The following is a 144,179-nucleotide window of genomic DNA, read 5'->3' as shown; positions in this document are numbered from 1 at the left end:
GAGGCCTAGTGAAGAGTCAGGGCTTTCCTCATCACCACGTGGAAACCAGGCCACCTCCATCATGGTGCCAGTGGAGATCATATGGAGAATCAGAACTCTCAATCCTGTCCCAAAGTAAAGAGAGACTCCCCACCTTGGGTATCAATGGGAGCTGAGTGAGGAATGTGGACTTCTACCTCCACCTGGCAGTAACAAGGTGGCCATCCCCTTTTCCTGCCAGAGCAGTGTCAAAAAAAGCCAGCTAAAACAGAAGGCTTAAATAAGATCCAGAGTCTTATAACAATATGAAAACATCCAGGTATCAATCAAAAATCACTCATCATACACGAGTCAGGAATACCTCAAACTGAGTGAAAAAAGACAATCAACAGATGTTAACACTGAGATAACAAAGATCTTAGAATTACTTGGCAAAGATTGTAAAGCTGCCATGATAAAAATGCTTCAATGAGCAATTACAAACATGTCTGAAACAAAGGGAAAGTAGAAAATCTCAGCAAAGAACTAGATGACGTAAAGAAGAAGCAAACGGAAAGTTTCAAACTGAAGATACAAAAAATGAAATAAAAATCCTAGCTCATGGGTTCAGAAGCAGAATAGAGGGGACAGAGGAAACAAACAGTGAAGTAAAAGATAGAACAATAGAAATTACACAATCTGAACAACAGAGTAAAAATAGACTGGAAAAAATGAACAGCACCTCAGACCTGTGGGATCCTAACCAAAGATCTAACATTGTGTCATCAGAGTCCCAGAAGAGGAGAAAGAGGATGGGGAGGAAAACTATTCAAAGAAATGACAACTGAAAATTTCCCAAATTTGGCAAGAGACATATACCTCCAGATTCAAGAAGCTGAGGAAAGCCCAAACAGGGTAAACCCAAAGAAACCCATGATAAGATATGTCATTATTAACCTGAAAACTAAAGACAAAGAAAAATTCTTGAAAGCAGTCAAAGAAAAATGACATTATATCTATATAATTTGTATGACAGCAGATTTCTTATGAGAAATCATGAAGGCCAAAAGGAAGTGGCATGATATTTTTCAAGTGCTAAAAGAAAAGAACTTTCAACCCAGAATCCTATACTCAGCAAAAATATCCTTCAGGTGTGAAGGGGAAATCAAGACAATCTCAGATGAAGAAAATTACAAGAATTTATCACCATAGACCCACACCACAAGAATGGCTAGTTAGAGTTCTCTAAACAGAAAGAAAACAACAAAGAAGACACGTTGGAACAACAGCAAAGAAAAAAAGGTCAGCAAAAATGTGGGTAAATACGATCGCCTTTTCTTCTGTTGAGTTTTTAAAATTATGTTTGACAATTAAAGCAAAAATTATAACACTGTCTGGTGTGGTTCTAAATGTAAAATATTTAAGACAATTATGTTATAAATGCGGGAAGGTAAAGGGACGTGAATGGAGGTAAGGCTTCTCCAACATTACTTGAACTGGTAAAACGATGACAGCAAAAGACTGACAAGTTAAGTACATATAACATGATACTTATAGTAACTACTGAAAAAGCCATGCAAAGAGATACACTGAAAATACTACAGATAAGCCAAAGTGGAATTCTAAAAATTGTTCAAGTATCCCACAGGAAGGCAAGAAACAAAAAAACACAGAAATGAAAAACAGAAAGAGAAAACAAAAAATAAAACAGAAATACTCAAAAGTGGTTGGGGGCCAGCCCCAGTGGCCTAGTGGTTAAGTTCAGCATGCTCCACTTTGCCAGTCCAGGTTTGTTTCCTGGGTGTGGACCTACACCACTCATCTGTCAGTGGCCGTGCTGTGGCAGAGGTTCACATATGAAAAGAGGAAGATTGGCAACAGATGTTAGCTCAGGGCAAATCTTCCTCAGCAAAAAAAAAAAAAAAAAAAAGTGTTCAGGAGCTTGGCAAACACACAGAGAAGTTCACAAACCAGCATACAGATGCTGGGCCTAAGCCACAGCTATATCACCATTGCAATCTGCCCAGCAGCCCAGCCTTGCCACTGCCACACTCACGGGCTTGCCCCTGACTGCACCCAGGTGTCATCTGCCACTAATATGGGGCAGGGGAAGGCATGTCTTACAAACTAAACTTGACTGCACACAGGCCCATGGCCTCCCTCCACAAGGCTGCAAGTGTCCACTCGCCTTTCACCTTCACGGCAATGTTTTCACAGTACTACTTGCTGCTGAATGACTACAGGCCACCATCCCTAGGCTGTGCTCAGTGAACTGGGGACAGCCAGATACCTCAAAGCAAGTATGCTAAGCTGCTGACCATCATAGAAGGATTGGAAAGTGATCAGACCCGTCTACACCGAGGCATCGCTCATGCTAGAGGACCGGGGAGGGGGTGCTTGGCTGAAACAGAGCAGAAGGCCAGATCCTAGCCACCTTGTCAGGTTTGAAAGGCTCTCCGTTTTTTTACAAGATGAGAAGTCACAGTTCGTATCCTCTGTTTAGATGAAACACGTCTTCAAAATGGTGACTGTTTGCTTTTCCCTCTCCTGGTTCACTAGGCGCTGAACCTACAGAAAAGGTTTGGCAGTTGATAAGGATTTGTACTTTAAGTCGTTAGAAACTATTCAGGTATTTTTTTTAAATCATTGATTAAAAAAATGCACATAAAAGTTGTCTAACATAGCAAACTGTAGTTTGCCTCTAAGATACCAGTGTCTCACTATAATCTTTTTGTTGAATATACTTATGTAACCAGAATTGTTCCTTCTTTCTTTTTGCAAGCCAACACAACCCTAAGGATTTTGGTTTTAATGAATACTGACAGCACACTTGACTTAGTAGCCAGTCCTTGTTGGCCATACATTATAGATTCTGCGTAACGTAACTTTTTTTTTGCTTAAGCATTTGCATGACTATGAGTGCTTTGAAGTCAGTTTAAAAATGCACAAGTTATAAATACAAAAGAAAGAGCAACCAACCAAACAACAATATTGTTCTGAGACTATATAAGATTTCAGTTGTGTTTACTGTAAGTTGATCAAAACATCTGGAATAAAATGATTAAAACTGTTTTCATCTTTGTGTATATTTATTACTTGATATAATAAAGCTTATTTTCATTAACAAAAAAATTAAAATAAATAAAATTAAGTGCAAGACTTAGGCTTTAACATATTTATGATTACATTAAATGCAAATAATCTAAATTCATCAATTAAAAGATAGAAATTGGCAAATTGGATTTAAAAACATGACCCAACTATGTGCTGTCTATAAGAGACTCATTTCAAATATGATGATATAGGCAGGTTGAAAGTAGAAATATGGGAAAAGATATATCATGCAAACATTAAGTAAAGGAAAGCAGGAATGGCTATATTAATAACAAAGTAGATGTCAGAGCAAAGCAACTTACCAGAGACAGAAAGAGACATTATATAATAATTAGAGTCAATCCACCAGAAAGATATAATGATCCTAAATATGTTTGCACCAAACAACAGAGCTGCAGAAACTGATAGAACTGAAAGAAGAAATAGAAGAGTTTGTAAGGAAGAGCAGATTTGAGCCACTAGAGGATTAGAGCCCAGAGAATATGACTGGAGCAGAGAACAGGAAAAAGGGGCTTTGCCCTGCACAGATGGGCCGGGCTGGGCACAGGGAGAGACACAGTCTTCGAGGTAAGATGGGGCCCAAGGATTCCAGCAGAGTGTCGTATGCAAGATGATTTCATACCACTGAACTTTTTTTTATTTTAAAAAGTATTTATTTTAATGTAGGCTATCATTCCCATGTTGACATTGCTTTGAAATGGGGGTGGACTGTCAACATGCCCCCACTGTGTCACACCACCAAGCAGGGACACCACCCACTGTGAACCACAGAAGCATCTAGGCTTAGGGGCAACATCAGTCACCCACCTGGCCAATCTCCAACCTGGACCAAGGAGTTCTTCACACGTGTAAGTTAAGCAGCTATTTTCTTGTATGCATTTAAAAAACAAATTGTCTTTACTATTTGATTGTCCTTGGTTTTTCAACTTTAACTTTTAAAGGTATAACTTCTTTGTTTTCACAATGTTTATGTAAGCAGAGTGTTGAACAAGTATGACCATGACACAATCAAAATCCAACTTTGTATTTTGTTTCCCAGGTCTCCTTTGAACTTTATCCAGTGGGAAAGCTTTTTTACTGCCACTGGATAATATCCCAGCAGGTCCGGCGTCCTTTTTTGCCAGCTCTGAAGTAAAAGACGGTCTTAGAGTCTTCTTTGTGCTAATACAGTCCTAATTTGGTAAGTTGAATGTCAAGTCCTAGAAATTAGTCAACCCTTCCATCTCCTCCCCCTCCTCTGGGCAAGGCCTCTACTTGACAGCTGTCTGCCTTCCAGAAAGGGAGTGTGGTTGGCTTCTGCTCTCTGCACTCACTTCCTCCTTCACTTGTTAGCTGCTGTCCTACTTCTTTTCAGGGTTAGAAAAGGGGAGGTCAGAGGGCAGAAGAGGTAAATGCATGAGGACAGTATTTCCTGGCTGGTGGCTAAGAGCTCTTCAGGCCAAGTAGGTCAAACCTGACTCCTTCTTGCCTGGGCACTTTCTTGGAGATTTCTCTCACTCCCTGTTGCAGGACACTTTTTTTTTAGTGAGGAAGATTGGCCCTGAGCTAACATCTGTGCCAATCTTCCTCCATTTGTATGTGGGATGCTGCCACAGCATGGCTTGATGAGCAGCGTGTAGGTCTGCCCCTGGGATCCAAACCCACAAATCCTGGTCTGCTGAAGCAGAGTGCAGAAACTTAACCACTATGCCACTGGGCCAGCCCCATCCATTGCAGGACACTTAATGCAAGCATTTCTAGTCTGAGTGGCTACTGACTCCCTTCAAAGCCCCTAAAAAGCCAGTATTCTCCCATAGATTCTTCTTGCTGGAGTTCCTCCGGGCCACTCAACTGGAAAGACCCAAGATGATCTGACCCAACTCCAGTTCTCTTTGTCCCAAGTGGCCCACATCTGGTCCATGGAAAACATTCACACCTCCCTTGTCCCCAAAACACTGGGAGTGCAGCCCAATCCTAGCCCAGCCATTTCTACCTTTTCTTAGGTGGGATTCAGTTCCCATTGCTCTACATCTCCTAATGGCAGGGAACGCCCTCATAGCTCTCCATGGGGTCTCAAGGAAGCTTCTCACACTAGGTCTAAGGAGAAAGCAGTACCCCCTCTCTAGGGTCTCTAGCATAGCGCCAGATCCTTCCTAAGAGATCCCTCACAGAGCCCCCTCTCCCTTCATATTCTGACTCATTTTAAATATCATTGATCTGACTGAGGAGTGCAAAAACCCTGGAACCAGTTCTCCACAATTTCCTTTGTAAACTTGCATGTGAGGAGTCCATCTTACACTAACTTTCATAATGTACCTACTGTTTCTTGTATATTGTGTCGGAAACTCAGTCAAAACTGTTGGAAACCTCATTTAACAGCCTGCTGTATTTATTTGTATGATTACCTTCCATTTAAGGAAAGTGACATCAGTTTTTCATTTATGGCAGAGAGAGTTTACTTTTTAAATTAATGTATGTAATTACAGAGTGAGTTGATTTAAAAATTTTAAGTAATAAAATACAGGAAAAATATACAAAAAGCTAAAAACAAAGATAATATATGAGCAATAGACATCATAGATTATAAAGCAAGGGTATTTTATAGAGATTAATTTGGTAGATGTGAGAAGAATACACTGGAGGAAGGAGAAAGTAGAGTTTTACCATGAATCCTGAAAATACACACAAATGTGTAGTCAAGAAGAAGACAGCAGACAGTACAGAAGACGTTTGGAAATAGAATGCCTTCTGAGAGTTAAAGTACAATACAGACATTATGTCCTTTGTTTGCCACGTTCCCCAACTTTGAGGAGACTGACTATCCCTCCTTAATGAATATAAAATAAAAGCAGTACATTCAAAGGGACCTTATTCCCCAGCCACAGTTGATTGTTCCAGGGTAGGAAATTGGCTCGGGTTTGGCTAATGATACTCCTTCCTTAGGAATTTGGATTTGGGATCAAGAGATTACAACTCAGTTAGACTGCCCCTTCAGGTATGGGTTCACTATTAGTGTGCTGAAAAATTTTCTGAGCTTGTAAAACGGACAGCTTACATCTCAGAGCCCGATATGCATTACCCGAACTCATGAAAACTAACGAGCCAAAAACCCAGAATTCTGATTTTTACATTTATAATGAGAAATGTAGTGATCCAACAAACTGGATACTTTGGTGATCAGATCAGCATATTCTGACACCGTAGTTTAATCTAATAAGCAGCCAAATTTTCAGGAAGTTCCTTGAAATCATAAGAAGGCATGCTAGTTGAGTAATCCTAGTTAAATATCCCAAATGTGGTCCCCCAAAAGATACCCACATCTTAACCCCTGGAATCTGTGAAGGTTATGTTGGCAAAAGGGGTCTTTGCAGATGTGATTGCATCAAATATCTTGAGATGGGAGATCATTCTGGATTATCTGGGTGGGCCTTGAATGCAATCACAAGTGTCCTTATAAGAGCGAGGAGGTTTCACACACAGACAGAAGACAAGAAGGCAATGTGACTCCAGAGGCAGAGACTGAAGAGATTGACATAGCCACAAATCAAGGAACGGTGGCACCCACCAGAAGCTGGAAGAGTCAAGAAACAGACTCTCTCAGAGCCTCTGGAAGGAGCATGGCTGTGGAACGAGTAAGGGCCCTGCTTATTCATTGATTTCAGCCCAGTGAGACTGATTTTGGACTTCTGGCCTCCAGCACTATGAGAAAATAAATTTCTGTTGTTTTAAGCCATCAGGTTTGTGGTTATTTTTACAGCAGCCACAAGAAACTAATACATCAATACTTAGAGTTTCGGCTTGAGAGCCACCCTTTCTCTTATATGCCTGAATTCTGATTCATTGTGTGTGTGAAGGAACAGCCATACATGTAACAGAAGCTGATTCAAGCTACCATAAGCAGAAAAGGGAATTTGTAATTAGGGTCTAGGGGAGTCTCGCAGAGCCTGCCAGCAGGAATGCAGCTGGACCTCAAGAATGGACAGAACCAGGCAACCTAGGGCTCCTCTTTTGCAGTCACTCATCTCTGCTCCTTTCTGAGCATCTCTCTGCTCCATGGCCTCTCTGGCTGCAGGCTTCCTCTGTTACTCAGCCCCCATTGCAGATAATGGCCTCCTTCAACAGCTCTCAGCTGTAAATTGTGTTTCCTCAGCTGTTAAATGAAAAAGTTCTGCGAGCTCCCTCTGGCTCTGAAAGTTGATGGAATTCTATGAGGAGTCTCGTGTGGAGGGTATGGGAGGGATCCTGGGAGTGGAATGCCAACTACAGTAGATGAGAGGCCGGAGAAGAGCTATAGGGAAGATGGCTCTAGGTTGAGACTCAGAGTACTGAGTTGAGATATCTTAAGGGGCCCAGTGAGATCACAGGCTTGGCCAATTGGAGAAGAGATTTTGACAGGTGGCATGGAGGAGGCTTCACCCTGACACTGTACCTTTAAGCTAGCGCTATCCACTTATACCCTAATGGCTGGCAGAAATCCAGCTAGGCTGCTGCTTACCTCTAATGAGCATCAATTATTTATGAATTCCTTCCCCTCTTTTGGTAGAAAGACACTTTTTTTAAAAAAATGGAAATAAGGCATATTGCTCCATTCTACATATGTATTCCTTTAGAGCACTTCCTACTGCCCTGGAGGAAAGTTCAATCTGGCCCTGGACCTACTGTGTGACAAGTAGACACATTTACGCCCATGCAGAGTTCAAAAAGTGAAACCCCACTCCCCGCCAAGAACAAAACCTCACCCTGGGCCTGCTGGCTTCTTACTGAGCCTGCTCTCCATGTTTGGAGTTAGCAGGAGGCTGGAGGAGCTTGCTTGCTAAGGCTAAGCGAGACTCCACTGGCGGGGGTATCTGTACCTCTAGACCTGGCCTTGAGGTGGCTGCTGCTCCTGACCAAAGAATTCCTAACATGGATTCCTCCATGCACGCTTCTCTAGCCTCCTCTGCTAACACTCCCCAAGCTGGCACTTTCTACTCCAGCCCGATTAAATTGCTTCCAGTAGGGACTCTCTCTTCCCTCAAGCCTCTGAATTGCCCTTGGCCTGGAGTCCCCACTCCACACCCATTCACCAACCACACCCTTCACACTCCCACCTGCTTAAATGACACCATCTCTGGGATCGCTTCCCTGACCCCTTACGTGTACCCACAGCACTCCTTACTTGTCGTTAAGTTTATAATCCTGGCTGGCAGTCAGCTATGTATTTCTTTGTCCCCTCCACCAACCTCTGGTTCCAAGCTGTATATTTTCCATCTACATCTCTCATGACCAGCACAGGGCATGGAACATGGTAGAAGCCCCCTAAATGTTGAATGATGAAAGGGTCAAGTGCCCCATTTACACACCTTCATTTTGCTGCCCTGTTGACAGAGATCATGGCCCCTTCCATTGTTTCCTACTTTCAAACTGTGATCCCTTTCACGTTATAATGGATATTTCATCTGATGCACAGTGAAAAAAGAGATGCTTAGAACCCTAAACAGAGGACTGTCAATGTTTTCTTAGATGAGTTGGTTTTCTTGTCTATATAAATCTAAATGAGGTTTTTCCAAACATGGCAAATGTTCCGGGAGATACAGGAAGGGCTATAGGGAAAGAAACAGCCCTTCCTGCTCCCAGCTCAGAACCTGAAGAGAAGACCTCCAAAGATCCTCCCAGCTTCATTATGGAATGACACACAGTCACCCACTCTGAGTTCCCTTTGTGGCTTTACTTCTCATGGTCCTAAAGTTTGGAAAGCAGAATGAATTCATTTTGAGACTTCAACTTTCGTGCAGCATTCCAATGATTAAATCCATCTTGAGAAACATCATTCATTGGCCTGACTGAAGCTATTGTTGCTTGATTTGCTCAGCACATATTTTCCAAGCATGAAAGGAGAGGGTTGATGTGTGGAACCTCGGAAGAAATATCTTATTTGGTACCCACTCCAACTGCTTCCTCAGAACAGCCCCACCCACAGGCAGACCTACATTCCCTCAGAGGTCTCCACTCCTATCCAGGGCCTCCAGAGTTCAGAAGATCTGTGAAGCCCTCAGGAAGGAGGCATTCTTCTTGCATGAAACAAGGCTAGGGAAACGGTCTCAGTTTTATAGGACTGAGAGCATGACTTTTTTTTTTAACGCTAAGCAGCATAGACGTAATTACTTCTGTCAATGCCACATTGCTAATTCCAACATCAAAGTGAGTGTCTGGGTTGGAGAAAGAGGGTGGAAGGGTAGGTGAGTTCATGAGGCAATGAGGAAGAACTCCTTACTTGACTCTACAGAGCCAAGTGTTTGTTGATGTGTACACATTTACATGCTGGCCTTCCAATGCTTCCGAACACTCTAGACCGTTGGTTCTCAACTGGGAACAATTTTTCCCTCCGAGAAACATCTGACAAAGTCTTGGGACATTTTCGGTTGTCACAACTTGGAGGTGCTACTGGCATCTAACGAATAGAGTTTAAGAATGCTGCTAACGTCTTACAATGCATGGGACAGCCCCCTAAAACAAAGAATGATCCAACCCCAAATATTGATAATGCCCTGCTCTAGATACTTTGACTTAGTGACCTCATCACTGTCCATGGCCATCAACCACCTTCCCTAACTCCAGCCCAGAACAACCTCCTGAGCTCCTGCCTTACACAACCAACAGCTTAGCAGGTATTTTTTACTAGAGGTCTCAAAGGCTCCTCAAACTCAACGTGCCAAAAACTCATCTTCATCCTCAATCATTCAACAAAGATAAATAAGCACTTACTATGTGATAGTCACTATATTCATAATGAAAATATAGGAGTAAAGAAGACAGAATCTCTACCTCCTTAAAAATTCTGGTCTGGTGGAGAGTCGAAGCAGCCAAATAGGTAATTATAATATTGAGCGGAAAGTGGCCGTTAGTCCAATGGAAGACTGGGTTTTAGAATTGGTGAGAACTGACACTCAAATATATAGATTGTATGCAAATTTCACTCTACTGTAGTAGGCTTAAAGGATACAGTTGTCAGCAAAAGGATAAGAGATATCAACTAGAGATGCTTGGTAAGCATAAATTCTTGGATCTCCTGCAGTCCCCCCTGACACACGATCTCTGTTGGTGACAATGGTCAGCCTAGGAATAGGGAGGTGGGTTCCTGCCAGAGGATAGGAAGCTATGAACTCAGGCCCTTGGGCACATTACCCTGAAACTTTAGCTTAATTGCCTGCACTGGTTGTCATACCTGTGGGGTTTCAATGTTCAAGGTATACTTTCTTACTCAAATGCTACAAATGCCATGTTTTTGCCTTATCCAAAGGCTGTATAATAATAAATAGACTCTACCCATGGGCCATAGCTCTGCTTTACAATCACATTTAGCTTGAGGGCATGGAGAATCATTTAACTACTATACCACGGGCCCAGAAGGATTAAATGTGGCAGGCTATTAAATGGTGCTTTGAAAGAAAGACTCGAACTCAGGCTTGGAAGTTAGGGAAGGCTTCCTGGAAGAAGCGTCTCTAAGACATGCCCTAAAAGACCCAGGAAAGTTAATCAATTGAAGGCAATGGTGCTTCATGGGTTCCTGGAGACTTGCCCTGTGTCCTTGATAGTAACTGTAGTTCAGCACAAATGTAAATTCCCCCAATTTCTCTGGATGCCATGATTTAGATACCTACCCTCACTCTCAGCCCTGGCCCTCAATACTCCAAGCTTTCCAGCTTTCTGCTCCTCCCCAATGCCCCGCCCTGCTGCTGAGGTCCCCATTGCCTTGTGGGTGGACCCGCCTACACACAACCTGGATGAGTCCTAGTCCTTACTCCACCACTTACCAGCTGTGGAACAGCAGGTGGTACCAGGTTTCTTACCTGCATCATTTCTCCCAAGAACGTAGCCACCTCAAACCACCAAAGGACTGCTGTTCCAGAAACAAGTTAATAAGAGCTCAGTGCATTTATTGGTCTATTTTCACCTGTTCCCCCTTCTAAAGTGGTTCACATTGGAATCACAAGAAGTTTTAAAAACCACTGATGTCCCCAGACATCCTTACTGAACTGGTATGAGGCACAGCCTGAACAGCAGGAGTTTTTAAATCTTCCCAGGTCATTGCAATATGCAGCAAAATTTGAGGACCACAAAGCCCCATCCAAGCCTGCTGGGCCCACAGCACAGAAGCAGTGAGCTGATGCTCTATGGCCCCACCTGTGCACTCTGCCCAACTCTGCCAGGTGTGTGCCTTGTCTGTCTGTTCCCTGTGGCCCACATGGGATCCTCCATTCATTACTGTTAACTTGGAACAGTGTTATTGATTCTTCCTCCCAATTCAGAGTCTGTTTGGTTCCCTCAATCACCTTCCCATCCACTCCATTCTACCCAAGTACAACCTTACTTCTCCTTCTCCCAAAACAAAGCACTGTTTATCTGCTTCTTGTGTTCCCCTTGGGTATTGGTTTATTGCTACTGTAGCAATTTACCACAAACTTATTGACCAAAAGCAAGACAGATTTATTCTCTTACAGTTCTGAAGTTCAGAAGTCTGGAATGGGTTTCCCTGGGCTATCATCAAGATCTAGGCAAGGACGCATTCATTCTCGAGGCTCTAGGGGACAATCCATTCTCTATCCTTTCCTGGGTTCTAGAAGCTGCCTACATTCCTTACCTTGTGGCCCCTGCCTCCATCTTCAAATCCAAAAGGATAGCATCTACTAATCTTTCTCTGTTTCTGACCTTGCTTTCATCATCATGTCTCCTACTCTCTAGTGATTACATTGAGCCAACCATTGATAATCCAGAATAATCTCTTTATCTCAAGGTCCTTAACTTAATCATATCTGTGAAGCCTCTTCTTCTATGTAAAGTAACATATTCACAGGTCTTTGGAATGGGGACACGAATATCTTTGGGGAACCCTTATCCTACCTACCACATTGTTTGAGGCAGCTGTAATTTTGTGATCCATCAGCTTTCAAATATCTAGAGGTTCTGAGATCCTTAGAAGATGCAGACATTGTAATAGGACTTCAGTTTCCAATAAAACCAGAAGGTTGGATTAGACCAACACAGTGGCAGGGGGAGAGAGGGGAGACATTTTTAGTTGTCACAGCTGATGGGGGTCACTGGCTTCTAGTAGGTAAAGGCCAGAAATGCTGCTAAACATCTTACAATGCACAAGAAAGCCCCCTGAAACAAAGAATTATCTGGCCTCAAATGTCCATAGTGCCATGGTTGAGAAACACTGAATTAGACCATGGACCAGCAGCCTTGACATAACCTGGAAGTTTTTTAGAATTGCAGAATCTTGGGCTCCAACCTCAGAATCTGCATTTTTAACAAGACTCCCAGGTGATTTCTATACATATTAAAGTTTTGAGAAACCCCGGACTAGAGCAGTGATTCTCAACCCTGGCTGCATATTAGAATCACCTGAGATGCTTAAAAAAAAAATATATTGATGCTTGAGTCCAACCACAGACCAGTTAACTCAGAAACTCTGGGGCCGGCCCCATGGCCGAGTGGTGAAATTCATGTGCCCCACTTTGGCGGCCCAGGGTTTTGCTGGTTCGGATCCTACTCGTGGTACCACTCATCAAGCCATGCTGAGGTGGCATCCCACATGCCACAACTAGAAGAACCACAACTGAAAATACACAAGTATGTACCAGGGGGCTTTGGGGAAAAAAAGGAAAAATAAAATCTTTAAAAAAATAAAAGAAACTCTGGGGGTTGGGAACCAGGCATCAATGTTTGTTGAAAGCACTCCAGATAATTCTAATGTGCAGCCAAGACTGAGAGCCTCTGCTTTATGATTGCTAAAGCTTTGCAATCAATGTGTGGTTGGTGGACAAACAGTGTCAGCATCACCCGGGGAACTTTTTAGAACTGCAGAGTCTTAGGCCCCTTGCCAGCCCTCCTGAATCGGAATCCGCATTTTCACAAGATCCCAGGAGGTGCATATTCACATCAAAGTTTGAGAAGCACTGCTAAAATTCCTTCCAGCCTGAATTAGTCAGTGTTCTCCAGAAAAACAGAACCAATAGGACATACATATACAGAAAGGGTTTTATCATAAGGAATTGGTTCACACGATGATGGGGACCGACAAGCCCCACGATCTACAAGGTGAGTTCTTCCTTACTCAGTCTATGGATTCAAATGCTAACCTCTTCCAAAAACACCCTCACAGAAACACCCAGAATAATGCTTGACCAACTATCTGGGCCCCCATGGCCCTGCCAAGTTAATAGATAAAACCAACTATCACACTATTCTAGAAATTCCACTTCTTTTCAAAATATTATATAATGCAGTCTTCACTGAGGCCTCTCACTGTAGTCCTACGTGGAAGAAACTATTCAAAATCTTATTTAAACAATGCTCTTCTGTTTCAAAATACTGCATCTTCCATGACTATATTTAGCCAGGCTGTTCATGGGTAACCATCACATTTTAAGCAACTCACAGCTTGTTAGTTTCCAGGAACAAGGATTTCTAAACAAAGTAGCGTGGGGAAAAGCGCTCTCCCCAGAGAGGCAGGGGTGTAGTTAGCAGCATGAAACTGGGCCAAGATTTGTTTGGGAGAGTGGGGTCTCTAACAGAGGCACACCCAGATCATGCCAAAGGGAGCAGAGAAATGAATTACAGAGCAAAGGGAAGCCCTGGTGATACCACCGGAGTTAGAATGAAAGGTTGCAGAGAGCTGTTTGTGGAGGCATGAATGTCCAGTGGTCAGTGCAGCCCTTGTCAGTCAAGTCTTTAAGTCAGTTGTGAGCAACAAAACTCCATCTTTTCATCTAAATAGGATAAGAATAATAGAGTGAGCAGGGGAAAAATAAGGGGCAACACATTTATCTTCTAGGAAACATAAAAAGAAGAGAGAATTGGCATTTTTTTAATATATTATCTCTTTTAATCTTTGAAGTAGGAATTACTACATCCATTTAATAGAGGATAAAAATTGAGGCTTTGAAAGATTAAGCTTCTTGCCCAAGGACACAGAGCTGAAAGTGGGCTAACCAAAACTGAAACACACAGTTGTCTCTAATTGCTGTTCTTTATGCTGAAGGTGACTGTTATGGGTTGAACTGTGTCTCCCCAACCCCCACCCAATGTACATATGTTGAAGTCCTAATCCCCAGGACCTCAGACTATGACCTAATTGGAGATAGGGTCTTTACAGAGGAAATCAAGTCAAAGTGAAGCCATTAGGGTGAGCTCTAATCCAGTACGACTGATTTCCCTATAAAAAGGAGAGATGTGGGAACAGACACACATAAAGGGAAGACAGAGTGAAGGGACACAGGGAGAAGACGGACATTTACAAGCCAGGGAGAGAGGCCTGGGACACATCCTTTCCTCACAGCCCTCAGAAGGAACCAGCCCCACCAACACCTTGATTTCAGACTTCTAGACTCCAGAACTGTGAGACAATAAACGTCTGTTCAGGAAGCCACCCAGTTTTGGGTATTTTGTAATAGTGATCCTAGCAAACTAATACAGTGACTCTATAGTGAGAATTTAATCAAGAAAACACAAACCACACCAGTTCCTTTTCACAGAAAGAATTTAACTGAAGAAACTGCCTAAGCAGCCATTGGGGATGGAAAGGCAAGGCGGGGGAGCCGTGAGGTAAAATAGAATTTCATCCTTGGGCTAAGGGAAAAGGGAAGTGGGTGGAGTCGTCAGAATCCAGAAGCATAGAAGAAAGGCCCTGCTGAGCTGGGGCCCATATCTGGGGCTGCCTGTCAGTGTTGCTGTCTCCAGAGCTCAGAATAGGGAGCCACTAAGTTGGACCTCGGATCTCTGAGGAGAGGGGGCAGCTGGCTGGGGCTGCTATCACCAAGGGGACAAGGGGACACTATGAGGTTGGCTCAGAAGTGTGGGAAAAATGGAAACTGGAACCAGTTGTCTTTGACAGGGTGAAGAATCTTTCCTGGGGTGACACTGACAGGAACAGAAAGCAGAACAGTCCCGAGAATCTCCTCCAGCCTTCCAGGCTCCCTTTGCTATGCTCTATGGTCAGACGCTCACGGGGAGCCAGCCAGCCAAGGAGAAATCTGGCTTGATGACATCTCCCTTGTTAAAAGGTCTAGATGATCTTTCTTCAAGAGGACCCTGCTCATGATCCCTTCTTCGGCCCCATTACCAGTCGCCCTAGAATTTGGCAAAGCTTACCTGCACTGTCTGATATACCAGCACTTTGCAAATTTCCTAAAACACATTTGTTATCACATTACTCCTCTCCTGAAAAGCCTTTAATAACTCACAGTTGTCTCTATAACCCTTTTTTCTCTCAACATTGAGCAGGCCCTTAGCCCTAACCAGCAATGATTTCGCCTGTCCCTATTAAATGATCTTTCTCATTCTTCATGTTGGCAACTCCACACACTCTCCATGAGCCCTTTCTCCAGCCTGTCCCCCTCAAGCTCAGCAGTTGAGATCACTTGTCACAAAGATAATGGGCTATCTGGCAGGAACCCCTCAACTTCTCTTCCCTCTTCCTCTAACCTTACATATCGTAGCCCTAACTTTCCTCCTTCCTGCCTGTCCTAGAGCAAGAGCTTTCAGTCCTCCTGTCCCAGGGTAACCTCCTCCCTGTGTGGGCCTCAACCCAATCTCTCCCGCCTCCCCCCAGGCTTTGCTCTCTTGTCTATATATATTTTTTAAATGTATACTTTTTTTGGTGAGAAGAGAGTGGCCCTGAGCTAACATCTGTTGCCAATCTTCCTCTTTTTTTTTGTTATCCCCAAAGCCCCAGTACATAGTTATATATCCTAATTGCAAGTCATTCTAGTCCCTCTATGTGGGATGCCACTACAGCATGGCTTCATGAGTGGTGCATAGGTCAGCACCCAGGATCCAAACTGGTGAACTCCAGGCCACCAAGGCAGAGCACATGGACTTAACCACTCGGCCACGGGTTGGCTCCATGCTCTCTTGTCTATATTTTTAATCTCATCTTGCCCAAAAGCTACTTCCTCTCCACCTATAAATACAGCCAAGTCTTCTCTCATCCAAAAAAAAAGCTTCCCTAAATCCAGCTCCCTTTTCATGTCCTCCTCCCTGCATACCTTTACCTCCTCACTTTCAGTCACTCCTCCACCCGTGCACTCTGGCATCTGTCACCAACACTCACTTAAATGCCATCCACTAAAGTCAGCAATGACCAACTAACTCAACTGATGGTGGGACCTCTTGCCTGACCTCTTGGTAGATTTTATGATAGTGTTTTTTTTGGTTTAAAATTAATACACAGTCATTATAGACATTTTGGGAAATACAGAAAATAATAAAATATAGTGAAAAAAAAGTTCTGAATGGTTCTGAGAAGCCATGGGGCATACATGAGAGAAATGGGGTTCTTGGAGCAGAGAACTAAAAGAGTAGAATAGGAATTAAAAACAGTTCACAGGACACAAAATGTTTACACTGAAATCCAAACTATCAACAGTCTTTGGAGAATAGTCCTGGATAAATCCAGCATTCTGAATTCCTAATGCTTATCCCTTTAACCACCAAGACATTTGAATCTTATCTCATAAGCTAAAAATCTCTTCTAAAAATAACATACTCCCCCTCCCTTTGTTCAGAGAAAACCAAGACAAATTTAATCTTTATTGCTGGCTTAAGGTCATGATAAGGCATAGTAGATATAATAATAGAACTCTGTTTGTTATCTGCCCATTGCAGTGCCATGCCCGCACTAGGTATTTTCCCTGTGTAACCTGAATGTAATCTCATGGAATTGCACAGCTCGTCTGTGTTTCATGAATGAGCAAACTGAGGCTCAGAGAAGTGAAGGAGGTTATGAACTGCAGCCCATCTTCTAAGTAGCAGAGTCTTGGTCTGGACCTAACACCGTATGTTCTTTCCGCTACCGCAAGCTGCTGCCCAGAGGGAAGAGCACTGGGTTCAATTCTGCATCTTCCTGGAAACCTTAGAAAATCCTCTAGACTGTTCTGTGACTAAATTATAAAGCCTCAAGTAGATTTTTTTCCATAGAATGCAGATAACAAAGAAGTTGGTTCTTGGTGTTTGGGTTTCAAAATAGTCTCTGTACTAGTTTGCTAGGGCTGGCATAACAGATCTACCATGGACTGAGTGGCTTGAACAGCAGAAAGTTATTTTTTCACAGTTTTGGAGGCTGGAAGTCTAAGATCAAGGTGTCAGGAGGTTTGGTTTCTTCTGAGGCCTCTCTCCATGGCTTGCAGATGGCTGCCTCCTTCTCTGTGTCTCCTCACATGGTCTTTTCTCTGTGTGTGCACATCCCTGGGGTTTCTCAGTGTGTCCTTATCTTCTCTTCTTATAAGGACACAAGTCAGACTGGATTAGGGCCCACTAATAGCCTCATTTTAGCTTACTCACCTCTTTAAAGGCCCTGTCTCTAAATAGTTACATTCTAAGGCACTGGGGTTACAGTTTCACCATATGAGTTTTAGGGGAGACACAATTCAGCCTCTAACAGTCTTTGCAAAAAAACAAGTTTCTAGATCTAAAAGCTTAGCTTTTAGTTATCAAAAGACTATAAAATCATGTCACACCATCATTATGTCACATTAATAACGACATAATAATATTATTATGTCATATTAGTAATGACATAATTAACAAACTCTGAATCCCATATTTCATACTTGGATTAGATTACCCTAAATTCCCACTAAGCTCTAAGTCACTGATCAATTATAGTAGCGGTTACAAGAACAAATGAAAATTTAAGACATGTTATCTTTACACTGAAGTCCCTAGACAGTATTGATGTTTTAAATGTTTGTACCTGATTTTTAAATGTTTGTACCTCTGTTGCTATCTTACTATCAGCTATTTTTCCTACTGTTTGCAACACACAGCCAGATCCTTCTGCCACTTAGCAACCCCAATCCTAGAAACTTGATAACTGAGTGTGTTTAAATATGTAAATTAAAACAAATAGGCTTAATTTGAGGTCTTAAGGGGCTTGCCTATGAATGAACTCTTCAGTGTATGGCTTCTATGAAACCTGTTTTAGTGACTTAGAGATTTTGCTTGCTATCGCCTATCCCCAGCTGTGTGGAGATTCTTGAGGTTGCCCCGTCTGACCCAAGTTTCAGGTAGATGAGATGTTAACATATAGTAGAATCTTGTCATCAAGATCTAGGAAAACCTTGACATTAGCAAAGGAAACTCTGGGACCTATTTAAATCCCAAATTCATTAATGCTACATTGGCATAGAGAGTGGATAATATAACGCGATGTGTTCTTCTCCTGCCCACCCCTACACTGTCTTATATCCCTTGACCAGTCTTCACTTGACCTAGACCTGAAGTTGTCGTTGCCTCAGGGTAGGTTTGTTTCAACAAAATGCAAATAACAAAGAAGTCAGCTCTTAGCTTTTGGGTTTCAAATAGGCTTTGCAAGAAAAAAGCATTTTGAGATCCAAAAGCTTAGCCTTTAGATATCAAAAGCTAATATCCAAAAGGATTCAGGGCATAAAAGCGTTCCATATTATACATTATTAGATTGTGAATTCCATATTTCTAAAAGAGCAATATAGAAAGTTTCCTTTTTGTTAGTTCTGGTTATTTTGTAATTGAAGAAAACATCAAAATATGCTATTTCAGTGCAGGTATTCCAATAAGAACAAAACACTAAGTTTTGAAAGAAAATATGCCATAAACAGCAGAGAGAGAATAATTCTAGGGGGTCTATGGTCCAGTCCCCCAACCCAGGGCTGTACAAGAGAGAAGAGAAAGAATGTCACCTAGGCGACTCGAGAAAGGCCCTTGTACCCTCCACAGGCTAAGCCAGGGAGGAAGGGAGACAGAACTCTCAGGATCTTTTGGGGAAATCTGACCCCAAGCAGCCTCAGAGAGTCACTGTGCACCCAGGCAGCAGGTCTGGACCCCGAGAGCAGATCAACCAGGAAAAACCTCACAGTCAGGGCCAGGAGGACCAGAGGGTGAGGGGACATCTTTGTAGATGCCAGGCTCACATCAGTGGTGATGACCCAGGGGTATAGCCCATTCTCCCCAACACACGCTCCAGGGGGAAAAAGGGAAAACCCTGAACCCAGTGAGCAAACTCAGATTCTGCCACCAGGTAGAAGAGAGGCTGCAGATAGGACTTAAGTTCAGGATAGAAAAGAAGAGAATGTTACTCCCCCTACTGCCCAGTCCACACCTGAGTTTGTGGCCTGAGGAATATGTTCCCACTACACATGTGATATATTTCCTCAAAGGCTAGAAAATACGATTGAAAGTGATGCTTCTAGTTAATGCTTGTATTGCATGTCGTACCCACTCCACTGAGATGCAGATGCCCGCAGTCCGTGGGGCACACCGTCCAGCTGAGCCACTCATTCCACACTCCCCAACTCAGAGGAAGAATCCCATAGGTGCCCCAGTGCCCGGCCGGCCTGGGGGCTCAATCAGAGGCCATCTGTTCACAAGGACTAGAACCACTCCAGTTTTTTTTAAGAAAATTTTTTTAAAGAATTTATTGGAAGGATACCAGGGTATCTCATGGATCTCAGAGGCAGAAAGAAGAGCCAGGCCTTGCACCAGAACCAGACCTCTGGAGCCGGAACCAGATCAGGAAGCCAGCCTATACTCCTAGCTTCCTGGGACCTCGGGCTCCCTGCCCTCTGCGTGTGTCTGCACTGTGCTTCTCTCGTCTCTCGCTGAAGGACAGACAGCTTTCTCTCCCGGGTGCGCTTCGCCCCTCCACCCAAGAGTAATATGCAATTTCTTAGCTCAAAGTCTAGAAGAGATGGCTGGAGGCTCTCGAGCTAATTTCTAACTCAAGCAGTTTTGTTCAATCCTTTTTAAAAGGTTTTTTATTTTCCATTAAAAACTTTTCCCAACTTATAAAAATTTAAACCAAAGAAAAACTGAAAGAATAGTACAATGAACATTTGCATGCCCTTTAGTTAGATTCACCAATTGATAGAACTCCAGAATGTGATTTCTTCTTCATGTATCTCCTGAAAACCAGAACAATCCAGGGGACAAAACTGGGTTGACTTAAACACCAGATTGGCTCTCCTGGCTCAGCAGCGCAATCAGCTGTGGTGAGGAATCATGAGGCACAATGCCAGCCATGGGGGTCTGTGTCTCTTGTGGGGGGCAGTTCTCAGAGAAGGACATGGCTGGATGGGTACTCAAAACGATTCTACTGTATCCTGACTTCTTTTCATATCCTTTAGATTAAGATGAGATATACGTAAATAACATATACCATGTCATGGACCCTTGAGGTTGTCTGTGAACAGCTGAAACCACAAAACTGAACTCCACAAATGCCAAAGGTCTTCTACACTTTACAAACGGCACCACGTCTACCCCTGCTAAATGTCTATTAAACTTGCTGCTCTTGGGGCCGACCCAGTGGTGTAATGTTCTCGTGCTCCACTTCAGTGGCCCGGATTCACAGGTTTGGATCCTGGGTGTGGACCTACACACCGTGCTTTGGTGGCATCTCACATAAAACAGAGGAAGATTGGCATAGGTGTTAGCTCAGCAACAATCTTCTTCAAGCAGAAAGAGGAAGATTGGCAACAGATGATAGTTCAGGGCCAATCTTCCTCACAAAAAGAAAAAAAAAACTTGCTGCTCTCGACCACTTCTTGTGATGGAATTCTGGAAGGTTCAGGAATAACCTGGGGCTGGCCCTGTGGCCGAGTGGTTAAGTTCGTGTGCTCCACTGCGGTGGCCCAGAGTTTCGCCGGTTCAGATCCTGGGCGTGGACATGGTACTGCTCATCAAGCCATGCTGAGGCATCATACCACACACCACAACTAGAAGGATCCACAACTAAGAATATACAACTACGTACCAGCGGGCTTTGGGGAGAAAAAGGAAAAAAATAAAGTAATCCTATGCAGGATTCAGTACCTATGAAAAAATAAAATAGTTAAATAAATAGCTGATAGTCATTGAACGCTCACTCTGTGCTGGGCCGCATGCTAAGTGTTTTACATACATTACTCAATTCCATCCTCACGAAAACCCTCTGTGATATTATTATTCTTCACATTTTACAAAAGAAACTAAAGAGCAAAGAGCTTAGGTAACTGGCCCCAGCAGCTAGTAAGTTGCAGGTCTCTCGGACTCCAGAATCTGTAGTCTTAACCACTACTCTGTATTTAAAGGCATAACGGTTCCCTGAATGCTTAAGGAAGCCATTCATTTTCCCCTCCCCCTACAGAGAAAGAAACCTTGAGCTCGTTTTTAATAACAAAGGATGGAAATGTCCCCAATGCTAAAACCTGATAGTCTCAGACAACCTTTATCACTTTGACTGCAGGAAGCTAAGACACAGAGTAAGTATTCTTGTGCCATTTAGCGCTATCTCTGAACAGCCCCCAGCACTCCAGCTTCAACTAAAAGGTCACCTGCCAGATAAAGAAAGGTTATCCTCTCTTTAAGAAGGTGATGGTGTTGGAACGAAAGCACCACCCCCAATTAGAGTCCTGCCTGGGCCAACAACATACCAACGGGAGTCTCTGAAGTGCTGAGCCTGGTGGCAGGTAGCATGTTCCCACACACTGACTGCATGTGCTGAGGGGCCTTTCACAGGAACAGCCTGGGCTAGGCAGTATCCATGGGGTATATTTCCAATTACCCACATCTTGCAAAGTCCCAAAATGTTGACTCTCGAGATATATTCAATCCACAGACAAGCTGATAAATACATTATACTCCTGCCTCTGAGCCTGATTTGAATACGGGCATTGAATATCGCCCTCCACTGAGCCCGTCAGGATGCTTCAGTTCACCAGTCAAGTCTAGTTTGGGATTTCTGGGCTCAAATACGCAAGGGATATTCTCAACATCACAGCCCCTGCTGGCAGCCTCACCAAGAGGAACCCTTGCTCTGGACTATCCTGGGGTCGTCCTGCCTAGGCTTGTGTGTGCCAAGGACACGAGAGTTTTGTCACGGGAGATCATCCCTCTCTTTCCTGACATCCATCTCACAGACGAGGAAATAGTCCCAACAGATTGAGCTTTTCCCAATAACTCCTTATGACTCAACCACGCAGATAATTTTTAAAGCTTTTCTTAAGCCTACGTATGTTTCTATTTTTGAGGGAGTGGAATTGTTCTGAAACTTCCTTTTTGTAATGCAAGGTACCACTTCCTGTTATTGATCTAAACTATACTCTTTCAATTTTCCTTGGACACCCTCTACTACAACTATGGTCATTTTCGTTGCCAAATCCCTTTGTAAAGGGAATTTTTACCCCTGTGTTAGCTAGGCTCTTTCAGGCTGCTTGGAAAAGATACACCATGTTAGTGAAGGAAATGTCTTCATTGCAAGGATGCATGAGAATGTGAGCCAGGAGTCATCACCTCCACCTTAACCATAGACTTCCAAGATTAAGGAACACCAGGCTTCAGGGAGACCTGGAAGAATAACTCGACACTGTCCTCCTTCAGTCTAAGCTCTAGTCATCCACTTTCACTTTCTCCATCTAGCATTTATTCTTCCAAAGACAGTGAATTGGACCAGTTTGTCACCACCCACTATGGAGCTCCCCTTCTTGATCAGGCTCTGTGAGTCTTGGTCTCGATCATGTCCAGCTATGCCTATTAGCTTTTGACTCAAGAGAAGTCCCTTGTTCCACCATTTATGGCCAGGATAAGCACAGGGCATATGAGTACCATTCAGAAGAAAGCTGGGGGCATGACAGATATTTGAGGCTTCATGGTGTATCTCTTAACTTACATTTAATAAGTTCTGTTTTATAACTTTAAGGTTTATGCAGGAAATGCAATGGCCCCTGGTAAATTGTGGAGACTAAGGGATTGGAAAGTTTCGTTGTCACTGTGTACGGAAAAGAGTTAAGATATCAGGCCTGAGAGTACTATCCTTAGAAAGCGCTGGTTGCAAGGATGGCCCATGGCTGACATTGGGAGACTTGGATTTCCAGAGGTTTCCCACCATTCCCAGAATTGATGAGAGTGGCTCACCGTGCCTAAACTGTGCCTAAACAGTATGCCTTATGCTAAACACTTGCTTTCCTTCTAAGAATCTGGAATTCTGGTATGTGCTAGGCAGACAGTGCCTACATGACCAGCCCCCAGCACACACCCTGGGCACTGAGTCTCTGAAGAGCTTCCCTGGTTGACAACATTTCACATGTGTGTCCCAATTTGTGGCTGGAGGAACTAAGCGTATCCTGTGTGACTCCGCTGGGAGAGGACTCTTGAAGCTTTCACCTGGTTTCCTCTGGACTTTGCCCCACGAGCTTTTTCTCTTTGCTGATTTTGCTTCGTGTCCTTTCACTGTAATGAATCACAACCATGAACATAACTGTGTGCTCAGTCCTGTGAACCCACCTAGAGAATCATGGAATCTGAGAGTGGTCTTGGGGACCCCCAAAACACAGCCAATGGGTCCGCAGATTTTCATCCGTATTAGAGCAGCACCATTTCCTCACATTAAAAATGGAAACTTTAGGTCTGTTCCTTGCAGAGACATTGCACTGCACCCATTACAGCTATTGAAGTCAGAAACTTGAAAGAGTCGGCTTTCTTTGGAAGGAGCCACAAGTGGCTAAAAATTTAATGAAGGCAAAGAGGAGACATCAAGGGGGCAGACCCAGCTGGAGGGGGCTGCCACGCAGCATCTCTGCTAGGCTCACTCTGAGGGGTATTGAGCAGGTGAATGGCAGCATTTCCATTTACCATGAAAAGTCAGTAAAAATGAGCATTTTCTGCCACGTTCACACATTCCTAATGAGCCAAATTCTTCTACTGCACGACCTTCGTGGGCAGGTCAGTTCCTTTAAGCAGCTGCATTTATTCACTTCCATTTTTAGGTTTTGCTGGTACATTAAAAATAATACCTAAGGGTCTGAAAGAAGCCCTGTCATTGCTCAAAAGCGCCTGATTTACTCCTGGGGAGTAGCCCCAGCCCTGGGAGAATCTCAGTCAGTGAGGTTTTTTGATAAATGCCAGTGATTATACTGATAATAGACTGTTCCACCAGAACTAGGCAGGGGAAGGCATTTTCTTTTCACTGGGGAAAAAAAGCATAAACTGCTTTCTACATAGCCCACGGCTAGTGCGTTAGCATCCTGATTCTTCTCCCAAGGGTAGGAGTTGACAGGGAAGAGGAGAGAAAGAAGAGGGAGGAGGTATTGGAGGGAAGGAGACTAAAAGTGGGGGAAGAGAGGGAAGTAAAGTGGCCAGAGAATAAGGTGAGGCTCCCTTCAGCCTTGGGCTGTGGCCATGAAAAACCCTATCCGCGGGAGTCTTCTCAGGAGAGCCCCAACCTATCCATAACCTGACGCTGCCGATTAACTTCCTGGTGCCACGGAGGCCACCCTCTCATGCAGTCCAGACCAGTTGCACTCAGACTGGAACCTACAGGAGGGTGGGCTCATCATTCTGACGAAACACGCAGCTTTTCCAGTCTCCACCTGAATCTTTACGTCTACATATGATTAGAGGAGGGGCTACCCAATGTCCCATGTCCCAGGGACAAGTCTGTTGTTCTGCCCAGAATTCTACATGTCCCCGTTGTGTCCCAAGCTGGGAAAGAGCCCAGGAATCTAACTGACTGCCTTGTGGTGGATATTTGTTGTTTCAGTCTGCCCAGGCTCCCTTCTTTGGAAAAACCTTCTCCCCTATACCATGTGGTTTGGGAAGATATCAATCAGAGTGTGCTGCCTGCTCTGGGGATGGCTTCATGACCCAAACACAGCCAACCACAGGACTGCCCCCTGGGCAATATGCTTTGTCCAAGGTGCAGGAGGGACACACGACACATCTGGACCAATCCGAATCCTGTCCTGGGTTGCATATATGGACCTCGGGAAAATAAACACTCTCTTTTGTTGGGGTTCCAAAACTGGGAGGATGTAATCTGAGGACTTGCACTAGCCATCTTCTCCGCCATGTGGAGAAACTAAAGATGCAGAATAAGCTGAGGTGAGAGAGACAGAAAGCGAGAGTGAGAACTTACAGCATTGAGTCCTGTTTTTGTTTCCTGGAGCAGCCATAAAAAAATTACCACAACCTTGGTGACTTACAGCAACAGAAATTTATTCTCTCCCAGTTCTGGAGGCCAGAAGACTGAAATCAAGGTGTTGGCAGGGCTGCACTCCCTCTGCAGGCGCTGGGGGACAATCTGCTCCTGGGCTCTTCCCGCTCTGGCGGCTGCCAGCATTCTCTGGTGTTCCTTGGCTTGTGGCTGCACCACTCCAATCTCTGCCTCCATCCTCACATCACCTTCTCTGTGTGTGTCTCTTCTCCTCTTCTGTCTGTGTCTAATATCCCTCTGCCTCTTTCCTATAAGGATGCATGTGATTGTATTTAGGGCCCACCTGGATTATCTAGGATAATTTCCTCCTCTCAAGATCCTTCACTTAATCACATCTTTGCAAAATAATATTCACTCTTCTGCATATAGGGTAACATTTGCAGGTTCCAGAGGTTAGGAAGTGAACATATCTTGGCGGGGATGGAGGGAGCTTTTTTTAGCCTACCATAAGTCCCATTCAAGTCCCTGAGACCTTAGTTCCTGCACCTCTTCCTTCAGCCCCATTCATCCTCAGCAGCCAATGAGTTCCCTCTAGGCTTAGGCTAGCATCAGTTGAGTTTGGTCACTTGCGTTAAAAGCGTCTTAAATAATACACATCCCCATGGCTGCAGCAGGCTGGGAAATGAGGAGGCAGCCTGGTCCAGTGGACAGAACATCTGCTCTTCTGTAAGAGTTGGAGACAATCATTTCCTTTTCCTAGCTTTGATGTTTCATAACTCTTAAAAATATTAGGCTTAAAGGACTGTAGCATTTGTTAATGCTATTTTATTGTTTCAAACACTCTGTAATTATTTTTATGGCCTGATGATCAGCTGGGATTTTTTTCAATTGTGACCAAAAAAAAAAAAAAACCCAACCTAAAAGGCTTGAGCAAAAACAAGCAGACAACAAAGCTAAAAAGTCTGGGGCTAATCAAGTCCAGCTCAGTCTGAGGCTCTGACGATATTCTTGGGCTCCTTCTCTTGGCTCTGCTTCTTTAGAGTGGGCAGTCTTTCAGGCCCCAGGAGGTAGCCCCCTGCAGCTTCAGACTCACATTATCGTGTACCTAGGCCAGTGGAAGAGATGGTCGGTTTCCCTGATGGGTAGAACAAAATTCTTGGAATTGGATCTCATTGGCTCCGTTGGCCTGACTTCTGTCAGATGCCCACTCCTGAACTGTGGCCAGGAATGAAATGCACTGACTGACTTACCCTAAATCATTGCTTTACCTCTAGAGTGGAGTAGAGCACACGGGTGGAGAGTGAAAGAGGAATGATATTCTAGAGGGAAATTGGATACAGTTACCTGAAGGAAGCTGAAAGCATGCTGGCTACCAAAGGAATAGATGTGTACTGAATATCATGTGGATTTCATGATATGAAATTCCTTTATTGATCCAAATTAATAGGCCTTCCAAGCCTATTGCCATGATAAGTAGATTGATTATCAGAGATCATAGTTTTGTGAGTATAATATGAAAATTTTTACTACCAATTTACAGAATTTTCAGAAATTAACTTGGAGGAGATTGTGTGGACCTAGCACCTTTGGACAGGGCAGAATAGGCGTACATTTAAATTATACATTGCGCTGTATACGTCAATAAACACAGAAATATTTAATAAGGACTCTATTTCCCCAAGTGGCTAATGAAAGCATCTTGTCAGTGGTACTTTCAATGATTAAACAAAATGTCACAATGAATGTGATTAACAATGATAAATATTATACTCAACTCTAGAAGGGTTCTTTTGGCCTAAGTGGGAGATTTGGTTTTCCACAGCAGTGGTCTTCAAATTTTATGGTCACATACCTCCACCAATAACAATGGGCTAACATATTATATACATTATGAAACATAGACAAAATATAAAATAACAAGACGGGTTAAAGATAAGATAATCAACATTTTTAAAGCATTTCATTATTAATGGTTACTAATGGTCAAAAAGGCTTTTTGTTCTCACTGGAAAAATAATAATAAATTTAGTGAGAGTGATGTTTTTATTTCATTTAGAAAACATTTGCTTCACATTCTGTGACAGAGAGAGTTGAAGGTCTGATTCTAAGTCCAGTCAATTGTGATATTTGGTTTTATGACTGTCAGAGGTGAAAAAAATAACTCACTATTGTAGACTGGATTGTGTTTCCCCAAAAATCATATGCCGAAGCCCTAAGCCCCAGTGTGGCTGTATTTGGAAATAGGGCCTTTAAGGCGGTGATGAAGGTTAAATGAGGTCAGAAGGGTGGAATCCTAATTCTATAGGAGTAGTGTCCCTATAAGAGGAGGAAGAGGTACCAGGGATGCACCTACACAGAGAAAGGCCGTGTGAGGACACAGTGAGGAGATGGTCATTTGCAAGGTAAGGAGAGACGTCTCACCAGAAACCAATCCTGCCAGCACCTTGATCTTGGACTTCCAGCCTCGGGAACTGTGAGAAAACTAATTGCTGTGGTGTAAGCTACCCATTCTGTGGTATTCTGTTACGGCGGCCCTAGCAGACTAATACCCTCCAAATACACGCAGATTTGGATGGAAGATGTGCATCATTGGCTCACTCGCAAAATGGCGACACTCATTCTTCAGTCCTCTAACCAATCATGCAAAAGTTTTTGTTGCCATTTGCCTAGTAAATTTCCACCTGCTCTAGAAATCATTTGTTCTTCAAATTAATTGAAAGTTACTGCGTTTTTATATTTTTCACAAACGAGTAAATAAACCACTGGAACTCTTTAGACAAGTTTGAAAATTTTGTTGAAGTTTTTAAAATGGGCATATATGAGAGTTTTTATGGGTGCCACACCTTTATTGTTTTGGACAACAAAATCACCTAATGATGAAACATTTCCAAATATCCAATTTTAAAATACTTTCTCCATAGCACAAGTTTGTTTTTAAAAGCAATGACTTTCTCACTCATTATTAGCATCACAAATTTTCCTTGAAGTGGTAGACTGTGTGTGGATTTTTTTTTAATCCAATAGGTAGCATTCTACTTCTTATCACATAAAAAGACAACAAATTTGGAACAGCTGATTTTATGTTAAACAAAGGTTTTTGTTTTCAAGTTCAACAACATTTACGGCCTCTGACCCAAGATAATCTGTGAGCTTCAATGTGGTATAAAATATTTTCCTAGTCACTTCCCATATCGTTATTATTACAAATAATCCACGATACGTTAACGGGAGCTAGCTGCTGTCAGTCCCTTGGTGTGGGAGAATGCCCCCTCACTCCTCACGGTACTTGGCAATGGGGTGTAGCTTATGACTGTCTGATTTATGGACCAATTATGGGTGCCAGAGTCTATCTACACATTTGCAAAGTCAATTTCTGTTTTTAAATAGGAAATAGTTAAAAGTTAAAGGCAGAAATCCTGATATTGTTTTCCCATGCCCTTTGCAGACACTGCACCCCACTTTGGAGGACACTGGTTTCACAGTGTACGTTGGGGATGCTTTGCTGCCATGGACATTGCTTGGCTAGCCCAGCATTCATTCCCCGCTTTTTCTGCCAACATTAGCCTGATATTTTTTTTTTTAAAGTTTGGCACCTGAGCTAACATCTATTGCCACTCTTCTTTTTTTTTCTTCTTCTCCTCCCCAAAGCTTCCCAGTACATTGTTGTATATGACTCTGGTTTGCTATGTGGGACCCCACCCCAGCATGGCCTGATGAGTGGTGCCATGTCCACACCCAGGATCCAAAGCGGTGAAACCCTGGGCCGCTGAACTGGAGCACAGGAACTTAACCACTCAGCCATGGGCTGGCCCCTAGCCTGATTTTCTTTTGGGTGGGTCCTCATTGGCTTAGGCCAATCAGCCCAGCCCAGCCCCTCAGTCACAGTGATGGTATGGGGATGTCAAGAAACCCAACTTAGGCTTTTATAAAAAAAGCGAATCCTAGAACTTTTGTAGCAGCTCCTAAAAGAGGCTCTCTCCCTCACTGAGATAGTGTAGTCCAAAGGTGTGATGAGGCCATCACCGCAGCCAGTTTACCACCTAAGAGCATAGACCGGAACTCCCAGGAGCCACCAGGTGGAACCCAGGGATGAAATAAAGACTGTTGAAGGTAAAGGTGAGAGATGGCAAGAAATTGGATCCTTGGTGACCTTATTTGAGCTCCACGATGAAGGCTAGCCCTGGATCTCAGCTGTATGGGCCAATAAATTCCATTCAATTGCATAAGCCATTTATTCCAGTTGGCTTTTCTATCACTTGCAACCAAAAAATTCCTCTGATGTAATCGTCAACTCCCTCATGCAGTTTGTTTTGTTGGTTTTTTTTTTGTCTTTTGTTTATTATAAATAGTTAAGTTAACCATAGTCTGTAACACAATTATCATCAGTACTTGCAAGGTCCTTCTATTAAATTATTCCCTTATTAGCATACATTAATTATAAGTTTATGTACCAGGCACTGTTCTAAGTAATTTACATAGATTAACACACGTAATCTGCACAATAACCCTATAGAATTAGTGCTATTATTATCCCTATTTTACAAATGAGGAAACTGAGACGGAGAGAGGGTAAGTAACTTGCCTAAGGTTTCACAGTAAGTAGTAAAGCCAAGATTCACTACCAAGGCAAATTTGAACCATGGCAATCTGGCTCCTAAACCCATGCCCTTAATCAGTACAGTACACCAGAAAGACTGCACTACTCACATACTAACAGTTGGCATTGTCCAACTATCTAATTTTTGCCACTGTGATGAGTGTAAAGTAATATTTACCACTTATTGTGTAACCTTGGACAAATTAGTTAAACTCTCTGTGTCTCGCTTTCCTTGTCTGTAAAATGGGAGTAATAAAATAACACTGATTTCATACAGTGGCTGTGTAGTTTGAGCTGACCTTGAGCATCCTTGCCCCTTGGCCACTTGGGATTCCTTTTTTGGGTATTGCCTGTTCATACCCTTGCCCATTTTTCTATTGTGTTTCCTGTCTTTTTCTTATTGATTGGGTCACATGTATATTGCAGTTATGAGTTCCATGTTAGTTTTACATATTGAACATCTCCTTCTAATCTATCATTTTTTCTATGATTCCCTTGATTGAACAGGAATCTTTAATCTCAATATAATCAAATCCATCAGTTGTGCCCCAAATGAAGAGAGAATAAAGATACGAAAAACATTGTTTACGCCCTAAGCAACTTAAAATCTAGCGGGAGAATCAAGAGCAACAACTATATGAACAAGTGTTAAAAATTGTATAATAGTAAAAAAAAAAAAAAATTGTATAATAGTATGCAATAAAATGCCAGGTTGGAAGGCTGTATAACCAACTGTTAACCTTGGAAAAGCATCCAAATTTTTCTGAGCTTCAGTTTCCTTAGTTGGAAAATGGAAGCAATAAATAAAAAAAATACCTTTCAGTTTGTTGTCATAATTAAATAAAATAAGACACGTGGAATGGCTCTTGTGGTACCTGGCACATAGTATCAACTGCTATTCAGATACAAAGCAGATCAATGAGGTAATAATGGCTACCATTTATGGGGGTAGTACCTGCCAGGCACTTTCTATAAAGTACTTTATTTAAATTTCACACCCCCCTGCAAAGCGTTATCACTGTCCTTTTTCAGATGCAGAAACCTAGGTTCAGAGAGTTTAAGTAATCTGACAAAGGTCACACAAGCTGGTAAGTGGTAGCACTGAGATTAAAAGCCAGGTTTGCTTGACCTCACACCTCATGTGCTTTCCAATATGCCAAGTTATTGTCAGAAAAGGAGCTAGAGAAGCAATAAAACTTTACTTGGGTCCTGCAATAGAAGAGACAGAATTTGAACAGAGAGAGGGAGAAAGGGCAGAAAGGAGATGGAGCTGGATTCTGAGGGGGTGTAGTGCACGTGCAAAGGATGAAAAGTATTGTGAGTCACTAGAGGACAGAAGGGAAACCTTGCACATCACAGTTCCCTTCAGTCCTGGCCCAGAGACTGTAACCATGGGCCCTCTAGGATCAGATCAAACTAACCCCATCTTAACAGAAGGTTAAGCTTGTTTTACAGGGAGAAGCCAAAAAATGCAAGTCATGTAGCCAGAGAATGCACAGAGGAGAAAATCTTGACCTGAAATAACGCCTGAAACCAAAGTTTCCTCCACCCAACCCACCTACAGAACCAAAGGACCGGGACACGACTGGAACTTGAAAGAAAAAAACGTAACTTGGACTCTCAATGGAAGCGAGGGGTCCACTGTCTAGGAAGATCTGGTGTTAAAGGCCCTTCTATACTTTACCCTGAGTGTTTAAAGCGCTCCAATCAAAACCTGCCTTGCAAGCCCTCCTGCATACCAGCCTGGTCCCCCAGCCTCTTAAATTTTGCCCCAAGCTCTGGATCAGGAGACAGATTTGAGAGGCTCACCTCCTGTCTCCTTGCTCGTGGACCCCACAATAAAGCCTTTCTTTTCTCAAAAGCTGGTGGCGTAATTATTGGCTTTTTATGTCAATTGGGCAGAGAAACCCCCTTTCGTGCAGTAACAAGACTGGGACAGAGTAGCTGGTGAGGGGACATTTATTCCCTTCTTCTTTTCTTTCTATAACAAAGAAGCAGGAGTGCATTGTCTGACTGGTGAGCGTGCAAGAGGAACTGGGGGTGTGCCACTCTGGCCCCTCCAGTTTGGGGAGCAGGCCTGTCCCAGGAAGCACATGCTTTCTTCCTTTCTAGAAACTGTAAAACTGCAGTCAGTTTCATACAAGCAGATTGTCCAACTCTGCTTGTGAGTGGGGGGGTATGTTCAGTTCTGGGGTGAAGTACAAGCAGAGATCTAACGCCATGGCCACCATTCCAGTTGTCACCAGGGACAAAGGTGACATTTTGCTATCAGTCTATCAGACTCCTGCAGCTATCTCAACGGATTCTGAACTTGTGGAGGGAATATGGGGGTTGTTTGAAGTCCCCTAAGATGGCAGCAGTTGGCACTCAACAAACCACGGTCAAAGAGTGAATACGACAAGTTCAGAGGACAATGAGAAGACTGGCCTGACTTGAGCAGAGGGCATATGTTAAGCAGCTGAAGTTAGATGGATACGGTACCCCAGAAATGGAAGACTTACAAGAAAGGCTGAGTTTGGATTTGATGGGGGAAGAAGAGTGCTGAAAGCTTCTGAGCAGGGGAAGAGCGTGAGGAAGACAGTGTTTAAATCAGGTAGTGAGTCTACGGCAGTGGGTTGCAGTGGAGACCAAGGGAGGAGAGCCCGGAGCTGGAGGCAACCAGAGGTGGTTTCCAGAATTCCCAAGTGAGGGAGGATAAAGGTCTGGCGTAAGGGAAGAGAAAATGTGACTGGGGCTGAAGGGATGCAGGTGATATCTCAAAGGGAAAACTGCCAGGGTATGGTGACAACCAGGTTTGGGAAGTGGAGATAGGTTTTCCGCGCACCACTCTGAAGGAGGCGGATGGGCAGGCCAGGGAGCTGGTGGGAAGTGGAGCTAAGCCTCGGGCATGTTAAATTTGAGGCGTCAGGCGGATTTGTTCTCGGCACCAGGGAAACCGATGCAAGGTGGGAAAGAGGCCACAGCTGGGAGCAGTTTGGGGCGTCAACAATGTCAAAGAGGCAGTGACATCTGAAGGCCTCCGGGAAGAAGTTGGTAGAGCTGGGAAGTTTGAACATGGAGGGTACCTGGGATGACAGGGGTGGGAGCAGGGACACAGGTGCAGGGTGGGCGGAGGGGAGGGTGACACCAGTCGCTCCTGGACCTCTGGGAAGGGCGGGATGAAGCTGCGGGCAAACGCTGGAGTCAAGATCTCAGCAGAGGAGGAGGGCCGCCACCTTCCCCCCAGGAAATCCACAGTTGAACTCAAAGCAGCCTTCCCCACGCTGGCCAGGCCTCTGGGCCTTGCGCCCACTTCCTCGCACTCTGGCTGCAGTGGCGCCCTGGACCCCAGCCTGTGGGGGTCCCTCTGTGCCTCCGGCCCTCTCTCTATCAGCCAGGGGGGCGGCTCCGGCTCCCCAGGCCGCAGGGCGCCTTTTCCTCCAGGTTCCCGCCCCACACCGGGCCGGGGGCCCCGGCAGCACCGCCCACCTGGCCACCGCCGCAGCCGGCGCCCGCAGCCCGCCCGAGCCGCTGCAAGCCGGCGGCCCCTCCCGGGGTGGGGTTTCGGCCTCTCCCCCCCGAACACACCCCCTCCGCCTTTGTTGCAGCATCTCCCCGGACACCCCCCTCTCTGCCTCTGCCTCCACGTCCTGGGGTCTGAGGGGTGCTCGGCTAGGGGCCCGGCGAGGAGAGGGGTTCGGGCGGCGCCAGGACGCCCGCGGGCTCCCCGGAGCGAGGGGCGGGGAGGAAGCAGCGGAGCCCGGAGCCGCGGGGCCCGCTGCAGCAGAAGGGGGAGGAGAATGGGGAGGAGCTGGGGGGCAGGCAGTCGGGGAAGGAGGGGTCTTAAGGGGCGGCGAGCGCAGGTCGGATTTCCTCCGAGGCTGGCGATCAGCGGAGCTCCCACCGTCCCCTAGAGCTCGCTGCAGCCGCCCTGCCCCGCGCCCTCCGGAGACCGGGACGGGACCATGGTGAGAGCGGGGTGCGCGGCGCGGAGCCGAGGGCGGCCCGGGGTGGCCGGGCGGAGGGGACGAGCCTGCGGGACCCGAAGAAGTTTCTGGGGTCGGCGCGGGGCCCGGTGCCTTCAGTCTCGCTCTTCTCTCTTCCGCAGATGTGGACACGCTGGCTCGCGCTCGCGCTGGTGGCCGTCGCCTGGGTCCACGCCGAGGTAGGCGAGCGGCTGCGGAGGTCCGAACTCGGGCTCCGGGGCCACTTGGGTTTGCGCGTCAGGCGGGCGGCGCGTTCGTCCTGGGGATGCTCTCCCGGGTGGGACCGGGAGTTTGCATACGGGGGGTGAGGGGGGCGCTCCGAGCAGAAACGCTACTTGGGAAACTTAAACCTCAGAATCGGGAAAAGTAGTTTGGGCCGTAAGCGGAGCCGCACCGCGGCTAATATGGAGGGAGAGCGGGGAGGGGAGAGGACGAGCGGGCCCATCGCGACGGGGGCGGCGACAAGAGCAGCAGCCGAGTTCAAAAAGGCGCCTTGAGTTCTTTCCTTCACTTCAGAGGAAACTGAGAATAGTTGCGGACTTTTCCCTTCCGAGTCTGTTTCCTGGGGGGAAAAAAACCCCACGGGATTCTTTTCTTTTTTAGGGCGGAATACAGTTTTTTCTCTTTTATGAAAGATTATGATTCGCTGAAATTTGGGGTTCTTTCTTTGTATAATGTCCTCGGATTTTGTGTTATTATCAGGGCCATGTCATGACCTTTTAAAATCTCTATTTTTCCCTTAAAGTAGCGTTGCGCAAGTGTGAGACATCCCTTCCTCTGCCCTTGGGGGCTCCGCGTTTCCAGTCACAGTGTTTCAGCGCTTTTTTGGTAATGTTTTCTTTTCAACTCCAGTGACCTTCCTGAGACAGTACAAACAAACCAACAAACCCTTCCCTCAAAAGCCCCTCCATTAACTCAAAGGTTTATGGCTAGAAAATAAACAATTCTAAATTCCCTGTGCTCCAGTCTCCAGAAAAGTGAGGTCAGAAACCAAACATTTGATAATTATGGCAGGAAATGTGGAAGGAATTAAAAAGCATGAGGGAGAAGAAATGGAATGTACATTACAAAAGAAATAGCTCCCTGGTGGGTGGTTATTCCCCCTCTTTGAATTTTTTTCTTGGTATTGCAGCTTAGCCTCACCCTTAGCATCTCAGCTTGACTCTGCCTAGAAAAATCATAAAAGCAATCAAGCTCTTTTTGATTTTAAGAAAATACACCTTATCCTGAACTCTCATCTAATTCAGTACTATGTCTTTGGTTGAGCTGGAAACACGAGCTGTTTTTGCTCACAATGAAATAAAGAAACACCTACTGGATATCTGCTTTGTGTTATAATAAACCCCATTTTAGTGATGGGGAAACTGAGAGAGATTACAGATTTATCCACTGCCCTGAGCTGTTCAATGGTAGGAGTAGAACTTGAATCCAAGTCACTCCGGTGTCACACCCCGGCCTCTTCACCACCACCCCACAGGAGGACCATGTATTTGCCAGGCACTGCTTATATAGCAGATGCCGGGCTGCATGCAGCATTTCTTTTAAAGCTTCCTGAACCTTGTAGGGTAGGTTTTGTTATCCCCATTTTACAGAGGAGGAATCAGGTTTAGGGGGATCAGGGAAGCTGCCCAAGGTCATAGTTCTGAAGGAGCATCTGAACCCAGCTCCCTCCGCCTTTGGAGCCCATCTTGAACTCCGGGTCTGCTTCTCAGGCGTTTTGTTTTCCAGGGTTTGGATCTGAGGGAGGATCTCTCTTTCATGGGCTGATTTAGCCCTGGCTGAGGAACACCCAGCCCTCCCTGCTGTGGTCCTCAAAAGGCAGCCGCAGGCCAATGACGGATGAGGCGAACCCCTGGTTGGTTTTACAGCGGGCTTAGGAATTGCCAGCCAGTGTGAAATCGCTGGAAACTGGAATGCAAATACAGATGAGGTGTGAGGAGGCTGTTGGTTCACTCACCACAAGGCTGCGTGGCCCAAGGTCCAGGATCTCACTATTCTAGGCAGCCTGCATACACCCCCTCCCCCCAGTGCATTGCAGGGAGAAGCAGAGCTCTCATAGGAAGTTCCCCCAGCAGCAGTTTCCTGCTTGAGGTGGAAGAGCAGAAAGTCCTCTCACAGAATTCTCAGGCAAAATCCACAGGGAAAGAGGCAAAATCAGGAAGTGCTGAGGCATGAAAACTGAGGGAGTTGGTGCAGAAAAGAGGCTATGAACTCAGAAAAGAGGAGTGAGGAGTAGCTATGAGCTAGTTATATTTTATGACTCCAGGTTATTAAGGGTTATCTTTTAATCAGTCCAGTCTCTTGGTGTCTGGCCCTAGTAACATTTGGCAAAATTTTAATCCATGTTTTAATAATAATATACCTTTAATTATTAATGAAAAGGTAAATTAACCTTAGCAATGTGGATATTATTTTAAACATTTTATCCTGTTAATAGTTAATAGTGCTTGCAGTCAAAATTTTTTTCCTTGTTAGCTATAACAACATATAGAAAACAAAGCCAAATAATGATATTTATAGTCTTTATTGACATGAATCCACTTCTGTAGACTTTAGGGCTAACATTGTACAAATATGGTTGAACTTTTTAGAAATGAAATTTAGAAAAGAAACTGAGTTTTCTTGGTGCCTTTTGGTTTAATACAAACACAAAGATTCAATTCAACAAATTTTTTAAAAAATATGATCGCCTGACACATCATGTTGATATTTGAAGAAGCGAAGCCTTTGGAGTAGTAGACATCCAGAATCAGAGGTATCCCAAGCTTGGGAAAGGGTGGTTGTCATCATTATTAATGCCAAGCTTTTTTTTTTTTTTAAAGATTGGCACCTGAGCTAACATCTGTTGCCAATTGTTCTTTTTTCCTTCTTCTTCTTCTTCCCAAAGCCCCCCGGTACATAGTCGTATATTCTAGTTGTGAGTACCTCTGGTTGTGCTATGTGGGATGCCGTCTCAGAATGGCCTGATGAGTGGTGCTATGTCTGCACCCAGGATCCGAACCAGCAAAACCCCAGGCTGCCAAAGCAGAGCCAGCAAACTTAACCACTTGGCCACGGGGCCAGCCCCTAATGCCAAGCTTTAAATCTTGTTTGGTTAGAGTCAAGAAACTATTAACAAATCTCATTAAGGAAAGTGTCATATTTTGAGTATTTTCCATGATCTCTTACTGGCACCTCAGGGTTGCTTTTTGATTGCTCCCTTTCTTTCTTACTTTCTCTTGGTCTTAATACTCTATCACCATTGTATTCCTTCAGGCAGCCTCCATCAAAATTCTGCCCCATCCACCTGAGCTCGCACTCATGCACTCTTTAGAGTCTGTGCTGGAAAGGGGGTGTTGAGGGGTGTGGCACGTGTCTCTTGATGAGCATATCTTAGTGTCTGGTATGGATGAGGAATGGGAGGTGTGCCAGCAGCAGAGGGAGAGCTTCAGTTAACAATCACACAGCTACCCCTTTTCTCCATTCTTCTGGGAGGGGGCTATGTGGCCCTGCTCACTCGCCCTCACCAATTTCGCTCCCATTGAGAATTACTGCAGTTCCCCGAGAGGTGTGGATGGTGGGGGCTGGGAAAGGTTGAGAAGCCAGGTGCTAGGGCATGTGCCCTTGAGCCTCAGTAGGCTCAGTCCCTTCTACATGGCAGACTGGAGGGGACCCTGTGGGCCAACTGCTTCCCAAGGACAGCCTTGGCAGGTGTCCAAGCGCTCTGATCCCCAGCATTCTGGCTCTATAAGTTCATCATGATAATCACATGTACAGGGGAGTGATTCACACAAATCAGAACACTCATTTCAGTAAGGCAATGCTTGACCCACGAACTGAGTGCATCATTTAAGGTAATAGTAACAAGGACAGTAACAATAGACAAGATTATTAGGGCATTGTCCCTCTGAAGCCAGATTCCTTAACCTCATTTACACCCTGTTATCAACATACAGTTAATCAGCCACGAAGGGTTTTTTTGGCTGATGTGGGATCTCCTCTGTACTCTCTGGAATTATTCCAATGGTAGATTCAGGCAGGCCGAGGGTCTGACCCACATCCACTGACTGCTTCTTGGAGCTGCAGCAAAATTAGGGTTTTAATATCCATCTTGTACATTAACCACTAAAATAATCTCTTGTTTGTTTACCCTTTGGCAAATAAACTGCTTGCTGTGATTCTAAAGACCATCGCTGGAAACTGAGATGTGAAAACAGCAGATACTCTGCTGAGTAGCCAAAACAGATGGGCAAGTGCCCTGAAAATTGTGGCCCTGGCCATTGAAAATGTCTTTAGAAGAGGGGGGACATGTTACAGTTCCCATAGAAGTCTCTGCATTGGGTGATGGAAAGCAAAAGTCAGTTCCCAGGCTCAGAGGAGCTAGTTGGGGAGGACCTGTGAGGTAGAGAAGATCGGGGGCATAGGCTGCAGTGGATGTAATGTCCCAAAGAAGAAAATTAAGTCTTTAAAATCAGCGAGGCAGAAAGACGTGTTTCCAGGAGAATGGAGAAAGGAAAGGATGAGCTGTAAATATCAGTGGTCACACATGGAAAATTGAGAATGTCACTGTGTCTTTTTCCTACTCCTCTTCAAATAACTGGACATCCAGACAGAAAATTTCTAGCAGCCACAAATAGTATTAGCTTAATGACACCAGATATGATAGGATTGAAAAGCCCCTTACACTTAGATGGGTTCATTTTGTAAGCCAGGTGATTAATGTCCTGCAAGTCAAATTCTTGCTTTTCTCTAAGGTGCTGTCTTCTGGTGCCTGGGACTTTGGTGCGGGGCACTTTGTCCAGGAGCAAGTAGTAATGGTAGGAGCCTTCCCTTCACGATGCCAATCAGGCAATATTCCCTGCTGCCGGCTGAGCATGCCCTACACACAAGGCAGAGTCATGGATGAAGTGTAAGACCTGTCTCTGCCCTCAGGTTGCTTACAATGTAATGGTGGGCCAGGTGCTTTTAAACTCTGGCAGCTATAATGTATATTATTATAACTACGTGATGAACAAGTATCTTTACAATTATTATTGCTTTTTTTTTACATCAACATATTGATTTTTAAAGTTCTTTTACATTAGTACAGTACACACATCTTTAATGTATAGCTTGATGAACTTTTACATATGGATACACCCATGTAGCCACCACCCACTCAGTCAAGACTGAGGGAGTTGGTGCGGAGAGGAGGCTGTGAACTCAGGGTGTGTGGAAACAGTTACAATGAAAAAGGTGAGGAGTAGATATGATCAAGGTTACATTTCACCACTCAAGGATCATCATCATTTAATTAGTTCAATCCTTTGAAGTCTGGCCCTAGTAATGCTTGGCAAGCTTTTAATTCATGTTTTAACAATAATAAACCTTTAATTATTAACGAAAAGGTAAATTAATCCTCTCCATATGAGACTTGCAATTTGGATATTAAGTGTTTAGCTTGTAGTTAACAGTGCTTGCAGTGTAAAATTGTTTTTCTTGTAGCTACAAGGACACATAGCAAACACAGTTAAATACAATCTATATTGACCTGAATCCATTTTAGCAAACTTTGGATCAGCTTTCAGGGAGCTGACTTGACTGTTTGCAGAGAATATTCCAGGGCTCAGTATAATCTATGCTGAGAAACTCAATCAAGGAAAGAAACTCAAATAATGCTATTTGACCACTTTGCCCTGGTCATTATTACTTTTAAAGAGACTCTACATAAGATGCATTTAATGTTTATGATAGCTAAAAACTTAAAACCTACTACATATCCAACAACAGGAGAAGAGTTAGGAGTTAACAGAAATATGTTATGTAGCATAACATGTTACATATGTTACAATATGTAGCAGCCACTAAAAGTTATGTTTACATAAATTTTGAAAGCTCTGGCAAATGATTATGATTTAATTTAAAAACAGAACACCATCCCCACCCCCTGCCAATGCCTTATGCTCACAGCTGTGTAAAAATTTTTGGAGAAGTATAACAAAATGTCTTAAAATCCATTATGAAGATTCCTGTGACCTCTCTCCTTTTTCAAGAGGAATTTACCCTCCTAATATATGCTATCTTTAAGTATAAAAGTTAATGTGTTATTTTCTGATAAAATATGAAAATAAAATATGCTCATAAAAAGATTAGAGAATATAGAAAAGACTAGAGCAAGGAATAAAATTACCCATAATTCCACCACCTAAAGATAAACGAGCTCTTCCTCCCTCCTTTCAGAGAAATTATCAAAATCGGTGAACAGGTGTAAGTGATGCACCTAGTAGACACTGTAGGGAATAAAAGTAAGTACCTCCCAACATCATGAGATAAATGGCCTCCAGAGATGGCACAAACATAGCATGCATGTCACCACTACCCTCTCCTTTACCCATGACAGACATTGGTAATCACTCGTAGAATATTTTCCTTCTGAGCCTGGAGGAGGTTTGAAAATCTTTCTCAGCAATGTTCTAGATAAGCACTAGCAATAAGTCTGTCTGTGAGACACAAGATATTTGCCATTCTTGTCAGAAAATTCAATCCAATTTGACAAACATTGGTATATCTTTAGCCAAAATTAAGGTGATGCAAAGGCAGAGTTTGGGACTATGTGAAACAAAGACAACATGGGGTAATAGGTGATAGGACTAAGGTAGCAAATGGATGAAAGTGTCAAGAAAAAACTCTTTGTTCCTGGCCCAGTCTTCTCAGTTCTTTAGATGAGTTCGAACACCTTCAAGTAAGCCAAACCCTCTAATGTTGACCATCAACAAAAGTATGATAACGAGAATTTTCTTGGCTGTTCTGATGGAACAAACGGTTGCTCTTGCTAAGGCTCTGAGAGCTGCTGCTGTCATAGATAACAGCTTCTGCATTAGCAGCCGTCTGGCAGTAACCTGCTAATAGAAAGCTTTTTGGGTAATTGGAGTACAAAATATATCCTATAAATCTGCATTTTCTGCTGTGGTTAGAGGATTTCCATGTAATCTCTTCCCAGACTTTTTATATGCTCATTTGGAAGCCATCACCAATAAGCTCTTCCCAGGATTAAGTCTGAGTTTATGACCTTTAAAATGTTCCCTGAATAATCCCAGACACTATTTGTGACTAAGCTGTTGCCAAAACCAGGCATGTGACACATGGCAAAAGCCGTGACATGTTTTAGGCCCAGATTTATACATGCATGTGTTGTGGGATATTTGCTTGAATGGATGTAGGGAAAATGTCTCTTTGTCTTTACTTGTTAGTGTGGTCAAGATTTAAAATCCTTGTGTCTGAGGCAGAATTTGTCTTTTTCCTGCCAGTCTTTCGTTTTATCCTTTAATGATAGAAAATGAGTGTAATTTATTGATCTGCAGAAGTGCCAGACATCACGTTCGTCACTTTGCACATATGCTGCTACAGAATAGTGTGGAACTAAAAGGCAGTTCCCTATAGGTCCCTGTTCTGAAGGGGCTGCTGCCACCATAGCTACAGTACAGCTCAGAGGGACCTGGCTGCCAGGGGCCAGATCCATGGCCTTTGCAGAAATTACCACCCCCTTCCTCACCTCTTGCTGCTGGTTCAGAAAACCCTGAAATGTGGCCATGGGATGGATGCCTTCTTGGAGTTTGAGAGGCTGCTCTTGAGCCTCTGGGGCCGTGTCAGCCTGTCCACCTTGTCCACTTGACCGGTCTGTCCAGTAGGCGGCAGCTTTTGTGTGGCACACATCTGAGATTGTGTCTGTTCCTGGGGTGCTGGTGCTCTTTTCTCATTTCCCAGTTTCATGTCCCTCAAGCCTTCCAGTGAGCTTCTTGCACCTTTCCCTCTCTCGTTCTCGTCTCTGGGTGTTTCCAAGCCTTGTCTTTTACACAGACCCTGTCACAGAACCTTCTCATTATTAAGGACATTGTAGAAGAATAAGAGTCTTGACATAGAAGTCCTGCCCTGCCACTTTCTACCTCCTGTCACCTTTTTGAAGTCACGTAATATCTCTAACTTGCAGCTTCAGTTAGGAGCGGGGCTTTCGGGTGGCGGACCAGGTTTGAATTCTGACCTTGTCTTGCTGTGAGGCCTTGAGCAAGTTACTGAACCTCCCTGAGCTCTTTTTGCTCATCTGTCAAGTGGGAATACTGGCTGTCTCTCTGCCTTTCTGTCCACTTAGAGAATGGAAAAGGTTTCTTCTACTCATGGCACATAGTCGACACCAAAAACAAACACCTGCAAGAGAGGACATCCTTCCACCGGTCCCTACTAGGCACTGGCAAAGGATGTTTTTGACTCCGTAATGACTTCAACAAGAGAATTCTCAGTTTACACGTGGACATTCACTAGGCCTGTCTGTCTTTGTACAGCCTGCGTGCTGGCTCAGGTGTTATTCTGTTTACAGATTGATCCTTGAGAGGAAGTAGAGCGTCATGGGCGAGCGCTCAGGCCTTGAAGCTAGATTACCTGAGTTTAAATCCTCGCACTGCGCTGATTAGCCCTGCGATCTTGGGGAAGTTGCCTAACCTCTCTGGGCCTGTTTCCTCATCTATAAAGCAATTAGCAGAGTGTCTTGGTACATGGAGGGCAGTGTTAGCTATTGTGGTCATTCCTGTAGTGTCTCTATTGGAAGAGCTCTAAAAGCCATGGGGTGTGTGCTCATGGCTTGCAGAACTCTGCTCACCTCTGACTCTCTCCTGAGATTAAGACTCACTTTCTTCTTAAAAGACAACTAGGATTATTTATTTCAGTGGATGCTTTGATGCCCAGAATTCATATCAGAACCCTTGCTTCTACTGAGCCAATCTTGCCGTCAGACTTCTAGACAGCATTTCCTCTGTGGAGCCACAACCCTCTCATTCCTCCAGGAAGAGAGTGAAGCCCTCGCTGAGTGCCTCCTGTGCTCAGCAGTGGGCTGTGCCGGCCAGCACAGCTTCCTCCCTAAAGACACGATGAACGAGAGAGCGAGCTGGCGAGGGAAGAAGAGAAGAGGCACAGAAGAGAGGTAACAAAACTCCTCTGGAATGTTTCCACATTCGGTTTTTGTCTCCTGAGTCCCTCCTTCTTACAGATGGAGGTGGCCACCAGATATCTTGGATTTTTTTCTGGGCTGGTCATTTTCATATATTCTTGCTGTAGTCCCTGCAGCCTGCCTGTTACTGGGCCACGAATTCTAAACTTGGGGTTTGGAAAATAGAATGAGGCAAAGGAATAGAAGCCTTTGCTTTCATTGTTTGAATAATAAATACCTCCTCTCAAAGACAGGATAGGAAGGATTCCTGGATCCGGCTGGGATTGTCCCTTTGGAAACTAAGGCAACCCTTTGGGTGTTTTGCACACAAACCCTGGGTTCTCTGCTGGGCGCTGCTGTGTCTGGCAGCCAGCCCTGACTGCAGCCCCATGTGGCCACTGATGCCCAGGCCTGGGAGCCCAGTCTCTGTTGCTCCTTATGTGGCTCTTTGCTCTCTTCTTTGTTTTTCCCCTCTCCCTTCTTGTCTCTCCTTTTCTTTCTCATCTTCCTCCTCCGCCATTACAAAGAGGTCATTCTGGAGTGTTTGGCTGGATGGGGAGCTGCCAGATCATCCACAGACCACCAGCTTCACATTTTATGCAGCGAGAAAGCTGCACAGTGTGGAGGCATTATTTTGCCTCACCCATCTGGGACAAAGGGAAATTGCTCACAGGAAACTCAAGAAAGGAAAGTAAAGAGCACCACAAACCCGTTCTCGCTCAGGCACTGAGTTAGTGCTGGTGACTAAAATGCAGACCTTGTCCCCAAGGCGTTTGCAGTGGAGGAGGCAGACGGGGACACGGGCTCAGAGTGACCCAGTGTGGAAAGTGCGAGGACAGGCCTGAGAACCTGACCCAGCACTGGCGGGTCTGGGAAGGCCTCCAAGAGGGAGCACCCCACAAGCCGAGCCCTGAAAAATGAGTGGTGGGGAGCCAGACAATGGGCCAGAGGAGAGGAAAAGAGCCTCATCTTATTTCATTCTCCGAACTCGATAATGCAGTTCTTATAATCGTCATTTTATCAGTGAAGAAACTGCGGCTCAGAGAATTCGGTTAGTTACCCAAATCAGCCACCTAGTAAGTAGTAAAGCCAAGATTCAAACCCAGGACTTCAACTCTCAAGGCAAATGCTCTGGGTTCAAGTGTGCTCAAGGTCCGCTCAGGCTTATTTCTGAACGTGACTTTGAAAACAAAGCAAAGACATTTTTGCTAGGTAACAGGGACACAAAAAAGAAAACCCTGCATAGGCCCTGTCATTGAACTCTTCCCACCATACCAGCTATAAGTGCCTGGAGCGACTTCAGGCCTGGTCATTCTGGCCACATCGACAGCGGCATGGTCTTGGTTTGGTTCAGGTACAGCTGCGTCTCTGACCCGCTCTGAAGGGTAGTGGTTCCATCAGAGCACTTGCAGCATAGGCAGTGCCTCAGAAGATGTTTTAAGGCAGTTTCTTTGTCCTGCAGATGTATTCACAACTCTTCCACACTGAATAAGACCAAATGGCAAGATAGCTGTAAGAGTTGCTGTGGGGGGCCGGCCTGGTGGCGCAGCTGTTAAGTGCACACGTTCCACTTCTCAGTGGCCCAGGGTTTGCCGGTTCGGATCCCAGGTGCGGACTTGGCATCGCTTGGCACACCATTCTGTGGTAGGCGTCCCACATATAAAGTAGAGGGAGATGGGCACGGATGTTAGCTCAGGGCCAGGCTTCCTCAGCAAAAAAGAGGAAGGCTGGCAGTAGTTAGCTCAGGGCTAATCTTCCTTGGGGAAAAAAAAAAAAGAGTTGCTGGGTATGGTTGTTTAGTCTGTCCACTGCACAAATGTGGCTGGCTAAGAGGCAAATGGGGCTGACTGCATCCTGCACTCTGTTTACCAGGCTGTGTGCCCTAGCATGGGCTTGTCTGTCCATCCAGAGGAAAGGGTGTCTTTTCTCTAACGGATGTGTAAAGCTCCTCAAACCCAACATTTTCTCTTAGATATATGATGCTAATTGGACTCAGGTTGCCATTTCTCCATCTATACATTTTATAAATTGATGTCGTTCAGAGTCTTATAAAATTTTTACAATAGACCTCTATCAAAAGTTAGTTTTGTATTTTTGTGAATTTTCTTCATGGATTAGCTAAGATGATACAATGAAAATTTTAAAAATCTATTCTTTTGCACCCACAAATGTGCTTCTTTTGGCTGTTGCCCAACTCAGTCTAGTTTGGGAGCTATGATTCCCGAGGAATTAAGTACAGCATTCCTAGCTTCCCTCTGATTCCTGGATTAGCACAACTTCCCTCAGCCCACAGCTGAATTCCAGCCCCGAGGAAGAAATGTCTTGGAGTGAACTCCCAGCCTGGAGCCTGTCAGAGGTGGTGTCATGTGTTTGCCTTAGCTGAACAAAAAGCAAGCAGGCTTTCCGGGCTCGCTCCGCCTCCCTACACCCCCCTCTGGAGAGGCCGGTTAGCGTCTAGACAGTGTCTGCTTGGCACTGCGCCTTCCAGCACAATCTGCGCAGTTCTGCAGCTCTGGCTTGGGTTGCCTCTCCTCGCTCATTTCCCCAGTTTTCTTAGTCTGCCTTAAACTGTCTCAGTGGCACTGATGTGAGCCACACACATAAGAAGCAGGTGAGTGAATCTGTGAGATTGTCAGGGTTCAGCCGTCTTGAGAGGTTCACAGTTGAGAAAACACCCACAGTGCCGGCAGAAGCTGGGGCTGAGTTTATAGAGATCCCCGATGGCAGCTGGCTTCCAACAAGCCTCCATTTGTTGGCCAGAGATGGGCTGGAGCAGATAACCCGGGACAGACAGTGGCACCCAGGCCATGAGCCTCATTACTGCCTTCCACTGTGGTGTGACCTTGGGCAGGTCACTGGACACCTCATCTGCAAATGATGAGGGTCAGAGCAGGCGAGCTCTAAACCCAGCTCTGAAATCCCATCCCTCTAGAAGGAGGCGGACATTTTAGGTTGAATTGTCAAATATTCTACCTAATGGAGTTAGGATAGTGGATAGGTCTTGTCTTAATTGACGGCCTGGGCAGGAACAGTTTTAAAGAGAAGCTGGCCCAGGAATGGGAAAAGAGAATGAATAAAAGCAGGAGGCATTTTATGTCCCTTACTTGCTCCTGCAAGTGTTGAGTGCAATATAAACAGTACAGCACGTGGCACCCAAACGGTCTTCATGCCCAGGAATCTCAAACACCTGATTTTTCCACTTTAGAAACCAGCTGCTCAACAACACTGGACAGGAAATGAAGGATGCTGGGTCCCCTTGGGGTTGAGCAAGGACGCTTTAAAAAGAAAAAAAGAAAACCCCAAATTCCAAAGTGTGTAACTTGAGCTTCTATTGAACTTATTTAAAAAAACAAAAACAAACTTTCTTCTGACCTTTGTAAATATTCACATTATCATTAAAAATAATAATAAATTTTCATTAAAAATAATGATGCAGTATTAAAATGGCTTACAGAAAGTTGTCTGAAGATGTGGCACACTCTAGCTTTGCTTTCTGGAGCCCTTCTTGCCTTCTTCCCATGTTGCCTCACCCATGACCAGGATCCTGCGTTTCCTGAGCACATATTGATGAAGTCCCTGCCTGGTCCCATGCCCTTCTAAGTCAGTGCAGGGCTCGTGTTACAGCTGGGGGCACTGTTCTTCCACCTTGACCTCAGCGGTTAAATCAAGTGAAGTGACTTGCGAGGGTGAACTCAGTGAGGAAACAGAGGCCAATGCAGATGTTTTAGTCCTGCTTAAAGCTTGGTACCTTCACTGCACTCCAGTTCCCGCATCCCACCGGATAAGCCTAGAATATTAAGTTGTGCTGACTGTTGGTCCTGAATGGGGGGCCAGCCCAATGTTGTATGTGCTTTCCTAATAAGGCTACTTGTAAAACGAGAATTGAGTTAAAATTGGCTGTGCTCTAGGGTAGACTATAGACCGAGACACACAGATAAATTTCACTACTTAATTGACACTACTGAATTGACTTAAATTTCACTATTTAGAGAACATGACCATCTACCTATAGCTCAAATACACTTCTCTCACAACAACCAATTCCTGTGGAGACTGATAAAGAGAAGCATATACGTTCTGTAGGCACAGGTTCTACCAACTGTAGATCAAAAGGCCTACCACAGTGTGTCTGTACCAAACATGGAGATGCACACTTTTTCTTGTCATTAATCCCTAAACAATACAGCATAACAACTATTTACATACTATTTACATTGTATTCGAACTTATAAGTAATCTACGGATGCTTAAAGTATATGGGATGTCGGATGTAGGTTAAATGCAAATACTGCACCATTTTATAAGAGCGACTTGAGAATCCTTAAGTTTTGTATCCATGAGGATTTGGAAACCAGTCCGCCTGCGGATGCTGAGGGATGACTGTAATTCAGTTTCCCTTAATTTGACTGTTTTGTTTAATTCAGTTTAGTATTTGACTTCTGGTCTACTGTCCTGATCCCTTTCTGAGCCCAGGCAAATAGATCAGTGCTTATTTTTGTCGCTGTGAAGTTTGCTTGTTAATGAACATCAGCTTAATCAATATGTGTTATTCATTCATTCATTCATTCCCCATCTCATTCCTAAAATGAGAGAGATGTGTTTCCTCTCAAATCCCGTGGTTACCATGTCCCACTAGCTCTGTCAGAATTAGGCTAACTGAGCGTAGTTTCCCTTATAGGGAAGGACCCACATTTGTGGCATAACATTTGCAGCAGAGAAAAATAAAATGGATGGAGAGCTCAAAGATGGTCCAGAGAAATTCTTGGTGACTCTGACAAGGATACCTAACTCATCTAAACTTTAGTACAAAATGGATACATATGGAATTCCTGTTAGAGCAGCTAAAAGCTACTGAAGCAGAATTCCGGTGCCCACACTGAGCACAGACTCAGACATACCTGAATGTCCTTCACTGTCAGGGTCTCCATCAGGAATGCCCAGGTGTGGCTTCTGGGTGGCCCTGGCCAGCTCACAAAACCTGTTTTGGAATGGAGGCAGAATTTACAAATGTCCAGAATGCTCAGCTTCACTTCTTCAAGGGCATCCTCATCCTTGGGTCTTCACTATATGCTCTAATTACGTTGCAACAGTTAATTGGGGGCAGGCTGAGGTCTACATCAGAAGTGGGACATTCACCTGGCTTCCCCTCAGACTCCTAAGAATCTTTCAGGATTATGTCCATTCATGCTCTGTTCCCCCACCTCCTCTAGTCTTCTGTGCTTGGCATTTTCTATTTCCTTTCCTTTCTTATCCTGTGTGGCCTTGGCCTTGCCAACAGCCACATGCAGGGAAGCAGACTTCCTGGTTTAACTATTTATTTTAAGGGTAAAGCCTTTTACTTTATGCATTAATTGGTGTCTGCATCGTGTTCAACAGAACAGTAATTTTCTGCGTGGCACCGAGGGCTGGCTAATGATCAAAGAAAACCCCAACACAAGGACAGCCACTTCAGGTGTGAGTTCATTTGGGGTTTCTCAATTTCCTTTTTTGGGGTGTGGGACAAGAAGGGAGAGTGAGATCGGGAAGTGTTTTGAGTAGAGGCCAGACATTCAAGTCTTTCCTTAGTGTTGGGTATAATAAATTCAGTACTTAGTGCAGACTTATTTCTTAATAAAATTTCTTAAGCTACTTCTGGGCCATTTTGTTTAAAGGACACTTACAAAGTTAATCACTTTCTCTCTGAGAACTACAACTGGAAAAGAGTCTGTGTTTTTCCTTATTTTCTACAAAAAAAGTGTAATATAACCTGGATAATAATAAGAAACTATGAAAGTTGGAATTTTTGTATTTGTGACACCCCCTATATAGGTACTCTCTGTTTTTAAACTAAAATGAACCACGAAGGTAATATGAAATCCTGTAACAACAACCAATGCTTGAGGATTATTAACCCCACTGTGTTGGTCATTTTCCTCTTAGGTAATTGCGTTTTTCCCTCTGAATTCCCTTTACACTTTTGATCAAACAGAGGGCTCTTCATTTCCCTCTTAGGTTGCTTCACCGAATTGCTAGTGGATTAGGGAGCAAGCTGGGCTCCTTCCCAGAGGCTATATTTCAGTTGGTGATTGCGTTATTTTTCTAGCTAATGCTGTCATTATTTTGCCCAGTATAAAATGGCATTGTCATTTCGTGACCATAATTACTTATGTTACGGTGGCCAGGACTGTAAAGACCTCATTCCCCAGTGACCTGTTGTTTAACTCCAGGAAAAAGTCCCCTCTGCCTAGGTTGGTGAAGTGAGTGTGTGTGTGTGTGGTTCCCAGATAGCTGAGGGCTATTATGGGCTCTAGATTACCAGTCTGTGGCTTTTGATGTGAAAACAGCCATATTCAGAAAACCATGACATTCTCTTTGAGGGAGAGACAAAAATTAGGGATTCGAAGCCCAAGGGTCTTGGAAGCATGTGAACTGTCCCCAAACAGTTCTTGTTTAGGAATGGATGGAGTAAACAGGAAGAGGGAAAATAGGGGTGAGGACGACCGCGGGAAGAGGAAGGAGGCAGTGATGGGGTGGGAGCCCCTCACCGTTGGCTGTAGTGCGGTAAGGAAATGAAGGCAGGGCGATAAAGTGGAGAACGTCTGGTCTTAAATGCTTCCTGAGGAAATACTGTGAGTGAACGCTGCTGATAGATTTGATCTGAAAAGATAACGTAACTGTTTTTGCTCAGTAAATGCATGGTCTGTAAGCAAAACTCCCAAGAGCAAATGATAATGTGAAAGTTGTAAATTAACATGGTGCCTGTGTAGAGTGTGTTCACCAAGGGAAATAATGATAGGAAGTACCTTACACAAAGTAAGTGCTCAATAAATAGGAGCTGCTATGCTTCTTGTTGCTTTTGCCTGAATTCCCCGGGAGAGTAAAACTACAGGGAAAGACAGACAGAGCCCAGACCTTGGTTTCTCAAACTCCGTGTTGAGTGATGTTAATATATGTGCTAGGTAGATGGCTTTTTAGTTGCAAGACTTTTCAGAGCCTTGCAATATTCATATGCATTATTTATTTTCCTCTCTAGGAGGAAAGGTTTTTGTTTGTTTTTTTTTTTTTGAGGAAGATTAGCCCTGAGCTAACTGCTGTCAATCCTCCTCTTTTCGCTGAGGAAGACTGGCCCTGAGCTAACATCCATGCCCATCTTCCTCTACTTTATATGTGGAATACCTACCACAGCATGGCATGCCAAGCGGTGCCATGTCTGCACCCAGGATCCGAACCAGCAAACCCCGGTCTGCCGAAACGGAATGTGCGCACTTAACCACTGCACCACTGGGCCAGCCCCTAGGAGGAAAGTATTATAAGCAATGTTTCCCAGACATTTCACCACAGAACAGCATTTTAAAACATACCATAAATATTTCAAGGCTAGTGTTCCATGAAACAGTTTGGAAACATTGGTCAATTCCAGGCAGATTTCTGTAAGTAGAGTCTATTTACATCTGACCCCAGGTCTTAGTGGGCTTGCTGAACTCACTTCCTAAACTAATTCCGTTTCATTGGTAAGGCATGGGACTCATCTGGACTCCAGGGCCAGTTTGAGAGAATATCCTTCTGGGAGTGACTCCAGACTGGACCGTGGGCATGGCCATGTCCCTGCCTACCTAAAACTGGCTGGATTTTTTGATTGTCCAGGAATTTTGAAATACCCAAAAATCTTCTTTTTACTTTTTCACGTTCCCTATCCAAACCCAGTCCATCAGCAAGTCCTGTCAACTCTACTGTCAGGATATATCACCTCTTCATGGACTGTTCTCTGTCTCCATCGCCACCACCTCATCCAAGCCACCTTCATTTTGTGCCTGGACTATTGCAGTAGCATCCTAGATGCTCTCCCCCTTTTCCTTCTTGCCTGTCTCCATCTGCTTCTCTACACAGCAGCCTGAATAATCTTCCTAAGACAGGTATCTGATCATGTCACTCTCCCACGTAAAACCCTCCAGCGGCCCCTTTGTCATTAAGAATAAAATCGAAATATCTTATCAGCGCCTACAAGGTCCTTCATGCTCCAGCCCTTGCCTGCTTTTCTCAGCTTACCTCTCACTGCTCTCCCTTTTGGACCCTGTGTCACAGCCACACTGACTTTCTTTTGTTCCAGAAACATAACAAATTGCACCCTTCTTCAGAACCTTTGCGCTTTTCTTCTCTCTGCCTGAACTGCTCCTCTCATCCTTCAGGGCTCAGCTCAAGAGAGCGTTCCCTAATGACTCGATCTAAGTGGTGCTCTCTGTCCCAGATCTCTCCGTCAGACATCCTCTATAGTCTTCTAAGTATTGACCACAATCTGAAATGATCTTGTTGTTGGTGTTTATTCTCTGTCCTTCCTCTAGAATATGTACTCCTTCAGGACAGAGCCCTTCTCTGTCCCATACACCAGTGAATCCCCAGCATCTAGAACTGAGCTTAGTGAGATGCCCAGTGAATATTTCTTGAATTAATCCACTGGCCAAATGGATTAATTAATGAACCCAAATATCTCATATGCTATATGAGAAGATGCACGGTATCTTGCCTATAATCTTTGTACCCCAACCATCTCTGTGCTGGATTCTCTAAGTGTGTTATGCACCTGGGAAGGTGGTTGACAGCACTTTTCCGTCAACACTTTGCTTAACCTTGGACGTGGTAGTAATGCTGGGCTTGCTCAGTCTGACCCCTGGACGCTGATGCTCTCAGCTCCAGGTGAAGCTGGAATTTAAGCAGAGGCTGGGTGAATAGTAAATATTTTTATTTTTTCCTTCCATGATCAGCAATTCTAATTTAACTGGGCATCATTCCCAGAGTAAGCTAATGTCCCAAGGGACTGTAAAATAAAGCATTAAATTCTGTTATTTCTTTGCCCCAAAGCCTCTGGTCACTTTGTCTTCTGACCTCACCATTTGCTGAGACCTTCACTTTTTGGGATCCTTTCTGCTCTTGCCCTCTCTCCTGTTTCATTTGAATGGCAACTGTGATGTCCCCAGTATGGGAAAAACAATGTCTCTGGACTTAGACATTAGATCTCAGAGAAGTCTTTTATTCTGGAGAAAGTTCCACCAAAGGCACAGAGATCAGCCGTGGGTGGAGTCCTGGGGAGCAGACCACCCCCACTTACCCTCAGTCTTACTTCTGTAAAACTCTTACAGTTCACCCTTCCACCAGTTTTCCTGACTTCCATAGCTTCTTGCTCCACTTTTCAGTGGAGTGAGGGAAACCAAAAGCACTTCAACATGTGGCATTTCTCCAGTGTTTAGTCAGTTAAAAATGAAGGAGAACAGAGCTTTGAGAACTACTGCTACATAATACTTGGGAGTGTTTTTACCGCAAATGATAATCTATCTGTAGCAACTAAGCTAGTAGGATTTTGTGTAGAGTTTCTGAGGCAGTCCTTGGGGGAATACAAAAAGAACAGAAAAGGAGGTCTTTGTGCATTGTTGGTACAGCTTTAGGGTCTCCCAGGATTTTAATCTCTGCAAAAATAGGGAGTTTGTCTACAATGGCGCAGAATACCTGGCAGTCCCGCATTGGTGGGTCTCCTGTCAGCTAAGGCCTGATTGGCCCGCACAAGTAGGTTTTACAGTTCCTTCTCCCCAGCTGTGACTTCCCAACTGTTCCAAGGAAAGAATGCAAGGCAGGAATGTCTAAGAAGAATAGAATGTACATGTTTTCATTGACTTCAATCTCAAGGCACTAAAAGTGTGTGTGGGGGGCTGTTTGTAATATTATTGAAAGCTGGCGGCAACAGAATATAGCAGTCAAGCCAAGAAAATGAAAAAAAATGTTTGAGAAGTATCCACTTCATTGCCAAATTTATCCACGGACTTTTATGCAAAAAAAAAAAAAAAAAGTGTATTTAAATAGTTAAGAGCAGGCTCAATATATGTAGTTTAATTAGCCCCTTATCATTATTTCATGAGATACGTTATACAAATCCTAAAGACAGGAGGTGGCGAACATTTTGTTTTCCTTAGAGAGGAGACTGGAAGGGTGAACAGACTTGTCCACAGGCATTGAAAGCAGAGCCAGAATTAGGCTGAATCACCCATGACGCCTGCCCGTTTTCAAAGGACTGGGTGTTCATTACCTCGGTATCCTGGTCCCAGATGCCGTCCAGCATGCTGCCCTACCCATGTGTTCAGATAATATCTGTTGACTTCAATTATGTACAGCACTTCTAAAACATTCCAAGTTAAAGAAAGTCTTACTCTTTCTACCTAAGCTTTCCTCCTCGATTCATCAGTAATATGTCAGAGCTCAAACTTACTGTGTAGAGCTGTGCTGTTCAGTAGGAAAAGCTACCAGCCATAAGTGGCTATTGAGCACTTGAAATGTGGTTAGTCCAATGAAGATGCACTGTGCGTGTAGAATACACTCCAGATTTCAAAGACTTAATATGGAAAAAAAAAGCATATAAAATATTTCATTAATCGTATTGATTACATACTGAAATGGCAGCATTTTTGATATATTGGCTTAAATAAAACAAATTATTAAAATAATTTTATCTGTTTCTCTTGACTTTTTAAAATGTCAGCGTTTTTAAAGTGGCCACTAGACACTTTTAAATCATCTGTGAGATGGATATATTTCTATTGGACAGCTCTGCTCTAGACATTTGTCACTTTTAACCATACGGTTCACTTAGCCGCACATTGTCTTGAGCTATCTCTTATTAGATTGTGTTGTTCTGTTATTTAAAATCCCATGTGTTTCTGCCCCCTCTCCTCATCTGAACTTAGGGACGTGGACTGAGCTTTGTCCTTCCTTGAGTCCCTAGCACCTGGCACAGTGTTTGCTGTTTTGCTGCTCGATTGCCCATGTATTGCTTACTTGCATGGAAATAGGTTTTGTCCAGTTCTGCGATGGACAGTGATAAGGAAATGCAGATTAATTTGTGTTTAGAGTGTTGCTTTTTTCAAAGGGACTGATTTTATCTAGTTCTTAATTTGTTCCAGAAAGGTTAACATTCCTCTAGACTGGACGATTAAAATCTAGGGGACCTGCAGGAGGTGCCAGAACTTCCTGACACATGTGCCCAGCAGAGAGCAATGCTGTTCATTGATGGTTACAGGTCGTAAGGAGCCCCTCATTGCCACCCAAAAATCTTAGGGATGCTCCACATTAAGCTTAGAGATTTGCACCCCACTTTTCAGGACTGTCTGGGTTTAGGTGCAGGTAAATAAGGCACGCTGGCCCCATTGACTCCCACCCTTGAGCCAGGGCTGAGAGAAGAGGGCCACCACCAGCCATGGTTACCAAGTAACTGCCAGGAACTCCTACCAAATGGCTGTGATTTCCAGAGTTCTGAGAAAATACTAGGGCATGCACCCTGGGTGGGCCTTACCCTTTAAACATCCTACAATTTTGTAACTGAGCTTGTGGCTGAACCACATGACCGTAATTTCTAGGCTGCCTATATTATGCCTAAAATACAGTCATTTCTGCTGGTTCCCTGGGAGAGTTTGACCTTTCCCTGGGTTTTGTGACTACAGGCTCCCTGAGCCACTGTTTTTCATTGTGTTGTTAAGGAATGTGTAAGAATGCACCTCTGGAAACCTCCCCTCTTCAGGGGGAGATTTATTAGGTCTTGCTGCTGTAGAATGATCCCACTCCATTGACCACATTATTGCTGTAAATTCATACAGAACCATCTGCCTTTGGCAACAATGCATGAAATGAATGATGCCATCTTTAGAAAAGCAGTTGGAAGGATTTATAATGACCAAGATTTTGAAGCAAAAGTTGTCCCACCCGCCCAGTTTCCCCAGCTTTGCAGCAACAGAACCCCAGGAACATCCTCATGTGGCAGTTGAGTCCAGGGAGACTGAAGCTCCAAGAGGCAGTCCGCATCCAGAGGAGTACTTTCTTGGGTTTCTCATCTTTCCTAGTTTGGGATTCCTAGGAAAATCGAGTCCCAGAATCTATAGCTGGGTTCCTGGGGGCTCATTCCAACACTGTAAAATAAAAATGAGCATTTCTCCCTTGGGCTGCCTAAGAATCAAGGTGACCGTGAGTCACAGTTTGTTCCTGTTGACCAAGTATGTCAATTTATGAGGTCCCCTTTTACTCTCAAAAATGTCCCAGTTTGGCTGATAAAATATCCAGTTGCCCTACTCTGAGCAGATATTCCCCCACTCCAGCTCATACCCCTCCCTGTCCTGCAGCACCCGTCCAGCATCTCCCCTCTTGAGGAGCTGGGCTCCATAGTCATACGTAATTTAAGCTTGCAGCTTCCCTCACTCGTCCTCAGACTCAGATCCAGAGAGCTCCCCAGAGGACATTATCACCTGTACAAACTCTCCTCTAGGAATCGACTTTTTTGGATGCCAGCTGAAGGGAGCCCTTCATTTGCATTTATAATTGCTCCAGGGGGTGTATATCTGGGGAGGAGGAAGCAGGGATGAGGAGGAATTGGGTGGGGAGGGTCCTCAAGAGTCTGGGAGTGGGCACGCTGGAGGAATGAGCCCTGCCCGTAGAGCCTGAGGGTGATGAACACCACCTGCCTCTGGCGTTTCCTTGGAAGACTGTATTTCTCGGACTCCAGGTTTCCCCCCACTTTTCTTCCGGCCAGCAGTTGCCATGGCAACATAGTGTCTGAGAACTTCTAATTACATCTGTCTGCTTCTCCTAGAACCATACCGAGCCACACATATGGAGACTTCATTTAGCCCAGAGTTGCTTGCTGGGTTTTAACCCCTTCTGCATTCCTTGGGCTGGAGAATAATTGCCAGGATGCTGGAGACTTGACAGCTGCTTTGCAGCTACACTGCCCCAAAGCTTCCCAGGGCTTTGTCCGAGTTTTTAAAGTGGAGATTCATGCTGTGCTGCTGTGCTGGGTCTCTGGATGTCTCTGCTCCATTCTGTTGCAGTCAACCCTAACCTCCCTGCAGTGCCCCCCACTTTGCCCCCCTCCATTCCGTCAAGTGGTCTCAGCTCTTGGTTGGACATCACAGTTCTTTTAAGGTGTCCAAGCGCCAGGGGAAATAAATCACTTGGGCACAGCTAAGTCTTTGCTCTTCCCTGGCAGCTCGATGTTTCAATTATCTTCCAGCCCACAGCAAGGTCAGCCTCAGGATGAGCCAGAGGGGAATAGGTGGAGACCCCTGGAATATTCTAAGGCTGGGGAGGGGTAGAACAAAGCAAGAAGCTTCTTTTTCTGGTTTAGGGAGACTGACCAACTTACCTCTCTTCTGCCTCATAGGGCAATGTAGGGGCTGGGGTTCCTGAGAAAAGTTAACACAAAACAGCTGCCTTGGATAATAAGGCTATTTTTACAATTTCTCTTGGCCTCTTCTTACTTGTTCTCTTCCTCTCTGCTTCTCCCTTGTATAGGCCAGCAAGGTGCCAGGCTGCTCTTTGCCGCCCCCACCCTATACTCTGAAGTCTCACCCAATTTTGCCTTCCTCTGAGGTACCTCACGTTCCCACATTACCTCATCTTCCACCCTCTTTCCCGCCACCAAATTCTCCTTCCCTCAGCATGTCAGCTAGCTTATACATTGTTATGAACAAAGAAAATGACTGGAAGCCATTTCAGTCCCCCATCGCTCTCCTGTCCACCTCACCAACACACACATACACCAATGTCTGTCTGTGGGTCTAAGACAATCTCTAATTAGTGAAATTCCAGGCTGAATATTTATGGCCTGATGGAGGAGTGTGGGGTCTTTAGACTGCTTCCCCAAAAAGACTGGTCCTGGAAAGGGGCAGCCCCAGGAGAGGAGTTGGCACTGGGGTTGTCTTTCTGCCCTACTCCAAGTCCTCAGGACAGTGTGGTTCTGTCGCCCTTTTATGCTTTCGATGAAGGTTGATTGAGTGGTACAGGGTACTATGCTAGGACCTATGGAAGAACTTTAAAACGTAATCCTTGTCCTCGAGGAACCTATAGTTCAGCTAGGAAGACAAATCTGCATAATCAATTCAAATTTTTAAAAAGTGATTAAAATGAATTCATACAAAGAGGAATGAAAGATCAGAGAAGGAAGGAGGAATTCATACCAATCCAAAGAAGGTCCCTGAGGATGGAGTGGTGTAACTTGAGCTAAGACTTGAAGGACAGGAGGAATTTGTGCAATCCAGACAATAAATCAGACTTCCCAGATGGTGACATTATTTTTTCAGCTGGTCTTGTGGGACATTCTCTGCTCATCTGAAGATTAGAGAAGCATCTCACAATATCTCATGGTGTTAACATTTTCAAAGGGTAATGTGTTCTCATTTCAAAGTGTAGACCCTCAGCAGCCCTTGGCCCCTTAGTTTAGTCTGCTGTGGCTACCTGCTCTACTCACAGACACCTCCTGAAGCTCCCTGTAGCCAGAGGACCTGAGAAGTGAGGGTTCCTGGAGGTGAGAAAGCCAAGAATCTTGAGGCCACATAAACAATGAGGTCACCCAGGAGGGAGAAAGAGGACTGAGCCACGTGCCAAAGACCTTGTTTAATGTGGCCAAGTAGATGACAGTGTCAGGCATCAGTGCCAGGTCGTGTGAGCCACCTTGGAGGGCGGTGGCTTAATTTTCAGGGTTAGAGGGAGCCATGTGCACATTAGGATAATGGAAAGGAGCTACAGATGTGATGGGGGAATATTTCCCAGCTCAGAGAAGGTACCCAAGTTCTCTGCCATGGTGGATTCCTTCCCTGGTAGGTACATGAAATCAGGAGCTACCTTAATTCAGTAGTGCTCAGGGCAAAAGGGGTGGAGAGGAGAACTTGTAGCTCTTAGCCTGTATCCATACCTCTTCAGCCTTCCATTAAAGCAGGGGAATAAATCCTACATTCCACTCAGAAGTCAAAAGAATGTGAATTCTATTTGATTCAGGCCTTGAGAGGCTTGGGGAGGTGGAGGGTTGGCCTGCTCAGGATGGAGTGCCGGGAGTGTGCAGGGCTGTTGGTGTCGATGTGGCAGGCCCTGCACGGACTCTTCTGAAACTGGTTCTCAGAACGCTTCCACAGCTGCCTTAAAGCTGCCTCTTCTCTTTAGTTGAGGGTATTGGGATTTAGGTGTGTGGATTTTTTTTTTTTTAACTTTTAATCAACCATTTTCCTTGAACTACATGTGGAAATAATTAGAGCATGAATGCTGAGTAAATGTGAGCCCTGGCAGTCCCAGACATACTTCAGTGACAGGTTCTTGGCAGGAATGAAGAATTGTGAATCTCATGTGAATTTCCTTTAGCCATTCGCTCTCTTCTTTTCTTCCCTTTTTTTCTTGCAAGGCAAACACAAACAGAATAAAAACGTTATTAATGGCATTCTAGGGGAGCAGAGAGTTCCAACCAGTTAACTAAGAGTGAAATCAGGCCACTCAACTGGGGTCCGGTTACCGCTCTCCTGATTTCCTCTGCTGTGATCCAGGAGGGAATGAAAAGGCATTGCTGATGAAAATCCTTTGACTATGAAAGCCAACTTTAATTCCCCCAGCAAAGCCCAGCAAAAACCCTGAAACACCCTCAGGAGGGTCTATATGTACCCAATCTCTTCAGTTTGGGCATTTTGGTTAGCTTCTTTGGGAGATTACTGTTTCAGATATTCCTGAATGTCAAACTTTAAATTCCTGTGCTTTCTAGTTAAGAGAATTCCAGCCATTTAAGGGGTTTGGGCATCATCTATAATGCTTTTATTTTATAGATGGGGAAACTGAGGCCCAGAGAGGTCAAGCACCTTGCTCGAAGTCCTGCAGTATGTTAGAGGCAGGGCGATGTCCAGGGCATGTCTCCAGGTTCCCGCCTTAGTTCTCTTTACGTAGGACCTCACTGCCTCTGCCTAGTCTGCCCTCTGGGTTACTGTTCAGCAGAGGTTTAAAAGCTTCTCTTTTTTTTGGCTGTTTCATCCCAATATTTGCCAAATCATTTCTCATACAGTGACATTCATCATCCATTTCTTGGAGCTCTCTAGACTTCCTGGTTTTGCTCCCAGTTTTCTGAATGCACTTACTCTCCTTTCTTGGCTGCTTTGCCTTCAGAAGCCTCATATAGTTGTGCAGGCTGTTCACTGCACGAGGAGGTGAGGTGGGCTGAAATCCAGCCTGCACTCTGCTTGCCAAGTCCTATAACCTGGCCCAGTGTTGCATCTGCCCGGAGGGGAAGGCACCTTTTCTGATTTGCACAAAGACCCCATGTGGGCTGCTGGCAGCCTGTTCTCATTCCTGCTCATCCATGCCTTCCTCTCCTCAGCCACCCCCAGCCCTCCATTCCCACCCTTTCCTCCTCAGCTCATTTGTTCTCTAGCCCCATTTCTCACTCCTACATGCATGATGTCCAGATGTGCATCTCTAGTCCTTTAGTTTCAACTGTCAGTGGGATGTTTTACTGTCCCCTTAGACTTATGTCCATAACTGACTCATCATGGCCTGCCCCTCCCTCACTTGGCTGCTTCCCAGGGCTCCATCTCAGACAGACATACCAGCAACCTTCCAGGCCCTCAAAGCCAAAGATCTTGGCAGCTCTCTTGATTCTCTCCTTCTTCTCCTCTATCCAGTATGTTGCTGGATCTCCTCATTCTTTAGAAATTTCTCTTGGATTTCTTCCTTTCTCTGTATCCATGTGACTCTCATCACCCCAGACTCTTTCCAGCTGGTTTCCTTGTGCCCCCAATTCCTCCTCACCTATTTCTTCCCATGTACCACTGCCAAACTGTTCCTAAGACCCTCCTGCTCAGAAACCTGCAGGTTTTCCATCCAGATCCCACCATTCTTCAGGGCTCAGCTCAAGTCTCATCTCGCCCATGAAGCCCCATCACCTGGAGCCAGCCCCATGTACTCTGGGACTGCCTCATCTGTGTGTGTTAGTTTCATCGCCCTGACTGGCTTAGAAACTGTTGTGAAGGCAGAGGCCACATCCTATACTCCTCTAGAGCATATGCCACCCAGCCTGCACCCTGCTGGTCACTGGCTGTTATCACTCTTGTTTTGTTCTTAGAGGCATTCATCAGATATGCTTTCTGATGGGTTTAAAGTACTTGCCTTGGACCAAAGAAGACTGGAGGACCATCCGTACCCTCCACTTTGTCCTTTAAAGTAAACAAGTCTTAGGAAGATGGTTGGAAAACAGAAGATGAACACCATGCTCAAACTTAGCAGACTCATCCAGGGCGAAGTGGTCTGGCTTAAAAGGCTCCATCCAGGTGTTCTGAAGAAACCGAAGGGTGAAATTGTGAAACTTACGGAAAGCGCTCTTTAGGCAGACTGACAGGAAACCGTGGGAGCTCCCAGGAATCACTCTAGGGCTATAGGCAGATACTGGGGAACCTGATAGACCCTGTCAGTCAGAGTGGAGTCACTGGATGCGCCTGAGTCAGGGAGACAGCGTGGCACTGCACAAGCAGACACCCCACCTCATCGTTGTGGACCATGACCTGAAGGCGTGAGAGCAGAAACGCCCCCTCAGGCCCTGGGGTCACAGCCACCTGGGTTGACTCTCACCTCAGTCGCAGCACAACTTGGTGTCACAGTCTCCTCACTGCCAGCGGGATCCTCCCACCTCGTAGACCCTTGTGAGATTATTTTCAGTCCCGTATGAAAAGGCCCGGCATATTTCTAACTCTGTAAGAGCTCACTAAATGCTGCTGTATATTTCTGTTATGACTGGACAAGTCCATTACAGAAAACTGAACTTACCTTTATATAGAAACCAAGCATCTAGTTTGCCATGCTTTCTGGGCCACCTCAAGAAAGACCGAATATACGGTGGGGGGGCATGGGGCATTCGAGAGATGGCAGATGAGCAGCTGGAAGGTGAAAGGGCTTCCACATGACAATGACAGTTTAGATCCTTCAGTCTGACTAGGGAAACAGAGAATGTGACAGAATCTGTAAAAGAAGAAAGGCAACAACTAAGGTAAAAACCCTGTCCCATGTGACATTTGAAAGTTGTCATTTCCAGGCACATGTACATTATCACATAGAGAGTAGAAAACGCCGGGAGCTTGTTATCCCATAAGCTGTGATAGAGGCTGAACATAGAAATTAATACAAAGGAGAATTAGCTAATCCTTGAATGACAAGTCCATAACAGACTTTTTTTTTTTTAATCTTAAAGCTAATCCTCTTGGGATGATACATCCCTTACTTTGATGTCATAAAGCCCAGCCACACCTTCGCGCAAACATCCTGGGTGTCATTGTCACTGGCCACTGATACTGACACTAACCTGAATAGACCCCAAATGACATTTAATGTAAAAAACGTTTACCAGGCATTTTCTCAGGCAGGACATTTTCCCAGGTCTGTGGGAAGCCAAAATGTGCAGACGCTTAGTCTACTTGAGATAAGCTACATGTGCATAAAATATTAAATAGGGCTCTGACTAATAGACTGAGGGCCCCAAAGCCGTCTTGTTTATGAAGAAAATAATAGCAGGGAAGATGGAGAGTCAGATTTACTGTGAAGCTAAGGAAGCTTCAGTTTCAGACCTTTTTCTTGCAAGGCCCCTTCCAAGGCCCTGTGCCCAATTCTGCAGCCAGTTCCGTATTCTCTTTCTTAAGGAGGGCCCCTCAAATTGTTACAGCCTCAAGCCCCACAAAAGCTGCATCTGGCCCTGGTGCATTAACCTTGAGATGAGGGATTGGTTGTGAGCACGTACAAGGGAGGGACTCCGTCCTGCAAATGCAGCGTCTGTCTCCACACGCATCAGGACAACTGCTAGAAGTCTCCACTCCTTCCTCCTCTTTCCCTAGCATGTGTCATGGTGCACCGACACATTCTTTTCCGAGAAAAAGAATCTAAGAGACTTGAGCAAGGTCACATGATGCTCCAGCTATATTCCAAGGTCTTGAAGTTCTTTGGCTTTCTCCTTGACTTTCTCAGGCCTGTGCTACTGGGTTCCATTCCAGAACAGCCGCCTGAGAGCAGCCAGCCTCCCACCCTATGCCCCACCCAGGTCTCCTGCTCTCCCCGGTTCTGTGAATTTCTTTGTCCCCAGTGCCGTGGCGCTCTACATATCTGAGGAGCCCGGGGGTTCCTGTGAAGTTTCCATGACTAATTCTGGCAAAGCAGGGAGAACCTTTCTCAAGTCAACAAAGCTGCTTTGTCACAGAATAGCGGCAAGTGGAGCCAAAATTTCACTGTGGCATGTGTAGGGCTGGGTTTTTTTTTTCCCAGAAAGAAAGTTGGGAAGGAGGAAAAGGATGAAGGGACAGAGCCAACCCAGTTCACTTTAGTGAAATGATGGTATATTAAACTGACAGTTTTATGGCTTTGCTTATAAGCTTCGTCCCCTGCCAAAGCACACTGTTCTTCCAGAAATTGTTTCACTTCAGAAGACTTTTTTAAACATTCAAAGCGTATTTTATGTTCAGACTTAATGCTAGTCGGCCCAGAAACTCAGACACGCTATCACCTCTACTGGTGGTTTTGCAAATAACTTGCTTTTCCCTTTGCTTTGAAAAGGATCTTTTTCAGTTGCAAAGATAATTTCTGTCTTTTTAGACCTTGGATCCAAGACGACAGCTTTCCAAGCTTTGATTTGTAAAGAGTCAAAGTAGTTTAGTGGAAAGAGGGCTACAATTGAAGTCCGGAGACCTCGGGCCAGGAGCCAGCTCTGCAACCATGAGGTCTTGGACCGCTCACAGGTAGCCATGAGCCTCAGTTTCTTCATCATAGGATGTTACATTTGGAAGTGCCCTAGAGGTAACCCCTGCCTGCCTATCCTAAAGGCTTTGAGAATCAAAAATGATAGTAAAAATTACAGGCTAATTGAAATTGCTGTACAAGTGTAAAATATCATTATTACCATGCAGGGGCTGACAGTTGCTCAGTTTTTTTTCTCCAGTAAAAGTCAGCACTGTTCCTTGGAGCTGGCCTAGTGGCATAGCGAGTGGTTAAGTTCGCAAGCTCCACTTTGGTGGCCTGGGGTTTGCAGGTTCAGATCCTGGATGTGGACCTACATACTGCTCATCAAGCCATGCAGTGGCAGCTTCCCACATACAAAATAGAGGGAGATGTGCACAGATGTTAGCTCAGGGGCCAATCTTCTTCACCAAAAAAAAAAGAAGAAGAAGAAGAAAAAAAAAGTCAGCACTGTTTCCAGCTGGTTTTTTACCAAGGGGAGTTGGCATTGTGAAAATTAACCATGAGACCAAACCCCTGGAGCATGGCATGCAATGCTTAATGAAAACAACATAGAAGCAAGTCAGGGAGGTGATGCGGAAGGATAAAGCTAGAAACCTGATGTTTTGCCAGTGGAAGCAAGTATTTTGTCAATTTTTATCATTGTATTCACACTTCCAGAACATGGCCCCTCTCCCCACTCAGTCAAGCACACTCTCACAGGTACATTCAGACTCATGGGTTCATTTACCTGTGACCCCACACTCCCAGAGAATATCCATATGCCCGTGTGGTTATCTACATGTAGATAGAATTCTCATACACCCTTGGGACCTAATTCCTAAAATTGTTATGGTGGTAATGCAAACAATTCTGTTTCCTTTACGAGAATGGCATTGTGCCCTGTGCTCTCTCCCTGTGCAGCCCTCATAGCTGTACCCTCTCCCCTCAGCTCGTTCCCTTGAATGCTCCCCACAGCAATATCGAGGCTCTGGGGTCAAACTGACCTGTGTTCCAGTCCTATCTCAGCTCTCACTATTTCTGTGGCCTCTGTACATCCCAGAGCTTTTCTGAATCTTAAATTCCTCCCCATCTGTTACATGGGACTAAAAATAGCGAAACCTGCACAGAAGCTGTGAGGACAGAGGTATCTGAACAGCCTCACTCAGCTGTAGGTGCTGTAATTAATACTAGCATTGGCCATAGGCCCTTGTCACCTGGCACAAGATCACTGCCTTACACTTGGCAGGTCCCTGCCTCCAGTCTCTCCATCCGGGATGCCCGGCATTTTGAGTGGGAATTTCCAAGTTGGAAGGGACTGGATGCAAATTAATATTCCAAAACACCACATTCATCATTTCACCTGCCAGATCCCTAACTTCCCAAGGTACTCACTGCCCACCAGATCCATGGAGAGCCCCTCTGGTCGGCTGGCGAGACCTGCCTCCCTGCCATCTGCCACCTGCCGCCTTGCCTCATCTCTCTCTTCCTTGCCACACCCCTCCCTACCAGGCAGTCGTTGCCCTGTCCCATAGCACGTTCATGCCATGCTCATCACCTCTCAAGATGTTCTTCTCCACTCAAAGTCAGTCACTCAGCAGATGGGTAAGACCACCTACCGCCCTGAGGAACTTTCCAGAGCCTCAGAGATGCTCCTGACACTCCTGCACCCAGAGAAGATAGGGCTTGGAGAAGGGCTTTCAATGGCGTAATTTGCTTTATTGTTGATTTCTGCATTAAAGCATGCCTGTGAGTGGGAAGAACCGGGGAGGGCTCTGCAGGCTTCAGGTTAGACATCGTTTCCCCAGTGGGCAGATCCCCAGTCCTTGGGCCCCGCTGCCTGTGCCTGTGGGGTGGTCACCCTGTTCTCCACCTTAGGACATCACATCTCACTGGGAGGACAGAGCTGGGCCACAGGAGGTGAGGCTGCACTTCTGCATTGCGACTCTGGCTCTGCGAGACAAAGAGAGAGATTGCCACCTATTGACAGATGTGCCACCTGCAAAGAGGAATGCTTGTGTAACTAGCATTTCTCTGTGGTCTTCAGACAGGATGGCGGGGAAGGGGCTTTCTTTTTTCACTCAGCCAGTCCCCCTGCTCTCGGTATTTTCATTCCAGTGTAAGGGAAGGTGGGTGGGGACATGACAGCCCAAGGTGACAACAACATCTCAGTGGAGAAGTTGTCTGAAAATCAGTACCCACTGTAACAATGGCTGCTTCCAGCGGTGTTGCCAGCACTCTGCTGCATGCCGCACGCTCATCGAGTCCTCATGCTCATCGAGTCCTCATGCTCATCGAGTCCTCATGCAGCCCTTGCAGGGATTCATGGTCCCATTTTCCACACGAGGAAACCGAGGTTTAAAGAGAGTGCCTTCCCAAAACCAGTGGCAAATAAGGGGCAGAGGAGGGACGTGGGAATTCGAGTCTAAGGCTCTGACGAACTCTTAAGTACTTTTCCCGATATTTGCTAATTATGCAAGTCAAATCTCTATCATCATTTCCTTAACCTTAAGTCTTCTGGATATGAAAATAAATTGAATCTAAAAAAACAGCGTTCCCTTTGGTTGGGTGGAATCCTAGCTCTGCCACTTTCTGGTTATTTAACCTCTAAAGCTCAGTTCCCTCATCTGTAAAATTGGGATAGTTATGGTGGTGTTGTAGAGCTTGCATAAGATACTGGATAATAGAAATCCCCTTGCAGGGTGCCCAGTATTTATAAATGGGAGCTTAGTCGTCTGTCGTCTGAAGATCTGAGTTGGAAGACCAGCTCCTCTCATTGTTAGCTTTGGGACCTTGGGCACGTTACTCGACCTTTCCAGTCTTCAGTTTCCTCATCTGTAAAATGGAGTTCATAATATACATATTCTTGCAGGGTTGTTCACAGTGTAAGATGAAATCATATGTATGCAAACGCTTTGTAAATTTTAATTGTAATGTAAATATTAGTTTCTATTTTAAGTAAAGAGTATCTATTTCCTCAAATGGATTTTTGAGAACTATTTCTGAAAAATGACTTGGGATGAATTCAACCTATAAGTAAAAGCTTTTATTTTTAATATTCACTAAAAACAACTTAAGATGAAAGGAGGCTCTATAAATGCCACAGGCTATTGCAGGAAGCTCTGGAAGCATTAACGTGAGTAACACTTTTCACAGGCAGTTTGAACTACGATGCAGTTCCAAACATACTATCTCATTTCATCTTCACAGGGCAGGGCTGGTATTTACATTTTACAGATGAGGAAACTGAGGCTCACAGAATTAAAGTGACTAGTTATGAACACACAGCTAGTGAGTGGTAAAGGTTTGTGGGTGTCGGCCCATGGAACTGTGTGTGTCTGTGAGTGTAGGTATATGTCAGTGTGCTTTTTTATGCCTTTGTGTGTCTGTAACTCATGTGCCACACCCACGGAGGGGCATCGATTTGTCTGTATCCCTTGGTTAGTGTGTTGTGTCGTGAAGGGGAGAGCAGAACACAGTCATCTCTGAGATTTTCTTACACTGGTCAGCGATAGCCTGTTCCTCTTCCTTTTTAGAGTTGCTTTCCATTGCCAGGCACAGTTTCCAAGAGGGACCTGCCTGGAGAATATGCTTGATTTTATCTCCATTCCTTGTTTAGGAAACAACAGCTCTCCCAGCCTTCTGGGAATTACTTCCTCTTTTCTTCTCTGCCTGCCAGCTTTATTCATTTCTCCTTAGCAACATCCAGAAAAGAATGGGTTTAGCAACAGCATGTGGACCAATGAAATGTGAGCATGGCAAGGGCTTCTAGACCAATGGGAGCCCTGCATGACAGGCAAGATGGCTGAGAGAGATGATAATGACTTGGAGTTTGCAAAGCAGCCTCCGGGTGGCAGCAGCCCAGCTGTATTGGACACATCCCCTTAGCTCTCAACATCTACTTTGTTTTTTGCTTTCTTTGACCTATTCTTGGATAAAAAACATTTACTGACCATAAGAATTTTACTGTTAGAAGCTTTGTGGGTGTGAGTTCTCTGCATGACACGGTAGACATGGCCCAAAGGATGAAATCTGAGGTTCCATCCCCGCCTTCACTACAGCCAGTCCCATGACCCCATCACAGCTCCTGCCATCTTTGTTGGTTTTGTTACAGCCAATGCTACCACAGTGGGCAAGGGCCCGGAAACCTGTGGTGACTCTGCCTGCCCAGCCAGTCAGGGAGGGAGACTGGAGAAATCACATTTTCCTTCATTCAACCACCACTGTTGCTGGCCTGAGTGGAAAATGCGTTGGGGCTGGCTTTCTGCCACCAATTAATGTGAGGGAAGGAATGTGTCACCAACAGATTAATGCCTATGAACACCCACATTTTCAATGGCATAGACTGGGACCATTCCCTGCCTTGTCACTTCTGCTGCATATGTCTGAACATGAATGTCTGACTACAAGTGGCTTAAGGATGGTTCTACAGTCTGTCAGGTGGTTTGGCCCTCTTGGTCTTGAAGCCAGAGGTGGATGTGGACAGGGGCTGAATAAGACCATGCTGAGTCACAGCAGATCCATGTTTCCAGTGGTTTAGCCATCCTTCTTTTCCTTTTGAGATGATATTGCCTTGAATGCTACTCAGTGAGATTTTAGTCCTTCGGATATCCATATTTCTCTCAAATGTTTCCATTTCTGCCTAGGTTGCTCTTCTCATCCTTTAAGAATCAGTTAAGGCATCCTATCTTCAGAAAGTCTTACTTGATTCTTGCCCTCTCCTCCCCTTCAGCTCCCTGGTGCTCCTGTGGTTGCACTACCATGTTGCTTCCTAAAGGTCTCTTTAGTTATGTTTCCTCGGAGAGTCACGGAGCTTCGCGAGGACAGGGACTGTGCCTTTATATCGACAGTCCTTAGAGTACTATTGGCATATAATGGACGCTCAATAAACTTTTTTAGAAGAAAGGAAGCATGCAAGAAAGGAGCTCTTGTTTTTCAAGAAACAATCTTGGGGACTCAGAGGTGTCTGGGCCTGGGTTGGAGGAGTACCAGCAAGGCTGGTGCTGGCTGTTAGGGACAGCTTCTGGCTGTGCAGAACCCTTCAACCCCATGAACCAAGATTCCAGACCACGGCCCGAGCCTGAAAGGTAATTACCACAATTGGTTCATCCTGTGATGGGCTTATCTCAGTGACATGGCTTCCTTTATGATTTTATGTTTTAGGAAGAACTTAGGAGCAAATCCATGATCTGTGCCAATGTGTTTTGTGGAGCCGGCCGGGAATGTGCTGTCACAGAGAAGGGAGAACCCACCTGCCTCTGCATCGAGGTAAGTCCTGAGGTCGGGAGCCAGAAGACAGTGGCCAAGGGAAGCCAGTGTGGCTGCCTTGCTGGAGCTACCTGTCACAGTAGTGCCAACGATTTCATCATCTTTATGAAAATACACCTTGTTTGTCTGAAAGATGTGGAATTTTCATCCCAGGAATTAAAAATGAGATGTAAATTCAAGGATGTTTTTTCTTTTCTTAAAAAATGTTTAGCTTTAGGGGCTGGCCTGGTGGCGTAGCAGTTGAGTTTGTGTGTACCACTTCAGTGGCCCAGGGTTCGCCAGTTTGGATCCCAGGCACAGACCTGGCACACCCCTTATCAAGCCACGCTGTGGCAGGCATCCCACGTATAAAATAGAGAAAGATTGGGCACAAATGTCAGCTCAGGGCCAATCTTCCTCAAAAAAAGAGGTTTAGCTTTATAAGATTTTTAAATTACAAACTTAGCAATTGCTTTTTATAAGTCAAATAGTACAGACATTTGTACAAACGTAAAATTAATAATCTTCTCTCTAACTCCCAAATTCCATTAGTTTGAGATAACCAGTGTTAACGGTTTGGTATATATTTGTTTCACATTTTTTTTTCTTTGCTATGATAAACCCATAGAGTTTCCCCCTATTTTATACCAAAATGAGATCATTATATATATACATAGACTTAGATACATGCAGGTTGCATTTTGTACTCATTAATACGTCACAGATACCCTCCAGGTCAGCACAGATGGTTCTCACTCATTTTTTAACAGCTGCATAATATTTAGTTTATAAAAGAACCAGATTTATATAACCATTTTCCTGTAAATGGACATGTAGGTTGTTTCATGGGTTGTTTACTACTACAAACAATAGCATCCTTACATGCAGCTGCCTTTATCTCTGGAGGATTGATTCCCAGTAGGACTTGCTAGGTCAAAGGACGCACAAATTATTTTAAAAATACTAGACAGAATGCAGATTTTTCAGGTTTGGTGTGGTTTTCAGTGAAGTTTAAAAAGCAAAGTGAGCTTTTGAGAAATACTTCCTCCGTAAGCAGGATTCTGATAAGTTCTTGCTCTTCAGGCAAATGTGAATAACCTGGATGTGTGCCCTTTTTTCCCCTTTCTGTCAAACCAACCCATGCCTGGAACTACATCTCTCTTTCTGCAAATAAATACACCCACCTAAGTCCCCAGGTGAAGGATCCTGACCCATTGCCCCAGAAAGAAGGTCCCCCGACTCAGAAACCTGAAGACCAGATCTGCTGGGGCCACTGGGAGGTCCTCAGAGAGGTGTACCTGGCCACCATGTGGTGCACTGAGCCCAGACTTAAGGTCTGGAAACCTGGCATCTAGTCTCAGCTCAGCCCTGTATAGTTGTATGATTTTGAGCAAGTGAGTTGTCACTGGATGCCATGAAGACAGAGACCGCGTCTGGCTGTGCCCCTGGCCCAACACATAGGTGGAACTCGATAATAAGTTCATCTTTCTGTTTGTTTGTTTGGTTGGTTTTTTGAGGAAGATTAGCCCTGAGCTAACTACTGCCAATCTTCCTCTTTTTGCTGAGGAAGACTGGCCCTGAGCTAACATCCTTGCCCATTTTCCTCTATTTCATACGTGGGACGCCTACCACAGCATGGCTTTTGCCAAGTGGTGCCATGTCTGCACCTGGGATCTGAACTGGCGAACCTTGGGCCACAGAGAAGCGGAACGTGCAAACTTAACCGCTGAGCCACCGGGCCGGCCCGATCTTTCTGGGCTTTGGTATTCTCGTCTGTAAACTGGAGAGGTTGGGCCACCTTCCAGTTCCAGTGTTCTGTGTTTCTTTTCACCACGTCTGCTCTCTCTTGCTTTGCTGCCTTTATTAAGTCTGAGCTGAACTTGCTTCCCCGTTTCCGCTTTCAAAAACCACAAAAATCTAAAGAAACCAAGCTTGCCCATGACCGTGGCACTTTAGCCAAAGCAGAATTGAGTTGCCAAGTGAAGTCGAGTCTGTTTTCCTGTCCATCATGATTCTCTCTGTTTTTTCACAAAGACCAGGCCTCCCCACCCCCGCCTCACAACAGGCGTGTGAGATTAAGAGGAAAACAGAATGGCCCCCAAATGCTAAACAAAGCAAGAGAGCAAAGTACCCTATAATTCAGCCCCGAAATAACTGAAGAACTGGGGAAAGGCTGTGTGAAGGGAAGGCCTGTCATTCAGTCTCTCCACATGCCCAGCTCTCAGCTCTGGCTGTTTTGTGTTGTAGAATCTTGGAATTTTAAGGGATCTTAGATTATCCAAAGACTTTGTGTGACTTTAGACAAAGTGACAGGGAATCCAAATTCCTGATTTCTAATAAAATGCTCTTCTTGCTAATTGACCTGGTTGGGGGCAGGGAGGTCTATTTCTTCACTGAGTAGAAGAGATGGCCCCGAACCAGGATCAGCACAGAGGGCCATGCGGAGCTGCGAGGTGACAGAGTGCCTCCAGCATTGAGTGGGTAGGGTCACTGGTGCCACAGCTTGGGCTCCCAATGCCCTGCTGGGACAGAGGCCCTCTCTGCTGGTGGGGAGTCCCCTCACAAGACGGCTCTGTGTGCGTGTGTGTGTGCACACACACACCTTTGCACGCTCATCCTCCGCGGGTGTGTTTCAGCAATGCAAACCTCACAAGAGGCCTGTGTGTGGCAGCAATGGCAAGACCTACCTCAACCACTGTGAGCTGCATCGAGACGCCTGCCTCACTGGGTCCAAAATCCAGGTCGATTATGATGGACACTGCAAAGGTAAGCAGTGCTCTCACCACTGCATGGCAGCTCAGCCATGAGGAGCCAGGGAACAGGGCAGTGTGGCCTGGCTTCCTGGAGTCCTTTCCACCCTGACCGCAGCACCCAAAGCTGTGGAGACCACCCAGTTGCTTAAAAACACATCCTCTTAGCGTTCATGAGCCTGCTGGCTTTGCCCTGGATGGCCCAGGCCTCTACCCGGAGTTTCCTGCATCAGACCCCCAGGGTGGCTTCCAGCACTGTCTGCAGCTGGTAGTGATAGGAGACCACATCAAAAATCAATAATCAATACTTAATAAGAAAATGTTTAAATGAATTCTGTACCTTTTTAGAAAGCAGGTGAATTTCACTTTTCCCATGCTTTTTAAATTCGGGCACCTCTCAGCCCTGGTAGTATTATATTTCCTCTATTTTACACTCAAGCCATTGTCATTAGGATAAGAGGGAACGGGTCCCAAGCTTGTTGCTAATTAGACACCAGCCACCGCCCTGCCCAGCCCCTCTCAGTCTTGAACTTCCCTGGAGAAACAAGAAGCTCTTTTGCACATGTTGGTCTCCACTCCATTTCCCTGATACGTATGAGTCCATAGTGGTTCCATATGAGTTCTCAAAGTCCCAGCGACCCGCCCCCACCCCTCAAGCTAACAGGAGGAGGTGGAGAGCAGGAGGGCAACTCAGGGGCCTCAAAATGTCAAACAAAGCAGGAAAGGAAGGGTCCCCATACTTGAGCTCTGGAAGAAGGAAAGGAGCAAGGACTCAAGAGGTTACACGCGGCCCCCTTCATGCGGGCAGTTTTAATCCTAGCAATGCACAGGAATTTTCTTTTTTCTTCACTTTGCATTATGCATTTTCTCCTTTTGTCTTGCAGAGAAGAAATCTGTCAGTCCATCTGCCAGCCCAGGTGAGTGCCTGTGTTTTCTACAGGGTGCATCTTAGGGAGGAAATGCCTTTCGTGACGGAAATTTCACGTTCCACAGTCCCTGGCAGAGCTCACAAGATCTTCTGTGTGTCAGAACTGGTGACCCAGAACTGGTTGCCCTCAACACAGCTCAGAAAAGCTGCAAAACTGCATTTTTTTGTGTTTGCCATCTGAAGCAGCTGGTTGGGTCAGAATGTTGGCTGTGTTTTCCATTTTTGCCAGCAACAGGAAAGCCACTGAGTCCTTCCTCCAGTACTCTCTGTGAGACGTGCCGATGTCACAGGACGAACGAGCAGAATGAGAAGGCGTAACTCTTTTGAAAGGGGATAACTGGAAATACCAGTATGACTTCTTCCATGGTTTTCCATGAATAAAAATTAAAATTTCATCATGATTTATGGTTACAGACCCCCTTAGCGTATACTTTTCCTTAGATCTTCACGATGACCTGGCGAGGTACATCTTCTTGTAATTACCTTATAGAAGAGGAAATTGAGGCTCAGAGAGGTTAACTGATTTCCCTGAGTCACACAGGTAGGAGGTAGCAGAGTGGGGACAAGTGTCTGGATTTGTATTCCCCTAGCTCAATGCCCTTTTCACATCCGAACATGTGTTGTCTTCCAGAAATTCCATTTTGCCAGGGCCTTCCCTTCTCTGCTTCCCCATCCACCCAACTTTCACCCCACCTGTTGTTTCCATGTGGTTACAACAGCTGTCCAGAGCAGGGCTTCAGTGCACTTCCTTGGCCTTGTTTTCTGTTGTTTATAATAAAGGAAATGCACGCAGGGTAACATTTTAAGTGAGAGAAAGTTCTCATAGACCCAGTTGGTGAGAGAGGGAAGAGCTATAGAGAGAGAACCAGAAATCCAGCGGCATAAAGAATTGTAATGTTGTCATTTATTCATTTATGCTTTCAGCTCATCTTTGAGCCAAGAGAGTTGTTCTATCGATTGATGGCTTTCTTTTTCCTCAGCTTTCTAAAATTAATGAAAATGTCCTTTATTTTTCCGCTCTACTTCTTTCTCACCTAAGCAGCATAATCTCTCTGTTCAATATTCTCAGTCTTTATAAATTTTTTAGAGACGTGAGCTTGACTCCTGGGTTGGATGCTTTCCAGTGTATACCTGGGTCGACTCCTCTGGGATATTCCTGTTCCCTGGAGTGCTGTGAAAACTCAGTGAGATGATGCATGCAGAGCCCCAGGCACTCAGCCTCCCACGTAGGGAGTGCTGGTGATATTGGGTTCCTCACCACTCGGCTGACCTCTTCCCCTTTTCTGCAGTCGTTTGCTATCAGTCCAACCGCGATGAGCTCCGGCGTCGCATCATCCAGTGGCTGGAAGCGGAGATCATTCCAGATGGCTGGTTCTCGAAAGGCAGCAACTACAGTGAAATCCTAGACAAGTACTTTAAGGTAATCCTGAGTTGAAGTCAAAGACTGTTCAGCCCCAGCGAAGGGGCGATTTCTTTTCCCTTTGCCTGATCACGTCTCCCCAGAGCATGAGGAAATATAAACCTGCGTAGAGTCCCCAGTTGTTTCCTCATCGCAGATCATTCCATGGAGCTTTGATACAGTGATAGTTGCCTCCTGACCAGCTGGATCAGTGGGACTCCAGGAGTCAAGCCTTTGGGATCTAACACAAATTTAACTGCTCCCTTTGGGCAGTTAAAGCACAAAGAAAGGTCTTAGAGAGCCTGTCCTTGAAAAATATGTCCAGGCTCTATCCCCCAATCCCATATGACACCTTATAGAGCTGGCTGCTGATGCAAAATAGCTTCTGATCTCACCCAGACCCAGGCTGCTTCAGCCTCTTTCCCACCCCAGTTTGACATTGTCTAAGTCATTAACTTGACCATCCATGGGCTGCAGAGTTCTCTTCATCTGAGAAGAGTCAAGGGACTGGTACTTCATGGGTCCAGGATTCTTCATCAACCTAGATATTGCTGCCCTCATCGTATTTAGTTGAAGAGACAGCTTGTTCCAATTAGGGCCAGGAGAGATGCTGCTTTCAAAAAGGAAAATGAGAGAGGAAATAGAATTTAGCAATGAGTAGGGCTGCAATGGATAGAGATCTTTCAGAGAGCTAGAGAGACGTGTTAGAAGAAGCAGTTAAGGGTGCTCTTCCAGCTGATTGACAAGAACACAGACACACGCACATCGCACTCGGAGATAAACATACCACACCCAGAAGCACAGACACAGATACACCACATACAGAGATGTGCATGCCATACAGAGACACATCCTACACACAGACACACACATTCAGATACCCACCTTCCCACATAAGCACAAAAGCCCCCTTCGCTTACAGACACACTCCTCTGGGTAGATGCCTTCAGAAGGTCATCCCCAGATGTACATGCCCTCATGTGCCTCCAGGGCCTGCTGTCCCAGGGCCTAACCAGCCCAGACTCAGGAGCAACCCGAGATACATGAGGGACTTCTTGGCAGCTCAGAGGCCACCTAGTGTGGTCAACACCAACCTAGTCTGTGGATTCCTCTTTCTAACTGAACTTATGGACCCCACAGATGGAGAAATAATGGGTTGGATTGAAATACCTGGTCGTTTAAGACTTCGCTTGTGTTACTGTCTTTAGATAGAGGTTCCTCTCTTCTGTGACAGAAAGTAAATCTCTCTGGATGCCAATTGTTTGAGATGGAACCTGGAAGAGAAAGCTCAGCCCTTCTCACTCTGTCCCCTATCTCAGCCACTCCCATATTACAGAGCCCTTGGAGCAGGAGGTGATTCCTTATCTAGAGAAAAACACATCGTGTTACTGAGCTAGGAGAGTCAGACAGGAGCAGAAAGTAACTTAAAGAAAACGATTTTTCAAAAGCTGAGTAAGCAGCACCTGCCAGGTCTGTTGTGAGCAGTGACTTTGCAATGGGCGTTACGGCACAAGAGCCCTGGGGCCCAGAACACTCTTTCCAAGGGGCCTCTTGGGACCTTGTAACCATTTGTAGTGGCCCCTTCATGGCTGGCACCCTGCCTCAGGCATCACTGACAGCTCTTATTAATTTGATTCCCAAGTAGCTGGGCCCCACACCACCCTCAACACATCTCTACTTTCTCTGGCAGTAACTTAACTCTGCAGGCTCCTGTCTGAAAACCACCAGGCCGATTGAGAAGGTAGCTTTTCTCTGGGGCGTTCTCACTCTCAACCCAGACAGCTCAGTCATGACTGACAAACACAACGCTCGCTCTTCCCAAACACTCTGGCAGTGTTTTCTGAGAAAATAAGGGTTTTCACTATCTCCTTTTGATGAAAGTCAGAGTCCCATGTGGTGCCATCTTCAAAGGGAGACTCATTCCCACCAGGCAAACAGCTGCCCGTGGGTGAGAGAGCTGATATCTCAGACACTTTCTGAACCAGTGAACTGCCTTCCAGTCCAGCTGACATTCCTTATTTCAAAATTAGTTGAAAAGCAAATCTAATCAGAATTTGAATAAGACTAAAATCAGACTCTCACCTCACTTGGTGATTAGCCACGATTTCTTAGGTGAAAGCATAACAGAATGAAGAGGGGAGACCCAGGAAGAAAGAGCCTTTATGGCCATGTCACACATGCACCCTGAAGGCCAGGTGGCAGACTCCTGGTGGCCAGGGCTGAAATGCAGCACAGCCTTCTGACCTTCCTCACCCTGGTATCGTGTCCCTCGTCGCCCCAGCTGCTGTGTGTGTGAGCGCCTGGCCTTGCCCATCTCCTCTGAACAGTCTCCAAACTTGCAGTAAGCCCCAAATATGGGTTTTATAACATAATCTTCCTGCCTTTCCGTAACTCTATGGTTACATAGAAGAAAGGGGTTCTCAAGTATACAGCTGGGAGATGCAGGCATGCAGAGGACTGCCTTTGTAACTGGGTGGCTGAACAGAGGCCCAGTGAATTGGGTTGGTTCATGGTCTAAGATCATGACCTCCCAGGCAGGCCCCGTCAGCATTCCAGGCTGTTTCTGGGACAGGGACCAGACCTCTGTTTTCCAGTGGATTCCACCTACAGATCTGGCCTGGGGAGGCCCAGCTGGGCCCTCATGAAAGGAGAGTACAGGCAGGCTGGCACCTCCTCTCAGCTTCAGGCCTGGATTCTGGTCCCACTGAACGTGAAGTGTGAGCCCTCAGTACTGCCTTTTGAGAGCTGCTTGGGTCCCAGGTACCCACTGGTGCCCTCTGGGTCTGCAGCCCATGCTGGACTGTTCCCCTCCTTGCACTCGCTGTCATCAAGCCTTGATGGTATTGGGGTCCATGAGGGTTGCTCTGGTCTGTCCAGCACTTAGAACATTTGGACTCAAGAAAGACCTGTGCTACTAAGAGTGGCACCTGGCCAGCCATATTTCATTTCTTTCCATTAACTAATGAAGACCTCACAAGGTGAACACTTAGGGAAGTTTCCTTAGGGTGAATGTTGAGTGACTAGGGAGCATCTGAGACCTGTTCCTAGGGATTAGGACAAGAATGATAAGTAGGTACTGAGCAAGGGCCTGCATAGTTGTTTTATACATACCTGTTATTATGCATGCCAATGAAAGATTTACAACCTTAGAGTGGAATACATGTGACACATGACAGTCATGGAAGGAGAGTCAATGGCTGTATCTTTCCCTGCTCCTTGGAAACCTGTACAGACTTTTATTCCAGAACCCCTTACACCATCTGGGAAGCCACCTTGAAAGTAACATTGGGCTGCTGATTATTTCCCAGGGCAGTGGTAAGAGGCAGCATAGGGGAAGAATTTTGAGAAAATTTTTTTTCCATTGGAACTATTTAGGAGAACAGCAATGTCCAACTTGGAATTTGATCTGAGCCTTAAAATTGATACCTCCCTCCTGTAGCTAGGGCCTGGGCATCTTGAATGGTCCCAGATAGCTTAGGTCTCTGTTTAGCATCCTGCCAAAGGGGGGTCAATTCCTGAGCTCGCTATACTCTTGCTCATGCTCAGGATATCAGCTGGGTTGTGAGGACAGCCTACGCCAGATAATCAAGCACCTGTGCACACATCTACAGTAGGGCCCACAGCACAGGGCAGAGGGTTGGGGGGCTTTGTACCACCTCTGCCTGCAGTTAGCAATGTGGGGCCTTTGTCTTTGACTTCTCCCCACTGTGGTTGTTTAGAGGTACCTGTGAAAGTTAAGCACTTAGGGCAGGTCAGGGAGGCTGGAAATCAAGCAGCAAGAAATGGCCCTGTGGCTCCCATAGTGAGCTCTGAGGGTCGCCTCATCCTTCCCAAGCAGCTTGTTAGAAATACGCATCGTGGGCTCTGCTGCTGAGATTCTGATGCACAACTTTGTTGTTACGTGTTCTTTAGGGTTTGAGAACGTGGTGTGGTGGCTGACCTGGACCCAGAGGTAACGTCAAGAATGTCTGCAGGGCATGTCAGGGATGGAGCTCCAGAGTGCTCTCGAGCACCCCAGGCTTCTCAAGCACCCCAGGCTGCTTGGGCCACGTGGGCCTGTGTTCAGGCTGCCCCCCCAAGCAGGGTCTGGGTTTCAAAGGCCCTCCATGGCCTCCATCCAGGCACTTTCATCTCTCCTCTTGGAGTGTAGGTGCTCCTCTGGGTGCCCCAGGGCTTCGAGCCTGGTTGCTGTAACTCTCTGAGGCCAGTCCAGGGCAGGTTTGGAACATGTCAAGAAGAAGATGAACCAGAGAAGGGCCAAGCCAAATGGGGGAATGATGGAACCCGAGTTCTACAAAACTTTCATGAAAGATTTCTTCATTTGCTTTCTAGAACTTTGATAATGGTGACTCTCACTTGGACTCCAGCGAATTCCTGAAATTTGTGGAGCAGAATGAAACTGCCATCAACATCACCACCTATGCAGACCAGGAGAACAACAAGCTGCTTAGGTGAATGGAGGGAGGGGTCAGGGAGGGGTCCACCAGGGGAAGGCTGGATAGGAGACGGGATGTGAGCCCCCTCCTACCTGCAGAGGAGCCACCAGTGTCAATGTGAAGTAAAAATTAAAATAGGAATTCTGTCCTGGTCCATTCTGTGAACATTATTCACTAATTATATATTAAGCACCACTGATATCTGATCAGGCAGTTATTGTTTTTGGCCACAATTTGCAAGGAATAGAAGAAGGTAATTTTAAAATAAATTATCAAGGTTGCATCTGAGCAAAGTTGTTTCTGAGTGTTGTGGGTGATGTTTTAATGGTTAATTTTCTGAAGGAATGACTTTATTATTTAGCTGTGGGTCTAAAATAGCTTTAGTTCTGATTTTAAAGATAATCAGTGCTATTTCACGTAGAGAACCCTAATGTTACAAATGTGAGCACGTCTCTCTCCTTTTCTGTATTATTCCAGAGTAAATATTAATAAAAATTAACCGCTAAGAAACTTCTGGTGTGGTTGCAGTACATCAGTAAGAATTAAAAACAGGAATGACACTTCTTTCATTCAAAAGTACAAAGCATGAAGCCCAGATTCTAGAAGGATTCTTTCTTAATAATAGTCTATTACCTTAAAGTATAATATCTGCAAATCCTTCATATTTTGATAACCTGAAATTACGTAGTATTTTATAAGTTCACTGTTTGATCCTCATAACATCCGAGTGAAGGAGGGCTCCTTGTCCTCATTTTACAGTTGAGAAAACAGCTTTAGAGCAGTTGAATAACCAGCTCAAGGCTATTTGAATAGGGAGTGATTGAGCCAGGGCCCGAATCCAGGCCAAGGGGAGAGTGAGGGAGCTGGCGTTCTAGAAAATTTTTCTGAAAGATCTCTTTCTAGAACGGTGATAGTGGTGATGCTTGCTTCAACTCCGTGTTCTTTCAGATCACACATTCCTTTCATATCATCTGTTCCTATCTCTTCTGTTTTAATTTTCTATGCTGGTTAACTTGATGCTTATACCATGGGGAAAAGCAATGGCTAGTAGAAGGTGTGCCAGTAGTGAAACATTTGTCAATCAACGTGGACAAAACCATCTAGGAAACTTTAGTCATCTTGGGAGGAACATTTGAACAGCCTGAGTGATCTGACATCCAGTATAAGAAGCCAAGGGCTGGATGCTTAATAGGAGTCAGGATGGATAATGGTTGTGGGAAGTCAGTGTAGAAACTTTCTCCATTAATAGTCACCTTCTTGGCCTCCTCTGAGGCCCCAGGTGTATGTGATCCTGATGCTTCTTTCCTTTCCTCAGGAGTGAAGCTGAGGTCTTACTGACATGTTTCTCCTGTGTTTTGTTTCAGAGGACTCTGTGTTGATGCTCTCATTGAACTGTCTGATGAAAATGCTGACTGGAAACTCAGCTTCCAAGAGTTCCTCAAGTGTCTCAATCCATCCTTTAACCCTCCAGAGAAGAGTATGTTAACCTAAGAAAGAGGGAATTGTAGGGAGTGGGGGCATTTTGAGGGACCGAGATAGAGAGGATTGGTGAAACTCTCCAGAGATTTCTAAGAAAATTCCCTTCCACAATTCTACACTGGGCCCCAGCCTTTCATCTCCATGTTGAGGTTCAGGTCCAAAAGTCCTTGGGTTGATGGTGGCATTTGCCCAGATATATTGCCTCTGGGGGACAGGCAGGTCTTGTCTAGGAAAAGGGTAATGTGCATAGACTATAGCCAAGATGTCCTGTTCCACCATCACCCTAAACTGTTGCCCCTTTTTTCTGGTCCCAACAGAGTGTGCTCTGGAGGATGAAACATATGCGGATGGAGCTGAGACCGAGGTGGACTGTAACCGCTGTGTGTGTGCCTGCGGAAACTGGGTCTGCACAGCCATGACCTGTGACGGTGAGCTGAGCCTCAGGCAGAAAGAAAGAACAGGGAGAGAGCTTCCGTCATGAAATCACCATGAGAGAAGTCAGGGTAGGGATGATGGAGAAGAGTGCAGGGCTGGGAGCAAGTGACAGACTCAGACCTGTAATCTCGGAGCTCCCAGGGGGCAGCATTGAGGGCAAAACACTTATGCTCAATGCATTAATTTCGAAAATCACTCCAGAGGCTTGGAACAAGAGAGGTTCAAGACCCAAGACAAGATCAAATGTTGATATGAGATTGAAATAGTAACAATAATAATGAAAGCAAACACTTGTTTAGTGAGAACTATGTGCCAGGCACTCTTCTAAGAACTTTTCATAGTAACTCACTTAACCCTTACAACAGCTTAGGAAGTCCTCTGTGTAAAAAACTGAGGTGTTTGGAAGACAAAACAACTCCTCCTTGCCATCTATACTCAGCAGAAAAAGGAAAAATATTCATAGACCCTCTTTGAATTAACAGATTTGGATAATCCTAAAAAAAAGAGATAGTTGAGACATGAGCAGGTAGGCTTGGGGAGACAGAGATGCCAGAAAGGGGGGCCAGTGCAGAAACCAAAGAGTATGTTGGAACCACTAGAGTCCAGCATCTCTACACTGCCCAGCCTGCCTCAACCAGGAAGCGTCCTATACTCATCTTCCCAAAACTCCCTGCAGTAGCTCTCCACACCTAACTGCTCCTGGTCTGGCAAGTAAAGGTAGCCGTCCATTTCTAAGACACAGGCAGTTGGTGAACAGCTGGTTTACAGAATAAGTATGGTCATCTGGATAATGAGCCCCATCACATGCATCAGACAGAATCCAAATGATCACCCCCGTGGCACAATGCCCATTTCCACAGCCCCACTGGACAGCTCATCCACCCTCCTGGGATGGCCCAGGTTCAGAGCCCTACATGGGTATAAAGAGCATTCTAGATGGTGGTGCCACAGGGGCCTGAGCGCATCTTGGTGTGGCCCATGGATATGAGAGGACATTGTAGAGGTGGCATTCCAAGGCATTTTCAGGTCAGTACCTGAAAGTTAGTCTGGTCTTAGATCACAAATCCCAATGGGGCAAAGAAGGGCCATCGAGATGTGAAGCCAAGTGGAGCCAGAGCTGAGGAAAACTGCTGTGAGGGGCAGATTGATGCTGAAGCCGGAAGGTGGGCTGAGCAGGGTTTCCTAAAAACAAATTTTCTTTCTCTCTTTTTTTTTTTTTTTTTTTGAGGAAGATTAGCGCTGAGTTAACTACTGCCAATCCTCCTCTTTTTGCTGAGGAAGCCTGGCCCTGAGCTAACATCCATGCCCATCTTCCTCTACTTTATACGTGGGACGCCTACCACAGCATGGCATGCCAAGTGGTGCCATGTCCGCACCTGGGATCCGAACCGGTGAACCCCGGGCCACCGAGAAGTGGAACGTGCGAACTTAACAGCTGCGCCACCGGGCCAGCCCCCTAACAACAAATTTTCTATGCTCAATAAACATGCAGATTCCATCCCAAATCTACTGAATCAGAATCCACAAAAGAGCAGCTTGGGAACCTATGTTTTTAAGATGTATAGTAGGATTTTTTTTTTTTTTTATCACTGTGCAAGTTTGGGAAACATTGCTGCAGTGGTTATCAACCCTAGCTGCACCTGAAACCACCCAGAGAGCACTTACAAAATCCTAGTGCCCAGGTTCCACCTCACAACAATTAAATCAGAATCTCTGATGGTGGAATCTAAGCAATTGTATTTTCAAACGTTCTCCAGGACACATTGAAGGCATGTGAATGGTTGAGGGTCACTGCCCCAGAGGAACTTCTGGAGTCAGGATCCAGATTGTCTCCATAGCTTTTTCTGCAGGGCCAGCTCCTGGCAGGGATATGCTGGAGCAGTGGAAGGGGCCACTAGGAACAGAGGCCAGAGAAGAGTGGAGGTAGATTGCTTTGTTTACAGTATGTTACTTTGGAGGTGTCAGTGGCTCTAGGACACTTCATATTCAGAGAAATGTGGGTAATTCACTTCTCCTTCCATGAGTTAAATGGGAGATGAAATTGAGAGCCTAAAAAGTAGATATTGGTGGGATCCCTAACTGGCTTCTTTTAGCCACCACTGCTCTAAGTCTTGGTTCTTCTTGCAGGAAAGAATCAGAAGGGGACCCAGACCCAGACAGAGGAGGAGATGACCAGATATGTCCAGGAGTTCCAGAAGCACCAGGTGAGTTACAGCCTCCATGCTGGTTCAGGTATTGCTGTCACCATCAGGCCCTTCCACCACTCAGATACTGCCTAATGCCCCAGGAGACGAAGGAGACGCACTCTGTTCAATACAGAAGGTCCTGAATGATACACCTATAGTATCAAACTGTGCTATAGACAGTTCCCTGATGGAGTCCTTGCACGGCCAGCAGGTTCCAGCAGATGTAGATTACAACTTGGTAAATTGCTTTGTAAGTAAGAATCTTCCAGGTGGTGATTTGCAAATAGGATGGAAGTGGTTTGCAAATGAGCATGGTCTAAAGAAGTGTTACTATTTCTTGTCAGTGTCCAGACTTAAAGACTGTGAGCTCCTTGAGGACAGGCTCTATGGCTTGCTCACCATTGTACCTGTGCATTTAGCACAGGGCCTGGTATATAGTTGGCTCTCAGTGAGCATGAAATTAGTGGATTTGGATCACAACAGAAAGGATTTAAGTTAAATGCCAAGCTGGCTAGAACACAGCCTGGGATTGACAAACACAGCGAACTTAGAGGTTCTGCTTCCTGGAGACTTGAGAAGATAACAAATAAGAATTCTGTTCAGAGGGCCGGCCCTGTGGCCGAGTGGTTAAGTTCACGTGCTCCGCTTCCGCGGCCCAGGGTGGTTTCGCTGGTTCGGATCCTGGGCATGGACATGGCACCGCTCATTAGGCCATGTTGAGGTGGCATCCCACATGCCACAACTAGAAGGACCCCCAACTAGAATATACAACTATGTACTAGGGGGATTTGGGGAGAAAAAGCAGAAAAAAAAAAGAATTCTGTTCAGGTTCTATGTCATTAAGTTGAAGGCCTTCTTGGGGAAAAGCTGCTTAGCAGAATAGTGATCTACTGACATATCTGCTCAGGGCCTGGAGAGAAAACATGGATATGCTGGACCCCTGGGCCTGTCTTTCCACTAGTTTGCCAGGTAGTCTTAACAAACAGTGTTGCACCTTAGATCACCTGTCTGTAGACTGGATCTGGTAATTGTGGCAAAGGATGAAATCTTCTTCTGCCCTTTTACATCCTTCTGGCTGGTCTAAGAATTAAATTGACATGAGACAGAATAACAGGAGAAAATCAAACAAGTTTAATAACATGAATACATGGAAGAAACCCAGGAAAACTGAGTAACTCACCAAAATGGCTGAAGCCACCCCCTTAAATACCATCTTCATCTAAAGACAAAGGAGGATGTTGGGGATAGTGGTTTGGGACTTCATAGGGGAGGAAGGCAATTCACATGGAGATAGAAAAGCAGTGTTTGGTAAAACGAATGTTTGCCAAACAAATTGCCTTGCAAAGACAATGAGACATGGAGAGGACTTTGATCAAATGGGCTTGCTAGGTTCCTCCCTGTCTACCATACCTAGTTCATATCATGCTATAGTTATCTATGGTATTAGCTCCTTTCTGGAATAGGCCTTCTATCTTAAATTCTGTTAGGCAGTTAGGGAGAAGGTCAAAGTTTCTTCCTGAGTCTTGTTCTTAAAAATAAGCCAAAGAGACACATTTTGGGGTAACAAATTCTGCTCCCCTACGCAATACAAGCCATTGGTTTTCTGACATATGTTTTTAAGGAATATAATGGTCACAAGAACTGCTAAACTATTGAGATGAAATATTTGACTTGAAAATAAAGAATTAACTATTAATAATTGCTCATATTTATTGATGGTTTTTATATGCATTTTTTCATCATTGTCACTGATAGTGTAGAAACATTATGTCAGTCTTCTAAACAAAAGCAGAAGCTCCTAGCCTTTTGGTTTTTTGTATTTCACCAGCCTTGAGTCTCCAGATGAGTATAGCCCCATTAAAGAAAAAAGAACTTAATAGGAATTCCTTTCATCTAGGGTGGAGAAATGATCAGAGTAGAAAGTGGGGAGTGAACTATAATAGCTAACATTTTTAAGCGTCTCTGTTTTGTGTGAGTTCCCTTAGAAGCAGATGCTAGGGCAAGGACTCAAGTACAAATAGTTTATTAGGGAGGCAATCCCAGGAAACACCAGAAGGGGAGTTGGGAAGTGAGCCCAGGAAGAGAAGGAAGCAGTAAAGAGTGTATAACCAGACAAGTTACCACTGTAGAAAAGTGGAGCTTAGTCCTGTTATGAAACTCTGGGAACAGAGTTACCATGCCCGAGGGGGAAGGGAGCTGTGCTATTCCTACACGAACTCCTGTCGCCCATTGGCTGAGAGCTGCCACCAGAAAACATGAATTCCCTGGCTTTTCTGGCCTGCCAACATGTGTGGGCAGAGCAGGCTCCAGCAGCCAGAGAAAGCCTCAGGCTAAGAGATGCAGGTGCTGGCAGTTAGAAGCCATGCCAGTGCACTGAAACGTTAAAGACAAGGGGCCGTGGATGAGGCACCAACAGTATCTGTTAGATGCCAGGTGCTGTTGTTGTTTTTTATTTCCTATTTAATTTTTTTATTGAGATGTAATTCACATACCATAAAACTCACCCTTTTAAAGTGTACAATCCAGTGGTTTTTAGTATATTCATAAGGTTGTCAACCATCACCACTAATTCCAGATCATTTTCATCATCCCCAAAAGAAACCCCATACCCATTAGAAGTTACTCTACATTCTTTTTGCCCTCAGCCTCTGACAACCACTAATTTACTTTCTAATTCTATGGATTTCCCTATGCTGGACACACATAAATGGAATCATAGAATATATGGCGTTTTCTGTCTGACTTCTTTGGCATAATGTTTTCAAGGTTTATCCTTGTGGCATGAATCAGTACTGCATTCCTTCTTAGGGCTAAATAGCGTTCCGTGGTGTGGATAGACTACGTTTTTGTATCCATTCATCAGTTGATGGATGTTTAGGTTGCTTCCACTTTTTGGCTATGATGAATAATGCTGCTGTGAACATTCTTGTACAAGTTTTTTGTGTGGACATATGTTTTCACTTCTCTTGGGTATATACCTAGGAGTGGAAGTGCTGGATCACATGGTAAGTGTGTTTAATCTTTTGAGGAACTGCCAGACTATTTTCCAAAGTGGCTGTACCATTTTATATCCTCACCAGCAGTGTTCCACAAACTCACCAACATTTGTCATTGTCCATTATTTTACCATCCTAGTTGGTGTGAAGTGGCATCTCATTGCACTTTGGATTTGTGTTTCCCTAATGATAATGGTGTTGACATCTTCTCATGTGCTTATTGGCATAAGTGAGAATGTCTTCTTTGGAGATCTGCTACTGTTGCAAGAGGTGGTACTTTATTACCCTCATTGTGTAATTGAAGACGTGGAGGCACTGAAGATTTCAGAATATGCCCAAAGTTCCCCAGAAAGTAGCAGTGCCATGATTCAAGATCAGGCAGTCTGCCTCCAGAGCCTGTTGGTCTTAATGCTTGTCTGGACTTGGATTCAGAACATCTTGTAGCACTTCCATTTAGTATCCTTTTCTTCATCTTTAAAATAGGGATAATAATGTCTGGCCTGATTATTTCATAGGAGTTCAAATGGGGTCAGCTCTTAATTCAGTGACAGCCCCTACATGACTATGTCATGAAAAAGACGTGATCCTTGCCCTCAAGTTGTTTGTCATCCGTGGAGAGACAGACAAGTAAACAGAACTAAAATTCAGCATAAGCACGTATATGTCAATGCTATATAAAGACTAGATAAATGCCAACCATTTTTTTTTATATTTCATAATGCTTATTTCTCTTGCTTCTCAAAGGAAACAGCTGAAAAGACCAAGAGAGTGAGCACCAAAGAGATCTGACGAGACGGCATCTGGAACGGTGTCCAGAACCCGGCACCTCCTCTTCCACTTCAGCGCTGAGTCCAGTATACGCAAGTGTCTGCTACAACCGCCAAATCACCAGTATTTGCTTGTATAGCAACGAGTTTTATTTTGTCTATTTGTTTTGCAATAAAGGCAATGAGGGTGGCTGGCTAGGAGGGGAAGGGCCATAGCCTTCATTTCTAGGAGTGCTTTGAGAGAAACTGTGCAAATGGTGCTCAGGGGCTGGAGGCAAGTAAGGAAACTGCATCAGGGTTGGCAAAGGAGCGGACCCAGATCTAAACCACTTCTGAGTCTCCCACAGCTATAACCATGCTGCAGGGAGTGCAAGCAATGCCAGAGAGAGCCTAGCGCGCTGTCCTAGAGAGGAGGGGTTTGGGAAGCTCATTGGAGAAGAACGCATTCTGTTTCCAGCTCTTCCTGTTGCCATCAGCATAACAGACCTCCAGCATCTGTGCTTCTCCTCATGGCCCCAACCACTGCCTCTAGTTACACAGCCATCCTGCTAGTTACCCAGTGTCCCTCAGACCTGACGGAGTTTCTGGGAGAGTGCACCCAAATGATGCAGATACTTGTCTACTTTGAGCCCCTTAGATACCTAACCAAATTTTTAAAATACTTTTTACCAAAGGTGCTATTTTTCTGTAAAACTTTTTTTGGCAAGTTGACTTCATTCTTCAATTATTATCATTGTATTATTGTTGTTGTTTTTTAATATTTTATTTTCTTGACTAGAAATTAAGCTTTTGTAATTATTTTTCAGTAGTCCTACCATTTCAGAGGTGGGCGAGTTTGGAGTTCTTCCAGACTCCCTCAACCCTGTCACATACTAGATGCAGCCCAGAGTTTGCCCCCTGGCTTCCAGTGGGTCAGCAGTCTGCCAAAGGAGCAGCCAGTGCCTCAGACAGAAGCCAAGGGAAGAACGAGCATCTCCACACAAAGCTTTCAAGATCCAGAAAGCTAATTTGTTTTCATTTATCCTGATAAGTTCATGCAAATCAGTATTCCAAAGGATGGAGACAAGTACAGCTAAGCAAGGCTTAGATATCCAAGCCTATCAAGATGCTCATTGATCCACCACTAAGAGAGTGACTTTGGCCCTGTCTCTCCTATTTCTGGGCCTCAGTTTCCTCAGTGAGCAGGTAGGAATGCATTAACCTTTCAATTTGATAGATAATCAATTCTGCGATTCTGATGATCAGTCCAAGAAGATAGGCTCCTGTGATTTTCCCTGTCCTTAGGATAAATGAAACCTTGTTGTTAGAACAAGAAGAGTCAGACAGTCAAAAACGAGACGACCAAATCTGACCTCAGGCTGAATGGCCCCACAGCCTGTGCTCTGATGTAGAGCCCTCTCAGGTGAAGCCTGCCCAGGAAGAGAGTGGGAAAGAGAACCACTCCACCTTGTCTTCACGTTTGCATTTCATATTTAACCTTGGAAACAAATGCCTTTCCCTTTAGAAATGAGGACAAAAGAAAGTTTCACATCTCAAGAGGGGGAATAATGGAAATTGAATCTTACAACTGTGATTGGGAAGAAGTCAGTTGTTCCTGTGTCTTTTGTGATTATTAACCCCACTCAATACCATGTTTAAGATGCATTTGGAATAACAAAGGTTAGAAACTTGATGTAAGATCTCATTTTCAGAAAGCAGATTACAGACCACCAGAGGGAAATTATGTGTGGGTTGTGCTGCACAGGCAACTCTGAGAAGGTTGTGCTGAAAATGGAATTCCTTCTAAGCAAGTTTCCTTGTTCTCCTTGGAAAGGAGGACATGCCACTTTGTTTAGAATTCTGAGCTTTTATATATCATCCCACTTCAAAGCTCTCTTCGAACCCACTTGTGCAGCCCGAAATGCACCTCCCTGTCCAAGTGTTTCGGACAACCCCCAATAGCATGCTTTGATCAGGTTTTGCCAGTCCTTGGACAGTAAGGAAAAGAGGGCAGAAGTACCAGCCTGTTTAAAGCAAGAAGCCAGAGTGTCTCCTCACCAGTTACATTGAGGACAGTGATTGCCATCCTTACCCTGCAACATTGGATTCTTGAGAGCAAATCTGCATTCCTCCTGTCAATAGGGAAGCTGCTGTCTGCACCATAGAATCACGTGATCTGATGACCATTCACAGAAAGCTGCTAACTAGCCTAGTTTGGGGAGTCTTGCATAGAGCTTTGCATGGAGCAAATAAATAAGATTAAATCAGGTTCAGTTCCTCCAGCTCTAAAAGCACAGGGCTTAGACTGCAAGCTTCCTTGGGCTTTCTCTGTGTGTATATGGTTTTGTAAACATATTACAGCATCTGTTGAGATTCAGTGTCCATGGAAACCTTCTCACATGCCATGACTCTGGACTCCATCACTGTTTTTGGAAAGCAGGGCTCCTCCACCTGCTAATAAACCCATGTGGACCAGTCTGAATGTCTTTCCTTTACACTTATGTTTTAGACTATTTCGAAAAGCAATTTGAGCAGGTTTCTGTTGCCTCTGTTTGTGAAATGTATTTGTATTTAGTAGGCTTCCATATTGCATTTAACTTGTTTTTGTAACTCCTGATTTTCCTTTTTTTTTTTTGGATACTATTGATAAATAAAGAAATTAAAATAATAGTTGTGTTAGTTTCCTTCCCCCCAGTTAAGGCCAAATAAAGTTGTGAGAACATTAACCATTTACCTCGTAAAAGTGGCTTTGGGTTTCAGGAGCCTTCAAAGAGGCCTGAAGAGTTTCTCTTAATACAATCTCGGGACTGCAGCTGGGAGGGAAAGTTTACTCAGGGACTGATAGAAGAAGTTTATTTAAAAGAATCATGGGGGCCAATCCAGTGGCATAGTGGTTAAGTTCACGCACTCCACTTAGGCGCCCCAGGGTTCGCCAGTTGGGATCCCAGGTGCAGACCTGGCACCTCTTGTCAAGCCACGCTGTGGCGGCATCCCAAATAAAATAGAGGAAAATTGGCACAGATGTTAGCTCAGTGACGATCTTCCTTGAGCAAAAAGGGGAAGACTGGCAACAGATGTTAGCTCAGGGCCAATCTTCCTCACCAAAACAAACATTTTTTTAAAAAATAAATAAAAGAATCATGGATAGTGGGTCTAGGAATGAGAAATCAAGGAGCATTCCTGTACTGGGAAGAGGTTAAACGAAAACACTCCTGAAGCCCCGTGGATCTTAGAGACTGGAGCAGCATCGGGTGTGGCTGGCTGCACGTAAACCTGTATAAGAAGCCAAATAAACCGGGGAAAGTGGCACAGGGAGCATGCCAAGGTCTGGTTGGATAACTTTAATGGCTTTTACCTGATACACACGTATCCCATAGGGATAAACATTCCAAGTGGACTGAATGTTGACTGGTCAACACCCTCTGTTCCACTCCATCTTGGAGACATGACTGGTATTTGCTTTCTACCTCCCTGTCCAAGTGATTCTTTTTTTTTTTTTTTTTTTCTGCTTTATCTCCCCAAACCGCCCCGTACACAGTTGTATATCTTAGTTGCAGGTCCTTCTAGTTGTGGGATGTGGGACGCTGCCTCAACGTGGCCTGATGAGCAGTGCCATGTCCACACCCAGGATCCAAACCCTGGGTCGCCGCAGCAGAGCACGTGAACTTAACCACTCGGCCACGGCCCCCGCAAGTGATTCTTATAGGTATCATGCACTTCCCACCCCCAATAATTCTGTCTTTCAAAAGAGAGGATTATAATTGATGAGGTTTAAGTTTTCTTAATTTTAGTCATAAGTGTAGAAGTCTCACTTCTCTAAAATTAGAGCCAGGTCACCTTGATTGGATTTGGGGTATTATTCAAATGCGAATCAAATGTTAAAAGGCTATCTCTGGTTATGTTATTGCTACAGATTACTGATCTCATTAATCACAAATTGATTTGTCAAATTTTCTTTCTCAGAAGGGAATCTGAAACCCAATTTGAAGGGTACCTTGTCCACAACCACTTTTAAATACTGGCTGGCCCCTCCCAACCTTCTACCATGCTCTGGGAGCAATTTTATTGCTATCACAGTATGTATGTGTTCAGAAAGTGAAAAGGAATTAAAATAGCCTGAAAGAAGCATAATTCAGAAGGTAAGTTTACTATAATCAAAATGTAATATTATGAATTGTGCAAATTAGTACAAATTACTTTGATTAGCTTTAGTTTTGGAGCACCTGTGTCAAGTTCCTATTAGTCCTCTTGAATTATTTCTGAAATAAGGAGAGTGAGAGAGGGGGAGAAAAGAGTATGAATGAGTAAATAGAATGTAAGCAGGTGCCTCAGAGCCCTAGAGTAAATCTAGCATGGATGTGGGACATGAAGAGAGTAAACCCTGGACTACTGATGCTGAGGGCTATTTCACAATGTAACCTGCCTGAATGAGAGGGTCCTCCTGTCAATAGGAGTTCATTTTTTAAAATTATTTAACACATTTCTTATTGGAAAAGTAAGATATGCAGATGGTAAGAAAAAATCCAAATTATATAAAAAAAATACAGTGAAAAAATTCGTCCTCTTAGAAGGTATGTACATTTATAAAGTTGCTTCTAATTGCCAATTGTTCGAAGAGGTTGCACCATTTACGTTCACACCAAAAATACATAAATGGAGCATGTCTATTTCCCTACATTTTTGCAAGGGCTGTGTCTTCAAACTTTTGGGCCTCTGATAGGCCCCCAAAAATGGAAACTCGTGTTCTTTTTGAATTATTTACTTTATTATTCCTTCTGTGAGATTGAGCATCTTTCCATGAATTATTGATTCTTGTCCTTTTCTTTGACTCTCTTTGCTCATATTCCTATTGATTGTTGGCTTTTTCTTCTTGGTTTGTGATAGTTCTTCATATATTGTTATTAACCCTTTGTCACGAAGGTGGCAAGACCTAGCAGTAGTAGATAAGTTAGAGGCTGTTTCAGGAATGAGGTGAGAAATAATGGTGATTTGAATTAAGATAATGGCAGTGGGGATTAACAGAAGGTCAAGGAGGTAACACGAACTGGAGTTGGCTATTGACTGGCTATAGGAGTTAAGGAGGAGAGAAAACAGTCAAGAATGACTCCAAGGTTCCAGCTTGGACAATCTGGTAGATAGTGGTGCCATTTCCTGAGATTGGTAAGAGAGCAGGAGAAGTTACTTGGCTGGGGAAGGGAGGAAAGAAGAGATGATGAATTTGCTTTTGCACAGGTTGAATCTGAGTTGCTCTAAGACATCTAAATGGAGATTTCTTGTGAGCAGTTGGATAGAAAGTTTCGAGAAGAGATCTAGGCTGGAGATAGAGATCCAGGAATAGACAGCATAGAGATAGTGTATGCTTCCTTTGTGTAGAAAAGATGGTCAAGTTTAGAAAGAAAGAAAAACGTTGAATTGAGAGAGTTCATCATAAAGAAAGAGAACCCTTTTGAGAAACTCTGGATGTGTGTATTTCTCCTTCTTCATGGCATCATTAACAAAAAGTGTACACAGTTAGAAAAATGGTACAATGGGTTGGATTTATATATGAGAGCATAGCATGTAGACAATTCAGATGCAAAATCATACTGTGGATTATATTGAGAGGTCAAAATTGACAAGGAAAAAGAACTTATTTTTTTGCTACTTTTTCTTTTAATTTGAGTTCATAATAGTTTACATCATTGTGAAATTTCAATTGTACATTATTTCTTGTCTGTCACTACATAAGTGTTCCCTTCACCCCCTGTGCCCACCCTCCAACCCCTTCCCCTGGTAACCACTGAACTGTTTTTTTGTCCATGTGCTTGTTTATATTCCACATGTGAGTGAAATCATCTGGTGTTTGTCTTTCTCGGTCTGGCTTATTTCACCAAGCATAATTCCCTCCAGGTCCATCCATTGTTGTTGCAAATGGGATGATTTTGTCTTTTTTTATGGCTGAGTAGTATTCCATTGTATATATATACCACATCTTCTTTATCCAATCGTCTGTCAGTGGGCACTTGGATTGTTTCCATGTCTTGGCTATTGTGAATAATGCTGCAATGAACATAGGGGTACATATGTTACTTTGGATTGTTGATTTCAAGTTGTTTGGATAGATACTCAGTAGTGGGATAGCTGGGTCATGTGGTAGTTCTATTTTTAGTTTTTTAAGGAGTCTTCATACTGTTTCCCACAGCGGCTGCACCAGTTTGCATTCCCACCAGCAGTATATGAGGGTTCTCTTTTCTCCACACCCTCTGCAACATTTGTTATTTTTAGTCTTAGTGATTATAGCCATTTGAACAGGTGTAAGGTGGTATCTTAGCGTAGTTTTGATTTGCATTTCCCTGATGATTAGTGATGTTGAACATCTTTTCATGTGTTTATTGGCCATCTGTATATCTTCTTTGGAAAAATGTCTGTTCATATCCTCTGCCCATTTTTTGATCAGGCTATTTGTTTTTTTGTTGTTCAGTTGTGTGACTTCCTTATATATTAAGGAGATTAACCCCTTGTTGGATATATGATTTGCAAATATTTTGTCCCAATTGGTGGGTTGTCTTTTTGTTTTGATCCTAATTTCTTTTCCTTGCAGAAGCTCTTTAGTCTAATGAATTCCCACTTGTTTATTTTTTCTTTTGTTTCCCTTGTCTGAGAAGACATGGTCTTCAAAAAGATCCTTTTAAGTTTGATGTCAGAGAGTGTTCTATCTATATTATCTTCCAGGAGTTTTATGGTTTCAGGACTTATCTTCAAGTCTCTGATCCATTTTGAGATTATTTTTGTGTATGGCATGAGATAATGGTCTACTTTCATTCTTTTGCATGTGACTGTCCAATTTTCCAACACCATTTATTGAAGAGACTATCTTTTCTCCAGTGTATGTTCTTGGCACCTTTGTTGAAGATTAGCTGTCCGTATATGTGTGGTTTTATTTCTGGGCTTTCACTTCCAGTCCATTGATCTGTGTGTCTGTTTTTGTACCAGTACCATGCTGTTTTTTATATTGAACCTGAAGTGAGTTCGCTCACCCATTGCACAGCAAGCCAATCTCTGACACTGGGTATAGTGGAAGAAAGTAGGAATTTTATTATTGCACAGCACTGAGCAAGGAGAAAGGGCAGCCAACGCTGAAATCCCAAACTCCCCGAAAAGCTAAAAGGAAGTGTTTTTATTTGGGGTTTTAGGTAGGGGAGGGGGAGCATATGGTCTTGCTGGTCAGAGCTTTCCCACCAGCCTGTCTTTGGCCTTGAGACTACTTGCAGAGAGGAGGGAGCCCATGACCTTGCTGGTCAGCAGCTTTCCCACCAGCCTGTGTCTCTTTGCAGGAAGGAGATAGTGAATCCAGGTGCTTGTCCTTGGCAGTATCTGTCTCCATGGAGGATAGCGGATTCTGGAGCCAGGAAGCCAGGGAGTAAGCAGGGAATGAGTGTTTTTGTTTTAACTCCATATATGCTGGGTTTAATGTAGGGAAACTGACATCAGGGTTGGTATCATTTTGATCACTATGGCTTGTAGTACATTTGAAGTCAGGGATTGTGATGCCTCAAGCTTTGTTCTTTTTTCTCAGTATTGCTGTAGCAATTCGGGGTCTTTGGTTGCCCCATATAAATTTTAGGAGTCTTTGTTCTATTTCCATGAAGAATGTCATTGGGATTCTGATTGGGATTGCATTTAATCTGTAGATTGCTTTGGGTGGTATGGACATTTTAACTATATTTATTCTTCTAATTCATGTGCATGGAATCTCTTTCCATCTCTTTATGTCATTATCTATTTCTTTCAGTAATGTCTTAAAGTTTTCATTATATAAGTCCTTCACCTCCTTAGTTAAATTTACTCCTAGGTACTTTATTATTTTTGTTGCGATTGTAAATGGAATTGTATTCTTGAGTTCTCTTTCTGTAAGTTCGTTATTAGAGTACAGAAATGCAACTGATTTTTGTAAGTTGATTTGGTACCATGTAACTTTACTATAGTTGTTGATTATTTCTAATAGTTTTCCAATGGATTCTTTAGGGTTTTCTATATATAAGATCATGTCGTCTGCAAACAGTGAGACTTTCACTTCTTCACTTGCTATTTGGATTCCTTTTCTTCCTTTCTCTTGCCTAATTGCTCTGCCTAAAACCTCCAGTACTATGTTGAATAAGAGTGGTGAGAGTGGGCATCCTTGTCTTGTTCCTGTTCTCAGAGGGATGGTGTTCAGTTTTTGCCCATTGAGTATGATGTTGGCTGTGGGTTTGTCATATATGACCTTTATTATGTTGAGGTAATTTCCTTCTATCCCCATTTTGTTCAGTTTTTATCATAAATGGCTGTTGGATCTTGTCAGATGCTTTCTCTGCATCTATTGAGGTGATCATGTGGTTTTTATTCCTCAGTTTGTTGATGTGGTGTATCACATTGATTTGCAGATGTTGAACCATCTGTGTGTCCCTAGTGTGAATCCCACTTGATCATGATGTATGATCTTTTTGATGTATTGCTGAATTTGGCTTGCCAATATTTTGTTGAGGATTTTTGCATCTATGTTCATCAGTGATATTGGCCTGTAGTTTTCCTTTTTTGTGTTGTCCTTGTCAGGCTCTGGTATCAGAGTGATGTTGGCCTCGTAGAATGTGTTAGGAAGTGTTCCATCGTCCCTAATTTTTTGGAATAGCTTGAGAAGGATAGATATTAAATCCTCTCTGAGAATTTGGTAGATTTCCCCAGGGAAGCCGTCTGGTGATGGGCTTTTATTCTTTGGGATGCTTTTGATTACTGTTTCAATCTCTTTACTTGTGATCAGTCTGTTCAGATTATCTGTTTCTTCTTGAATCAGCTTTGGGAGGTTGTAAGAGTCTAAGAATTTATCCATTTCCTCTAGCTTGTCTATTTTGTTGGCATATGTTTTTCGCAGTATTCTCTTATAATCTGTTGTATTCTGTGGTATCCATTGTTATTTCTCCTCTTTCATTTCTAATTCTATTTATCTGAACCTTCTCTCTTTTTTTCTTCGTAAGTCTGGCTAGGGGTTTGCCAATTTTATTTATCTTCTTAAAGAACCAGCTCTTTGTTTCATTGATCCTTTCTACTGCCTTTTTTTGTTTCAGTAGCATTTATTTCTGCTCTGATTTTTATTATTTCTCTCCTTCTGCTGACTTTGGGCTTTGTTTGTTCTTCTTTGCCTAATTCAGTTAGGTGTAGTTTGAGATTGCTTATTTGGGATTTTTCTTGTTTGTTAAGGTTGGATTTATATATAAGAGCATAGCGTGTAGATAATTCAGATGGAAAATCATACTGTGGATTATATTGAGAGGTCAATACTGACAAGGAAAAAAAAACTTTCTTAAATAAACTGAGAAGGAACCACCATGCACATATGGAATGGAGTACACAACTTGCTAGAAAACCAGTTAAATGAATTTAGGAGAAAGGAACAGGAAATGCACCTGATGATTATCGCTGGAATGCACAGGTTTTATCTGACCTGCTGTGTTCAGATAAGAAACTTACAGAAATTTGACCATGTTAGGGCCTGTAGAAACAATGTATTTCCAGGAAAATAAGAGACAAGATTGTTAATGAATAAGAATAAAATGTTTAACCAGGAAACTTGTATAAAATTTTCAAGAGGATGAAACATGTTTGAAATGAAATTTTTGCCCACAAAAGAAAGGGACTTTGTCCTTCTAGTTCCTAGCTTGGTTTTAACTGTACAAGTTGGCAGAATTTGTCATTTTCCAAGAAGCAGGGACAACTCAAAACAAAATGTTTGCTTCAAAATTCTTTCACCAGACTCCATAGTTAAAGCTGCTAGCCAGTAATATATATCCTCACATATCCTTTATCTTTCATAAATGCCAGTCATTCTTAGTTTCATGCTTCAACTTCTTTCTAATTGACCTGAATCATAACGTCGTTCTTATTGTGACTGATACTTTACCGAGAGGCAATGTCATCTAATGTTTAACAACCAGGTTTCCTGGGTTTACATCCTGACTCTGCCCCTGCCCTTTATACCTCTGGAAGTTATTTAACCTCTCTGTGTCTCAGTTTCTGCTTTTAAGTGACATAATAACAGTACCTACCTCATTCCTTTTATTTTTTATTTTTTTGAAAATCCAATGAGTTAATGTATATAATTTTTTGAAGAGTCTCTAGCACATAGAAAGTGCTATGTAAGTGTCAGGTATAGTTATTATCAATTATTCTCACCTATTATACATTTTCATAATTCTCACAATGACCCTGTGCAAAAGATATTTTACAGATTAGGAACATAGTTTCTAAAGTTTGAGGAACTTTTTAAGACCATACAACTAACAAGGAAGAGAGTCAGGATTCAAACCTAGGTCCTTCTCATACTCATTCTACCTTGTCACAATGTTTCCCTTTATTTGAAAGATCATCACATCAATCTGAAGTGTTAATTCCTATTTAGTGTTCTCCATTATGTCATTGCCAATCATGTGTCAGTAATTCATAGGTTTCTTCATTTAGTTCTAATAACTCTGCATGTCCTCTCACTTTGGTTTCATTTAAGTAGATATTTGAAAGCAGTTCAGACCAGGCCTGTGAAGTTCCCAGAAATGTGACCCCCAGTCCAACTTGGTCTCCCCAGAGATGACACATCCAAGAGTCATGCCAGTCAGTCAGTGTGAGGCCCCCAGCAACCTCCAGCATACACCTCAAAGGTTCGGCCTGGTAAAAACTTACCCTAGACTGCAGATGTCAAATTTGTACAACTGTACAAACCTGCCTGGTGTGCCTTCTTTCTGTGCCCTCCTCTATGGAGGCTTTAGAAACAGACATATGTCTTATTTCCATGGAAATTATTTCATCACCTGAATCCAGTGATTCAAAAAATTGGGATTTGGGGCCAGTTAAAATCTCTGCTTCCTGGACAGCTGTCTGTCTTTTCTTTTCTCTTATGTGCCTTTTCCCCCTCTCTCCCAGAGCCTAAGCTTGATTCCTACAAGGCCCAGCTCCCAAGAAAGACATCCCCCCAACTTCCAGAAGGAGCAAAGGAGGAGAATCTATACAGAAAGCATAGAGATGGGAGAGATTTGGAAGGTGGAGTATGGGAATAACAAAGACTCTGAAAGCACTTGAGCAAATCAGAAGAGTTCAAGAGTTAGTCTCATCTTTGAATTTCCAAGATTTTCATAGTCTTTGCCTGGTAATGCCCAGCAATGGCTTTTAGAAATATAATAATTCCCATCCATAATCAGTTTTAGGAAGATGTCTCTTTCTTAGATTCTCCTTTGTATCAGCAAAGTGCCAAGTAACATGATCACCAAAACACAGAAAATCTAGCTTAGAGAAAACACGCTCTGCCTCGAATTCCCCAATAGTGCACCACGTCAGTGAAATACACAGAGTGGATAGTTCATCAGCTTTTAATCGTCTTTCATTTTGCAGTTAAGATTTTTAAGTTTTACCCAGAGAACTTAACATGTGAAAGGCAGAAGTTCAAATAAAAGTAAATCTTATAAATAAAACAGAGAATTAGAGATTAAAAAAACAACAAGACTTTAACATACAGACCTAAGAGAGACAAAATAAGGGAGCTCCTATAGTCTTAGTCAACATCTAACACACTGGACCTGTTATTTCCTTACTTTTTTCTGTTTGTGACAGACAGGAGCCTAGGACGAAAAGAATATCATCCTCAAGAGAAAACCAGGAGCTCCAGTGGCTAAAGGCAGGACAGTTTGGTCCTTGGGTGGATGTGATTCAAATCTCTTAACGGTAGTCAGAGGTATGAGGATACCTTCTCCCTAGAGAAAAGAAAGAAAGGAAACATGGTAGATCAGAGTTCTGTATTCGAGGCAAATCCTGCATTCAGCTACGATGCGTTTCTGAAAGTCACACAGGAAAGAACAGCTGTGAACAATGAATTCTCTCCATTCCTTCTAAGAGCAGTAGCCCTAAATATCTCTCATACACCACTAGCAGCTCTCTTTCATTTGTAGGGCAAAATTCCAATTACTCATTCATTAATTCAACAATATTGTTTGGGGAACAATTAGAGAAGCAAAATAGAAAGGGGAAGTGAGTAAGATATTTCCTACCAATTTTCAGAGAGAGAAGGGAAACAAGTGAACCAGGTGCAGGGCCTTGGAATAGCACTCCTGTGTCTTTGATTTGTGGAGCTGAGACATGTGTAAGAGGAGCTGATGTCATCAGTTGGCAAATCCCACCACATTCCAGGATACTCTAAAGGAACTCATCCCAGGCCAAGGAAAGACTGCAGAGTGTGACTACTAGTCTGTGAGCCCTTAGGGAGAGAAGAGAGGAGGATGCCCCGATGTTTCCTGAGAAAAGGAATAAGGAGATCAGATCGTGCATTTCCATTTCAAGGTTGCAAGTTACTTTGCATCTCGGGGGGCATGATGATAAGACTCAGGAGTTAAGAGCTAACACCTATTCCAAGAGCCTACTTTGTGTTAGGAGCCAGAAAAGAGAGAGAGGGAAATATGGTTCCTGCTTGTGAGGGATTCACAGTCTTGTGACAAGATAAATAATAATGAATTTCAGTAATGCAATAAATTTGTAAATATAATGTGTTTAGGTGCTATGGAGAGTGTGTTTTTCCAGGGCAGTCACATCGCATTCACCCGGGGATGCCAGTTACATCAGAGTCTATATAAATGGAGCACCCTTGAATTGTAATATGCACAACCTGAGCTGCTGTATGTGGCTATCTTGTTTCTCTTTCTCCAGTTTTCATGCCATCACCTACAAGAATCAAAAGGGAGTCCCCGAGTTCCACGTGTTCCAGAGAAGTCTGCCACCCTGGCTTCCACACCTCCATCATAGAGAGTAAAAAGAGGACTTGAGAATTCTATGTGCTCCCTCTTTCCCCCCACACCATTCACAGCTTTGCCATCAGCGTCTGTCTTGAAACCAGCATACCTAATTTCTTCATGTCTTTTCTCTATTCAAGTCTAACACCACAAGAAGCCCAAGACCCCCAGTGTCTCCTTCACCCCATGGACTCTGAGCCCTATATGGCTCTGTACCTTCCCTTTTCTGACCCCATTTCCAACCCATTCCCAACTTCTGAAACCCTTCTACTGTGCCCCCTGGAACTTGCTATCAATTATCAGCAAACCCCTTCTATTCTCAACTTCTTCTGTTAACATTTTCTTCACCTTCTTGCTCTAACTGAAATTGATTCTCCTATTGCCCTTTCAAGTAGTGCTGGTTTTCTTTCCAGCATCCTTCATACACTTAGGGTAAGTGAAGTCCTTGCTTCTCATTATGCCTTCGAGATCATTCTCCCTCCCTCCTCTCTACACACCTCTAGCTTAAAATCTCATCTCATTAGACTTTTCCACTCACTACCCTTCTATGTTACAAGCTTTGTTGTTCCCCAGCAACATTCCTTGGTTTTAGCTGCTGGTTCTGTCAAGCTGTCCAACATTACTTCTGTCATAATTCTTGTTGTTACTATTTCATATATGATCCATCCATTGACCTCCTTTGGACTTAGACCTCCTTTCCTCCAAGGATCTTGTTTTCCATGTTATCTTAGCCACCTTCCCCGTGATTAGAATTAGACTTTATCATTAGCAGTAACCACAACCACTCCATTGTCTCAATTTCAAGCACTGAAACTCTCCAACCACTACCTTTCATCTTTGCAGCTCACTATCTCTAGTACCCAACTCTAAAAACTCTTTGGCTGCCATCAAGACCTAAGACCTACTGATCCCACCACTTTTTCACTTTCCTTTCTCCCCTTCTTATCCTTCATCCGTCCTAACTCAGCTTAGATCCCATTGATTATTATTGATTGATTGATTATTGTCATCATTTTCTAGCACATATTTGTCTTCCTTTGTCATACTTGCATGGCAAAACCCCAACATCTGGTTAACTTGACTTTCCTCCCATTCTGTGTCCACACATAAGCAAGTGAATGTGACCAGGGAAAAACATACAGCCATGCTGAGGGTTCTCACTTTAAATTCACAACCGTGAACCTCAAAAGTGCCTTTAGTACTGCTCAGGAAGCCTGTTATGTTTCTTTAGTTAATCTCTCCTACTCTCCTAGGTGAGTATTTCATACTTTCTCCTCAAACCTTCAACACCACAATCCCCAGCCTCCCAGTCAGCTAACAACTTGCCTCCTATTTCACTAAGAAAATTAGAAACAAGAAGAGAATTTCCACAAGCTCCCACACTACTCACATTTCTGCATCTTGCCCATGTACTATCCTACCCCCTTTTACATAATCTTCCCAAGGCAAAGCCTTCTACCTGTGCATTAGCTCCCATACCCTCTGCCTACTGACAGACCATTACTCAGTAATTCTTCCCCATCTCCGGCATCATCAACTTTACCCTCTCCATTTGTTCATTATCTACATACAAAGATGCTGTTATTTCTCTCATCTAAAAAAAGAAGAAAAACAAGACCTTATAACTTACTCGGTTGATACACATTTCTCTGCTGCTCCCTTTTGAAACAAACTGTCCTCTATGTTAACTGTCCAGTGATCTATTCTCAGTCCCCAAAAGTTGCCTATGTTCCTTCTCTGAAATGATCTACTCTGTGCTCATCTTACTTGAGCCATCGGCAGCTTTTGACACAGGTGATCCCACAACGTCCTCCCTGAAACATTTTCTTCGTTCTGCTTCCAGGTCATGACACTTTCCTCAGTTCCCTTCTGCTTTACTGTCTACTCCTGCTCATTCTCGTTTGCTAGTTTCTCTTCATTGCCCTGACCTGTAAATGTTGGAGGCTCAGTGTCTGGACCCTACTCTTCTCCACCTATGACTACTCCGTTGGCAATCCCATCTAGTCTCATAATTTGATATACCATCTGTAGATTGACAACTCCCAGGTTTATGTTTCAAGGCTGGACCTCTCTCCTAAACTCCAATTTCATATCCAACCACCTACTCAATATTGTCTCTCAAATACCTGAAATGAGCATCTCTAACTTAATACATCCCAAACCAAACTCCAGGACTTCCTGATCAGAATAAATGGTGACTCCACTCTTCCAGTTGCTCAGGGCAAAAGCCTTAGTCATCATTGACTCCTCTCTTTCCTTCACATCATCATCTAATCTGTCAGCAAATCCTATCTGCTCTACCTTCAAAAATATATACATAATTCCATCTCTCTTCTCACTAATTCCACTACGACCACCTTGGACCATATCATCATCTTCTCTTACCTGGATTATTATAACAATCTCCCAACTGGTCACCTTGTTCCCACATTTGCCTCTCTTGGGTCTTTTCTCAAAAGTAGTTAGAAAGATACTTTTAAAATATAAGTCAGATCATTTCACTCCTCTGTTCAAAACCCTCCAATAGCTTTCCATGTCTTCATATAGTATGAGCAAAAGCCAAAAGCTTTACAACGGCCTATAAGGCACCACGCAATCCAGCCTCCTGTTATCTTTCTGATATTATCTCTTATACTCTCCCATGCATTCTCTCCATTCCAACCACTGGCCTCCTTTCTGATCCTCAAATCTGTCAGCCCTTGCCCACCTCAAGGCCTGGCTCCCTCACCTCCTTCAAGTCTTTGCTAAAATTTAACCACTTGGTGAGTCTTTCTCTAGATAGTCTATTTAAAATTGCAAACCTCCTTCCCCCCAACTCCCCTTTTTCCAATCTGTCTTCCCTGCTTTATTTTTCTCTATATGACTCTTCACCATCTGATATACTACATAAATATGTTTTGCTTTATATTGAAATGTAATATATATACAGAAAAGCGCATATAAGTGTGCAGCTCAATTAATTTTCACAAACTGAATACAGCCATGTAACTAGCACCCAGATCAAGAAACAGAATATTACCAACACCTCTGGAGTCTCCTCATTCTCTCTTCTAGCCACTAGTCCCCTTTCACACTCCAAGGGGAACAATTACCTGACTTCTAACAGCATGGATTGATTTTGCCTATTTTTGTATTTCACATAAATGGACTCATGCAGTGGCATACACATGTGTTAATGATCTGTTTATTTACAGTCCATTTCTCCCCACTTACATGCTCTTACATGGAGCATGTAAGCTCCATGAGGGCAGGGATTGGTTTTGTTCATTGCTGCATCCCCAATGCCTGAAAGAGTATCTGGCACAGGGTTGTAGCCCAACAAATATTTGATGAATGAATGAAATATTGAACAAATGGAAATGAGAGTAGGAGAGTTAAGAAGGGCTTAAAGTCTAAGCCAAATCTTGAAGGATGAGCAGGAGTCCCTAAGGCAGTCCAAGAAAAGAAAGGTATTCCAAGTATAGGCCAGAGTCTCTAAAAAGGCTCAGCAGAATTAAAAAATACACACAACCTAGAAACCACGAGGAGTCAGTAAGCTGAGAGCAATGAGCAACAGCCATGTGTTGAAAAATAGAGAGCCATGAGGCTAGAAAAACAGGCATATGTCAGATCTTAAAGGGCCTTATACAAATAAGTCCACAAAAGGAGGTGAAGAAAAGCAAAATATGGGGGCCTTTTAAGCATTTCCAGGACCTTTTTTAGGTGTTGAAATTTAGAGGGACATAAAAGAGGGAATTCCTTGAAGTCAACTCATTAACACCTTCTTCTAGTCTCAAAAGAAAGTCTGTGACCCACTGCAATGGTCAAAGACCTGTAACTACTCCTGAATATATAGGAAAGGCTTAATAACCTGTGGAATAAATAACTCCCTCTTTTCTTTCCTTTAAAGGAAAAGAAAACTCAAAATAGGACATTTAAATCTCTTGAGTCTGTCTAGTTAGTCTTATTTTATTGGAGTGGGGCAAGGAGCCAGGTGCTCTGCTTTCCTTGCCTGCTGCACATGGCTTTGAGGAGATGGCACCACATCCTCACAGGGAGGAGAGGCCAGAGATTTCCTGAGTGTCTTCACCACTCTTGAGGGCCAATGCCCTACATCAGTGGTACTTGAACTTGAGAGTGGGTCAAAATCACTGGAGGCCCTGTTAAAACATAGGCCTACCCCCAGGGTTTCTGATTCAGTAGGTCTTGGGTGGGGCCTGAATTTTGCATTTCCAGCAGGCTCCCAGATATTGCCAGTGTTGCTGGTCTGGGGGCTCTGCTTGGAGAGCCACTACCCTACCCAATGCTAGCCTCTTAAACCAGGGGAAGAGGCCCTCTGCATGCTCCTCCTGTCCCCAATTTCTCTCCATCTTAACTCCCCTCACTCTGCAGTGTTCACTCACTTAATCTACGTCTTCCCCACTAACTTGTCTACTGAATGAGGGCAGGAACTATGTCTATCTTGTTTATCTTATTGGCACCGTCTGGCACTGATTAAGCATTCTACCAATATTTGTTGAATTAATAGATGAATGACTCCAACTAGAGTTTGGGTTTGAGCCATTACATGCTTCAACAGTATGAGAGTAGCAAAATTAATACTAAAATTGACTTCGCTTCTCTAGTATGTCACATACCAGTCTTTTTTCTCTCCAAATTCTCTTAACCTCAGGGCCTCCACATTTTATTTACATTTTTTAAAAAGTATACCTTTAAATAAATGGAAAGACATCATATGTTCACGAGTCAAAAGACATCATATGGTTAAGATGGTAATGCTATCCAAATTGATCTACAGATTCAACACTATCCCTATTAAAATCCCAGCTTTTGATCAGAAGATCACATGCCAATCATAAAATTCATATGGAAATGCAAGGAATACAGAAAAGCCAAAACAATTTTGAAAAAGAAGAATATGGGAGAAACCTAGAAAAGCTGAGCAACTTGCCAGAATGGATAGAGCCACCACCTTAAATACCATTCTCAGCTAAAGACAAAGGAGGATGTTGGGGGTAGTGGTTTGGGGCTTCAAAGGGGAGGAAAGAAATTTACATGGAGATGAAAATGTAAATGTTTGTTAAACAAGTGTTTACTGAGCCTGCTATAGACAATGTTATCTTATGGTATTAGCCCCTTCCTGGAACAGGTCTTGCATCTTAAATTCTTTTAGGAAGTTAGGGGGAAGGTCAAAGTTTCTTTCAGAGTCTTTTGTTGTTAAAAATAAGCAAGCCAAAGAGACACATTTTGAGGTGGCCAATTTCAATCCTCTACACCAAGCATCAAAAAGAATAAAATTCTTAGGAATAAATTTAACAAAAGAAGTTCAAGACTTAAACATTGAAAACTACAAAACGTCATTGAAAGAAATTAAAGAAGACCTAAATAAATGGAAAGACATCCATGTTCATAGATTGGAAGACAACATTGTTAAAATAAGAGTACTCTCAAAATTGATCTATAGACTCAACATATTCCCTATCAAAATCCCAGGTGTCTTTTTTGCATAATTTGACAAGCTGATCCTAAAGTTCATATGGAAATGTTAAAACAAGAAAAGCCAAAACAATCTTGAAAAAGAAGAACAAAGTTGGAGGACTCACCTCCCTGTGTCAAAACTTACTAAAAAGCTATAGTAATCAAGACAGTCGGGTACTGGCATAAGGATAGACACATAGTTCAATGGAATGGAACTGAGAGTCCAGAAAAAAAACCGACATTTATGGTCAGCTGATTTTTGGCAAGAATGTCAAGAGAATTCAATGGGGAAAGAATAGTCTTTTCAATATATGATCCTGGGAAGACTTAATATCTATACACAAAAGAATGATATCTCATACCATATACAAAAATTAACTTAAAATGGATCATAGACCTAAACATAGGAGCTAAAATCATAAAATTCTCAGAAGAAAACATAAGAGTACATCTTTGTGATCTTGGATTAGGCAATGATTTTTTAAATATGACACCAAAAGCAGAAGTGACAATAAAAATAGATAAATTGGATCTCATGAAATTCAGAAACTTTACAGTTTCAAAGAACATCATCAAGAAGTGAAAAGATAACCCACATAAGTGGAGAAAATATATGCAAATCATATATTAGATAAGGGACTGGTACCCAAACTATATAAAGAAGTCTTATAACTCAATAATAAAAAGATAAATAACCCATTTTTTTAAAATAGGAAAAGGATTTGAATGGATATTTCTCCAAAGAAGATATACAAATCACCAATAAGCACGTCATTAGCCATCAGGGAAATGCAAATCAAAACCACAATGAGATAAAATTTATACCCACTAGGATGACTAAAATAAAAACGACAGGCAATAATGAGTGCTGACAAGGGTGTTGAGAAATTGAAACCCTCATACACTGCTGGTGGGAACGTAAAATGGTACAGCCACTTTGGAAAACAGTCTGATAATTCCTCAAAAGATTTAAAAATAGTTGCAATATGATCTAGCAATTTCACTCCTACGTATATACCAAGGTAAATAAAAACATATGTCCACACAAAAACCTGTGCACCATTGTTCATAGCAGCATCATTCATCATAGCCAAAAAGTGGAAATAACCCAAAATTTCCATCAACTGATGAATGAATAAATAAGATGTGTTATATATATCCATACAATGGAATATTATTCAGCAATAAAAATAAGTGAAGTGCTGATACAGGCTATAACATGATGAACCTTGCAAACATTATGTTGAGTGAAAGAAGTAGGTTACCACATATTGTATAACTCCATTTATATGAAAGGTTCAAATAGGTAAATCTATATAGTCAGAAAGCAGATCAGCGTTTGCCTAGGACTGAGGAATATGGTGGGAGGAATGGAGAGTGACTACTAACAAGTATGGGGTTTCTTTTCAGGGTAATGAAAATGTTTTAAAAAATAGATAGTGGTGATGGTTGCACAACTCTGGGAATATACTAAAACAGTTGAATTGTACACTTCAAATGTATGAATTTTATGGCATGTGAATTATATTTCATAAAGATGTTAAAAAAGATTTTTTGAAGTATAGCTTTTCTGGACTATAAAAATAATACACGTTCATTATGGAATGTTGCATAAGACGGAAAAGTACAAAGAAGAAAATAAAAATTGCCTACAATCCCATCATGCAGAAGTAACCAGTAATTGTTGTTAATAACAATTATTATAACCTTTCTTTTTAATCTGCATACAGTTGAACAACTTGGGCTCATGCTACACGTACTAGCTTACAACATGTTTTTTTCAACTTAAATTACATTGGGAGCTTTTCCCTATGTCACTAAAAATTTTAGTGAATAATTTAACAGTTGTACAGTATTCACAGTTACTGGGAGATCCAGGATTGCGAAAGTGTTTTGAATGCTTCAATTAATTGCCAGGACCATATAGACTAGACCTGAAAGGTGACCAACCAACTTTTGCATGAAGTCAGACTCCCTTAATAAGTCTCATACGGAGGCTGTACGATCTTGGACAACTATCTCAGCTCTCTGGACTTCTGTTTCCTCACTCCTGCATGCTGTGGTTAGTAGATGACGACAGCTGAAGTCCCTGCTAGATCTGACCCTCCAAGAAGGTCTGAGAAAGGATCTAAGTTAGGGACACAGGAAAGTAGAAGGAATTAGCTTATGGTACAAGTTTACTCATCATCATCACCTTCCTCTTTGAAGGAGAGGCAGGTGGAGCCATACATGGCAGCACAGATCAACCGCTCTGCCTGAGGTTCTGGATGCTATAACACAGGAACTTAATGCCCCTGAGTCAACCATATTAGAGTGGAAAAGTACCCAGGCCTTTGTTAACCAGTTAGACCCAGGTTCAAATATATGATTTAGATCTATTCATGCAATGTATAGCGTTAGATGTATAAATGCTATGTGGTATAAGAAAATAAATTACATGAAGTTTAGATTCATAAAAAATAGGTTTGAATCCTAACTCTTGTGCTTATTAACCATGTCCTTAGTCAAATTGTTTAACTTGGTTTCCTCATATAGGAAGGGGAGAGCAATAACCATTACCTTGCAGGGTTGAGGCAAGGACTTAAAATGACATATGTAAAGGGCCAGGCATGTGGTGAGAGGCTGATAAATGATAGCTATGAGTAGACATTCTGTCACATCATAAAGCTGATGTCCTTAGCAGAGAAACAGAAGCCTCACCAAGAGCAACAGCCATGTCGATCAGGGTGAAAGCTGTCAGTCCCTGAAGTGTTTTTTTTCCAAACCCAAAGAGACTTCACCTCACCACCTTCTCTTGCCTCAGCCCACAAGCTTATGTTTCTCATGGTTCTTTTACTCTCCAAAGTGCCCAGGAGTGCCTGATACATTTGGCATTCAGGAAATATTAAAGAATGATGACTTTTTTGTGGTGAAATACACCCAGCTTCCACTCAATTACTTGGGTACTTGCGTATGATTCTGAAGGGCTGGTTGTTCACATCTGTCTCTGTTATGCGGCAGATATATTTCTCATTTAACTTGACAGGGTATTTCAGGATGGAGAACACCCTGTAGAAGCCATTCATCTGCTCCTCCAGGACCTCCACAGTACTGTGGTTGCTCAGATCCCTTTCTGCCCGGTCCAGCCAGGTCACATTGGGTGCGAGGTACCAGCCCTGGGAGATGCACATGGCCACATCCTCATCATTAATCTTATCAAACTGCACCTGGGGCATTTCAGAGTCTGGTTGGAAAAAACAACAAAACAATTAGATCCTTTTTTATCCCAGACCCAGGAGGATCAGTCCAGCAGAAATCTTGCCCGAGTTTTTACATTAACCCCTATGTAGGCAACATATCTTGAGGTCCACTGTAGTTAAAATTTAGATCCAGGCATGGCAAGAGAAAATCAGGATATACATATGCTCCTGCCCTTCAGGTCTCACCTACCACTGCTGTATTTATTTTTGGAATCTTCCCCCCTTTGAGGGGTTCATTTCAGACTCTCTGTGGACCTCAGATACCCTACTGAGAATCAGAGAAGATAACAAATGATTCTCACCACCACCTTCCCATCAATTCCAACTCTCACCCTGGAGGAATTCTGCCATGCCTCCCTCTACCCTCGTGAGGTCTCTAGTGGGGAGAAGACCACTCTCTATGTAACCCTAGGAAGGGTGGGGATCCCTGGGGCACTAGGGAGATCCACTGGTCCTGTCCAATCCTACATTTTAAAGGTGAGAAAATGAAGCCTAGAATAGCTAAATGAGTTGTCCAAGTCATCCAGAGTTAGAATTAGAACCTCCTGACCCCCAACACAGGGCTCTTCTCACTAAACCACACACATATCTCAGAGTTTTCATGTAGGTGTATTATGTGATGAAAAATTTTGGGTTTTCAGTTTTACAATTTGTTTGGTGAGTTTGGGATAAGGCCAGTGTTTTGGGTTTTTTTTATGTTTTGCTGCTTATTTGAATGAATGAATGATGTAGACAGGTGTAGAAACAGCAACTTTGGTTCAGAGTAATATTTTTAGCTAAGATAAATTGACATTCCAAATGGCAGACTCTCATGAGGGGAATGAGAAGAGCCTGTAATATTTGAGGAGAAGAGAAAAAGTGAGAACACCAGAAGAGAAAACTTAGAATTTAGTGCTGTGAGCAAAAACAGAGCTTGAAACCAAGTTCATCCAATAAATTCCCTTACCTTCTACTATTAGCTTAATTGTACTTTCACCTCTTCCATATGGTGTGATGGCTGAGCACTTATAGATAGCTTCATCCATGAAATCCACATTTCTTAGTAAAAGTGATAGAGTCCCCTCAGAAATTCCAGCCCGATCTACAGAGACTCTTCCCTCATACAAGGAGTTTTGATCCTCTAGTTGCTCTGTGTTATTGTGAAACTGGTAAACCAGCTTTGAGAAAACTTCAAAAAAATCGTAGTACCTGAAAAAGTGGTAATATTCTTTATCATCCTCTACCTCATATTCCTCTTTGATGTCTTCTCTTTCCCAAGAAAACTCAAGATTTTCTGGGCCCTCCACAAAGGAGAAATGGCAGGAGAGGGTAACATCAGTGAAAGGGTGAGCCTGTAACTCTTCTGTAGACACTGAGAACGTCAAAGAAGAAATGAAGTTAGCAAAGTACTTATAAAGACCAGTGAACTCAGATCTTATATTCAGGTTAATAACAGATAAAAGAAATTACTCTAGCTGGAGGAATGAGCCCAAAGAAAGCATGGAAGATAAGACTTGCAATACATGTATTCTGTCCTTTCCCACATTACGTTAGGCTCAGGACACCACTGCAGAGCTGGTCTGCCAGTGGAACTGCTGCCTCTGCCATATCGGGAAGCTGTTAAATCAGGAAGTCATCACTGCAGGCATTGGCTCCAGAGCCAAACTGCACCTGCTAGATTCACGCTGGCAAAAGAAAGGATGCCTCAGGCACTGTTACCTTTCTCCCACCTACATTAGTTGCCAATTTAATCTGATCGGCAGAGCTTATGTCATTCCCAGAGCCCAAAGTGCAAAGGAGTCTTCAAAATGTAGTTTTTTACTCTCTAGTCTTGGCAGTCCAGGAAGGCACATCAGAAAGCAGAAACAGATTTTCAGTAAATCAGTCCATTCAACCTACTGGTCTGGGCAGAGTTATCAACAGAAGCAGGTGGAGGCTATGAGGAATACAGCTATGCCCTATGTACCACTCATAGACTCATGACATGGAACAGAATCCTGATATGTTAGAGCTGGAAAAAAGCTGAGGGAATTTGATTAAATCTTTAAATCTTGCCACTGACAGCCAAAGGAAGACCAAATCAGTGAGATTTCCACTCCCTTAACCACTTCAGAACAATCCTTCTCTAATTTACTTGATAATTGGGCTTCCAAGTCAGAATTCTTCTGTCAAATGTCTCTGCTACTAAAAGACAAAACTGAAAGCCAGGAAGCAAAGTTGTTCAGAGTCACAAAGTAAAATACTGGTAGCACTACAGAAAAAAATAAGATGCTGCAGAGTTTAAAAAAATTCTTTTGGGTCATAGTTACCAAACTTTTTTTTTTAAGTGAGGTAAGATTGTCCCTGAGCTAACATCTGTGCCAGTCTTCCTCTATCTTGTATGTGGGATGCTGCCTCAGCGTGGCTTGATGAGTGGTGTGTAAGTCTGCTCCCAGGATCTGAACCCATGAACCCTGGGCCGCCAAAGCAGAGTGCACAGACCCAACCACCACACCACCAGGCTGGCCCCAATAGTTAACCAAACTCAAAAGAGCCTATGAAACTAATTAAATTCCCAATTTGAGTAAGACTGAATAATGAAAGTGAAGCATTATGAAAGTAGAGACTACAATAAGAAGGCAATCTTGAGCCAGCCCTGATGGTCTAGATGTTCAAGTTTGGCGCTCTTACCACTTTGGTAAGTTTCCTGGTGGCAGAACCACACCACTCGTCAGTTACCATGCTGTGGTGTCGGCTCACACAGATCTAGGAGGACTTACAACTAGGATATACAACCACGCGCTGGGGGACTTCAGAGAGGAAAAAAAAAGGAAGATTGGTAACAGATATTAGCTTAGGGCGAATCCTTCCTGATGAGAAATTTTAGGCTGGTTAATTTTAAAACGGTTTATAATGAGGATTTTTAGGCTGGTTAATTTTAAAACTACAGATGAGAAGCAGGCTCCGAGGAGTGGAATTTGCTTGTCCCTTTGTTGGGAAACATTTACATTTCTAAGGGAAACCTCTATCTGTGAAGATGCCTCCCTCTCTGTGCCAGGAAGAAGGGGGATGGCCTTATCTCTAGAAACTCTTAATCAATGCCAGAGGCCAGAACTTAAATTGGGTACTGTCTGGCAACCTCATGTAACTGACCCCCCCCCCACCCCCAAATCCTCCTTTGTCTTTAGCTGAGGATAAAATTCAAGCGGCGACTTCTGCCATTTACTCAATCCGGTTTGATTCTTATCTAAAATTTGTGGGACCACCAAATGGCCGGACCCTACAGGCACTGACACCATTTTAACTTTTTTACATATTCCTTTGTTTTGTAAAGAGATAACTCACATACCTATGCCTTAAATTTAGCCTTACTCTCCACCCAACTTTGCAGCAGCAGAAGCAGCAGCAGTGGCTCCTCCTGCCCGTGGGCCCTGTCCCCACGCAGCAGCCTGACTGCCCATGGGTCCTGTCCCCATGCTATTCTATTCTCTAAATAAAAGAGCACTACTGCCAGATCTTAAGAGTCTGAGAAATCTTTCTTTCGACTCCTCAGTTCACCGACCCCGCATCACTTCCCTGCAAAAAAAAAAAAAAAAAGAAGGCAACATTTTTTTCTCCTGCAGACACTGTGTAGATAACAAGCATCAGAAAGGAAGAAGAGCTGGCCAGTGTGAGCCTAAGTAAAGGTACTGTTTGATATAATGAGGTGAGATGAAATAGAAGAAAAGATAGGTGAAGCACCAAGGGAAAATCTAAATGGTGAAAGTTAGTAAGCAAGGACGCTTCTAAGCCATTCCAAGGAGACATTCCAGTTGAGTAATAGATGCAATCTGCTCATTCCAGAAGGAGCAACCACGTGGCTATTGGTGGCGCTGGCCATAGACTGTCCACAGAGAGCAGAGACCATATCTTTACCGTCCTGTTTCACCAGTACCTAGCATGGGGACTTGATACAGTAAAAAAGGATCAGGCTTGGCAGTTAATTTTATATGTCAATTTGACTGGGTCACAGGGTGCCCAGATATTTGGTCAAACATTATTCTGGCCATGTAGGTGAAGGTGTTTTGGATGAGATTAACATTTGAATTGGTAGACCAAGTAAAGCTGATTGTCCTGTCTCATGTGGGTGGCCCTCATCCAATCAGTTGAAGGCCTGCATAGAACGAAAACGCTGACCCTCCCTTGAGTGATAGGCTACTCCTCCTGCGGGCTGTTTGACGTGAGACTTCCGTCTTTTCCTGCTCTCAGACTCAAACTGAAACATAGGCTCTTCTTGGGTCTTGAGCCTTCAGACACAGAATAGAACTATACCATCACTTTCCTGGGTCTCCAGCTGGCCCACTGCAGATCTTGGGACTTCTTACCTCCATAATCACATGATCTCTTTATATAGCTTTGGATCGTTCTCTTTTTCTGGAGAATCTGACTAATATATAAGGTAACATTTATTAAGTGTTTACAATGTGCCAGACACATTCTAAAAGCTCTTCCCAAATTAATTCATTTAATCAGCATGCTAACACTGAAGTTAAGTACTATTACATTCCCCAGTTGACCTCTAAGAAAACCAAGGCACAGTGAGGTGAAGTAAGTTGCTCAGGGACGCGCAGCTAGTGAGTGGTAGAGCTACTACTCAAACCCTGGCAGGCTGGCTCTGGAGCCCTCCATCTGAGCCATGTTCTTTCTTCTAACAGTAGGCACTTGTTTTAAGTTTGATGAATGAATCAATGACTAATTAAATAAGTGACTGAACGAATATAAAGGAAGACAGATGAGAATGGAAAGAAGGAGGCTGGGAGAAACAACTCACATAACCTTTAGAAGGACAGATTTGCATACAAAAAACTAAGTGCTTTCTTGCTTAAATTGTTATTTGTCTGAGGCGGTTATAAACAAGAAGCAGTGGACTATGGTTATCAACAAATCCTCGTCTGAAGATTTGTAAATCCAAGTTCTAGTTCTAAATCTCCCTTACTAGTCATTTGGCATCGAGCAAGTTACTTCATCTCTCTGAATTACAGTTTCCTTATGGATGACTAGGGTAAGAACACCTGCCCCAGGGTTGTTATGCAATACCTTGGGATCTTAGGGACTGTTTTTATATGACATGGCTCAGTCATTTTCCAGAGGGACAGAAGGAGTGGACCAGATGGGTGGATACCTTGGTAAACTGCCCCTATTCCCAATCTCTCTCATAATAATATGTAGCTGACTCATGATGGGTCCTTGATCCTAGCTTCTCAGTATACCCAGGAGGTCTTGCTATAGCTGTACTCTTTCTGGCCCCAAGGAAAAGGGTCACAGATTCAGGAATCCAAAGGCCCTAGCCAATGAATCATGAAACATGGTTTACTGATGATGTAATTGGTAATAGAACAGCCAACTTCTGACTTATGTCTGCAGATGGTCCTACTTGAATCTGAATAACTCTTTTGTCTATTTCAATCTGTATTATTTCTAGACCATTATGTCTCTAGCTTCCCAAGGCCAAGAAGCTGAGGCAAAAGCTCAGCAAAAATCATATAATGGGGAACACACTTTGAAAACTCTAGAAAGATATTATATCTAAAGCACTTACTCTAGTACCTTGTACATAGTAGTAGATTGTCAATATTGCTATAAAATGTAAGATATTATTAAAGCTGACACACCTTTCTCTTTCTCACCTACATACACACCCATTCCTTTATTTTGTTAGGTTGTTCCTGACTTTGAGTGGATTACCATCTCACTTTGCCTTACTGCCTCCTCTATACACACACACACACACACACACACACGCACACACAGAGTAACCAAGCATCAAAAGAAAAGAGTCAGTCGACATAATCTGGGTGGATCAGGCCTTGCACTAACTCCTGAGTAGATCTATGGAGCCAGAGGATGCCTTCAAGCTGCTTCCACCTCTCAGAGACTGGCAGAACTGCTATCGGTCCCTGAGAGATGGCATATGCCTGAAACTATAAATGTGTTTGATCACTATGTAGAATAGTTATATTACAGGTTTGGGATACATGTGTTTTTTTAAAAGAAATTTTTGCATGTATACTTTTGGTAGCTGAATTACGTTAACATTTGGAACATCTATTTACTGTTCATCCCAACATTTTTGAAGAATTGAGTACAAAGAGTTATATAAACCCTGTGTTGACTGCTCATCCAGATTTTTCAGGACAGACCTGATTTCAAATATTTTGTGATACTATACTCTAAATCAGCACTTGTCAGAGTCACTTGAAGTCAGAGAGAGTGTCTAGTTTTGTTTTTGTTTTTTTTTTGGTTGAGGGAATTCACATTATACATGTGAATCAGTGTAGTTATCCAGATATGGCCTCAAATAGACAAACCACATTAGGAGTGTGGGGAGGCTTTTCTCATTCAAAAAAAACAAAAATAGAATAAACAATAAGGCTTTACAATTTGTGTCTATTATATTTTCCCATCTGTCCTTCACCATTTCCTGCAAAACAAATATAGCATTGTTGTTCTCATCTAACAAATGAAAAGACTGAGGTTCAGAGAGATTAAATCATTTGCTTGTTTTTTGTTTTTTTTTTTTTAATCTCCAAATCACTATTTTCCTCACTATCCCAAAGCTGCTTCAGAAATACAAAGGTTTTTTGAAAAGTGACTCACCGGCATCATGAACAAGTAGAAGTATGTTGACAGTCGCCAAAAAGAAAGACATTCTGTAAGGAACAAAAAGAAAGGCAGAAAATTTGCTTCCCCCAAGAGAGTGTGGGCCAGCAGAACCCAGCCACCACTGCTGAGTTCGAGGAAGCGCCCCACAGGCACCACCTCTAAACTTCACGCCCACCAGATGCACCTTTAGCCAACAGAGGTTTCCAGCACCTCAGAATTCCACGTGGGATGCCCACTGAGTCAAGTTCACTCAGTTTGATCCTATGCAGATTTCTTCGATTTGCTATGTGAACCTGGAACTCTATCTGTCTGCAAATCTGTCTTTTTAGGTGAGTCACATGTGAATTCATTTGGATCAGAGTCAGCCCTGAGATGATATTTGAGGGGACAGTGATGGCTTCCCAGGCAACTGTTGCTGGCCTTTCTGGGCATTGCTGGGGCAAAGTCAGCAGTAGAGGGGGTATAACTGGTAGATATACAGGTGTATCTGGGAAGTTATGAAGTGATGCTTCCCAAATGGAAAAAAATAACCAAAATAGAGACAGAACTAAACGAGTCTGCCCAGCCAGGGCTGCACTTTAATGGGAATGGTATTAATGAGCCTAGGACAGCCCTGGAAGGGGTGGGATAAAGGGCTTGGGGAATGCTCAGCCCTTTTGAGAAGCTCTGACACAAATGTACATCTACATTCAGGTAAAGGCAGTCTTACTCTTGAGCTGGATCCCGTCTTCCTCTCTGGTGTCATTTCTCACTACTCCCACCACACTTCAATTCCACCAGCACCATCCCTAAGTCATGGTGCTGTCTAAACCCTCCGCACCTGGTACATCCCCCAGCACCACCCCCCTCATCTGCTACATCCCACTACTCACTTATCACTCAAAACTCTGCCCAAGTAGCACTTCTTCTCAGAGCCCTCCCTGATCCCTTAGCCAGTGCATCATTCCCCCTTGGATATCTTGAACATACTTTTGTCGTTGCCTGAATCACCTTGTATGGATTTATTTCTTTACATGTTATTTTATCCCTTACTATTTCAAAGAAAGAAAGGTAAGATTATCATACCCTCTCAGCATATTTTCTTGTCTCCTTTTCTTCCTGTTATCTATTAAGGAGGAAAAAAAACCCCACCACAATCCTCTAGGTCTATGATACAGCATAATAATAGCAACTATATTTCAAATGCTTACAAATGCCAATTTTTACCTTCAGTATAAGCCTGTGAAGTAGATACCATTATTATCTCTATTTTATAGGCAAGGAAACTTAGGCAGAGAGAGGGTAAATAATTCATCCAGCATCACACAGAACCAAGATTCTCACCTTTCAGGATAGCTGAATTCTGTGCATGTCACCTAAATTCTGTCCTGACAAACCTGCAACTCACGCACACCATGGGAAGTCTCATCACCCAGGGCATCCACCAAGAGAACAGGAAGCTCAGAGGCTGACAGAGCAGATGGCTTGTGGAATATTACAATGTCTCTTTCCTTGAGGCCTATTAGACCCTGGAGAATATGTGCTCTGTGGGTTGAATATTAACAGGCACAGAAGTCTTCAGAAGAATAGGATTAAGGAGCAGCCCTTGCTGATCAAGGACCAAATAAAGCATTTCTGGGGTCAGTGGGACAAGTGGAGAGATTCTTCACCAAGTCTGTATACCCTCACTAGGAATACAGCTAGTGACTGACAACTACTGATTTAGAAAATCTCTCTCTGTGGTAGATGTAGTAAAAAAATTTAAAGACACATCTAAAATAACATAAAATTTAAAACATAATATTCCAGCAAGCAGCTAATAGAGCTATAGATAGTTAACAGAGAGAGATTATAGTCAAATGTCATAGGGAAAAAAGGTAGGAATATCATATTCCTTTTCAACTCAATAAAATTTCATTATCTATATCCAAGATGGAAAATTTTTCATTATGGAAGACATAAATTCTAAAGCCTTCCCTATTCCCCATCCCAGTCAGATATAATCTTTGCTCCTCTGCACTTCCACTGTATTTTGTACTTTTATATAGTACTCTCACTTGTTTAATAAATCTTATTTTTACTGATTCTAATAGTAACCCAGATGTATTGTAAAAAAAAGTTTGAAAAAATAGAAAAGAACAAAGAAGAATATTGTAATTACTTTTAAGTCCATCAGCCAGACAACCAATATTACCATTTTGCAGTATTCTCTTTCAGTCTTTTATATGCGCACCTTTTAAGACAACTCAATTTGTATACACAGGTTAGTGTCCAGTTTAATTTTCCTCATGACACTATTTTGTAAGCACTTCTCCATCATTAAATATTCATATAACCTGGTCTACTTTTAGCTATTTGCACACATATCTTATCACCCCTACCACACTGTAAGTTTCCTACAGGCAGAGCTAAGTCCTCCGTGTCTTCCATACATCCATCACTGTGCTCCATATGTTCGAGGCACTCAATAAGTGTTTACTGCATTAACTGAACTAAATTGAATTTGGTGTAACGTTCTTACAAAGGTTCACTATATAACTGGAAAAAGAAAAAATAAATTCATACAGTGCTGAAGATAACAATCAACTACGCCAAAACATAAAATTCCAGCAGTACATCCTGGAATTCCTCCAGCACTTGTACCCTTTTCACCTCTCATTTACAGAAAAACTATGAGAAGTCTATGAACCAGCTCTATGTGGAGACATAAGTGTAAAGGGACCAGACACAGTAGGAGCAGATACCTAAACACTTCAGTCACCTCATCCGTCATTTCGCTCTTGAGTTCAGTCAAGATTTCTCCGGTCAACTATTTCTCCTAAATAAACAGTCTCTTTGTTGAAACAGCTTACCTATATCACAGCTGGTTCCCCTGATCAGCCAGGTGAGAAGCGAGTGAGGTGGAGTCAGCACGTCTTGGAAGGCACAGTTGTGTGGCAGCCCCCAGGGAGAAGGCTTGGTGACACCGTTATTACCAAGCTGTTGCGGCAAAATCTTGGCAAAGAGCTCCGTGAGACTTAATATTCTTATAGCTGCATTTGTTGGCTAAAAAAAAAGTGTTTGCAAGGCATTGTGGTGGAAGAGTGGAGCTAAAACAACACCATGATGTCCAACACTGGGGCATCTGAGCTTGTTTTAAACAATCACATTTTTGAAGAAAAATTAAATAACAGAAAATACTCACTAGATAATTTTTAGTGAGAAAGATCAAAATATAAAACTTAATATATGTTTACACGTACGTATGATTTCAACTTTGTGGGACAAAACATACGCATATAGAAAAGGAAGAAAATACACCAAAATGTTAGCAGTGGTTACTCTTAGATGGTGAGGTTATGTGTGATTTTACTGTTTTCATCACATGACTGAATTTCCTATAATAACCTTTTACATTTACATTACACTAAATACTTTATAAGCAGAAAAATAAAGACATGGACAGAAAGACCTTACATACATGATGTGGTACAGAGTGTGAGGGCAGAGGAAGGAGAGCAAATGAAATTTATTCTCTATTCTCTTCCTCTTAGGGATAAGGATGGTTTGTGCCTCCCATTCAAATCTTTCCAATTTACCTTTAGGCTCAAGTTCAGTAGTGGCCAGCTCTTTATTAGGGTGCCCTTCCCTCTCTACCCCCCCCCAGCACATGGATTACTGGGTCAGGGTCTGAACTGGGTTGACCTGGTTCTTATACTCAGCACACAACCCAGGTGAGCTATAGACAAGGGTTTGAAGGAACATTTCTTCTGGTAAACAGACTTACTCGAACAGAGCAGATAAGATTAACACAAGATCAGGAGGCCTCCTGCTGGGAATCAGGGCCTGACGCAGTTTCACCCTGTATCCCTCACCCCACCTGACTGTGAACGGAGTAGCTAGTCCCTCACCTTGGGTCTCCGGAACCTCTCAGTTCCTCTAATCACTTTTAGTGGCTAAGTGAAGGAAACACCTGTGAAGTTTCAAAATAAACTTAACGCTACATCCATTAACCTGAAGTGTTGAGGGATGCCTTGTTTTTAAAGCTCCTACAACATCTAGCATAGATTTTTCACATAGTATGCTCAATAAAAGAACTGGGGAATGGAATGAAGTAATTGCTATCAATTCATATCACTTTTCTGATTCATGCTACGGGGCTCGAGTCTTGACTTCCACCCTGAGGAAGAGGAGGAACGTCCTGACGCTACCACAGTATTGAGAAACCTTGAAGAATACTTTGTACTCAGAAATAAGGCTACAGATGCTACATTCCGCTGTCTCCCCCAAGCCTGGCAGTCTTTTCCTGAATGTACCAAGCCAGGCAGTCTTTTCATGTATGTCTACATGAGCTAATGAGGAAATGGGATTTAGAGCTTCCAGTAAGGAAAGAAGCAGTGACGATCTCCCCACCTGGTATTCATACCTCTCCACCATGATCTAGACCAACTTATCATTTCAAGCTTTACTCCTCCTTTACCCCACGTCATAACAGTACACCTTAGATTTGGGAGACACTTAGAATTTTAAATCTTTTCTCCCATATTCTACGAAGTGTGGCAATTCCTGGCTATACCAGCACCAAGCACACCAGCCAAATGAGACCCTTCACCATTTCCCAGACACATGCTGTAATTTCCTTCTTGCTTTTGCCATTCTTTCTCAAGAAATACCTCTTCTTTTCCTTTCCCCCAATTTCATAATGCTTCACCCCATTTATATCAAAATTCCACCATCCAGTGAAGGCTTTCCTGATTGCAGCGGCCTGAAATGGTCTCTTTCCTCTGAATTTTCATAGTATTTGGTTATGCCTCTGTATGACAGTTATCAAATGCTCCTTTATATTTTAGTTACTTTGGGTTTGTAACAGCTTTATTGAGATAAAATTCACATACCATACCACAATTCATCTACTTAAAGTTTATAATTCAATGGTTTTAGGATATTCACCAAGTTGTGCAATCGTCGCAATCAATTTTAGAACATTTCATCAGTCTAAAAAGAAACTCTGTGCCTATTAGCAGTCACTCCTCATTGCTCCTTCCTCCAGCCCCTGGCAACCACTAATCCATTTTCTGTTTCTATAAATTTGCCTATTTTTGATATTTCATATAAATGGCATCATACATTATGTGATCCTTTGTTACTGAGGTCTTTCACTTATGTGTTTTCAAAATTTATCCATGTTGTAACACGTATCAGTACTTTATTTACTTTTGTTGCTAAATAGTATTCCACTGTATGGGTATCCACATTTTATTTATCTATTCATCAGTTGATAGAAATTTGGGTCGTTTCCACTTTTTGGCTATGATGAATAACACCGCTATGATCATTCATGTACAAGTTTTTGTGTGGACATGTTTTCAGTTCTCTTAGATACATATCTAGGAGTGGAATTGCTGGGTCACATGGTGATTCTACTTTTTGAATCTGTGAGGAAATACTAGACTGTTTTCAAAGTGGCTGCACCATATTACATTCCCAGCAGCAGTGTACGAAGATTCCAATTTCTCCACATCCTCACCGGCACTCAAATCTATCTTTTGGTTCTAGCCATCCTAACAGGTGTGGGTGGTATCTCTTTGTGGTTTTGATTCACATTTACCAATGATATTGAGGAACTTTTCACGTGCTTATTGGCTATTTGTATATCTTCTTTGGAGAAATGTCTATCAGATCCTTTGCCCATTTTTAAGTTGGATTACTTGTTTTTTTAATGGGTTCATGTTTAATCTGTTACTATACTCTAAGTCTCTTGAAGGCAATGACTATTTGGACAAAATCATAACACTGGAGTCATATTCCACTATTTTGGTATCCAGCCCCATCATAACTGTATGACTTGGCAAGTTACTTAATTTTCCCACATCTCAGTTTTCTTGTCTGTAAAATGGGGATAATAATGCTTACCTTATAGAATGAGGACTAAATAAAATAATGACTACAAAGCTCATAGGACAGTGTCTGGCACTTAGAAAACAATCAATAAATGTCAGCCATTATTTTTAGTTGTCTGTACATTTCCAACGTATAGTTCAGTTTCTTACACACAAGAGGTGCTCAATGAGTATTTGCAAATGAATAAATTGGTGAATAAGAGTACTTTAGCTTGTTTATTAGATGTTGTTATGACTAGCTATCTGTGAAAAGGTAAAACAACACAATTGTGGAACATAGACTGAACAAGCGGAAAAAATTAAAAAGATTTACAGCCACTCAAATTCCCAAAACAATCACCAAGGAAAACACCTCACCAGTGTGAGAAAAACCATAAATGGAGTGAATTCAATGGAAGCAGTCATGAGCATGCTTTTATAGCTCTAATAAATGCTTCGCCAAAGACACCCATCCAAAAATGTCACATCATTATTTGAATCTTCAAAATAAAGGGAGAGCAAACTTCAATAAAGATTGGTTTGGGGAAAGATACTCAGAAAAGCTTAATCTACTAATTAATCTTAGTCTATCAATTCTACAGTAAGGATAAACTGAGGCAGAAGGAACTGTTAATGATAACCAAACTGTAGACCTTAAATGACAAACTGGCTGCAGACCCACTCCAGGCCCCTGTATATAGAGAGGCCGATGCCTTCTCAGGATGGATAGTAAGACTACAGCTCCCTCTGCCTTCAATGCTGCCTTAAACAGAGAGTAAGTGGTTGTTTGAGATTTGGACTACAGTTGTAGGAAGATGGCAGAATTTTAAACCATCCCAGGCCAAACTGGATAAGCCAAACTGAGAGGGATTCAGCAATGGAAATAACTGAAAACGTTGCATGCCAGACTAAGCAACTGGCCTTCATCTGATAACTAATGAGGAGACACGGGGTCAGGGAAGGAGGAAGAGAGATGGATTGAATAATGGAAGCAGTGCTGCAGAAAGCCTATCTGAACCAGAGGTGGCTGGAAGACAGGTAGAAATCCAGTTTGGGAGCCATAATGTCTTGATATAACTAGGAGACAGGACAATAAACATAGATCTTGGGAATCGAGACTCAGGGGCAAGGAGAGTCCACATCAATCTCTCAAATTTAATCCCCAAAACATGGCCTGGTCCAGAGCAGAGAGCCATCATGAGTAAAGATTGTTCTCAATTTCATTTCTCTTTACCCTGATCACAATCTAACATGCAGGAGAGAGTAATAATTATAACAATAACTACTATTACTATTACTGTTAATAATAATAATAATTGCCACTACTTATGGAGTATTTACTTTGTGATAGGTACTACGCTGAGCACTTGAGACTTAAGCCCTATAATGACCCTATGAAACATAACATTCTTCATAATCAAATGATGAAATCAAGGCTTAAGGAGATTAAGTAAAAAAATCAAGATTAAGTAAGAGAAACCTAATTTCCAGAGGTGGGATTTGAACCCTATATCTGATAAAAGCCAAAGCCCACGCTTTAACTACATCAGTACGTTGCCTCCCAGCAAGTATGGTTTATGAAAGGATTCTCCACAGTTTATTTCTTGATTTCTGGAGTCAATTAGGCAACCAGGGGCCATCTTAGTCAGGTATGCCAAAACCCACTCATGCATTTATTTCATTCACACATGATTTACTGAGTGCCTACTATGCCTCAGGGGCAGTGCCATGGTGAATACCCACAGTTTCTGCCCTCAGGAAACCCAGACAAGTGGCTGAAGGAGGAAGTGCCCTTCATTTGGTCTTCTTTCTTTTTTCAATAACATTCTAGTCAGGTGACACATCCTGAAATATGGTCAATTTGACCCAAGAGTAGCTTAATGGTGAAGATTTGATAAGAGGACAACTATGCCATGCACCTTCCCAATTCCCTAACACCCATATCTCTTTCCCTGGATAATGCATTACGTTGTCTCTGCCTCCCTCACACTCTCCAGCATCCCACTGCCTCTCTGGCATCTCCTTCAGGGAGCCACAAGACATCCCATCACCGCGAACGAAGGTCCAAGCCTCCAAAGCTCCTTCACCTCCAAGAGGGTCTTAGAACTCTCCAGGCTGCTTGGGTAGTTTCAAGGCCCACCATATAGTGTTGGGGGAAGCTGCTTAATTTAGACCCATGTGCCTGCAAGGTTAAGAGATGCATCCATGGTTGCTGAGACAAAGAGGGCTTCTCGTAATGAGCAATGAGGGGATTCTCACATTAATCTACACATTTCTTCAAAACTTGCTATCAGGTAGCTTCATTCTCTATTATGGAGGCTATTTCCATCTTTCCCCCTTAATTTCCTTAATTGGTAATCTTAACTCTATTTCTGAATCACATTCGAATTATTTTTCTGTATTTTAAATTACATTCCTGTCACTTTATTTTTACCACAGAAGCATTTTTTTAAAGAATAAAACTGAACTATTTTAAATATTTGCGATTTTCACATGTCAGGGTTCCCGCCAGAATGTGATCTTGATCCAAAATAAGGTCTAATTTTTAAAACGTCCCTTTCAAAACAAGTTTCAAGAGCAGGAATCCCTATCGGTTTAAAAAACATTCTATTCCTGGTTTAAATTAACAAAGTTTATCTTCCCACAACTATTACTCAACCAGTAACTAAAGTCTGGCAGCAGGTAAGAGGCATAAAGCTTCTCACACAAATCACCTCCTTTTTAGAAGGAAAGCAATTTAATCTCATTGATTATACACAATCTTTTAACATTTCTATGCACAAGGTTTGTAAAAAACATAAATAAAGCTAAATACTTTTCTAATTTCTGTGCAAGACTTTTCAAAATTATACAAACTAATTTCAGAAAAGACTGAGTTTAGGACAAGGGAGAAAATATGTTAATTAAAAGTACTAAATCCAAGCCAGAGTCCAGATTTCCCCAGCTAAATGGCAGTTTTAACCTACAGTAAAATCTCAATGCTTTCTGAGTTCTTCAACTAATAATTAATTTGAGCTCCCTCACATTAACGAATCTCCTCCACGCCTCCCAAATTCATTTCTAGCGACCATAATTCAAACCAAAAACCACAGAAGTGCTTCTATAGCTAAAATGTCGAAACGTCCTTACTTGATATACCTTACTGCCATCTTGCTTTAAAAAAAAAAAAAGAAAAGAAAAACAATCCTGTCCTGCAAGCAGGGCAAGTATTATCGTCTTTTACAGATCGAGAAACTGAAATCAAATCCCTGGTCCAAGGACCCGAGGCTACAGCACAGCAGGCCCCGGGGTTCTGATTTCCAGCCCAGCTGTCCCTGCATAGCGAAGTCGGCCTGCTTAATCCCGGGACTTGAAATTCCTGGGGCTTGTGTAATGGAGCTGAATCACCACGAAATTCCTGTGTCCTCACTGGAGCCTGCAGAGTCGGGGCCCCCTCCCGAACAGGGACGCAAGGGGGCGGCGCGCTGTGACACGCGAAGCCTCAAGGCCAGACGGCCAAGCAGTCTTCGGGCTCTTTTACTGAGGCGGCCTTGGACTCTGTGGACAAGTCAACAGCCTCCCGAGACTACCACCGCGGCCGCCCCAACCGGACCGGAGTCAGAGGGCCCCAGGAAGGCCTTCGGTGCGCACCCCCGCCCGCGGCCCCCCTCCGCGCCGCGCGCCACGTGCCACGTGGGGCGGAGCCTGGCCCCCGAGCGGCGCGCGCACCCCGCCGCCTGGCGTCGCGGGCCTCGGCGGCGCCGCGGGGTGAGCAGCCGCCGCGCCACTTCCGACGCCGCCCTCCCTTCAGGTTCCGGGGCGCCGCGGAGCTCCGGGCCTGCAGAGCGCGCGGCGCTGTTGGGAGTACGGCGCCCCGGGCCCGGCGGCGGCCGGGATGGAGGAGACCGGGGCGGCGGTGGCCGCAGCCGGGGAGGCCGAGCTGAACCTGTCCCGCCTCAGCGTGCCCGCCGAGACGCTGGAGGCGGAGCTGGAGGCGCGGGCCGAGGAGCGGCGCGGCGCGCGGGAGGCGCTGCTACGGCTGCTGCTGCCGCACAGCCGGCTGGCGTCGCTGCCGCGGGCGCTGGGCAGCGGCTTCCCGCACCTGCAGCTGCTGGACGTGAGCGGCAACGCGCTGACGGCGCTCGGGCCCGAGCTGCTGGCGCTGCGCAGCCTGCGCACGCTGCTGGCCAAGAACAACCGGCTCGGCGGGCCCGGCGCGCTGCCCAAGGGCCTGGCGCGCTCGCCGCTCTGCCGCAGCCTCCAGGTGCTCAACCTCAGCGGGAACTGCTTCCAGGAGGTGCCCGCCTCGCTGCTGGAGCTGCGCGCGCTGCAGACCCTCTGCCTGGGCGGCAACCAGCTGCAGAGCATCCCGGCCGAGATCGAGAACTTGCGGAGGTGAGCGGGTCCCTGATGCAGAGGAGGGGGCGCCGGGCCCGGCCTCGGCGCCCTTCAGTTGCCACGTTAACTGTCGTCTTCCGGGCTGTCTATTGAACTCTTGGCCAGTGAGTACTGCCTGGCCATCTCGGCGAGTCGCAGTGAAGATCTAACAAGGTCGTGTGTCTGACAGCGTTTGCTATGTAGCGTGTGCCCTGTGCAGATGTTTAAGGCAATTTTTCTGTCTTCCTTGGGTTTGGGGGAGTGATCCTGAGTAGGTACGCAAACAAATGTAAATCTGAGCTTGTCACTTCCTTCTCAGACGACTTTGGGGGTTTTCTACGCTTATAGATCAGTTTATGCCTTTTAGCGTGACATACAAGCTACTCTGAGCTGACTCTTGCTATCCGCAACATTTCCTGCTCCCTCTTCTCTATAGCAATACCAGCAATAATGCTATTTGTGGAATTCAGTGATCCATGCACTTTGCGAGCATCTTGTAGGCATTCACTAAATGTGTTGAATGGATGCAGTGTCTCTGTACGTGTGCTCTTGCCGTTGCCTGGAATATTGCCTGCACCTGGCAAACTCCTATTCATCCTTCAAAACCTCTCTTGATGAACATCTCTTTGTTTCTTTCTTTTACTGCTTCCTGGAGAACCATTCAATTATTGGCTAAACTATACTTCCTCTGTACCTTGTTCACCCCGCCATTGCATTTACCTTATTGATTATTATTCCTTGTTTACAGGTCTGCCTCACCCTCACCTATTAGATTACTTAGTAAATGTATGTTGAATTAAATGGAAGGAGGAAGCAGAGAAGCAGGATAGCAGAAGTCCCCTAGAGGTGCCTGGCAGGGGAATGAAAAATAGAGCAAGAGCAAGTGTATTGTTCAAAGTGAAAAAAAGTGTCTTCCATCTGTAAAATCTTTTCACGTCTTTTATTGAATTTTCTGAGATATCAAAATGTTAGAGCTGGAAGAGACCGCAGAGTTAAATGTAGTGAAAAGAACATTGGCCTGAGGATAAGAACTCTCGGTGTCCCAGCCTCAGGCAAGTCACTCAACATATCCTGACGACAGCTTCCTAACCGGCAAAATGAGGCCTTTGGACAAGATATCCCTTTATTTACTCCTCATCAGATACTTATTGAGTACCTACCATGTGTCAGGCACTGTCCTAGGTGCTGGGGATACAATGGTGAACATGTTCCTGCCCTCGTGGAGCTAACACACTAACACAGGAGACGTTACACCTAACTGTAAACCTCATTATTTAATTACAATTGTTATAAGTTCTGTGGAGATGTGCAGAGTGCCTTGAAATGACATAACAGAGGGACCTGACTTAGTTTGGTCCTTGAACAAGTAACATTTGAATTGAGCTTTTGAAGGAAGAGGAAGAATTAACTAGGAGAGGGTGGGGTGGGATCAGTTCAGGTAGAAGGAACAGCACATGTGAGATCCCAGGGGCAAGTAGGACTGAAGGCCAAAATTTTGAAAGAAGGACATCGTACTGGAGCATAGTGAGGAAGTAGGAACGTGGCCAGTATAAATTTGGACCAGATCCCAGGCCATGTCAGATCTTGAAGGCCATGGTGAAGTTTGGATTTTATACCAAGTACATGTGAGACAGTTTTTAAAGCACCTCTGTCTTGTCGCTGTGCAGAGATGGAGTGGGGAGGGGGTGGAGAGAGAGATGAGATTCTGAGGGCTGGTTAGAAGGAGGCCATTCTAGTAGAATGAGCGACGATGGTAGCTTATACCAGGGTGGTGCTAGGAAAGATACTAAGAAATAGAAGGGTTGGAGAGAGATTTAGATTAAAGTTGACAGGTCTTGGTTCCTTCTAATTTTGATGTTACATAATTCCAGCCTTCTTAGTCTTTTCATACTAAGAGAAACCCAGAGCAAGAATTATTTCTGTCACATGGGGAAAATGGTAGGCAAAAATCCCATTAATTGAATACTTACAATGCAGTAGGCCCTGTTGAAGGTGCTCTAAATATGCTTTTTAATTCTCACAGTGACTCTGTGAGATGAGAGGAAGAAACTGGGGCTCTGAGAGGTTCGGTCATAAGGTCACAAAGCCTGTGAGCGGTGGAACTGGATATGACCACTGGGGTTTCTGGCTCCAAACCCATGAATTTTCCACAGTGATAGAGTGGGGCTAGAACCTGATTCTCCCGACTTCTGTTCTCTTGCATATGTGACCAGGAGGATTAGTCAAAGCCTGGTTGACATAATTTTCGGGGCTGGTAACTGTGTTTTTTGGTTATTATGCCTTTGCTATGTGGGATCTTTTATGTTAGAGTTTTTATTTTTCAGTTGTATGCTCCATTGCTCTTAACTGATAAGAATTAGTAAAAGTTTAGGCCGTGCCCCAAATATAAACTCTGGTTGAGTGTAGACTAAAAGAGTCGTGTAGAAATATACTCTGAGAGGTAGAAACAGCCTAAATGGGCTGATTCACCCCCTTCTTTGTACGGATGAGGGAATTGCGATTTAGTACCAGTCACTTGATTGAGGCCAAAAAGTGAGAGTGAGATTTATGTGGTTCACCCCTCAAGGGCTGCCTGTTACTCACTGCTGAAACAACGCATGAAAGCTTCAAAAATGGAGAAGTGGAAGTTCAGTCACTTAAACCCTGAGGTACCTGCCCCAGAACGCCTTCTTCTCTTAGAATGTATGTGACCCCCAGACCTCGTTAGTCACGCTGATGTGTATTGTAAACTGTGCTGTGCTGCTGTGAAGACCACGTCAGGTGTGTTTGAATGTTAGGAAGATAGCTGCCCTCTTTAATAGCAATTTCAAAAGTAACGCAGAGCGTATAGTCCATATAAATGTCCCTCTGCTCTCCACGCTTCTTCATTTCAGGAAGGAATAACAAACACACACTCTTAGCTTACGTGGCGTAATTGACCTCTCCAGATTTAGTGGGTGCCTCCATGTATGTTTTCTTTACTTTGTTGATCCTTTTCCCTAGTGTCAAAATCTTTAGAAAATGGCTTCTGAAAGATCAATTTTGAAGTAATAAGTAGGTGCTGAAAATATTATTTTTATGATTAACTTCATTCCCCAGGAGTAAATTCAGCTATCAGTGTAACCATGAGGTTGTAGGTGTTGATTCTTTCCATCAAAATAGGAGGTTAGGGGGCTGGCCCCGTGGCCGAGTGGTTAAGTTTGCGTGCTCCGCTTTGGCTGCCCAGGGTTTCGCCGATTCGAATCCTGGGCGCGGACATGGCACCGCTCATCAGGCCATGCTGAGGTGGCATCCTACATGCCGCAACTAGAAGGACTCACAACTTAAAACACACAACTATCTACCAGGGGGCTTTGAGAGAAAAAAGAAAAATAAAATCTTTAAAAAAAAGAAAAAAGGTTATTCTTCAACAAGTAGTTATAATAGCTGGCTTCTATGAGCACAGACTTGTTTTTGTTTTATAATGTTGAAAAAGTAGGTGTAATTCATATTTCAACCTATTTCTTCTTCTGAACTCTTGCCTGTCATTCCTCTCAGTTAGCTCGGACATTAATTGAGAAAGAGCTTAATAACTTACCACCAAATGGGTAATAGACTTGACGTGAGAAAATAGACTTGACGTGAGAAACCAAAAGCTTCAGGCTTGTTTGGCTTCCCGGAGGGTAGGTGTTTGGAGAGCAGGTTTGAGCACGGGTGAGTTCCATTGGAACTAGTCCCCACAGTCTTTGCTTCTCAAGTAGTACCTGCCTTTCTCTATTCAGGACCCCTCGCTCACTGTCTGTCTGATGTGGTCTTAGAAATTGAAGATACGAGGATTGTAATGAAGTAAAAGCTAAAAATTAATGCCCTGGAGGAGGTGACTCAACCAGATGATAAGGAGAATGTGATAAAGTTTAAATAAAAACATTTTTCCCCATTTAGAGTTGCATACTGAGTTTTTCTCTGCCTCTCGGCTTCTTCCCTCTAATTTCTTTCTTTTATAGCCTTAGTTTGAGGCAGGTATCAAGAGATGATTCCTCTTTTGTGCGTCTACTTTTGAAGTCTATAATGTACTTTAACAGTCCCTGGTGAGTGATAGTATTTGAAAATGACTCAACATGCGAATGCTACCTCAAGAAAACTGTGTTCTTATCTTTCTGTGTTTCTCTTACTTTCTGTTTTCTGCCTCTGTCTACAAATCTGTCTCACTTTAATTCCATCTGCCTTTAACCAACCATAATGTAGGACTAGTGTATATTTTTGTTATAATAATGTCATTTTTATTTGGGTAGAGAAGCAAAACATTTTCGACTTATACCTGCGGCTAAAATTGATTGGCACTGAGGGGCCCTAGTGTATTTTTTTTGGTGGGTCATTGGTCCCTGCTGGAGAAAAGGCATCTACTTCAGTATCCCTAAGGGTTGGAGAGGTGAGTTACTTTTCAAGAACAAATTTAAGGTTAGTCTGTTAATGCTAAACAGAAAGGAAAGGAAGAAATATCGTGAACTGTTTTCCTGTTTTCTATATTTGTCAAACACCGAAAGAATTGTTCCAATCCTGATTAACAGAGGTGCAATCCTGACAAACACAGGAACTTTTAAACACTATAGTTTTGCTTTAAAGATTTTATTTTATTTTTTTCCTTTTTCTCCCCAAAGTCCCCCGGTACATAGTTGTATATTCTTCATTCTAGGTCCTTCTAGTTGTGGCATGTGGGACGCCACCTCAGCATGGCTTGATGAGAGGTGCCATGTCTGCGCCCAGGATTTGAACTGACGAAACACTGGGCCGCCTGCAGCGGAGCGCACGAACTTAACCACTCGGCCCACGGGGCCAGCCCCTATAGTTTTGCTTTAAATTGAACACCTTTGCCTTCTCCTTACAAAAAAGCATGTTTGGAAACAGTAGAGTGTGTTTTAGAAATTTAATTCTCACAAATCATTGAAAGGGCTCAAGTCCCTAGAACTTTGGAAGTTGAGTTTCAAAGTGAGAAATAAGCCTGAAAGTGTACATTTAATATGCTGGTTGTGTAGTCTGGTTGATGGATACCCATCAATTGCAAAAGAAAATTTACGTAATTTCAGAATCATGGGCTTGGTTATATTTTGAAACATGACATCCTTCTCTGCCAAAGTCACAGTAACTACTCAGGTTTGGTATCCTTTCTGTCTGTGTGTCCCCCACTCACCCACCTGAAGCATTGAGAGAAGACGACATGGAATACTAGTTTCTCTTGATTGCTGACTTAAACAAATAGAAAGGACAATATTTGAATTTACTCTTAGGCTCACTCTTCCCCTTCTTTGCTTTGTTTTCTTTTCTCCTCCAGTATTGAACTATAGCAGGTTGTTGTTTAACTATTGAATCTTTTGTAAAAGTTTCCAAGTTTGCTAAACTTTTTCCCCAGATAGCTTTCTTATTAAAATAGTTCCTTTTCCAGGGTAGTTTCTGTTATTTGGACTCCAAATATTCTATCCTATCCTATTCTCTCTCATCATTGAAAAACAGAGATTTCTAAGTAACGGAGCATTAACTTATACTCGGTAGGATCAAAAAATCCTGCCTAGGAAGGAACCTTTTCCACCTGTGCTTAAACACTTGCATGTAGGAGAATTCAGTCTTGTATCCAGACAATTGGTTGTTGCTACGAGGTAGTCTTTGAAAGAGAGAAAAATAATGTAACAGAATTAAAGTTGTCTGCTTATTTTTACTAAACATTATAAATCTAAATAGAGAAAGGCAATCTTGAAAAGCTTTACACCATCAGAAATAGAAAAAAAATCATCAATCTATGAAAAAAGAAAGACAAAACTTCAGATTCAGGTTGGCTTTTTGAATCACCACACATCAAGGAAGGCTGAGATTATGAAATGCAGATAAGAAATTCAACAAATAGAAGAAATTATACCTGAGAAAATACATATAATGCAATCTGTAAAGGACTTTAAAGTAAGTATGTTTCCTAACTTCAGAGAGGTAAAGGAAGGAACTTTATCACTGAAACAAGAATAGAAAGTTAAAAAACTGACAACTCTGAAAACCCTAATTAGAATTCCTTGAAGTGAGAAAAATGAAATTGAGTTTATTCCTAAAAATGGACTCAGTGAGCCAAGTGGTAGACTGAAGTCAGCTGATGAGTGGATCAGTAAGCTAAAAGACCTTCTGGAAGCATTATCCTGGAATGCAGCACAAAAAGATAAAGAAATGAGAAGTATGAAAGAAAGGTTAAGAGACATGGAAAATTGATCCTGAAGTTCAAGCTGCTGTTTAACAGGAAATTCTAGAAAGAGGAATGTAGGAAAGGCAATGTTTGAAGTAATAGTGGCTATTTCCCAGAATTAAAAAAGAGAGTGCTCTAATCTGGTATCTTGATACATCATAGTAAAACTTTAGAACAATAACGATAAACAGAGAAAAAAGATCCTAAAAGCTCTTAATGAGATAAAAACAGATTACCTACAAAGGAAGAATAGTAATGCTGTCTGTAATAAGATAATGAACAATATCTTCCTAGTGCTAAGGAAAAGTAACTGTCACCCTAGAATTTTATGCCCAGCCAAGCTATTATTCAAGAGTAAGTGAAAAAATTAAAACATCAGGCACAAAAGGACTCAAAGATTAATAACCATGGGTCCTTGCTGAAAGAACTTGGGTCCTTGCTGAAAGAACTTCTAAAGGAGGTACTCCAGGAAAAATGCACTTTGAAAGAAATAGCAAGCTGCCAAAAACAGTGGTAAACAAAGAAATTGGTAAAACATTGATGAATCTGAATAATTATTGATTGGAAGTAAATTTATTTTTAGATCAAGATAAACTAATTCTAGATGATGATATGAAGAGAAGGACAGACAAGCGAGCCTGGATGTGTGTTTGGAAGTGAGAAGGATAGCAAAGGAAATTGAAGGGGCAACTGCTGGCAAAATAGAAACAGCATATCCGGTTCAGAACAGTGGAGAGTGAATGGGATGAGAGGAAGCTGCATGCGCATAGTGGAAGGCAGAGCTGAAGAGAAGAAGATACACCATGGTAACAGAGAACACAAGTCTAACCTAACAGTCAAGTTGTGTACTGTTTATGGGAGTTACACTTAACCTAGAAATACCCCAATAACTGAGAAGTAAAAGGACTGAAAAAGATGTACCAGGAAAAGCTATCGTTTTGCATCTGGCCTCGTGCTGTAGGCTCCAGTCTGCTCTTGCTGCCCCCACTCCTGCCTTTCACGTTCCCCTCCCTGCCACTTCCCAGCTGCTTTCCACACAGTAGCCAAAGTGATCCTTCTAAAGTGTAAGTCAGATACTCAACTAGCCTTTGTTGAAAACCCGTCCTTCCTAGGATAAAATTCAAAATCCTTACTATGGCTCCAAGGGCCCTCTGTGATCTGGCCTCCTGGGCTACCTCTGACCTCTTAATGACCACTCTCCCCCTCTGCCACCCTCTCTACTCACATTGCTGTGTTGCTCTTTCACAACACACCAAGCATTTTTGTATGTGAGGAATTTATACTCAATCATTTTATTCGGATCTACGTTGAAATGTCAGCTTCAAGAGAAATCTTTTCTGACCACCTTATCTAGGATATCGCTTCCATCACCATCTGATTACCTCCTTTTTTCTTTATAGTATTTAAAGCTATCTGGCATGGTCTGTACACATTCACTAATTTATTTTCTCTCTCACTAGAATGTAGGCTTCTTAATGTCAAAAACTTGGCCTGACTTACACTGTAGTCCCTAGACTGGTGCCTGGCACATGGTAGGTGCCTAGTTGATGTTTGTTGACTAGGCACTTTATATGATATGTCATAATATTCCATTTTGAAGAAGAGGAAACTGGGGCATAACAAGATTGTTGCTGGCCCAAGTTCTTATACTCGTAGGTGGTGGAGCTGGGGTTAAATGAAATAAATACTAACAAAAATAAAGCAGTAGGCAGTATTGATAATCAGAGGAAACAGATTTGAAGGCAAAATGGATTAAAAGGAACAAAGAGAAATGCTTCGTGTGAATTAAGGAACAATTCAACAAGAAGTTTTAATGGTCATGAACTTGAATGTATCTGCAGTATAGCTTCTATTTTTTGAGGGGAAAGAGAGCAAAAATTGACAGAACTATCACGGGAAGAAGGAAAACCATGGTTCCGCGAGGAGACTAACCACCAGAGCAAGAAGGCGGAATGATAGGGGAGACTGTAAAAATTCAAACTGCACAGTGAACAAGTTCAGTTCTAATAGCTGTACATTCTTTTTTACACATATAAAATGTGAACAAAAACAGACCGTGCTCTAGGCCACAGAAGAACAAGGTTATGAAAACATGTATTCAACAACAACAAAGCTCCCAACAAATTAATAAGAGAAAGCCATATAACCCATGAGGAAAATGGGTAAAGGATAGGAACCAGCAATTCTCTAAAGATGTACAAATGGCCAAAAATATATAAAAAGGTGCCAGACTTCACTAGTAATTAGGGAACTGCAGATTAAAAGAACAGAATGGTACCATTTGTCATGCCATCGAATAGTAAAAACAATTAGAGCAGGTGTTAATACTGAATGTTGGCAGGGCGAAGAGTAAGGAGGGCTCTTGAATGCTAATTGTGGACTTGTGATTAGCTATAGGGTAATTGGGCTCTATCTTTTAATGGTACCCCTTGTACCCTAAAATCTGGATGGGGCCTGGATTTTGTAGCTTTAAAAGTATCCCGGGTAATTCTTATCCTGGAAGTTTGGGTAATAGTTTAGTAGGCTATCTTCTCCCACATTTAAAGGTATCTTAAAAGAATGATAGTGTCTATTGAGTTAGTAGATTTAACAAGACGACAAAAGTAACATAGTAATGGAAAAGATCTCTGTGTATGCGTTTTATTTATATTTATATAGTAAGAACTGACTGTCACGCCCTTGCAAAAATCTTTTGGAGAGAGCCTTTCCACAGTCGTCACCACAAAGAGTAGCAGTTCATTTTGGTGCAATGTAGCCTACGTCTGAAATGTTGTTAATTTGTTGGAAAACAGGATAATTACGTGAAACTTAATTTCATGATAGTGATCAGTTTTACATAATTTGTTTAGATAACTTCAGAAGAATGTCCTGCTATTCATTCGTAATGTATAATGCTATAATAAGAATATAATAATGAATGCTGTAAGAAGAGCAAAAAAGAAACATAGAGTTCAGCCATGTTTTTCCACTCTTTTCAAAAAAACGGCTAGTGGTTTTCCCATTGCCCAGTGGCATACCAGGTCCAAGCCTATGAGCACAGAATTCAGGGTTCCTGTCATCTGGCCTTTCTCTAGCCTCATCTCTGGATTCCTCAAAATGAATTCTCCTCTTCTGTGTTAAAAGATAATGTTTTGTCCCGTGAAATTCCTCTCCTCCAACCTGAGGTGTGCTCTTTCCTTCCACGTAAGTGAGCTGAATTCATAGTCCAGCTGAAGTCACAGTGCTGTGGGGAAGCCTTTCCCAGTCAGAACCACTGTGTCCTGATTTCTCTACTTTTTTAGCTCCTGAATCATTTGTGGATTGTGCCGCTCATTTTGGTGTTTCAATCATGTTATGCTTATTTTTGGCCTTGTTTTGTGTTGAATTATAATATTGTCTAACATTGGTGTGTCTTGTCTCTTACCTATAAGCTCCCTGAAGATTGCGTTGTTTCTCTAGAGACTGTGAAGCACATAGCAAATCCTAAGAAGAACATCTGCTGAATGAATAGATGAAATGTGTTCAGTGTAATAAAGACAATGGGGTATCTTATCCAACTTCTGTTTTGTTTACTTTTTTTGTTTTTCTTTATTTTGCAGTTTAGAGTGTTTGTATCTTGGAGGAAACTTCATCAAAGAAATCCCACCAGAATTAGCAAATCTGCCTTCTCTAAAGTATTTGGTGTTATGTGACAACAAAATCCAAAGTGTGCCTCCTCAGCTTTCACAGTGAGTAGTTTCAGGCAGTTTATGTATACGGAGATCCATGCTTACGAATTATTGCCCCTATTCACCCACATGTTTTATATGTAGAAGAGAATTAGGTGTTCTCAAAGTACATGCTACATGAGAGTTACAGTTCTGAGGTTTGCTGTTAATTGGGTTGCTTATTGTGAATGTTACTTTTAAATGCTCTATTTAAAATGTTTTATTTTTCAAAATATTTGTCTAGCTTGTCTTCTGTAATCAAAACTAGAGTATTAATTTAGTATAGATTTCCTTGGTTTTATTGATTTTGTATTTGATATAAAGCTTTCCTATCCTAATGAGATAATGTAAAGGATCTCGATTCCTGTTGCATTTGAATACTTTTTTAGGTATCTGAATGATAAAGCATGCCCAAAAAGTCTTTAAATCCAGCATTTATATTTCAGCCACTACGTCAGAATACTCTCTAAGTATTCTGAGCTCTCCAAGATTGTATGGGCAAAAGTCCTTCATGACACTTGCAAATGTGCCCTCTGATCTAGTTTCAGCACCTTCTCGTTTTACTTCCAATGACCTTAGTCTTAGTTGCTCGTTCTTACGTGGAAATCAAGTTCCTCATTTGGCCTTCTTGGTAGTTGTCTTGCATACTGCCATTGAGTTTTGTGTTGCATTCATTCTAGGTTGCATTCCCTTCGTTCCCTCAGTCTTCACAATAACTTGCTGACGTACCTGCCTCGAGAGATCCTCAACCTTATTCATTTGGAAGAATTGAGTTTGCGAGGAAACCCGTTGGTGGTTCGTTTTGTTAGAGATTTAACCTATGACCCTCCAACTCTCCTGGAGTTAGCTGCACGGACCATTAAAATTCGAAATATTCCCTACACCCCCTATGATCTTCCTGGGAATCTTCTTAGATACTTGAGCTTAGCCAGCAATTGCCCAAATCCAAAGTGTGGAGGTAAGTTCATTCATTGTCCTTGCTTCTCATTCACTTAGCTATTTTTAAAATTGATGGTCTAAGTGTTGTTTTAATTTGCTGTCTTCTTTCAGAGAAAGGCAGGTAGTCCCTGTTTCTGTTTCCCTCATCCTTTCAGTCTTTTATCAGAAAGTAAGACATTTCACCCTCTCCAGATTTCTCTCTTCCTCCTTTTATGCCTCCCTTCCTTCCTCCCTCCCTCTCTCTCTCTTTCTTGTATAGTTAGAGGAATAATGAGAGAGAGGAACAAAGCATACCCCAAGGCCAGGTTATAAAGGGCCTGAGGTGCCGGGGTGTGTGGGTGGGAGTTGGTGACTGACGGGCAGGTTATTTTATTTTGGCTCCCTCATAAAAGACTACTTTTAAATAATCCAGTTTAATGGGAGTTCTATTGTAGGATAAAGTAGGTGCTGAGGAAGTGCTGTATAATGATGATCAGAACCAGGTCAGATTTTCCCTGAAAGTCTCATCATGGCTTGACACCGTTATAAGGTTAAAAAGGGAGGAAATGATCTCAGTTCCTCAAAAAATATTGAAAGATAGGAAAAGACACTGTTGGTTTAAAAAAGAAAAAAAGACAATACTCTGGGCCGTTTCTGGCCACTCCATCTTAGAAGTGGAGGTTGCCGTGCCGCATTAGATGTGCCGAAGCTCTTCTCGATTCTCCTTTCCTAGGTTGGCTTTAGCAGTGGCAGGGGTGGGTTCACACCAGGCCTCCAGACTTCATAGTCTGTGTCTAATCTCTGCTTTGAATCTGTCCTTTTCTAGAAATGGACCTCCACAAAAATTCTCTTCTCTCTTAAATGGTTTCTTAATGACTTCTTTAGTATACTGATGTGTTATTTACCTTAGGAACAAAAATACTTTTAAAATTAGTAGTTTAAAATTTGAGATAATATACAAAATAAGCCATTGATGTTTCCCTTCTCAGACTCATTAGTCATTGAACTCTAAGTTAAACAAAAGTAAATTTATATTTTGTGAGCTATTTTGTCCTTGTATAGTCTGAGATCTTACGATTGACAAGATAGTATTTTTCTTTTTTAGCTGATAATTCTGGAATGCTTTATTTTGTTACTTCCATCTGTTTTCAGGAAGCTAACACATTTTTTGGGATTTATTATCAATATAGATTGAGCAGTTTGTTGAATTTATTTACTTTCCTGAATTGTTCAGAGTAATATACCATAAATTTCCCCTTTTAAACCATGAATTATACTTGCTTACTACAGGATCATAAAATTAGAAAGTTAATGAGGAAGTATCAGGAAAAAAACAAATAGAAATCATAGTTTCTCCTTTGCTTGGACCCCATCTTTTTATTTTGGTTCCTCACGTGATACATTTAGAGTAGTAGCTGCCAGAGGGAACTTAGGTAGAGTATGGAGCTGAGATTCTGCTCCAGAGAGGCGATGGAACCCGGAGTTCTGGATGTTCCAGCTGTGCTGCAACCGTTGTGGGTTAGAGGTGTGCAGTATCTTTTTAAGGAGCAGCTCGAACCCCGAGACACAGCAACCTCTGCCTTCCTCTCAGCTCTAGCTGGTATTTCCACTTAGCTGAAGGGCCACAGTTCAGGAGCATTAAATTAGGAATCAAAAGAGCCGAATACCAGTTTCAGTCTACCTACTAATTATAGTTGTGTGAGAATCAAGTGAGGTCATTAGTGAAACGCTTTGAAGGCTATAGATTTAGAGCCTGTGGAAATGTAAGATGGCATTTTCTTTCTTTTAATTTTTCCTTCCCAATACTTAAGAACAGGGGTACCAAAAGTTGTCTCCTTTTTGCAAATTTTGTGTATAGCAACTGATTCCTTAAGATCCTTATTAAAGGAGTTTTGTGGCGGTTTTTTAAGTTTCTTGACTACAGGCTGGTACCAAGGAGTGGCTTGGGGGTGGAGGAATGGCGCTTTAGGTATCCTATAATTTCTCCAGCAGCTGCTGGCCACCAAGTCACCCAGAGAAAACAAGCTAAGTAGGCAGTGTCCTTTCACTGCCAGCTCCCTTTAAGGTAATCTCCTGGCCTTCTCTTTGCAGCTAAATTGCCGTTTCTAAGACCTTCCAGTATTTCTGTAAATAGCTGTAGAAGCAACTACTGCTTCTGCTTAAGATTCACAAAAGAAAAGACTGTATATGACATTTCTTCAGAATGCTGGAGAAAGGGCTGAGAAAGAACCTGTGGCTGTTTGCTGTGTAATGGTTACTTTGTGCTTACTCCTCCTTCTCTCCAGGAGTCTACTTTGACTGCTGTGTCAGACAGATTAAATTTGTGGACTTCTGTGGGAAGTACCGCCTCCCGCTGATGCACTACTTGTGTTCGCCAGAATGCTCTTCCCCGTGCAGTTCCGTCTCTCACAGCTCCACATCCCAGAGCGAGTCTGACTCGGAGGACGAAGCTGGTGTTGCCGCACACAGAATGCAGAAGGTTCTTCTTGGTTGAACAGAGTGCAGGGGGGTGTGAGTCACTGAAAGACTGAGCAGAAGTGGTTAGAAAAGAAAAGACTTTGGAAGGTCACGAGTAACCTTGTCTTCATCTTGAATGTCCGTGAAAGAGTCGGAGATGATGTAAAAGGTTCTGTGTTTCATCTGCCCATTCATCAGGGATGAGTCCAGTTCCATGTTTGGATTTCTTCGATAGAATTCACTCTGAATGGCAGTTTCAAATTTGGCTGGTTGTTTGCAGTTTTCACTCAAGTTTTATATGAATTACACAGCAGAATGGAATGTTCTGAAGAGCAGTGCTATAATAAACCGTGAGCAGTGTAACTTGTGACAGTTGAGTGAAGAAAGAAATGATCAAAGCTGTAATTACTACCAGAATTGTCTTTGGGTTTCGGTTGAACACCGTATCATGACGGGAGGAGCCCTCCCTTCTTGTATTGCCCATATGTCTAGATTACAGAGCTATTCAGATAAGCTCACAGATGGCTACATAGGACCTAAATGTTTCTGACCTGCTAACTGCTAAACAAAGGGACGTAACTTTTATGTAGGATTTTAAAACTGTTCAGTTCTGCTCCCTTGTTCTATGTGATTGTTGCTACCCTCGTGTCATCCAGCAATAACTGTTATAGTGCCTTAATTCTAGCAAAGATTGGGAAATTTATCCAAGAAATGTTGCCAGAGCAGCCTGTAACCTGACATTCTATGCAGAACACTTTAAAATGTGCTTTAACGGAACTAGATAAAGAACTGTATATCTGACATCTGAGCTCATGGCCTCCTGAGCGTCAATCTTTTGTTTAAACATGAAGTGATCCCCTGTAAGCAAATCACTTTTACCCTTAATGAGAGGCCGTGGTCTTGATCAGTTGTTCATCGTAAGACAGAATAACACTTCTTGATTGGAAAACTGGTCAGATTTCTTTTGACAGAAAAGAGATGTAAGCTTGCAAAGCTTCTTTATGTCTTGCATTACAGGAGAGGGAAAATGATTTAAAAATTTTTAATCGTCAAAGACGACTTCTTTGCCTATATACTAACCTGTAACTTTCTCTATATTTTAAAGAAAAACTAGAAAAACATTACAACAAGTCAGATAAAATTGGGAGCAGGAATCGTTTGTGTAAAGATTAAAGTAGTCTTTAAATTGTGTGAAATAGAACGATTTTTGTATCGATAACATATAAAAAATTTATTAAATATATTATATCCTTAAAGTATTGCAGAAATATGGTTTCAAAAGTTAATTGCTATGAGAAATGACAAAATTTTCACTAACTAGTTTAATATGCAATAAAAATTGAATAATAGTACAATTATAAGTTGATATTATAAAAGATAGTACACAACATATACTAGCAGCCATTAGGTAACTAACCTGTAGTAGCATGGTAGTTTGTTGGTAAGTGTTACCTGTACAGTAATAGGCAGGTCAGAAGCTCACCGGAGCATCAAATGATCTCCCTTCTGACCTCCTGGCATTCATGATGGGGGCACATCATTTCTTAAAAGCATATTGTTGTATAGTAATGATATGTACGTGTGTTAGGTTTTTGTCCTATATATTATTTTTTATTTTAGAAGAAAATATACCGTAGGCTAGTTCGGGTTTGTTTGTCGTGTGTTAATTCATGAAACATCCTGAGAGTTTCATGACTGCAGTTGTGAAACGCTGCTATTGAGTGAATCCCTTCACCTTATTACTGTAGTGAGATTCCTCTTTCCTTCTGATTCAGAACTCTTCTGACTGTGTCTATAGAAGTAATCTAGTATGTTTCTACTGCCTAGCATAGTACGTGGGTAATTATATCATAAGATGGAAGTAATAGAAAGTCTTTGTTTACATTTTCATTTGAGCCACAGCAATGGCATACCACGAAATTAGGAAAGGTAAAAATGACTTAGGCACTGCCTAAGTGGCAAGCCCAAAATGTTTTGTAAGTGACTTAGTTAAGATACATAAAATATTTTCGTAGAAAATAAATGACATATTCATAGTAAAATGCTCAAATTGACAGGACCAAATTTTTCTGGCTTAAATGCCTCAGTTTACTTCCTCATTCATTACCAGCTTGATCTAAGTAACAGCATGGGTAATCTTCTAAGAGTTAGTCTTTGTAAAATAAATGGATAGGTATGTAAATATAGTACTTAACCTTATTTACCTCTTTCCAGCTTCCCAGAAAGAAGGTACACTGATTCATCTTTTACAGATGTGAATAGGTCCAACCAGAAACAGTTTCTGGCTTTTGCTACATGATGTAGACATATACCATAGTATACAGCAAAATGGCTTTCAACAAAATGTTTGTTATGGTTTTCCATATGTGCATTTGAAAATCTAAGATCTGCGTGCAACTTGTCTTTGGTGACTTTTACTGAAATCTACATTTTAGCTGTATTATCCTCTTTTTTCTTTTTTTTAAATCTTTGACCTAACCTTTTACAAGAGCTGCTAATATTTTCTAAGATTTTCCCTGTTTCTTTTCCATCACTTCCCTTTTTTCGTAACTGGTGATTGTAGAAATTAACCAGAAGATGCGATGCAAGGGAGCTGATATTCTTGAGACCAGGTAGTCAGCTCCTGAGTCATATAGCTGGCTCTGTCTTTAAAGTGATCGTCTCTCTCTTTAGTTGCTAAGTCACATGTTTGTGTTTAAACTGAAGTTAATAAGCTTTAACTGTATTTTTTGAGATTTACAGAATCTGCACTAATTTTCATAATGAATAAGTTTTTGATATTGCTCAACTCGGACAATTTTGGTGACCAGGACTTCTGTGGTTAGAACTACGTAACCAAAGCATTATTCTGTTTGGAATGGAATTCTTCAGTGCTGAAATTTGAAATTGAAATGGGTGGATTGAACGTTCTTAGTCATCTTTCTTCCTAGAATCCAGTTCTCTCAGGATCACCAAGCTGAGTTGGTGAAATAGTCCTAGGATTTTAGGGAGCAGGAAGATTAGCTAATAGAACATTTTGCCCCCTGGAGTCAGCGATTGGCCAACCTAGGGACGAGCTAGTCCAGGTTCACAGGATTCCTTGTAGTTGAGTAGTGGAGGTAGATCTGAGAGTTACTGTTCGTATTTTACTTTTAAATGTCTGCTGGAGGAGTCTCTTATTCTAAAATTCTTGATATTTGGAACTTTAAGTACCAAGTTTAAAAGTAAAGACTTGCATTGTAAACTGTCCCTCAAATTTGAGAAATTTTTGTGTTGCTGTAGGCGATCCGCCCTAGTGCAGTGTAGTACTGCAGACCAATTCGGCCAAACACTGTAAATACCAGTTTTAAATGGAAGAGAAGGAAAAGGCTGATTGCTGGAGCATTAAATGGAAGAAATCTTTAAAAGCTCAAAGGCCAGGGAGAGAGAAGTCACCAGACACCCATGGATCCTCCTGAGCCAAGAAAGCCCTTTAAAGTAATGATGAGTTGTTACAAAGTTAGGTGGCCCGCTGACTACCATCTGAAAGCCGTATCACCAAATTTCTTCAGTTTCTGCTCTTGGGAGATTGTCCACATCCCTCCACAATGAAGGGCCCAGCAAGTGATACGACTTTCTTAGGGCCAACCTCGCTCTTTGCAAAGGGAGAGAGTAATACCTCATTAACCTAAAATTTGTGGTATAGCCTTGATTAGTGTTTACCTTTTCACTCCGTAAAAAAGAAAAACCACCAAGCAAATAATTAGTGCAAATAAAGTTTGATCTTTTAAAGCATTTTAGCAGTAGCTATTTATATAAAAAGTTATTCTGAATTAGAAGACCCTTTGTAGGTAAAACTTTATCCATTATAGTATGTATATATAAAATTAGTTAAGCTTCATTTATTTAGAAATAGCTAAATGACCTCCTTTCTTCTCATCTGAAGTATAGATTTTATTATGTCAGTATAAATAGTACTCTCCATTTAGTCCAAAATAGTCAGCTTTTAAGTTATGCTGGGTGTTTAGCAACAGTAAAGGCAGCTGTGTAGGTTTTTAGGCAACATGATTTGTAATACATAGTACTTGACCTTCACTGTTTCTGTACTGTACTCTGTATAACGTTAATCTGATGAATTTAATAGCATCCAGTTTTGTGTTTTCGTTGTAGTCATGATCTTTTTAAAGGTAGCAGTGCCTTCAGTTGTGCTCAGAAAGTATGTGCCTTAAATCCTCCACTCTACACCCAAAGTTTGGGGAACTGTGTCGTTTAATAACTTGTTTCTGACAGCCCTGTGACGGTTTGCATTTGACTCGAGGGAGAAAGACTCATCTTGAGCAACTCCTTCCCCTAAAACAGGGCCTCATGTCTGTGAGTCTAGGGCTTCTGGAGAGAGAATCCCAGTCATGCCTGCTGTCACAGAGGTCAAAGCCATGAGGATCAGGGTCCCCTGGAATGAATGAAAGGTATAATTCTCTTTCATGTTATGAGAAAATGTATCTGCTACCACTAAGTGGGGGGCAGCAGTTCCTAACCCACTTCATATTGATAGCATCATGGAAAGATATTAGTCCCATGAGGCCTAGCATATTTTGTGAGTGGTTTCTTTGTAATACTAGGTTGAAAGGGGCCTACGTTTTAATATTTTTCATGTAAATATCTCCATTCCTTTTCTATCTCTCAGTCCGTATTTGCTAAGAATTGATGTAGAAGATAACGGTTCACTAACAACAAACCTTCCACATTATTGAACACTCACAGGGTAATATTGATTTGGGTGCTACTAGACTTTTACCTAGCATTTGTCAGTCTCAATTTATTGTAAGGGACAGTATTCAATCTAGTAAATGTATTAGTTTCATGAAGGTTATTTATATACTGTTATACCAGAAAGCCAGGGTTGGAGAGGCTGTCTGCCTTCACCAGAACTTACTTTCTTCCTTTGGCTGTGAATAAATTGGATAAAACTGTTTTATTCTAAATTTCAGTTAGGAGAAGAAATTTGGATAAGATTTCTGTTACTGGCACTACAGAAACATTACTAAATTGGTTAATTCTTCTGTCTCCCACTGATGTTTCAAGAGAATCCTTTGACTAACTTAAATGGTTGACATTGACGTGTTATTGACAAGGAATATTAACCTCAGCAATCACTTTACAACGATCGTAGAGAGACCTGTGTTCCTGTAATCGGTGTGTGTTGCACTTCTGAGTCTACTTTGTGTTCATGAGAAACAAAAACAATGGGAGAAATATTTTAAATAACCCGTATTTTAACCTTTTATAAAGTTTGGGCCTTTGAAATATCAACAAAGGATATTGAAAATATATGTACTTTTAGTCAAATTACTTTTTATTATTTGATTTCTTAGTTTTCTGTATTTGAGATTTATGAATTAGGAATATCTGTATCTATAGGTATATAGATATTTACAACTTAATGGTAATGATAAATGTAATACTGCAACATGATTCAACAATTAAATTTTATTTTCAGGACAACATATAGTTTACTACATCAGATTTCTGTTACCTTGTAATGGTGAATGCTCTAGAAAGAATATTTAAGCTACTTCAATTCTGTACCTCCTTTCCCCCCCGAGGACATACAAAAAATGTGATCTTATATTAACCCTCTGTGTGAATTTTGCCTTATCAAACATTGTGCCTTATTTTATTAAAAGTGTTTGGTTGGTATCTGATTCTGTATTCTGGAAAAAGTAACAGTATTTTAGTTTTAATTGACAAGCATTTACTTAAAAAAAATTAAAATCCCTATAATGTTGGTATTTGCCTGATTATTTGCTAGACCATTGTTCATCTATTTGTTGAATTTTTTCCAATACATGAATACATACATTAAGCATGTATTAGCATTTACTCTCTGTGCTAGATGCAAAGGATAAAAGATGAATTAGACCAGGTCCCTTTCTACTAGAGTTCTTCTGCTTCCACAGTCTTAACAGACGTGCTCTAATAAGAAATTGGTGAAGTCATTTTGCTAACGAAAAGTCAGTTACTTCTTGCATTTAGTCCAGAATCAAAAAATATTAACACAAAGTAGTACAGTACTAATTGAGCACGTTGATATTACTGTGCTTAGTATTGTTCTTTAGTGCCATTATTTTGGTCACCTAGAACACCTGACATGTTTATAGATTACAGAATTTGGAAGAATATTGTGGTTGGTTATGAGTTGAGGAAAACAGAGTGGCTAGGAAAGACACACGCTTGCAGAACAGCTAATCTTTCAGATTTGCCGAGATGGGACAAGCTCAGCGCTTCCCTGGTTAGTATATAGGAAGGCTTCTTGGTGAAGATAGGCTCAGAAATTTGAGGGCACAAGAGAAAAAACATTGGGTGTAACTCAGATCTCTCTCCTGAGGATAAACCTGCTCCCTAAACTACCTGGTTGGGAATGTTCTCCTTAGAGCAAGTCTCAGAATAAGATTTTCTTTAATGGCCTAACTCTGTAGACAGCAAATAGGAAGCCAGATGTTTCAGAGGGTGTGTGAGCCTTGGATGTGTCCCATCCATCACAGCAGTCACTGCCAGCCTCGTGCAGTTCCGTCAGCATTCCCCAGAATGTTAGAGCTAGAAGAACCTTAAAGGTCTGAAATTGACTCACTCTCTTGAGAGAGGAAAAAATTTAAACCCAGAGAGACTTTTCCAAGACTTAAATGGCTGAATCTTGAATCTAAGCTTCTGGGTTCTGATTTCAATGCTGGTTCCCCAATAGTGTGCTGCTTTCTTCTTTAATGCTCAATCTGTGACAGGAAATTACTAATAGTACTGAGAGTGCATTGTAACTGGCCAACTAGCATCCAAGTAATGCTGTCTACACTATGTCTCCTCAGTGTATTCAGAATTTTAGATATGGTGGGAAACCTTAGATACGAGTAAACATCTGGGTAGCTCATTACTATTTACAAAGACATTCAAGAACCTACCTTACTTAATCCTCATGGCAGTGAGGTAGGACTAGATTTGGTGAAGCTGGTGCTGTGGCTTATCAAACCCTTTCCCTCATCTGAGTTTGAAATCACTTAAGAAATTGGCTTAGATTAGAGAAAGGGATCTGAATATCAGGTTTATCAAATCGGAATTGAGCTGTTTGTATTCTTAAATTGAATGTAACCAACCAAAATCACAGAATCCCCCTGCAGGGGCTGTCTATCCCCACATAGCATTCCACAAAGCTGACCAGAAAGCACCGCAGATCCAAAGGGGGTCATGTCAAATCTTAAACCCTGTAGTGCTACCCAACAGAGAAACCTGGAACAGTTAGTGTCAGACTTTGGCCATCTAAGCAGATGAATTAGCTTTCCCCCACAGGGAGGAAAAGAAGCTAGAAAGGTTTCTTATGGGAAGCTGTTCTCAACTGATTGCACATTAGAATCACCATGGGAGCTTTCAAAATGTACAAATGCATGGCCTCCACCCCCAGACCAATTGAAACCTGCTCTCTGGAGGTGGAGTCTGAGCATCAATAGTTGTAGAAGCTCGCCTAGCTGACTCAGTTGCCCAGCAAGGGTGAAAGTTCCCTCATGATAACCTGAGGTCAGTGGTCTACCTTTTTTTTTTTTTTGAGTCTCCGTGGCTAGCCAGGGCTGTGGGGTTCAAATTTCCCACAAGAGTCAAGAGTCAAGTCAAATGCCCAGGGATTCTTTATCTTTTCTGGGGGGTAGCGGGGGGCGAGATTGTCCCTGAGCTAACCTCTATTGCCAATCTTCCTCTTTTTTCCTTCCCGAAGCCCCAGTGCATAGTTGTGTATCCTAGTTGTAAGTCCTTCTAGTTCTTCCGTGTGAGATGCCACCACAGCGTGGCTTGATGAGCAGTGTGTAGGTCCACACCCAGGATCTGAACCGGCAAACCCTGGACCGCCAAAGCAGAGCATGCAAACTTAACCACTATGCCACCAGGCAGGCCCCTGGATTATGATTTTTAGTGGATGAAGAGTTGGGCCCAAAGGATGAAGTGACTTGCCCAAGTTCTCTTAGATAAATAGCAATGGAGCTAGGGCTAGGATCCATTCATCTATTGAAAAAAAATGGTGTTTTCTTTTTAATTGAATGCCTACTTCAGACCAGGCACTGATTGCTAATCCAATGTTATTTGCTTCTCCCTGTCGGT

General features: G+C 43.1%; 2 protein-coding genes across 2 annotated transcripts; both read left to right on the top strand.

The window, feature by feature from the left end:
• The first annotated feature begins 33,389 nt into the window (after positions 1–33,389).
• Positions 33,390–87,249, top strand: FSTL1 (follistatin like 1). The gene is made up of 11 exons (XM_046658807.1): positions 33,390–33,520; positions 33,661–33,717; positions 67,143–67,247; positions 69,863–69,992; positions 70,861–70,893; positions 72,194–72,324; positions 76,636–76,754; positions 78,104–78,216; positions 78,536–78,646; positions 80,781–80,857; positions 84,580–87,249. The coding sequence occupies exons 1-11, from the start codon at positions 33,518–33,520 to the stop codon at positions 84,622–84,624; spliced, it is 924 nt and encodes a 307-aa protein (XP_046514763.1). The 5' UTR covers positions 33,390–33,517; the 3' UTR covers positions 84,625–87,249.
• A 34,984-nt stretch (positions 87,250–122,233) lies between these two features.
• LRRC58 (leucine rich repeat containing 58) lies at positions 122,234–141,831 on the top strand. Its single transcript, XM_046658547.1, has 4 exons — positions 122,234–122,867; positions 132,606–132,734; positions 133,394–133,671; positions 135,917–141,831. The coding sequence occupies exons 1-4, from the start codon at positions 122,368–122,370 to the stop codon at positions 136,123–136,125; spliced, it is 1,116 nt and encodes a 371-aa protein (XP_046514503.1). The 5' UTR covers positions 122,234–122,367; the 3' UTR covers positions 136,126–141,831.
• The last annotated feature ends 2,348 nt before the right edge of the window (positions 141,832–144,179 follow it).

The sequence above is a fragment of the Equus quagga genome, chromosome 4 (assembly GCF_021613505.1).
Source record: "Equus quagga isolate Etosha38 chromosome 4, UCLA_HA_Equagga_1.0, whole genome shotgun sequence".
In the NCBI taxonomy this organism is placed as follows: Eukaryota; Metazoa; Chordata; class Mammalia; order Perissodactyla; family Equidae; genus Equus; species Equus quagga.
Note: the sequence above shows the minus strand (reverse complement) of the source record. Positions and strands in the feature narration are given on the sequence as shown.

Excerpts from the sequence above, each read along its gene's own strand:
- FSTL1 (XM_046658807.1), top strand. Across the intron at positions 69,993-70,860 it reads TTATGATGGACACTGCAAAG|AGAAGAAATCTGTCAGTCCA; the intron begins GTAAGCAGTGCT and ends TTTGTCTTGCAG. Across the intron at positions 70,894-72,193 it reads CAGTCCATCTGCCAGCCCAG|TCGTTTGCTATCAGTCCAAC; the intron begins GTGAGTGCCTGT and ends CCTTTTCTGCAG.
- LRRC58 (XM_046658547.1), top strand. The coding sequence starts at position 122,368 with ATGGAGGAGACCGGGGCGGCGGTGGCCGCAGCCGGGGAGGCCGAGCTG. Across the intron at positions 132,735-133,393 it reads GTGCCTCCTCAGCTTTCACA|GTTGCATTCCCTTCGTTCCC; the intron begins GTGAGTAGTTTC and ends CATTCATTCTAG. Across the intron at positions 133,672-135,916 it reads CCCAAATCCAAAGTGTGGAG|GAGTCTACTTTGACTGCTGT; the intron begins GTAAGTTCATTC and ends CCTTCTCTCCAG.